The sequence below is a fragment of the Haliotis rufescens genome, unplaced genomic scaffold (assembly GCF_023055435.1).
Source record: "Haliotis rufescens isolate VD_foot unplaced genomic scaffold, xgHalRufe1.0.p SCAF_10, whole genome shotgun sequence".
Lineage (NCBI taxonomy): Eukaryota > Metazoa > Mollusca > Gastropoda > Lepetellida > Haliotidae > Haliotis > Haliotis rufescens.
Window position 1 is genome coordinate 1,473,240 of NW_025963780.1, and position 117,339 is coordinate 1,590,578.

Genomic DNA, 117,339 nt, shown 5'->3' on the forward strand with positions numbered 1-117,339 from the left:
ACTTTTGGCATTTGTCACTCTTGCTGTAATTGCAATTATTCAAGAATATTGTTTTGAGTGAGTGAGTGAGTATGGTTTTACGCCGCTTTCAGCAATATTCCAGCAATATCACGACAGGGGACACCAGAAATGGGCCTCACACATTGTACCCATGTCGGGAATCGAACCCGGGTCTTCGACGTGACGAGCAAACGCTTTAACAACTAACTACCCGACCGTTCCAATATTGTTTTGAACTGTACTATCAGGATTGCTTAGCTTGTAGTGTGCGGGATAGTCAGTGTTATTTATAGTCAGTGTTGTTTTTTGTATGTTTGACACAAATCAATATTCCAGCTATATGACGGCGGTCTGTAAATAAACGAGTCTGGACCAGACACCCAGTGGTTGACATCATGACCATCTATCTACGCCATGGGATCACCAAAGTCAGCGAGCCCGACCATCTAATCCCGTCAGTCGCCTCTTACACCAAGCAAGAGTTGGCGAAGACCAGTTATGACCCGGATGTTTCAGGGACAGTGTGGTTATGTTATAACATAACCCATTTTTTTCTTTGAGGGGCAAAAAAGGGGAAGTCTGCAGAATGGGATACAGTGCCAAGACCCACCTCCCCTCCAACCCTATATAAAATATGATCAATTCCTAAACGAACAATTTTCCTTTTTCCGTAAGACTTGAATGTCAAATGGACGTTGGTTAATGGCACTATTCTTCATAAAGGTTGTCACAGAGAAGAGGCGGGCTGTCAATGTAATTTGAGACATACCAGTTGTTTTAATTTTGATACCTGATTTAATATTTTACAGGAAGGAAGCAATTGAATTTAATGTTTTATTCCGTAAAACAAAAGAATACATTCTGAAAATAGATTTCCTTATGAAAAAGTTGGACAATTCTCCTTTGGTTTGTTTTACTGTTAAAAGGCATTGGTGGGGATTTGAAAGACCGTCAAAGAAATTATAACACTTTATCCGATTCGTGAGTGAGTGAGTGAGTTGGGTTTAACAGTATTCAAGTTATATCACGGCGTGTTAGCTTAATGTGGGAGGAAAGCCCGAAGTGATGCAGGTCTCAGACGTTTACTACTTCGGTGAAACCAACGAGCACGGGTATGGTGCTGACAAACCAAGAAACATAATCGGGGCGAATCGGGATTCGAACACACAATCATAGGTTTCTGACGTTCCTATGGGACGCAACTCTGCACAGCGAATCGCGGCGCCTTAGACGACTGGGCCACCCGTGCCCCCTTATCCGATTACGCCCGGAGTCATGGCTATGACGTTGTCAGTATGCGTTTCTCTCTCAAGGAACTGGATTTATATACTTGTAGGGAAGCAAAATGTTTTATTCAACGCAGCACCATGTTTTTAGACATGTGAAACGTCTGCATATATAGAATCCACGTTTATTTAAATAATTGATATTTAATTTCTTCAAATGTATTTCTGTAATCCTGAGTGTGCCTGTACTTTGGCAGCTGCTGACAGATGCTCAGGAGGAACATACATGATATACAAGGCTAAATTCTCAAATGATGTATCTCAAGTCCAAAAGAGTACGTAAGGTTCAATGCCTTTTTTCAATCAATAAACATGTATAGATCAGTTATATCAAGGTAGTCAGTTTAATATGAGAGGAAATCCAAAATTTACACAGGACGTGGCATTGTGTCGACAAACCGACAAATACAATTATACGACCAACTGATCCTGGTACGCCAAGGGACGCAACTCTACACAGAGGCTTGAGTCGTTTAGGACCACCGTACCTCCAAAAACAGACCGGAAAGACATCGGGGTTCATCACCACGACACCGGGTGCCTTGGTGTTCATGTGCAGCAACAACACCGGGTGTCTTCAATCACATGCACTAACGTGACATCGGATGTTTGTTTTTTGCATCTATTTACTATCAGTTACTTATATGACACCGGGTGGCTTAATGACAATGTACTAACACCGGGTGCCTGGAAGAATTAGTGATTCTGACAACGCCGATGGTGTTTGAATACCGTTATCGTTCGCTGTGCAGGAGAACAGACGTTTACCCCGATGGCGTTGTTACATTTAGACGTCATCGTTCCGTGACACCCGGGAAAGCTGGTGGGTTAAGTGGACGATGCACAACGCCTTAGCACGACCGCGGCTGTGTCCCTACGGCGTTAGGCCCTATTGATGGCATGGAATCGATACGGACAACATTTTTACAAACATGCAAATGGTCGTATTTCCGGCTTTGTGTGGACGCATGATTGTGCTCACAGTGCTAGACCGGTTTATGAACGTGAAGTTTCACTCGGTACTTTTCGTCAGTGATCGTTATTGATTCTCAACACGTGTCCTGGCAGTTCCCATTGTAATATGGGTCACAGATACCTAGAGTGGGGTGTTTTCATCAAGCTCTCGGGTACTCGCTAGGGTGGTTCTCGTGTCTCGTGAGATGATTTGTATTATTATAAGATTGTAAACTGATAATGAGTGTTTCCTGAAACCAGATATTTTATTTGGCAGTACCAAGATTCGTATATTTGAACGTTAATTCAAGGTCGATATTCAAATACGTGCATAATATTGCCGTGATACATTAATCGCTTATCATGGTCACTCTTTTGTTCATACATTCATAGTGAGACCATGATTTATATTTGTTTTATTTTTTGTTGTTGTTTAACGCCGCACTAAGCAATATTCCAGCTATATGACGGCGGTCTGTAAAATAATCGAGTCTGGACCAGACAATCCAGTGATTGAGATCATGAACATCGATCCACGCAATTAGGATACGATGACATGTATCAACCAAGTCAGCGAGCCTGACCTCCCGATCCCGTTTGTCGCCTTCGTCAAGCATGGGTTCCTGAAGACCTATTCATACCCGGTATAGGTTTACATATGGTCAATCCTAATTGGCCATTCTCATCTTTCCATGTGATGATTGAGAACTAATTAAAAAATGTCCAGCAGTCAAATGACATTCTATACATAAATAGTTCCAGGAATAAGTGGATTGTTTTGGATTGGATTGAAATTATTCCATGTTACATGTTTTGTACATGTTCTTACTGAACATCAGGAACTGGGAGGAACGTCCTTTCGGAAATAACGTACCTGGCATGGTTAGCAAGTGTGCTGAAGTATGGTATTAAAGCCTTTTCTCAGTGTTAAATGCACGTGGAATGACGAACAACAAGATTAGGACACTAATCTGAAGAGAAATCAATAGATACTTTATTTATAGTCATAGAAACAACGCATGTATAAAATCGCATTACACGAACTAGGAATGTTGTGGTGGAACGCTTCTGTGGTGAAGTGGATAGAGCATCCGTCCGGAGAGCAAATGGTGGGTTCGATCTCCTGGTCCCGTCATGCCAAAAGATAATTTCCGTCTAATGGTATGAAATGAGATATCCTGTTCTTGAGATATCTGAATTTCTGTTTCTGAGACCAATTTGGTGTGTGCAGCGGACAAAGAGCCGGAGAGGGGACGGTCGGGGGTCCGATCCCCCTGTACGCGTTGTACCAAAATATGGATCTTGTTGTTACCCCGCCTTGCGCTTGTCATTAAGTGGATAAAGACAAGTGCTGGTCAGCTCGGAGTCAGTATACGTGTTAAGTCGATAGCACTATAAGTCCCGACTAAAATAGTCAACAACACACACGTGCTTACACGTTGATATAGAAATAAAATATTCTCGAACGCAACGCTAAACCCAATTTCATCTCACCACAAACACTGCTGGTGTCATCACTGTGGAAGGCACCCGTAAAGATCCGGGGTAGATTAGGTCATCAGCATCCCATGTTTGCCGTAAAAGGCGACTAACGGGATCTGGTGGTCAGGCTCGCTGACTTGGTTGATGCATGTCATCGTATCCCAATTGCGTGGATCGATCATGATGAGAATCACTGGATTTTCGGGTCCAGACTTGATTATTTACAGACCGCCGTCATATGGGTGGAATATTGCTGAGTGCGGCCTTAAACAACAAACAAACCAAACAAACAAACAAACACTGTGGAAGGAATATATCAATCCCAGTAAAAACACTGTGCCTTTTATACTGAAGGATGCTATTGAATTGTCGACACACGCTAACACATGAAACAGAACGAAGAACATAATCTTTGAGTGGTTGGATTCGTCATTATAAACGGAAAGCCTGCTTAACTCTATTCCTGAATATTATTAAACATGAAAACGTTCTTCTGCATGTGTTGACAATCAGAATTCTACAACCACGGCACGGACGATGCTGGTGTAAAGGGGACCTCTGTATGTATTGATTGTCCCGCGGTGATATTTATATAACCTGACATTGTGACAATGACGGCGCGTACATGTAGCGCTTGTTTGCAGGAACATAGTCTAGCGGGACTTTCAGTGGCACGCCGATGGCATATTTTATTCATGGAATCATGAATTCCTCGTTGTGTCAAGAGTGTTGAAGTGATTTAAACAGGGTCATGAGATATAGTCATCTCGTTACAGATAAACCTTTGATTTTCAAGAACATAATTCCTGCGATAACTTGGCTCAAAGTTCAAGGCAAACAGCTGGACAATAAAAAAACACCAAGGAGTGACGCTATAGTTTGCTTAGCAATATTCATTGACATTTTGTGCGCGTACCGACTGTAAGTAGAAACAGCACCTACTGGTTTTGTTTGACATTTCCATGATCAGCTGTGAATAAAATATGAATTATTTATTAATACAAAAATAAGTGTATACATGTAAATTTAATAGGCGCGTAGGAGATATCTATAGGAGAAATGACATTTTACATTGCTGCGAACGATACGAAAGATGTTTTTTAATAAAAAGTTGTGTTTGTTGCTCGCAAGGTTGGGGGCGTTGGGTAGCCACATGGTTAAAGCGTTCACTTGTCACGCGAAGGCGAGGGTTCCATTCCTCACACGGGTACATTGGGTGGAATAGGTCTTCAGCAACCCATGCTTGTCGTAAAAGGCGACTATGCTTGTCGTAAGAGGCGACTAACGGGATCGGGTGGTCAGGTTCGCTGACTTGGTTGATGCATGTCATCAATCCTAATTGCGTGGATCGATGCTCATGATATCAATCACTGGATTGCCTGGTCCAGACTCGAATATATACAGACCGCCGTCATATAGCTGGAATATTGCTGAGCTCGGCGTTAAACAACAAACCAAACCAAACCAAACCAAAACATTGTGTGAAGCCCTGGTGTCCGACATCGTGATATTGCTAGATTATTGCTAAAAACGTCGTAAAACCATACTTACACACTCACTCGTAAGATTGCGTACACAAAGAGTAGAAAGATTTTAAAAATACAGACTAAACTTGTAAAATTGTATCTTCGACGTTTCCCGATTAAAAAGCCGTAACGTCAGTACCCGCAATGGACGGCTTGCATATCTGACTCACCATATATAGTCGGAAGAGAGAGATGTAAATGTCAAAATATTGACTCTTTTATACAGAAATATGTCAGTTTATTTTTGACATTCGCCTTGAGCCAAAACGACTTTTTCATGTAAAGGCAATGAAATAGTGCCTCGTGTGTCGAGAACATTGTTATGGCGTCAAGTTTTGAAAACAATCACTTAACCCCTCAGAAGGATTTGTTAGGGAACAGTCGCAGTGTGTTGGCACCAGGCGGCGCGCCAATAGGGAGACGACAGGGACACTGAGATGATAAGCCGATCCGAATAGATAGAATTTATCGAACGCATAGCGCATCAGCAGTTGCAGCCTTTACCGTTACTATTGTTGTCAATGATAGCCAAGCGTGATTGTTCCCAGAAATGCCGCCACTCATTGTTTACGACTGGCCGAGTTTTGCTCAACGATATTGCTTCAGATGGATTTCATTTTCCATTTGTGACAGCCATCTTTCTACTTGACTTGGTCGTTTGTGTCCAGAAGCACATGGCCCGCTTTTATACCTTGAATCCGAGCAATAAGCCCCGTAGCCATATTGTCACATTAATATCTGTAACAGAATCCGTTACCATATCCCTTACACTAATAACTCTCTCAATGCTTGATGACACTGGCTAATATGACGAGAAGAGACATTTCAATTCGATTCACACATATATACACAGTATCGATGAAACGGCGAACAGAGGCCGGAATGAATGAAGTTAAATATTTAATCAATGTGCTATATTTGCATTCGGCAGTGTTGAGTTCCAAGTGAATCGCTTCAAGAGAAGGATTTCAGTATTATTTACTCTTGCATGCAAAACTGTCCTTGTGTTTTCACAAACCAATCGGGCTCTTCACAAACGTTGGCTAATTACAAGTTAATGATGTGGCGAGTGCACTACCTTCTCGGCGGAAAAACAAGAGAAGGCCTGTAATGATAATGTATCGATCTATTATTTCGCCTACGAAAGACATTAACATTTTAGTGTTCATTTACAGTGTACGTATCCATATTCTCAGCTTGGATGACAGCGAATTATATCTACAGAAGCTACAAAGCTTGAAACCTCTGGACAACCTTTGACCTTTGTGACGTCACTACATCGCGTTCATCAGTTTATACATGCTTTTTCCGCGGAAGGCCCACCGCTTGAGAAGGAAGCTAGCGCGGGAAATATCAGCGAAGGTCTTGGCACAGTCTCCCTTTGGGTCGGCATTCGGTTTCATATTGCTTGGGTTGGCGTATCGCTGCTTCACACGGGGTTTATTCGTCTGCTTGTGTTAGCTGTGTCGTGCACGCGCACATTGTCGTCTGCTTGGAACGTTTGATTTACCAGACGACAGCATGGATTTCCCTGAAGAGACAGCTAAAGTGAACACTCACGTAAGTGTATCGCCCCAACCCGAAGGAACCACTGGACTTTTGGGGAACGTGAAAAGATGCGGCTTGAAATGCTTGAGGGGCTCCAAGGAAAATTTACTTTTAATTTTGCTACTGTGTTCTGTGCTCCTCGGAGTGGGGATCGGGTTTGCAGTTCGAAGTGCAAGACCCGATTTCTCGAAAAGAGAAATTATGTATTTGATGTTCCCTGGTGAAATTTTAATGCGAATGTTACGAATGTTGATTTTGCCGCTAATCATCTCCAGTTTGATTGCCGGAATTGCTGGATTGGACGCCAAAACATGCGGGAAAATGGGTCTTCGTACCATTGCATATTTCGCTACAACTACAGTCATATCCGTTATTATGGGTATCATTATGGCTATTGCTATTAGACCAGGAGGCGGGGCCAACCGGGCCAAACTTAAGAGGTACGGTACTGCGGCCAAGGTCAACTCCGTCGACACTTTTCTGGACCTCGTGAGGTAAGATCTGTTCAACTTTTTCCATCAAGTATATATATATATATATATATATATATATATATATATATATATATATATATATATATATATATTCTTTCACCAATTCAGTTTTCTCTGAATACATCCATACCTTGCTCACGAAGCATCCTTGGTACGTGCATGCTGCAATTACAACGAAGAACACCCAACACGGTGTAATCACAATATTTATTGTGGGGCCGACAAGGAAGTGATACATGTTTTTTTGTGAGACGCTAAACTGTATTGGTTCCTGTTTTCCAAACGCTCCACTCCTACCATCTGACATGAAGTTAAATTAATGTGTTTCTCAATGCGTTTGAATTTTCTAATTCTCACTTATTTTTGGACCTTAATTCTTTATTGTTGATGCACTTACATTTTAATGTCCGACCGACAATTTGTTCAAGTAGTCAAAGTTACTGGTTGTTCAAAGTCTGAATTAAAATTTGTTCAGTCTGTATGTATTTGTCAAATGATATTGTTTCTTAAAACCAGTTTCATTTAACGGTCAAAATGCAACTTTGTTGCATTGTCTGAACGACAATTTGATATTACTGCTTGAATATTTCTGTTAATCAGCCTCAATATCAAATTGCACAAATAGCCTGAATATTACATCGTTCATTCTGCATACAGAGCAAGTCGACCAGCCATGTTGGTTGTCAATTTGGGATACAATCGGATCTTGTATAACCTGGAAGTTTATTTGTTTATAAAGCCTGAATGTCAACATGTTTTTAATATATCTGAAGACAATTTCGTTCAATCAGAGTTTATTGGATAAAACGTAATGGCACTTCGTTCAGTCTGATTATTGGTTAATGCAATCTAAATGACGATTTGTTCAGTTTGAATGAATTATATAATACAACCTGAAAGATATTTTGTAGAGAGTGTATTGGATAATACAATCTAAATGCGAGTTTGCTGAGTCTGACTGTAAAGGTTCGTATAATCTAAATAAAAGTTTTTTTTAGTCTGACGTGGGCGGAAATAGGAGTGACAATTTGTTCAGTCCGATTAAATTAATTCATTTAATCTGAATGACACTTGGTTCAGTCTGGTTTGATTCATACAATCTAATTGACAAAATGTTAAGTCTAACTATTGTTCATACAGTCAAATAGAGAACTGGTTCAATCTGATTGTATTAGTTCATACAATCTGAATGACAGTTGGTTCTGTCTGACTGTACGACATTGTCATTTTCTGTTACCCAATATGCGATCTTTATAAAATGATTTTCTGAAACCTGAAGCTTGTCGGTACCATGTGAGGGTAAGAAAATATGGGGACAGGCCATGACTTTATCGGGCCACCCTGTTTACGTCATTTGGGACCGCATAAAGTCTATTTAAATAGTTTTCCAAATATGGCTCCATTACAATCTCTACGTCATATATTCATCTGTGACGTCAACATTCAAACTATAGGCGAACATCAATATTTTATTCACGGATTGTGTTAAGGGACAAATATCAATTTTGTCCCATGTCTCCCAGCATTAAAACCTATCTTATATTGACTGATTCAAATGACTAAAATGTTAAAATGGATTATATATGAACAGTAAAGATTAATAGTAATTTAATGTATTCCTACGTACACCCGTATATATATATATATATATATATATATATATATATATATATATATATATATATATATCCGTTAATCGTTCAACTTAGTATTTTGTCTATACGATTTAACAAGTACAAAAGGAAATACAGAACATTTTACAATTGTGTTCCGTGGCTGTTTTCATGTAAATAAATCAAATCACAATGATGAGCTATTGTACTACTGTTCTAACCAGGTTCTACGACAGGATCAGGTTGTGGTGACAGTCGTAGATCGCTATCAATGAGGGAAAAGGCGTGTTTTAAAACTCGCTTCACCTTCTCCAATTTCACCAAGCTTTGGAATGAAGCGATAAACTGAGGGGAATCACTTGACTTCAGTTTGGCAACTGCCCCATTTCTATGCAAATATTGGAATACAGCCAAGCCAGTATTGTGTTCCATTGTTGTGTTCCTTGTGGTAACAGTGTCATTGACATTTATGTTACACGTTTGCAACCACTGAGCTGATCATCACCGACAAATACAGGAAGTTAGCATCTGTTGCAGTGAGATGATATGAATGATTGAGCAAATCTCAGTCATTTGAAAGTAATGGCAGTCATATGTCAACCATGTGTCAAATGTTGCAGTCATTTGAAGAATTAAGTAATTGATTGCATTAGAATCATTTGAAGATATTTGCGATGTTTACGAACCCATGGTGTCAGAGCTGATTTTCAGTTATCCTTTCATCAAATTTTCACCGCTATTTTGCCTTTCACGCCCATGGAATGTTTCGGCAGATTATCGAAACTGATTATTTTCTGGCTTTGGAGCTTTATATTTACTCATCATTATCAATCACGTGCCATTATTTGCGGTCATTGGCTGGCATTTGTCATTGCTGGAAATCATAGACAATCCTAACAGTCATGGATCATTGTTTACAAGCAGTCGTTTGCAGTCATGTGTCATTGTTGGCAATCATGTGACAATCCTAACAGTCATGTATCATTGTTTACAAGCAGTCGTTTGCAGTCATGTGTCATTGTTGGCAACCATGTGACAATCCTTACAGTCATGTATCATTGTTGACAAGCAGTCGTTTGCAGTCATGTGTCATTGTTGGCAATCATGTGACAATCATGTGTAATTGTTGACAATCATGTGACAATCTTTACAGTCATGTATCATTGTTTACAAGCAGTCGTTAGCAGTCACGTGTCATTGTTGGCAATCATGTGACAATCATGTGTAATTGTTGGCAATCATATGACAATCCTTACAGTCATGTATCATTGTTTACAAGCAGTCGTTAGCAGTCATGTGTCATTGTTGGCAATCATGTGACAATCATGTGTAATTGTTGACAATCATGTGACAATCCAAACAGTCATTTATCATTGTTTACAAGCAGTCGTTTGCAGTCATGTGTCATTGTTGGCAATCATGTGACAATCATGTGTAATTGTTGGCAATCATATGACAATCCTTACAGTCATGTATCATTGTTTACAAGCAGTCGTTAGCAGTCATGTGTCATTGTTGGCAATCATGTGACAATCATGTGTAATTGTTGACAATCATGTGACAATCCAAACAGTCATTTATCATTGTTTACAAGCAGTCGTTTGCAGTCATGTGTCATTGTTGGCAATCATGTGACAATCATGTGTAATTGTTGACAATCATGTGACAATCCTTGCAGTCATGTATCATTGTTTACAAGCAGTCGTTTGCAGTCATGTGTCATTGTTGGCAATCATGTGACAATCATGTGTAATTGTTGACAATCATGTGACAATCATTACAGTCATGTATCATTGTTTACAAGCAGTCGTTAGGAGTCATGTGTCAGTGCATACAATCATTGCCAATCATGTGTATTTGTCTCACTTCATGGTGTTCAGTTTTCAATGTGTGGTAATATTTGCAGCATCCAGCAATCTTCCTAAACGTGTGCAAACGCTCCAAATTATGTTTGAATACTTGATCATTAGATACGTAGGAATGAAATTCTTATATTACTGAAACAATTGTGCAGTCTAATAAGTGATGTTAATGCGTGAGCATTACGGGTTAGGATTAGTCCTCGACAGCCTCTGCTGATCGTAAGTGGCGACCAAATGGTACGGGTGGTTAGGTAAGGCCAAATGGTTGATCGTGTGTCATCGTACTTCGACAGGGTGGATCGGTGCTCATAATATCAACCACTGGATTGTCTCGATTATTAGTCTGCCGTCATAAAAGCTGGAATATTGTGAGCGGCGTTTTAAAAACAAACACACACTGGAAACGTAATGTTTAATTAATGTTAAATAGTCTGTGTGGTTTGAATATAATTATTGGTAATCTATTCACAAAAAAATGTGAAATTGAATTTATGTGTATCATTTTCACTCTGTATTATCTGAAATGTAAAGTCGTGAATTTACATCGTATTTAGGAAACTAATGAATGACTGGAAATCCTTTGAACATGAGTGATATTGTAGTGAATGGATCAATTATTTGTTGGAATGCGTGGAAACAGCAACAAGTAATTAGGTCACACCTGATGTTTGTTGGCATTGTCATTAGGAGGTTCACTAATCAACACGATCGTTTCAAGCTGTCAACACATCAATCAGAACACACGTGGTGTGCCATATTCCCAGTGCAGATAATACCTCTGTTCGTGCACTGGTGTGGCCATTACCCTACACCAACACAGAATCTGCCTTGTATCACAGGGGCAGTAAATTTAACTAAACAAATCGGTAGATAGGAACCGGATTCATGATTAACGGATCTTGGCATGGCTAAATGACGGGCGGATTCCTTTACTACGTCATGCTTCGACACGTGTCCCATATATATCATGGAAGCATGGTTGGCCCAGTCGTCTAAGCTACCGGAAAAAAATCGCAGTTTAGAGTTACGTCCCTTTGGTGTGTCAGGATCATGTGACCATGGATTCGACCAAGATTCGTTATGATTATAATTCTTGTTCTTCCATACTCTTCCCAGCGGGTTTTACCAGAGTGATAGACGTGTACATGCACCGACTCCATTCAATATAAAGCTGATACCCTTAATTAAATGTTGTCAGACAAACAGAAAAGGACACACAACTGGATAAATTTTCACTTTACCAAATAATTGTGATAACAGACGCACCGAGTCATCATTATTGCGATGTGCATAATGTGTGAGACAGTCTCTGAAATGAACATATCGTACAGAAAAACAGTTGTTCAGTTATCTTAATAAAAATATAATAAAAGGGAGCCCAGTGACTCTCTTCATTTTCAGATACTGCAGTAACCTAGACTTGCCAAATATTATAGACTTGCATGGGCTGTTTTTTATATATATTTGTATCAGGGTCTGTAAGACAGACTAAATATGTGTTTGGGATCTGTTTCCAATACAAATTAAATTTCTTCCAGAACTTGACATTAAGGTGAATGAAAAAAAAAAAATTTCAATATTATCAAATGTATTACCTTGTAGGTAACTACAAAGCTAATGGCGTTGATTCTACTGTGTCCTAATTTGATTAATCACCAGTACCACTTTGAATGTCAAAGCCTACGATAATAACGGTGTAAAATATCCATTGATTTGCACATGACCATGCTTAAAATACAAAACCTAATGGACAGTAATGCATCTGCCAACAGAAAAAAATATTCCCCGCTAAGTGGAATGTCATAAAGGGCATTCGGAGAAGCCGAGTATCTACCGAGTATCTATCTACCGAGTATCTACCGAGTATCAACCGACTAGCTTATACCTGAGGTCTAATACGGATCATACGTATACTTGACAAACATATTACTGTGAAGATGAGGGATCACCTCGCTGCGGAAAACCTCTCTGTTATTGATGCAAGTGAATAATGCCATTCTCCGGGAAAAACGTCCTTTTGATGAGGCACTCAGGAATAGAAATGATATTTATTTCAGGTGTGTCATTGTGTATGTGTGCCATCTGCAATTAAAGTGTTCCAACCCGAATAATTCTTTCGATCCGGCTTCGAATCGGGGAGCTAGATACCATCATTTGTAATTTCGACCTTTCATTTTCAGTGGGTTCGAGATACCTTTTTCATCTTGTGTGGTCCCGAGGTCCAGTGTGTCCGTATTGTTTGTGTTCTTGTGGTAATCATTGACCCGTTCAGCTGATCAAAGGAACAGTCATCATTGGCTGCATAAAATAAACAATGTCACAAGGTATTTTGTGTGCACAGGGAACTTCATAGTCGTGGCATTTCGATGTACACACGCCATTCTTGCTATGATGCACAGACATTTCTACCGTGGCTTCATGGAAAGGCCAAACACAATCACAAAACAACTTATACGTTATAGGTGTGAGTTGATAATTTCAGTATAGCATGATTGTGCTACAGTGATAAACAGGATCGGTACTGGTACTTCAGTCGTGGCATTTCGAGGTACACACGCCATTCTTGCTATGATGCACAAACATTTCTACCGTGGCTTCATGGAAAGGCCAAACACAATCACAAAACAACTTATACGTTATAGCTGTGAGTTGATAATTACCCTAGTTTAGCATGATTGTGCTACAGTGACAAACATGATCGGTACTGGTACTTCAGTGAAGCTTAACTACAATGGATAAAGACCCCTGGTGCTATAAAAATGATAATAATCCACTTTTTATTAATCCTTAAGTATATTACTGCCATGTTGAAGTGTAACCTTCACACAATTTGCTGAAATAGGTTGTGATAAAAGCGTAATGACGAATAATCATAGGATAATCACCTCCTAGGAAATGTGTTTGATTACCCTTTCGTGAAATACTTACTATTACTGATAGTTTAGTGGGGTTTTCACAAGACTTACTCGAACAAGATGCCATTAATGAATTATCACGACCAACCATTATATTGGAAGAAATCCAGTGAAATATGATTGATAAAACCACGTTGGGAGTCTCTCTAAAGACCCTACTTATATATTACAATGAGTGAGTGAGTGAGTTGGGTTTAACGCCGCTTTTAACAGTATTCCAGTTATATCACGGCGTGTCAGCTTAATGTGGGAGGAAAGCCCGAGGTGATGCAGGTCTCAGACGTTTACCACTTCGGTGAAACCCACGAGCACGGGTATGGTTCTGACAAACCTAGAAACATAATCGGGGCGAATCGGGATTCGAACCCACAATCATGGGTTTCTGGCGTGCCCAAGGGACGCAACTCTGCACAGCGAATCGCGGCGCCTTAGACGACTGGGCTACCCGTGCCCCCATATATTACAATGATACCTCCAGCAAGGTAATGGCTTACTTAATACGAAACTATTCCTTCCCTGATTTAGCCTCTTCTCCTCGAAGGCAACAATGGCTTCCAACACGACACCATGTGTGGGTGTGTTTCATCTTAGATTTCCTTACCATCAACATTTGATTTAAGTGTTCTATTCGCAAATCAATGCTCCGTTACGGATTTGTAAAAGGAGTGTTGTTCTCACACAACACGAGCGTGTCAAATATTCATCAAATAATAGCAGATGGGATCTCACATTTTCTATAATTCGGTTACGCAAATAAAATATTTCCTCCAGCTCCTACCAGAAACGAATCATGTTTTACATGCATCGTCATCCTCGGAAAGCATATCAAGTGAGCGGTTGCTTTGCCCCCAGTGGCTCTGGTGTAGATGATTATGAGTGATCTACATTAATTGAGTAAAGGGGCGTATTCTCGCCCATGGGCCAAACCTTTTTCTCGCCCATGGGCGAAATATTTCAATATCGCTATAAAATCGTTGAATTAAGTTAAAATGAGTTAAATTTTGTGTCATGATACTTGAATGAATACATTGATGTATTTGCGAAAGAAAAACATGAGTTTTAAGTAAAGGAACATATTCTCGCCCATGGGCATATGACATAGACATATTGAGTTTTTGAACAATTTTTTTTTTCATTTTTTCTTCCTTGGTACATTGTATGTTCCCATGAAAACAGCATCTTTAATTTTGTAAATACCTTTAACCGAGACTGGGCAAAGACCGTAGAGTTTCTGGACTTTTGGGTTTCCAGAATTAAAATGGGACGTGTTATTATCAAACCGTATTTAGCATTGCCGTGTGGCTAGTTTGCCTTAAATCAATAGACCATCTCGTGCAAGTTCAGGTGTTATTTGGTGAAGATGCGCGTACGTGTTTTCATTATGCAGGAGCCTGCGTGATAGCATACAGTATTACGGGACCACTCGCCTTTGACTTCCAGAACGTAATTACTAGTCATGATTTATGGAACATCCTCATCCTTCAGCCAATGCAGGATGCAGATCAGCAGCTCGTGCAGTATCTCGGACTCAAATGTGCGTTGATGTGCGCTTAGAGAAAACACTGGTTAAGGTCGGTGTTGGTTTTACCGTTGCATGCCGTGTGAGGTAATACACTTAATGCATCATGAAACACGTGTTGATCATAATATTATTATGAATGTGTATGTGAGACAATACAGAGCATGTCGGTGGTATTTATGTAAACAAAGGTAGCTGAAAAGTTGATTTTGATAATACCGGACCCGTGAAGACCCGGGGAAGAATAGGTCTTCAGGAACCCACCCTGAACCAGGAACAAGGCGACTATGCTTGTCGTAAGAGGCGACTAACGGGACAAACAAACAGTTTTATAAAACTGCATAATGTTTGAAATTGTGTTGCATTTGTTGTACTGTAGAACAATGTTACACAACGACAGCGAATGGAATACTATGTGATTCTAAATATGTTGGATTAAAATTTTCCAAAAGGTCACACTAGGCAGTTTGTATATTGTTTAACGCCGCACTCAAAAATATTCCAACTATATGACCGCGGTCTGTAAATAATCGAGTCTGGACCAGACAATCCAGTGATTGACATCATGAGCCTCGATCCACACTATATTAGGGCTTTAAATACAACATAGAGATAAGTATTTTTGGATCATTATGTACAATCCAAATGAAACTTTTGGCGTATTTATTACATATAAACACACAAAGCAGGACATACTATAGAACGAAAGTTGTGCCACCATTAGCCGTAAGGCTAGTGACAAAGATGCTGCGTTATTTCAATGATTTCCTTTTCTGGTTATTCAGTTGATATACCAGTGAGTGTGGTATATAATGGAGTGAGTGAGTGAGTTGGGTTAAACGCTGCTTTTAACAGTATTCCAGTTATATCGCGGCGTGTCAGCTTAATGTGGGAAGAAAGCCCGAAGTGATGATGGTCTCAGACGTTTACCACTTCGGTGAAACCCACGAGCACGGGTATGGTGCTGACAAACCTAGAACATAATCGGGGCGAACCGGGATTCGAACCCACAATCATATGTTTCTGGCGTGCCCAAGGGACGCAACTCTGCACAGCGAATCGCGGCGCCTTAGACGACTGGGCCACCCGTGCCCCCGGTATATAATGGAACGCCGTCCCCGCATAATGTTGAAATATTATGAAATGACGTGCTTGACGTATTACATTGACGAAAATCCGTCATCGTATTAATTTGATCATATAATATTTCCCCGGGAAGATCCGGGTTTGAATAGGTCTTCAGCAACCCCTGCTTGACGTAAAAGGCGAATATGCTTGTCGTAAGAGGCGACTAACGGGACTAACGGGCTCAGAAGGCCTATTCGAACCCGGATCTTCACGGGTTGAAATAGTATCTGTGTAACAGGCACTAATTGCGGCTAAAACAAAATCAACGTGTGCGTAACTTTAACACGTCAACACTTTAGGCCTATATAGAAGTGAATAATCATGGTTTTGGCTGTGCCAATATGATATTAATCTTTGGTACTAAAAGGTGTTGATGTCACTGGGTAGTCTGGTTCAGTGTCGATTGTTTACAGACCGTAGTCATATAGCTGGAATATTGCTAAGTGGGGCGTTAAACAACAAACCAAAGAAAAAGAAGAAAGATCATACAATATACAAATGAAAAGTACAACAACGTGAAACAAGCTTCATAAGAGGTATATGTTGTATACAACACGATAGATTGTATTGCTGACCAGGTATTTACCAACAGAGGGTTGATCACAAGTATATTTACCAGTCGAGAGTTGATCACAAGGATATTTACCAGTCGAGAGCTGATCACAAGTATATTTACCTGTCGAGGGTTGATCACAAGTATATTTACCAGTCGAGAGTTGATCACAAGGATATTTACCTGTCGAGAGCTGATCACAAGTATATTTACCTGTCGAGGGTTGATCAGAAGTATATGTACCTGTCGAGGGTTGATCAGAAGTATATTTACCTGTCGAGGGTTGATCAGAAGTATATTTACCTGTCGAGGGTTGATCACAAGTATATTTACCTGTCGAGGGTTGATCACAAGGATATTTACCAGTCGAAAGTTGATCACAAGGAGATTTACCTGTCGAGGGTTACTCACAAGTATATTTACCGGTTGAGGGTTGTATACAACACGATAGATTGTATTGCTGTTAATATGACTCACTCAATCAGAAATTCAGATCTTAAGGTATATGTCTTTGTTCAGTACCTCTGATACATCTTGACGTTTTTCATGTGTCTCTAGCTAAGTGTTGGGTATTTTCGAGCTTATGAGCTTGTATTCAATGTTACAGAAGGTTGGTAGTTTCATTCCAAGTTCGTTAAGGAAGGTGACCACAAAGGTATATACCAACATAGGGTTGATCACAACTATGTTTACCAGTCGAGGGTTGAACACAAGGATATGTACCTGTCGAGGGTTGATCACAAGTATATTTACCTGTCGAGGGTTGATCACAAGTATATTTACCTGTCGAGGGTTGGTCACAATTATATGTACCTGTCGAGGATTGATCACAAGTATATGCACCTGTCGAGAGTTGATCACAAGTATATTTACCTGTCCAGGGTTGATCATATGTATATGTACCTGTCGAGGGTTGATCACAAGTATGTTTACCAGTCGAGAGTTAATCACATGGATATTTACCAGTCGAGAGTTGATCACGTGGATATTTGTCAGTCGAGGTTGATCAGAAGTATATTTACCTGTCGAGGGTTGATCATATGTATATGTACCTGTCGAGGGTTGATCACAAGTATGTTTACCAGTCGAGAGTTGATCACATGGATATTTACCAGTCGAGAGTTGATCACAAGTATTTTTACCAGTCGAGTTTGATCACAAGTATATTTACCTGTCGAGGTTGATCACAAGTATATTTACCAGTCGAGAATGATCAGAAGTATATTTACCAGTCGAGGGTTGATCACAAAGATATTTACCAGTCGGGGGCAAGTCACAAGTATAGTTAACAGTACACGGTATGTCACAAAGATATGTTCTGGTCAAGGACTGGTCACAAGGGGCTGACGTGTTCCGGGAATATTCTCCCAGGTACTATTATTGCTGAGAACATTGCAGTTGCACTTGTCAGTTGCCTGTCTGAGATCATGAGGTACTTGTACTCAGCTAAGGTTGCCTTGCAAGGACACCACGTCCTCCTACGGTCATGTACTTAAGTTCACGAACGACCCTGTGAGACTTGTATGACAGGATGATTGACGTGTAATCTACTGTAGGTCACGTACTGAAGGACATGCATGTCTTCGCATTTTAATCAATTCGAAGGTCTTTCATTACAACGTTCTAGCTTTGGTTACCGAAACCAAATATTTGCATTAAATGTGTATAATATTGTTAAGTTTAACGTTTTATAAATTATATTATTAACTGCCATTTGTTAAGGATAGAAAACAAACTTAGACATTTTTTTCGCAAAAAGGCACTAGTTAAAACCCTCTGTGGAGTAGCTGAGTTGAACAGAAGTAAATATTTTCAATTTTTCAGTTTCTATTTGTAAACGGATCAAATTTGAATAATAAATTCAAACATCAACTTCTTTCATAATACCATTCAATCACAAGTTTCAGCACCCTGTGTTTTGTGTTCTCGGAACTGCCACACGAAACCAGTAACCAGAATAAAGGTTATTAAGCTCGAACGTCGAGTGTCAGTGCTGATTTAGGGCTTGCAAATTACACTACAGCGTCGCTTGTTCTTGGCATGTTTTGGGTTCGTGTTGCATGTGCAGTGGTCGTTAAAAATATTGCACAAGTGCAGAAAAAATGAAACTGCAATTCTGCCACGCGTGAGGATGACGATTGTGCTTTTGAACATTGATGACAACAGACTGCAATTCTATAAATAGACGGCCGGGGAAAAAGAGTATGCACATGAAAATTTAACACGAACAGAAATTATAATCGTGATCAAAACGTTACTTTAATCGCTTAAACACTTCAAATTTAAGGTTCAAAGACACATCTATGATACCCACAACAAATAAATAATCATCGAATAACCGTTTCCTGTTTGTTTCCATCAACTGATTCTTATTTTCATGGTCACATTACAATTTAGTTCAACAAGTTAGCTTGACAAGAATGACAAGATTATTTTCAATTCAAATAGTGAGAACCTGTCGTTTCGCTAAGTCTTGGCTTACTCCGTACACCTTGAGGGTGACGGATGGACAAGTGGACTGGGGCGCCGTAATTAATATGATGTAGAGTTACGTCCCTTATCTGTACAGGATCCGCGGTCTGGTTCGCATCCTTGATTCTCCCTGAACTTACGTTTGTGTTGGAAAGAGTATAAAAGCTGCGTCACATCAGGTTTTGATCCCACAGGGGGCACAGGTGGCCCAGTCGTCTAAGGCACCGCGATTCGCTGTGCAGAGTTGCGTCCCTTGGGCACGCCAGAAACCTATGATTTTGGGTTCGAGTCCCGGTTCGCCCCGATAATGTTTCTAGGTTTGTCAGCACCATACCCATGCTCATGGGTTTTACCGAAATAGTAAAACGTGACTGCATCACTTTGGGCTTTCCTCCAACATCAAGCTGACACGCCGTGATATAACTGGAATACTGTTAAAAGCGGCGTTAAACCCAACTCACTCACTCACTCACTTTGATCCCACATCCAGCTGACATCAAATGACATAGATTAACTGATTGTGAAACCGACTTTAAACGCAACTCTCTCATTTACTCTTAACTTTCAAATTTTCTAAAAAGAGAAATCTTCCACTCACAGAAAACACTTGATCTGTTGTCAAACCCTTTATGATACTTCAGTTATGTGAATATGGTCTCGATCCAATTGCAGTCATGGCTTCCATATTGAAAATGTCATTACTCGCTCACCCCTGCATGTATAGTTATGACATTCTCGTGTTGTTTTGGTGTATCCAAAGTTCTCTAACTCGTCTTTACACTTTTCTAATTGACTGTTATAATGCACCCTATAATCTAAAATTGCCAATAGTCAGGAATGGGCGGTGAGGGAGCCAAAGAACCGATTACCCACGGTACAATATGTGAAGACGAACATAATATCCAGGAATATTGCCAATAAGAGCGTTAATTTAAACTCACTCAAGCAATGTTAAAAAAAACATAGGTGAGCAACAGTGCCTACTCAGGTCTTAGGCTAGTTTCTGTTTAAATAGTAGCAATGCAACGTGTTTTCATAAACATGTTTAGGATCATATTACTGATGTGAAGTCACTTATCGATGTACGTTTACAATTGAAAGTGGAAATTTATGAACACGTGTCATATAAATAATTAAGTAACCATTGTTTTCTGTTTTAGAAAATAAAATGTACTCTTCTTGTCACAAAAACAAACACGTAAATATTTATATGTCTGGTCCATCAGATACATTTTCAAAATTGATGTTTATTGTGGTTCTGATGTCAGTGTCCTCAAAGATGTCTGATTGTTATTCTTGCACGATACTACAATTAGTCATACACGTTCTTGACCGAACAGATGGCCATCAATACCGTTGACCACGCAGTCAAGTCAAAACAGGCAGTCACTAATTACCGTGAGGCTCTTCTGCCAGTCAAAATGGAAGTATAATAGCAACATAATGATACACTTCCTTGGGATACATTGTTCCCACAATGTAAGTCATGCCCTGGCCACGAATACCACTTTACGTCCGCCATGTTGTAGGGATTTATTCCCAATAGATGGCGCCTTGGTCCTAGTTTGTCCAAATCAATCCACGAAACTATTCGTCATCAATAATTATGGTCGTGAGCAGATATGCCGTCTTTGATGTTTTGACACGTGCTCTCAAGCTCTCTGTCCGGTTTTGCTTTGAAGTGAGGGGATTTTTTGTCCCTGCTAATAATTGCACTACCATCCATGGAACATCCCCAGAGCGACCTAAAAATCGCCACAGTGTTCACCTGATACGGTAGGCGCGTCCATTAAAATGGTACTTATTTGCCTTGGAGATATTACACTTCACCAGTACTCTGAGAGTGTACACTAATTATCACTAATAATGTCATCATTCCTGAGTGGCACGGGTGGCCCAGTCGTCTAAGTCGCCGCGATTCGCTGTGCAGAGTCGCGTCCCTTGGGTACGCCAGAAACCTATGATTGTGGGTTCGAATCCCGGTTCGCCCCGATTATGTTTCTAGGTTTGTCAGCACCATACCCGTGCTCGTGGGTTTAACCGAAGTGGTACACGTCTGAGACCTGCATCACTTCGGGCTTTCCTCCAACATTAAGCTGACACGCCGTGATATAACTGGAATACTGTTAAAAGCGGCGTTAAACCCAACTCACTCACTCACACATCATTCCTGAGCGGTTAACATATTTGTAAGGAGTGTCGACCTGTTTTTGAAAGCATCACATTAGTTCCGATCATATCAGCTAAACATTAATTGATCATGTAACATCAAGCTACACTACCGGACAAAAGAAAATATGCATCCATGTTTGATGGTAGCTAAAAATGAATCAAACAAGAGATGGTTATTCGACGGAGATGTATTTGATACGGGTATCATAGGCGATGTTACATCGCATCAATTAGCATCTCACAACAGATCAGCCTTGTAACGTCTTAACGTTTGTAATATTTGATCAAATCCAATATGCAAGTGTATACATTCTTTTGCCAAGTAGTTTAGTCAGTTCTATAGCCACAGTGCCACATCAGTTTGACCTTTTTGACTGATTCTTCATTGAAGGGTCCGGGAGTTTCCTCTGTTGCGAATCTGTTCTTTGTTTTGTGACAAATATATAATTAAAAACGTTATTGATTTATATAGCGCATTTTATCCATATAGCTCACTGCTCAAGAGAGCTGTTCCCGTTAAGGCCGACCTCTTAGGGATGGATGTTTTGCCCTCAAAAAGCAATCGGTCAGTGGACATGCTGTAGCTTCCGAAAGATAACGTGTTGTGTATCCCACAGAAATGTCTGTCTTGAAGAGCTGCATGCATAATTTGTCTGAAGCACACATCCCAGACGCATCCTTCTTTCCCATAGAATATTAAATTATCCTTCACTCAGGTATGTTTCAAACAAAGTGTAAGTTACTGTCAAGTCTCATGTATATATTCCTAACTAAATTTCAAACATGTTATACAAAATAACCTCTCGGACACAATGCTCTTTGTAAAAGCCTATGTTAATTATTGACTGTTGGCATATATCATTCATAAGGCCTGGATAGCGTTGTATTTTGATAGGCATTTAATAATTGGAAGCCTCAAAGATACAAACATTCCTTTTATTTCCATTGATTAAATTGTTTTTCTGTCTGCGTACTCCTGGGAAATGGCTTCAGAATATCATAGCTATCTTTATCATATTTCCACCATTCCCTGGGCAACAAAACATTATTATATTATGATAGGCGTTGTGCTCATTATGTTTTGATTGCTACTGGGATATCCGTATCGGTTAGGATTTCACAGTAAGACGTTTATAATCAAACTGATATTTCATGTAATCATTCAAGCTTCCGTGAATAAACCGATATTGACTTGAGACCAAGAAATTATTCACACACGAATATAATATGAAAACTTTAAATGCATCATTTCCCCGAAGATAGACAGCGTCTGGGTTAATCTGTTTTCTAAATTGTATTGGTTTCTTGGGCCAGTTGTGTACTGCATGGTCAAATGTGAGTGTCACAACTATCATTTGCGTTTGCATATTCTTCCGAACGCATGAATATTAAATTATTTCAGATTTTCTGCATGTCAAAATAACGATGTTTTAGATATGCAAGAAGAGTGTGGACAGCATTTGGTTGGATTTTCTATCATGGTAAATATATTACCTTTTCAAAAGAATATTATATTTTTGGTCTCTGGGTTCTGTTCCAATGAGAACCCATTTTGTCTGCGATGAACCGGAATCACGTGAGGTTATCACGCGAGCGTAATTTGGAATGTTAATTGGAATTGGTACTGTGTCAAGAATAGGCATTGTATTGAGCTGGACTTGGCGCGTTAAATATATGTCGATTATTCCGAATACAGGATATTCACCTTCCCGAAGTACACAAGCGTGATAACCTATCTATCATATAATGGCACTCGTAAATTCATTTGACCCGTGAAGATTCCGGGGTAGAATAGGTCTTCAGCCACCCATGCGGCGTTACACAACAAACCAACCAACCAACCAACGTAAATTCATCAATCACTTGATTGTCTTTTTCATTAATAGGCCTCCGTCATATAGCCAGATATTGTTTGAATGCGGCGCTCACACTCACACAAACATACAGTAAACTACGTTTATAACGAACACGCTCATAACGAACTGACCGATATAACGAACTTATTTTTTAGTCCCGACCAGTTATTGTATATATGCTGTATGACGAACTACGGTTATTACGAACTAAAATTATTGGTCCCCTCGAGTTCGTTATAATCGTAGGTTAATGTACTCACAAACACTCGCACACAGATACAGGCACTCTCTCGCACGCACACACACGCAAACACACGCACACACGCACACACACACACACCAATCTTTCGTCCAAACAATCCATGCATCTTCAAGATAAAAAACCCAAACCAACAAATATACACATAAAGTAAACCCGGCTTTTCAACTGTGGGTCCTGCTTGCGGTAACCTCTGATTAAAAAGACACTAAGAAGAGGTCAATCGTCATATAGCTCCAGATATAAACATGCCCAGAGAAAGATAAAATATTGAGGGCATAGATCAGGACAGCTAACTCCTGTCATCCTGTAGTTGCTAAGAGGAATTGTTTAAAGAAAACCTCTGTTATTGTTACAGACGAGTGAGTGAGTGAGTGAGTATGGTTTTACGCCGCTTTTAGCAATATTCCAGCAATATCACGGCGGGGGACACCAGAAATGGGCTTCACACATTGTACCCATGTCGGGAATCGAACCCGGGTCTTCGGCGTGACGAGCGAACGCTTTAACCACTAGGCTACCCGACCGCCCCTGTTACAGACGACCGATACCGGTGAAGATCCATGGTAGAATAGGTCTTCCACAACCCGTTCGTGCCGTAAAGGGCGACTATGCTTGTCGAAAGAGGCGACTGCCGGGATCGAGTGGTCAGGCTCGCTGAGTTGGTTGATGCATGTCATCGACCCCAATTGCGTGGATCGATGCTCATGATGTCAATCACTGGATTGTGTTGTCCAGACTCGAATATGTACAGACCTCAGTCATAAAGCTGAAATATTGCCGAGTTCGGCGTTAAACAACAACCAAACCAACAAACAAACAAAACAGACGACCGATTTATGAAGTTGCAATTTAATCGAGATATTTACCTTTCAAATGAACATTTAGGTCAACTGAATAAGACGGCTCACACTGGAGAACGGGGGATCGTTAGTTGGACAGAGTACATTAAATATAGATTTAAATGGTCATGTTGATCTACCTGGAATCTACTCTTACACTGGAATCTGAGCCGAAAGGTCGATGGAAACTCATCTAATTCATCGATTCCTTTAAAATGAGTTGAGCGGATTTTTATTAACTATTCCTCGCGTAGCTCCTGTAATCCTACTTAAGAAATATGTTTGGTTTATCGTGTTAGCGTTGAGACTGTCATACAGGAAGTGAGTGATTCTGTTTGAGGCATTTTCGATTCTCCGCTGTATTCTGTTATTAAGGGTCTTGGACCTCTTCGCTACCATAGCTTAGCAAAACCCGTCGTCCAATCACAGGGCTCCGAGACGTTTTGTGCGAAGCTACTGATAACAAGGATGGTGACGTCACTTTTGAAACGAAGCAATGGCAGCGAATTGACCCGTGGTATTTTTCAATTTATTATTACAAATTCCACCGAGTGAATACTCATGGCGCTACATTATTATTCGATTTTCATTCTCAGCTCCCCGAGAATCATACCCAAGCTGACTATCATAATAGAATAGAGATACTATACACATGATACTCGAGGGTACAAGCTGTACCCTTTTACCGCCATATCATGGCAGAACACACGTATTGTGAGAAACGAGCCTGAGTTTTGGCATAACGTGCGAACACTTAAAACTGCTCAACCGTCCCCCAAATATTTAGAGCGAGTTTGGTATAACGCTGCCCTGAACAGTGTTTCAGTGATATCCCGGCGTGTCAGCTTGGTGTTGGATAGCCCACGTGATGCAGCTTTCGGATTGTTATATGCTTCCGTTTGTTTGTTTATTTGTTTGTTTGGTGTTTCTAGGTGTGTCAGTATCATCCGTGAAGGTCCGGGGTAGAATAGGTCTTCAGCAACCCATGCTTGCCGTAAAAGGCGACTATGCTTGTCGTAAGAGGCGACTAACGGGATCGGGTGGTCAGGCTCGCTGACTTGGTTGAAGAATGTCATCGATCCCAATTGCGTGGATCGATGCTCATGGTGTCAATCACTGGATTGTGTGGTCCAGACTCGATTATTTACAGACCACCGTAATAAATCTGGAATATTACTGAATGCGGCGTAAAACAACAAACCAACCAACCAACTTAGATTCGAACTCTGCATAAACAAACTGACGCTGGAGAAGTCTCATTTTCCTTAGCTTACATCTGCAATGAGAATTTTCATAAATATTTTTACAAAGAAACGCAACAAAACAAATGCCACGCCGCTTCATTGAATTGTCGTTGCATGGACATTTTGTTAAAACCTTTTTCGGTTATCTAAACGACTGTGAATTTTGCATGGAAACGAGGCATCACAATCACTTTGGATTGACAGCTGGAGGGTCGAAAAAAACGAGAATTTCATTTTTCTGGGCTAATGCCGAGGGCTATGCTATCTATTCCGATATTCAATCAACAAGGGAATAGAAGAAGAAACTACATTCATTGTGGTTGGTGGAGGACTGATAGATGTTATTTTCTAACGCCTCTATCGCGACAGGATCGACTGAGAATCATTCCATCACGACACGTCCTCACCTCAACTTCCGGTCTTCCACTTCCGGTAGTTAATCTACAGTGTTTTTCTCCCAGATGGGCCATCACGCAGGCTTGTTATCACCTTGATCATGACAGTTTCATGATTTCGAGGACAAGTCTTTCTCTATCAGACACAAAGAACCCCCGAGAGAAATACTTTGTCATGAACCCGACTCAATGCCTACAATGGCCGCCTGGTCCTTCTTGGGTTGGGATGAGAGTAGAGTAAAACTGTTCTACATTAGCTGGAAACTGTGCTACATTATTCATTAGAATACTGTCTTGGACAGTTTTCCGATTGATTCCCGTGACGAGATGACCAACAAAGTAACATTGAAGTTGCTTGGAGAATGGGAATTTCAATTGAGAAATCAATATCGTGACCTGTCCGCGCGCTCTTCGTTAGCTTGAGACAATAGGGTAGCCCAGTTGTTAATGCGTTCGCTCGCAACGCCGAAGGCCTGAGTTCAAATTCCCGCATGGTAACAATGTCTGAAACCTATTTGTGCCATGATCTTACAGGAATATTGACTTAGCTGATGCATGTCATCGATCCCAATTGCGTTGATCGATGCTCATGATATCAATCACTGGATTGTCTGGTCCAGACTCGATTATTTACAGACCGCCGTCATTTCGCTGGAATATTGCTGAGTGCTGCGTTAAACAACAAACAAACAGGAATATTGCTAAAAATGGCGGAAAATTCCCATTTTCTATTATACACCCTTACCATATCTGCCACAGACAATGAACGTAAGTTCCCACCACAGACAAATGAACTCTATTTGTCCGGACTCCGTTATTCCGGACACTCCGCCTACAGTAAGATTATAATACGGAATTATATATGGTTAGTGTGACGATAAAACGTATATTCACTCACCATTCACTAATGAGCTAATGTTACTCGATTGGGACACCATCGTGAAAGAAGATACGGTAAGATAACACGTTGTTATCCCGAGGGAAATTTGGGTTATATCATCACAAGGTCTCGGCTTATTGATAAACACACATACAAATTAATAAGAACATCACACACGTTAAATGTGTCAGTAACGTGAGTGAGTTGGGTTAAAAACCGCTTTTAACAGTAGTCCAGTTATATCGCGGCGTGTCAGCTTAATATGGGCGGAAAGCCCGAAGTGATGCAGGTCTCAGACGTTTACCACTTCGGTGAAACCCACGAGCACGGGTATGGTGCTGACAAACCTAGAAACGTAATCGGGGCGAACCGGAATTCGAACCCACAATCATAGGTTTCTGGCGTGCCCAAGGGACGCAACTCTACACAGCGAATCGCGGCGCCACCCGTGCCCCCTTGTGTCAGTAACGACTGAAAGCTCAACAGTTATGTCATGAGTATTGCTGTGTGCGGCGTTAAGCAAAGAAGCAAGCCCCTCGTTTTTAAGACAACTGTGTGATAGACGGGTGCTACCAATAGAGCAGGAGATACTTTTCGCGAACACCTGGTGTCATCACTGATTTTCACTTATCCATTCATATAAGGTTTTATATGATTTCAGTTATTTGCTATTGTCTGGATTAACGGGATTTTACTGTACACATATGTGATAGTCACGTGCTGTTGCTGCCTGGGTTCCCGAAGACATCATAACATATGTCTGTCATGCCATTAACCTTGTAGTTATTTATAAGTTATAAGTGCGTCAACCTGGCTAAACATTTGCCTTCAGTTTCGACAATTCTCAACCATCTGTTCGCATTTTATAAATGCGGGACGCGTAAGGCCAAAAATATTCGAATTACCGTACTCTTATCTGTGGCTCTCAATCCTGAACTTGTTTTCTATTTTTCTCGAATTGCACTATTGCTATTCCGTATTGTATGCCACTTACGTACATTTGTTGCGCTTGACTACAAATATACAATATACAACGTCAACACCAGAAAACAAGTTTCATTTAGCTGCCGAAACAGGTTCAGGTGGGCGCAAAAGGCAAAACAGAGTTGAAAACTATTTGAATAGATCTCTGTCCAGTCATTGTCTGCAATATTGCGGCACCTAATTGTCATTTAAACGTAGGTTTTCACTGACATACCGCATATAATTACAGTTAATCAAGGAAGCTTTAAGAACACCAGACCAACCCACCCTATATCCGGCTGGAATAGGGCACACACTCGCGCACGCACACATACACACACGCACACGCACACACACACACACACACACAAAAAAAGAAGAAGAAAAAAGCATCAATAAAAAAACAACATCCAAAAATCAAAGCCTTACCAATCTGAAAGGTACGGAAGCCTTTTAGGGCCATTTGTTTTTTTAATTTTTTCGATACTATCTTGAGATTTCAAGATATTAAGTTGAAATTTCAAGATACTAAGTTGAAATTTCAAGATACTAAGTTGAAATTTCAAGATACTACCTTGAAATTTCAAGATACTAAGTTGAAATTTCAAGATACTACCTTGAAATTTCAAGATACTAAGTTGAAATTTCAAGATACTAAGTTGAAATTTCAAGATACTATCTTGAAATTTCAAGATACTAAGTTGAAATTTCAAGATACTAAGTTGAAATTTCAAGATACTAAGTTGAAATTTCAAGATAGAGAAGTTGAAATTTTAAAATACTATCTTGAAATTTCAAGATACTAAGTTGAAATTTCAAGATACTATCTTGAAATTTCAAGATACTAAGTTGAAATTTCAAGATACTAAGTTGAAATTTCAAGATACTAAGTTGATATTTTTCAAGATTATTCACTTCAAACGTATTTTTACATCTTAGGATGTTAAAAACTTATTATCTTGAAATTTCAACTTAGTATCTTGAAATTTCAAGATAGTATCGAAAAAAATAAAAAAACAAATGGCCCTAAAAGGCTTCCGTAGAAAGGAGGTACATGCACAATTTGAAAACAACCTTTCATGACCCAAACAGTTACCGACATTATCAATCATATTGATGATTGAACACCTCGGATTTGAAATTATGTCGGTCGTGTTAAGCGCTCAAGTTACTCTTTTTTGTGTAATATTCTAACTGCATGAGTACGTGCGAGGACAATGTTCCTCCGCTGGCTTGTTTGCACACTGAATTAAACACCCCTCTATTGTTATGTGAAATACTTCTGTATTACCTTCCCTGCGTACACATACTGTCAAGGACAGTTGAGGCTGACTACCGAAGCATCCCCATTTTCATCCGCATGGTCATGAAACACTTAAATCCGTCCCTTTAGAGATTTTGTTCCTATTTGCTCTCAGCGACCATCTGACCCACTTTAACCAATGGAGGCTTGCGTCGATCACTTAGCTCTATGGCAAGTTCGTATACGGTAAATTGACGATCGAAGCACTCACGAGCAATGACTGGACTTAAATACACATGAAAGCTTTGTTCAGTGATTTGACAATACGCTCTGAGGCCTCCGCTGACTCAAATAACCATTGTAAATCTCTGCTGGGGAAGAGGGTAGAGGGATTATTTTGATGAGAATTTACAACTATTTGAATTTTATTCGATATTTTTTGAAATTAGTATTAAAATGATGCATTTGGAAAATGAGGGATGACAGAGTATTGAATCGATGAATATGTTCTGTGTTAATGATTATATGTTTCACAATTATCAGGTAAATACATGCTATTTTTATATGGTACATATTTACTGGAGCAACATTCACGCCGGAGACCCGGGTTCGATTCCCGACATGGGTACAATGTGTCAAGCCCATTTCTGGTGTCACCCGGGGGCACGGGTGGCCCAGTCGTCCAAGGCGCCGCGATTCGCTGTGCAGAGTTGCGTCCCTTGGGCACGCCAGAAACCTATGATTGTGGGTTCGAATCCCGGTTCGCCCCGATTATGTTTCTAGGTTTGTCAGCACCATACCCGTGCTCGTGGGTTTCACCGAAGTGGTAAATGTCTGAGACCTGCATCACTTCGGGCTTTCCTCCCACAGTAAGCTGACACGCCGTGATATAACTGGAATACTGTTAAAAGCCGCGTTAAACCCAACTCACTCACTCACTCTGGTGTCCCTCGCCGTTATATGCCGACTATGAGTAATATAACCCGTCGTCGATATCCTCCATGTGCTTCCGTGTTCGACAGGACTGAAGCCCTAAAACTCTCAGGGTTCCAGCTGCCGAACCAACCAGTTACTGACTATTTAAGAGGTGCTGAAACAGGTGGAATATCATTGCATCCTGCGTCCTCTTCATCCGAACACCCTCTTCATCCCACACCATCTGCATTCTCCACCTCGACTCTTTTTAACGCTTCATTTAACATTATTTAAATTATTAACAACACGTATGCCAAATGAATTTTATAAGTGAATTAAATATTTATCGTTGAAAAATGTCAAGGATTTTATCTCTGTTTAGGAGTTGCTGAAGATGAATCACTGATGCTGATGCTGTGTGTTTTAGAGTGGTTACTTTGACATTCGCAGTGCATTGATAGTATCCGTGGTTGGCATATATCGATGTGCAGACACTGTTACACTTAATGTGACGCGTTTTGGTGAAATTGTTTGTAAACTGAACTTAATTGAGTGGGATTATGTTGTGACGGGCACAGGTACGTGTGAATTAGCGCCATGGAGTCTTGAACTCAAAAGCGCCACATACCTTTGCAAAACAATCGTTTTCATGTCCACCCACACTAAAGCATGTGATCACCCGTATGTCACCATGTCATGTGATCAACTCTATCATGTGATCAGCAATGTTACGTAACAACAAGACACATGACATGACAAGTTTATTCTCATGACATGACATGTTTATTCTCATGACATGACATTTTTAATCACCAACGGTCGTTCCTGAATATATACTCATACAAAACAAATACGATATGTATATTTAGATGGCAGAAATGCAAAATGTTCTTTTTGATTTTTTTATTATACTTAACATTTTTTTAAGTCTATGACGTTATATAATTTACAAAATGTCAAAATCTTTTAAAATGATTTGGCCAGGTGATACATTTATTGGGAACTGGTTAATTAACCAGTGTCATGTACACCCGGTGTTAACTTGGTAAAGAGTTCACCCGAAACATGATCACCCATGTCATGTGATCACCCGTATCATATGATCATCTGTCATATGATCACCTTTGTCATGAGATCACCCTTACGTTGAAACTGAAAGAAGAATAAGATACAATTGTTGTAATTTGGGAATATCAATAGCAGTGCTTCAATAATTAACCAGGACATTTTCATGTAAACCTAATTTGAAAAATGTAGGTCAGGCTAAATGTACAACGATGACCTTCTCCCAACGAACATTGCTAATTAAACCGAAGGGACATCTATTATTAAAACGCCTGTATTGATCTTGAGGTGTATAAATCACTGCGACAGGAGTCCAAATATTGATGCTTGTACAGCAATGAGAAAGATAAGACACACTGGTAATGCCCGGGAAGTAAGTCATAGTTATCTAGGTAGTCAATTAGAAGCTAATAATGTCAGCAAAAATATATTTTTAATGAAAATGTTTTAATGGTTATACAGTAGAACACGGATATAACGAAACCGGATATTGCGATCAAACGGGTACAACGAACTGTTAAAAAATCCTCGATTTATCTCCTATATAATATCATATAAAATTTACGTATATTTACGTGTATATGGAAATATATGCGAAAAACCCTCTCTATTGTCATAATAAATACGTACTAAACCATAGTCAATTTACGATTTCCATTATCTTTTGAGCATGTGTTAAAAATTCACTATGAAATTGTGATAACTGCTGTTCCCGAAAAGCCGAATACAGACACAAACACATGCAAAGGCTAGTCAAATGTTGACCTGGGAAAAATACACATAGAATACAAGTTAAATAGGACATCATGTGTAGCCATGGTCGGACCGACCATGGCTTTTAAGCCATGAAACCAAACAGTTTGTCTCGCATCTCTTCACAATCTCATGACCATGGTTTAATGAATCCCTTAACCTCGTTTATGATCCTTGGACTGCCAGTATATTACTGATTCTGTTTGTATCAATAACGACTAAAATTTTTGGTTTGCATTCCTTTGGCTTTTCGCCGCGGTGCCTCTGTTTTATCTGACATGTATTCATGAAGACATCTGTTGATTCAGACAGTAGAATCAGTTAGCTCCGGAATCAACAGATTATCCTGTCTCTATCATTTTACATAATGACCAACAGTTGCGTCAGTTTAGCTTGTCTAAAGTACACGTTCAGAATGGCAACTGAATTCTTTTCTCAGAAAAGCAAAAGCAATAGCGTGACGTCATCGTAATGGTTTAAATTTAGAAAAAAATCGAATTTAAAAGGCAATGCATTATATAGGATTTGTTAACTTTATGCGAATATCATATGATTGAAAAGGGCATGTGGATTATATTTTAAAGGGCTTAGTTTTCGACCACGAATTCCGTCAATAAATGGTCGGTTTTGAACACTTTTAGGAGTATTTAATCAAGGTGATAAATATGTGTTTTCGCATTGCGAATGTTCTGGAGTATTCGACAGCCGGATATCATTCGTGACCAACTCGTGTTATTCCGGGACAAGTTACGGAAAGGGGCGAGTGGTGACGAATGAGCCGGATATGTAATGTAGAACCGACATCCGGTCATGTTTCAGTCACATTGTTATGATGATTATTCTGATATTTATACAATTTGACATGTCTCCGAAACACACACCAAATACCTCTTTGTCTTCGTGTCCTTGAAACAAGCACAGATCACTCGTTGGTGACATTTGTCTCACAATATTAATTTTATCGCAATCCGTCAAATTCACAATGACAGTTTTTACCAGTATGATATGAACCTGACAGATCAACTGCTTTGTGCACATCATGAAGGAAGCTGATAAGATTTGAACGGAACCTGGCATCTTAGCATAATGACAGGGTCACTTTGACAAAAAACGATAATGTGTTAACGGAAAATTTCTCGTATCTTCAGTTACCCGTTTCACAAGGCGTCATTTGCTCCCCTGGGACGATATTAATGTAACTAATGAGTGAGTGGGTGATGTTTTACGCCGCGTTTAGCAATATTCCAGCAATATCACGGAGGGGGTCCCCGGAATGGGCTTCATACAATGTACTCATGTCGGGAATCGAACCCGGGTCTTCGGTGTGACAAGCGAACGCTTTAACCACTATGCTACCCAACGCCCCTTAATGTAAATAATGGTGTACCTAGCGGTCATACGGTTTGGGTGCCAATTCTTCACGCCAGGTCAGGGGCAAGTCCGACTGAAGGAACCGAGAGCTAAAACGATCGTAATCGTAAGGTTCGCTTTGAAGAAAAGAACGGGTCCCATGATCACGTTCCACCACAAAGATAAAGGGTGTGTACACCGTGAACAAGGTATGGAAGCGTCAAAACCCTTTCCACATCCAATAGAAACATCTGAAGAAAGCAGAGTCGATTGTACGATTCCGTCAATATCATGATCAAGTGTTTATGAATCACTATCAAACAGTGATGGTACCAGGTGTTCGCGAAAAGATTATCGTATCCTGTCAAACCGGTGGCACCAATCACAAACACATGCAAAGGCAAGACAATTGTTCACCTGAGAGAACAAAGTGGACTGATTATCATCCATTATGTTGTTTTATTTCCAAACCCTACGTTTATCAAATATTCATGCTGAACATCTTCTAATAAGGGATTTCAAACCTATATTTCCAATAGAATTGACATGAATGTAAATTTCCAATTTAAGATCGTGTCTAAATATTCACCGAACAACAGCTACAACGTCCCATTGTTTTGCTGACACTGATATCAAAGAATGTTTGAGTATTCCAGAACTCCGATACGCTGGAATCGATACTTATTAAATAATTACACATTACCTCGAGGTAACTGTGTCAGTGGGTCAGTGTTTAAATGATAGTGCGAGGTTGAATCCTTCATCCTTTATTTGTTGAACAGGACATGACAGATGGGATCGTTTTCACCAAGATCTTCTCTGGGGGAATAATCGTTTCTGATTCTCTCACACACTTTCTCGTTCATCTACAGATTCTAATAATCTAAATTAACGGAGCTTCCATTGTATTTCTGTGTGTGTGTGTGTGTGTGTGTGTGTGGCGCGCGCGCGTGCGTGCGGGCGTGCTTGCGTGCTTGCGTGTGTGTGTGTGTGTGCGTTCGTGTGTGTGCGGAGGTAAGGTGCGTGAACAGTTTGTTCAGAAATATGCCAAACATGAATACATTATTTGCACTGGTGAAACAAAAACAGTTTGTTATGAGGTAAAATACCGAAACATAAAACTGTTGTTTTCGTAGTGAAAATGAAGATTGTTTGAAGGTACTCGGTGAATGAAATGCTTGTTTGACACAGCTTGGAATACAATAGATTATTCTTATCCAACTAGAACAAGAAAAAGGTGTTTTAAAAAGGTAATTTTTAAGTACATTGCCCTGCTTCACGACACAGCAGCATGTGCTTGTGCATACAAAAGTCCATCTTCCCGAGGCAAGAGAGTTAACTGACTTTAAAAGTCCAGTTTCCACCCTTGCCGAACAAGGCTGGAATTCCTGGGCTCTATCGTAGCGCCACCAGTGGCTATTACGAGTTATGTCCCTTCTAAGCCTCTCCTATGGACCAATCAGATTCCACCTCTCGTATCACTTGCATTTACTTCAAACAAAACAGTGGCTCCCAGTCAAGACGATCTGGTCGATAATCAAGATCTATATTGTGATGAAACGGTACTTACATCACGAAATGCATCAAATCGAGTGAGCACCTTGATTAATAACATGAAAAGATTTGGAAAATATCTGTTGACAACGAGTTGGCGCTGCACATGCTTTGCAAATCCTGCAATCGACCGAAATCTGCACTACAGTTTACGAACGGATTTCGATTTCGTTGCGCGATTTTGATTGGATGATGCATAGACTCGTTAGTCCAACCAAAATGTAACAAAATACAAGCCTAGTTCGGCAAGGGTGGAAACTGGAATTTTATAGTCAGTTAACTCTCTAGCCTCGGGAATTTGACATAAGTCCCACAATGAAGAAGTTAGGTTCCAAGTCTGACAGAATGTTATGGAACTGGTGGTAAAACTTGCCAACCCTGACACTAAGTGCGGCCAAACTCACAACAAGAACGGTAGAGTAACATTGATTCATGCATCGGAGATGGCGACGTGTGTCATTATCTAGTATACTGTACAGCAGACTGGCAGTTAGCGGAATGCTGGCCACGAAACTGAAAAGGGCATTGACAACATTCATTGCATGTGGATGAAGTGCATGTCTAAATGTGTCCATAATTGAAGTCCTGTGAACATAGCTGAAGCCTTGGTTAATGTGTTAAAACGTTCAGAAATTGCACTTTTCTTACATGATCGACGAGGAATTGGTCATAATGTCTTGTGCCATTTTGGTTTTTAATATCAGCAATCTCCATACACTTATGGACCGGCTATTGGATATTCTTGTCCCTGGACCCAGAATATTTGTTTGAGACAGAATAGTTATTTGTGAAACTTGAAAACGTATAAAAAAATACATATACGTATATCTTAACCAGCCCCGGACTGACTCAGAAAAAAAGTAATTTGTCCAGAGAACGATAAGATCTGGGTGAGCATTGGTCTTCCGCAACCTATGCTTGTCGTAAGAGGTTTGGGTCGTCACGTTGGCTGACTCGATTGATGCATGTCATCGTGTCCCATTTGCGTAGATCTAGGCTCATGACGTCAATCACTGGATTGTCTGGTCCATGCTCGATTAATTACACATTGCCGTCATATAACTGGAATATTCCTCAGTGCGGCGTTAAAAAAAGCACACAAACAATATATCCAGTGAACGATTCATTTTGTATTTTGTCTTGGGGTGGGGGTTGGAAGAGGTGGTTAGACACTAAGGGCAAGTTATTTTTTCCAGTACTTCGATCAGAGTGAGGGAGTTTAGTGAGTATGGTTTTACGCCGCTTTTAGCAATATTCCAGCAATATCACGGCGGGGGACACCAGAAATGGGCTTCACACATTGTACCCATGTCGGGAATCGAACCCGGGTCTTCGGCGTGACGAGCGAATGCTTTAACCACTGGGCTACCCGACCGCCCCTCCCATCAGAAAGGCATTGTACGATACATGTTAATGTTCTTGTACTATATTTATGTGTGTCCTTTCATTTTGTGTGGGACATGATTGCTTTTCGATGTCTATCCCTAAAGGCATTCCAGTTTACATTTCCGTAGCCATAACCTCACATTGCATCTCTTAAATAGTCTCGGGAGGTTGAACACATTGAGCTCATTGCTTAAGGCTCGTATTTGTTAAACTTTAGCTTACTTTATTGTCCGACAGGGATGTCCTGGTCAATGATGCTGACATAGATTGAAGTACATGATACAACGGGGACTAGGTGATGTCTTCTGTGCCCTTTTAACAACAAATCTCCTGCCTAAAGATTAATTTCAGTTGAAGTCTTCAGTTTGCGCCGTGTACAATGTCCCCCAGGGTGTATGGTCTCGGTGAATGATTACAAGTGGTCCGTAGGTGCCATCTCCCGTACCATTGTTTGTAAGCTGAACAAACGTCGACGATTTCACTCCAGCAACACAGCGTTTTAACAGTGTTTTAAAATTAGTGGATTTTGAATTGCAGCCTTTTAATTTTGTCTTCTGATACATGCTTTCAAACCTTTCGAGAATTATCAGACGCCCCGTCAATCTGTGAGATGAGAGGTTTTCAAAGAGATCATGATATTGCCCTAACAGCGAGACCTACTAGTCGGAGTAAGGAGCTTTAGCAAATAAAATATCGCGAGATTTGAAACCGGAAATTAGAGTCGACTGGGTATTGCCTGCAGGCACAATAAAGCTGATGCACTTAATTCTCTGTGTGATTCTTTACGAGAAACCTTTACATTTTTTGCCAACCTCTCTCTGAAAAATCAATCTGCTCTTTCAAAAAGATATTTTTTTTGTGTTTTTCGATGTAGGTTGTTTCTGCTATGTCACCAATGATTCCGTTATACGTGTGTATATGGCGAAGGTACTGATGCATTTGCTTCACTTAATTTAAACTTTCACTTTATACACATGACAAGAGTTGTGTTTGACACAGCAAGCCAGGCTAAATTCCTAGGGGTATTTTAGCTTAACTCAAGTTTAGAAAGCGAATATATTGAATGGTGCAGCTTGCCGATGTCTCTGAACAGCTCCTTTTACCTGCCATGGAAAAGGAGGATCGGTCTGAATGAATAATTATTGCTTATACTGGGTTGTGATCGAAAACAACCCTATACAATGAATGCTGCTCTGACTTTAAGTTATCTGTCCCGCGGAGACTCCGGATCAAGTTATCAAGTACCTTTTACTTAACAAGTTAAGGAAAGGGTCAGTTGGTCAGGGTCTGTGTCTTGACTCATCGTATCCTGATGGCGTGGAGCGATGCTCATGCTTTCACTCACCGGTTTACCAAATCAAAAGTCAATTTTTTGCAGGTCGTTGTTACGGAATAGTGCTGACTGCAGGATGACAGTATTAACTCACTCACTCATCAACGCACAACAGGGATGCTTCTGGTGCCTTTTTGTCAGTGCAGTTAAAAAATTAAGAAACATGTTTTTTGTGTATTCGTGGTTATAGGTTTATGAAACCATCATTGGCGTTGGAATCAATGTTACTCTTTTGTAGAAAAAAAACTATTTTCTGATGAAATGACAACGTTGTACGACAAAAGGGATAACTTCGATTGTCAGTACAGTTAAAAATTTAAAACACGTGTTTTTTTGTGTATTCGTGGTTATATGTTTGTAACCATCATTGGCGTTAGAATTAATGTTACCCTTTTGTAGAAAAAAACCTATTTACAAATGAAATGACAAGGTTGTACGACAAAAGGGGTGATTTCTATTGTCAGTACAGTTAAAAATTAAAAAAAAACATGTTTTTGTGTATTCGTGGTTATATGTTTGTAACCATCATTGGCGTTAGAATTAATGTTACCCTTTTGTAGAAAAAACCTTATTTACAAATGAAATGACAAGGTTGTACGACAAAAGGGGTGATTTCTATTGTCAGTACAGTTAAAAATTAAAAAAAACCATGTTTTTGTGTATTCGTGGTTATATGTTTGTAACCATCATTGGCGTTAGAATTAATGTTACCCTTTTGTAGAAAAAACCTTATTTACAAATGAAATGACAAGGTTGTACGACAAAAGGGGTGATTTCGATTTTCCAATCCTGACTTTCCCCTTCATGTCGAGCAATATTCATCCGCACCGGCTTCCGACCTCGACAGTTTTCAATTGGTTTGATACACAACCGTATGTCCAATGAATTCAAATTATACGGAAAGACACGGTTTGTTTACAACTAACTTTATTGATAATGATTTCACCAACTTGTCTTGGTATTTTATGACAAACATTTAGTGGAAGTTATTAAATATTATACGTTGCTTTTCGGGAACATTCGGTGCCACGACTTAAGCGACTATGCTTGTCGTAAGACTAGACTATAGGCTCGCTGACTTTGTTGATGTCATCGTATCCCAATTGCGTGCATCGATGTTCATGATGTCAGTCACTGGAATGTCTGGTTCAGACTTGGTTATTACTGACCGCCGTCATATAGCTGGAATATTGCTGAGTGCGGCGTTAGACCAAAACAAAATCTTATTTACAGCGATATGCTTCCGTGTACTTGCCTAATCACATCAATAATTGGCCTTCCCCGCCCTATGGAATCTGTTCATGCATAAATTCCAGGCTTTATATTCTCTGGCGTTGGCGTTTTCAAATGTCATGTTCAACCATTTGGCATAACTTCATGATATTCAGAACTACAGTAAACTACGTTTATAACGAAGACGCTTATAACGAACTGATGGATGTAACGAAATGTGTTTTGATCCCGGCCATTTGCTGTATATATGCTTATATATGCTTATAATGAACTACGGTTATAACGTACTAAAATCAGTGGTCTCTTTGAGTTTGTTTTAACCGTAGTTTACTGTACATACACGTAGATGTCTTCAAACAGTTCAACCATTTGGCATTATATCCTTCATGATATCCATAACTATAGTAAACTACGTTTATAACGAACACGCTTATTACGAACTGATGGATATAACGAAATGTGTTTTGATCCCGGCCATTTGCTGTATATATGCTTATATATGCTTATAATGAACTACGGTTATAACGTACTAAAATCAGTGGTCTCTTTGAGTTTGTTTTAACCGTAGTTTACTGTACATACACGTAGATGTCTTCAAACAGTTCAACCATTTGGCATTATATCCTTCATGATATCCATAACTATAGTAAACTACGTTTATAACGAACACGCTTACAACGAACTGATGGATATAACGAAATGTGTTTTGATCCCGGCCATTTGCTGTATATATGCATAAATATGCTTATAATGAACTACGGTTATAACGTACTAAATTCAGTGGTCCCTTTGAGTTTGTTTTAACAGTAGTTTACTGTAATTACACGTGGATGTCTTCAAAGAGTTCTCACAAATCATGTATTCACACATACTGCAGGCAACGTGTGTTGATGGATGGCACAAGCAGTCAGGGAGCGATGGTGACAGTATCGATCCAATGTCTGGGCAGTGGGCTAGCACTTTAAATCGGTATCAGTCCGAATTAGTATAAGCAGCCACACACACGCGTGCATGCACGTCGCTATATAATAGTGCAATAATCTTGACGCGACGTTAAACCCCATTTTACCCCACCTCACCTTAAATACAATCAGGACGTTCTTTTTAAAAAGATGCGGTCGCTTTCCCTGATCCCCGGGGGCACGGGTGGCCCAGTCGTCTAAGGCGCCGCGATTCGCTGTGCAGGGTTGCGTCCCTTGGGCACACCAGAAACCTATGGTTGTGGGTTCGAATCCCGGTGCGCCCCGATTATGTTTCTAGGTTTGTCAACACCATACCGTGCTCGTGGGTTTCACCGAAGTGGTAAACGTCTGAAACCTGCATCACTTTCCTCCCACATGAAGCTGACACGCCGTGATGTAACTGGAATACTGTTAAAAGCGGCGGTAAACCCAACTCTCAAAGAACCGCCTTTGATTTCCATAGGTTTGTGGATACCTATTCAACCTGGACTCACTAGGGGGTCTGATCACTTCTACATTTCAGATAATGACAACGGGTACTTGTGATCACACACATATATCATGTGCGGGTTATTACTCCCAAGTGAAATCAATACTAAAAGTATCTCTGTAAAATCTTTCCGCGTTCAGCTCTAATGTCACCAGAAACAATTAGGCGTACGTCCATTATCGCTCAGAAGATGGTTTATAAATATCTAATGATATATTGTACTTCTGATAACGTTTTTGTTCAAAAATTATTGATGAGTTCATTTTTATGTACAGAGATTACAGATGGTCAACTATTGAGCAGTAAGTAAGTGAGTATGGTTTTACGCCGCTTTTAGCAATATTCCAGCAATATCACGTCGAGGGCTTCACACATTGTACCCATGTTGGAATCGAACCCGGGTCATCGGCATAACGGGCGAACGCTTTAACCACTAGGCTACCCCATTGTCCTCTATTAGAAAGGTGACTGCGCAAAGTTGCTTCAATGGCTGCTAGAATCTGATGGTCTTAGAATGCTGTGTGACACGTAATTCCTCTCATTATCAATGTAACGACCATCACCCAGTGTTTTAGCGAAACTCAATTACCCATCATTTACTGATATTGGTTTGTACTGACCACAAGTCATGAATATTTTCGGCATTTTCCCTGCAGGTCGACCTGTCTTTGTTTTTAACACGTTTATGACACTTATGAATATTATTGCTATGCAAAAGTATGGATGGCAAATTGCTTTTGAATATAATTGTCATATAAACAAGACGTGCGCTATCGTATGACAGGAGTGTTGCTGGGTGCGGCGTTAGGCAACCAACTAACACCTTCTTCATGAAATTTAGTTTGTTTATTTGTTGTAATATTCCAGCTATATAACGGTCCATAAATAATTGAGTCTGGACCAGACAATCCAGTGATTGACATCACGAGCATCAGTCCACGCAATTGGTACACGATGCCATGCATCAACCAAGTCAGCGAGGCTGACCACCTGATCCCGTTTGTCGCCTCTTGCGAAAGACCATCAATATTTCCAACGTGGCTTCTAATGTGTCATGTTTTCATGTCATTGTTTAGGCGGTTGATCCGTAATCTAAAACTATAGGGGCACGATTGGCCCAGTCGTCTAAGGCGCCGCAATTCAATGTGAAGAGTTGCGTCCCTTGGGCACACCAGAATCCTATGATTATAGGTTCGAATTTTTTTCCGAATAGGTTTTGCCCCGATTATGGTTCTCTGTCCTCTACACCTCACCCGCTTTCATGGCTTTCAGTAAAGTGGTAAAGGTCATATACCTGCATCAATTCGGGCGTCCATTCCACATTTTGCCAACAGGCTATGACATAATTCTGGAATTCTGCACAAGCGACGTTAAACTCAACTCACTCAAAACATAAGCATATAGAAACATGTACCCAAAAATTCATTTTAGTCTGATTAGAATCCGAGAAAAATAACATTTCGTCAGAAGGCGCCATTTGTTACGTTTCACTGTGATGACTTAGACATACAGAACTTAGGCATTTACACCTATGGTGATTGACATATTTGACAGAAATACTTAAAATGGCGATATTCTTCAAAGGACATTTTTTGATATATTTGAATTAACTGCACTTAAAATTCGTTCCATTGTGATTTTAGTACAGCTATTTTCAGAATTAAATAAATTGGCACGGGGACTTAAAACCACATGGTAATCCAAAAGCAAATTCCTGTATAAAATTCTTCCCAATCCCATATTCTTCTGAGTAATGAAATGGTTTAAGCTGTAAGCGAATAAAAATTCATATTTCCTGTGAAAACTATTCAATGATAATCAGAGACGCAAATGCACAATATTTTACCCTAAGTCTCCTTTCCATGGCGTCTCACTGGAGTTTTTTGGCCGAGATCAATACGGTACGAAAGGCCCGCGGTCGAAAGCATTCTTACTTAATAGTATTTCTCTTGTGAAGTAATTTAATTAGATTGAAAGCACACTGCGGTTCCAATGAGAGATTTCTTCAAGACACCATGCTCCATTTGGCCATGTGGAAAATGGGGGATTGCAGACTCCTCTGATTGTATGCGGATGACCTGCTAACCTACTTCCACTTATCCAGCTTTGTGGACAGTGTAGGGTAGCGTAGATTCTCCAGCTCTGTCTCATCATTGGTACTGAACATAATCAATGTATGCATAGATGAGGATGAATTTTAAATATATGTTACAGTAGGATCGTCATCCAATTCAGTGATCACTTTGTAACCAAATACCAATTCCTTCTAACTTAAGAGAAAGAGGGAGAGGTAGGGGGTAAAGTATGGGGAGATAAAGAGGACTAGACAAAGGGAGAAACAGAGAGAGGGGAGAGAGACATGAGGCAAAGAGAGAAAGTGAGAGAAGGGCTCTAAGAAAGAAAGTAGGGGAAACAAAGAGAGAGAGAGGGGGGATGTCGGGGAGAGAGAAGATTAAGAGGGATAGACAGTGAGAAAAACAGAGAGAGGGACATGAGACAATGAGAGAAACAGAGAGAGGGAGACATGAGACAACGTGAGTAAGTGAGAGAAGGGCTCTAAAAGAGAAAGTAGGGGAAACAGATAGAGAGAAAGAGAGATAGAGAGAGGAAGGATGTAGGGGAAAGAGTAGATGAAGAGGGATAGACAATAAGAGAAACAGAGTGAGAGAGAGACATGAGTTAATTAGAGAGAGAGAGACACAGAGAGAGAGAGAGAGAGAGAGAGAGAGAGAGAGAGAGAGATTAATACAATGCATTCTTGTGATTTTCAAAAAAGATTGTTCTGCCTACAAAAGAACGGGTATGGATCACTAATGCTTCCTTAGAGATTTTTTTTTCTACAGAAGAGGAATCACATCTGACAATGGTCAATCCGGCTCTATTGTGTGCGAACAGAACCTATAACAGAAAGTGCAGAGCAGATCTATATATGGAAATGCCGTTAATGAGACAGGATAACACTGCCGCTGCCGATGTGACCATGTTGGTGCCACAGATTCGGTTATCAAGCATGATAGTCTTGCATAGTCACGTCTGAAGAACCCCCGAGATGAACCCGGGATGACAGACTTCCAGACGTGCCACTTTTCAGACTTCTTATTCGATAGAAGCGTGACATCAAGAGGCACGACCAGCCAAGTGAAGGCCAGCGATATTTTTCTTGACTTTTCGTCACCTTCAGCGAGTCCACCTCTTTGAATTCAGAACATTAACGTCGTACTCTCATGAACCTTTGAGCATTTGAATAATGTCTTAGTGGCCGAGCATTGCAGTTATAGTTGTACTCTCGGAGTAATAATATTCACGTTTGAAAATAGCGTCTTGCAACTGAAAAATGAAGCTCATGTAAATTGGCAGTCTTACAAGATTGATTCACCACAAAAGTTTGATTGAAGTCTCAACGTTTGCATACCTGCCCACTCAACTTCAAACAACTGTTACTCTGTCTAGTAAGTAACAGCCCAGGTGCACAGGAGGTACTAATGGCAAGGTCTAGACGTCCATTCGTATTGGACAGAGATGAACACAGGCCTCCAGCTTCTGTTAAATACACTAAGGGCGGGCGTTAGGCGCCTTTGGACGCGTTTGTATAGCAAAATGGTTTTTACAAAGGCTAGTTAGTCCGAAGACACGGGTTCGATTCCCAGCATTGTCAGATTCGGAGAATTTTCATACAGACGCTACTCCTCCCTCTGTGGGAACTCCTGGTCAGAGTTAGTTCCGGACTGGTGCGGTCCAAAGAGCATCTTTGGTGGAGTAGGTTGAATGAGCCATTGTTCCCGACGGCGTGAGATGTTTCTCATGCTTTTAGACCTTGGTACGTCTGGGACGCTTTGGTGATGATCCGGACTACTAGATATACAGTAAACTACGGTTATACCGAACTCAGATTTCAGTTCGTTGTAAACGTATTATAAGCATATATACAGGATATATACAGCAAATGCCAAGAGAAAACTACGTTATATCCGTCAGTTCGTTATAAACGTGTTCGTTATAAACGTAGTTTACTGTAGTTGGAATTTATTAAATGCGGCGTAAAACAACAAACAAATAACAAAATTCCGAGATTTGATACAACCGTTTCCTTTGAAGGTGAAAATAGAACACAAACTAGTGGATTATAGTATGAGTGAGTGAGTGAGTGCGGCTTAACGCCGCTTTTAACAGTATTCCAGTCATATCACGGCGTGTCAGCTTAATGTGGGGGGAAAGCCCGAAGTGATGCAGGTCTCGGACGTTCGGTGAAACCCACGAGCACGGGTATGGTGCTGTCAAACCTAGAAACACAATCGGGGCGAACCGGGATTCGAAATCACAATCATAGGTTTCTGGCGTGCCCAATGGACGCAACTCTGCACACCCGTGCCCCCGATAATAGTATGAACAACGAACCATGGCATTAGAGCATTATGACCCCAAACAAGCCAGGTTATTAATAATCAACACACATCCCAATTGGTGGGATTTAACAAGCATACCGTGTGTACTAGGGAACATGGAGGTCCACACCCCGAGTTGACCTGTTCACAATTAAATGTATAAACATGATGATGATCACACGCAATAGTATTTAGCAATAGTAACACCTGGTGTTGTGATGAAAATTAGTCTTAATTTGCTGTTTGGATTCATAACACCCTGATATTCATAGTCACCTAGTTGAGCACCGTGCGGGTTTACATTCGGCTCCTCACCTTCTTGTTGACACGTCCTATAGCTGTCTGTCGAATTCGTCCTTCGCGACCATGCTTCGCTCGACAGCAAACATGGAGCGACGAGTGAAACAAAACCTTTTAGTTTGCTGTCTATTTGAAATCTTCTCAGAGAGCGAAAATAATTTCATCTCAGTTTAATTCCTGTCTAGTTTGATTGATAGAAATCTTCTCGATAAGAAGTCCAAAGCAAATGAAATTTTCACTCTGAACCTAAGCCAAATCAAATACCTGTAAAAGCGTTACTACAAAAAAAAGGCAAACTTTTTAATAATTTTCTCATTCGTCAAGCCCCATCGGTGAACTGGCTTTGACATTTTGGTAAAAAATGTATTTAAAAATGCTGGTGAATGTTCCCTAGTCTGGCGCTACCCAGAAATGTTATCCACCGATGCGGGCGACGTTGAAATAATAAAGGGGCAGAGAGCCTGGCTGACTACTGGATCACATAATTGGATTGTCATTCTCCGTCAGTTTGCAGCACACGGACTCGGAGAAACGACTGCATGGGAAACAATTGATTGTGCCGCTTCCCTGGACCTTTTGATGGACCTAAGAAATCGCAGCAGGCAGACCAAACCCATGCGAGCTGGCACTTCTTTCGGCTAAGAAGCTTACGGGGGATTTTCTAAGATGCAGAGCTGAAGTCCACGGTGTCTCTGTAGCGTACCACTTAACTGCTTTCAAAGACAGCCTTTACTCTTGTGTTAATCCCAGTAGAAAGGTTGACATTTTTGATTTGTTCTTTCCGTCTGTTGACAGTCTTCGATCACTGTCTCGGAAGAGCTGATCATTTCTACCCGTGACAACGTCGGACCGTTTGCGTGTTAAAATTATTGCTTCTGTAAAATTGATTTTTAATATTCAATTATTAACACGTGGATGCTCTTTTAATTTCCTTTGTTTCCGTATGGCTGGGCTTCGGATGATGAATCTGTAATTGAGAAACAACACACTTTATCAGGTCATCTACACTTACTGAAGTGGTTTATACGAAAAGCTTGCTTGACTCATGGCAGGACAGCCTATATTACAACCTTTATCTTGGGCGGTCGGGTAGCCCAGTGGTTAAAGCGTTCGCTCGTCACGCCGAAGACCCGAGTTCGATTCCCGACATGGGTACAATGTGTGAAGCCCATTTCTGGTGTCCCCCGCCGTGATATTGCTTGAATATTGCTAAAAGCGGCGTAAAACCATACTCACTCACTCTTGTGTCGCTCGTTATTCTAAGTAATGCGAAAGACGAAATATCATTGTAGATTTGAACTTGAGGTACAAACCTAACAATTTAGAAGGATGGCTGCTAGACTCGTGGCCTAGATGGTTGCTTCGACTAAACATACAATCAAACATGGTTTCACAGCTAATGGTCCATTTTAACCTGTAGCTTTGAATATTGCGAACCACCAAACACGTTCTAACTTGATGCTCATATGCGCAAGGAAAGCGTATGTTGAACACAGATAAAGGCGAGAACAATCACTACCTTCCAGATTCATACTTGCAAAACTACTGGACAAAAGAAGTATAAACTTGAAAGTTTGATTTTACAAAAACATTGCAAATGGTATCGAAACGTTACAAGGCTAAATCAGTCGCCGAAACATTGCACACGAAGGTCGAAAACAATTCTGTTACCCGTATGAAACAAACCGCCATCGGATACCTATTTCGTTTCGCGAACACCTGGTGTTATCACTGATTAGCAGTGGTCCATTCATGTATTTTATATAGCTAATCGCCCTTTTCGCCCATTGGAATATGTATCGGCGGATATTCTTTAGCTTTGACAATTAAAGTTTTGTTTGTTTCATTTTCCACTCATTTCGTCCCCAACACGACCTTTCTTTATGAACTACGTTTATAATTCATGAGGAAGTTTAAATACAACATGATGTCATTCAAAGTTAAATGTGAGTGGTTTTACGCCGCTTTTAGCAATATTCCAGCAATACCACGGCGGGGGGCACCAGAAATGGGTTTCACACATTGTACCCCTGTGGGGAATTAAACCATGGCCTCCAGCGTGAAGAGTGAGTAGCATAATAACCCTGACGTCCCTGGGTGATCATTGGACACTGTGACGTATCGAACCCTAGACGTCAGCGTGTTGGGACTTTGCCTTCTTGTTGGAACATTGTCCTTCATAAACAGAGTGAGTGAGTGAGTGAGTTAACGCCGCTTTTAACAGTATTCCAGTTATAACGCGGTGTGTCAGCTTAATGTGGGAGGGAAGCCCCAAGTGATGCAGGTCTCAGACGTTTACCACTTCGGTGAAACCCACGAGTATGGTGCTGACTAACCTAGGAACATAATCGGGGCAAACTGGGATTCGAACCCACAATCATAGGTTTCTGGAGGGAGGCAACTCTGCACAGCGAATCGCGGCGCCTTAGACGACTGGGCCACCCGTGCCCCCTTCATCAGCAGTAGGAACCATATTACTTTACCTTTGACTCACATTGGTGCAGTCTAAGGACCGCAAATCAGACGAAATTAGGCACTGCTGGTTGCGGAGTGTAGATTGATGGGTGACCGTTATTTGCCAGCTTGACAACTGAGAGTTTCTAGGGTATCGTTCCTGGCCCACACTGAAACACATGTTACATGTGGGGTGTCCTTAGGCATGGGGCAGTGTTCAAAATATGCCTCTGGTCAACCAGCAGTGCATGGGTACCCGGTAGATTGAGATGGTAATTATGGTAACTTAAACTAGCGCCTCATAAGACAGCAAGGGCTGTATACTCTCCAGGGAGCTGAGAATGAAAATCCATTGTGCACTGATGCATTGACCGTTTCGAGCATGCATTTTTGGCAATGTTTTATAACGGCATGTTAACTTAAATGTGTCTGGAATAACGGGACTAACGTTATAGTGGAGTGTGTCCGTATAGGTTGTTCGCTCGGCATACCACGTGGCGATTCCTTGTTAGAATAGACACTCCATCATCCTGTGGTTGAACGGGGGGCACGGGTGGCCCAGTCGTCTAAGGCACCGCGATTCGCTGTGCAGAGTTGCGTCCCTTGGGCACGCCAGAAACCTATGATTGTGGGTTCGAATCCCGGTTCTCCCCGATTATGTTTCTAGGTTGGTCAGCACCATGCCCGTGCTCGTGGGTTTCACCGAAGTGGTAAACGTCTGGGGCTTGCATCACTTCGGGCTTTCCTCCCACATTAAGCTGACACGCCGCGATATAACTGGAATACTGTTAAAAGCGGCGTTAAACCCAACTCACTCACTGTGGTTGTACGAGTCGACTTTGTGGAAAGGGTGGTCAGGCTCGGTGACTTGGTGCATTACATGTCTTCGAACCTCGTGCTTTAATCACCAGAATGTCTGGTTATTTACAGGCTGTAGTCATATAGCAGGAATATTGGTGAGTGTGACAATCGAAGGAATTGCACTGATACGAACTTTGTGATGTCACAAGTGTGCCTAGTTCACGGGACTAAACTGTGCTTATTAGAACTTTCGAACACTCGGTTATTGTTAATGTTCACAAGAAGACCTTTACTTACACCTAGAAATATAAGAGTGATAATACGTGATTACTGTGTCTGTTTGTTTGTTTATTTGTTGTTTAACCCCGCACTTAGCAATATGACAGCGTTCTGTAAATAATCGAGTCTGGACCAGACAATCTAGTGATTGTTATCATGAGCATCGATCCACGCAATTGGGATACGATGACATGCATCAACCAAGCCAGCGGGCCTGACCACCCGATCCCGTTAGTCGCCTCTTACCACAAGCATAGTCGCCTTTTACGACAAGCATGGGTTGCTGAAGACCTATTCTACCCCGGATCTTCACGGGTTGAAACAGTATTTGTGTAATAGGCACTAATTACGGCTAAAACAAAGTCAACGTGTGCATAACTTTAACACGTCAACACTTAAAGCCTACATAGAAGTGAATAATCTGCCAATGATACTATTCTTTGGTACTAAAAGATGTTGATGTTACTGGGTTGTCTGGTTCATAATCCATCATTTGCAGACCGCCGTCATTCAGCTGGAATATTACTGAGTTCGGCGTTGAACCACAAACAAACTAACAAACTAAAAGATTTCGCAATACATTTCTTCCTTGAAGAAGTTTTGGACTCGGCAATAATTTCTACTTGAGATTTATTTGGAGATCTCGACCTTTCTGAATGTTGTAAGTCTTTTAGTTCAAAGGACAGACCTCTAAATTTGGGTATTTGGACATTAAGTAGTCCTTAAGACCAAGTAAAGGTTTAAAATGCCACTGGGGAACAGCAGTCATTCCCAGAAGATGATCACCCGGATGATCACCGCAAATGCCCGGATTAGATGGCCACTCCACAAGCTCATCAAATAGACGAGATTTTAGTGGCAAAGTTTTCTTGTTAAAATCGGCTGGCATATTTCGCAACGACAGGACATTGTGATCATTGTCCACAGGTATTTGACATTTAGGCTAAGTCGTAGAAAGACTTTTTATTGCCAACGGCGTCTCCCGTGTAATACCACTTACCATTTGGTTTCAGTATGGATCTAGTTGAATAATGTCAAAGTCGTCTTCTGTCGCTCCAGCATTGATGCTATTTGGTCCTAGTTTGAGCCTAACTGCACACTGCTAAATTCGTCTTCTAATTGTCCCAAGTTAGGTTGTTTGTTTTTCCATCCGCAATCAGCAATATTCCAGTTATATGACGGCGGTCTGTAGATAATTAAATCATGACCAGACAATCCAGTGATTGACATCATAAACATCTACCTTCGCATTTGGGATCAACCAAGACAAGCCTGACAACCCGATGTCTTTAGTCGCGTCTTACGAGAAATATTGGTTGCTGAAAACCAATTCTAACTGAGATGTTCACAAGCCACTAGCCAATTGGTCTTAGATTTGGCCTAATTGCATATGCCTAGTCCAATTGACCCCTGAAGATCCGGGGTAGAATAGGTCTTCCGCAACCCATGCTTGCCGTAAAAGGCGACTATGCTTGTCGTAAAAGGCGACTAGCGGGTTCGGGTGGTCAGGCCCTGTTACTTGGTTGATGCATGTCATCAATCCAATTGCGTGGATCGATGCCCATGTTATCAATCACTGGAATGTTTGGTCCCGACTCGATTATTTACAAACCGGCGTCATATAGCTGGAATATTGCTGAGTGCGGCGTTACACAACAAACAAACAAAACCAAACAAGTCCAATTAGCAAAGGTTACGCCTTCCTTCATAGCTACCAATTTTTTTTGAAAGTTGGTCCCAGTTCGGATCAGCAGCTGAGATCCGATGCTATTGGCCATTTACTGCGGTTGTCCATTGTGGTTGGACTTCCAAATACCCATGCATGTTGATCCCAATTGCATGGGTCGATGCTCATGATATCAACCACTGGTTTGTCTGGTCCACACTCGATTATTTACAGACCGCCGTCATACTCGCTGGAATGAGTGCGGTGACCCAGTCGTCTAAGGCGCCGCGATTCGCTGTGCAGAGTTGCGTCCCTTGGGCACGCCAGAAACCTATGATTGTGGGTTCGAATCCCAGTTCGCCCCAATTATGTTTCTAGGTTTGTCAGCACCATACCCGTGCTTGTGGGTTTCACCGAAGTGGTAAACGTCTGAGACCTGCATCACTTCGGGCTTTCCTCCCACGCCGTGATATAACTGGAATACTGTTAAAAGCGGCATTAAACCCAACTCACTCACAAACCAACCAACAACCAACCAATGCATGTTGCCATTTAGTTATAATCTTTGCCTTGCCGCATAATGTTTTTGCGAACAGTCATTGTGGTGTGCTTCTTCAGCATCAAAGTTACTGATACAAATCGACAGCTGAAAAAGGCTGACTAGAAACACCATTAAGTCAAGTGACTTTAGCCTGAATCATTTCACCTACCCCTAAGAGCACATTTACCAGTGCCTTTTAAGGAGCGCTTTTAAAAAATGGCGTTCACACAATAGACCTGCCGTACAAGGAGGACAACGGCAACATGTTTGGCAGTAATCGCACAACAACACTTCCATCACCGCATCTACTCTGACTTAAATCAGGAGCAAAATGTAATTTCCCGATCAACCCAATTATGATTGCCTCAGCAGACTTAACGAGGGGTTTATGGCCTCTCTACAACAACCTTGCTGTGGAATTCCGACAAAGGAAATGATAGTCTTTGGTTTAAGAGAGCGGGCAAGTTTTGACACCTGAGCGATCAAGAATTGAAGTGTAAAGAATTCCCAGATGGGCAGATGGCATTGTTTTATTGGTAAGCAGTTGCCAGAGACATCCGCTCGCAGGCTTGGAAAACTTTGATGAGAGCTTTTGAATTAGATGCCGATCCCGATTTGGTTCGACCAGGGAGGGAGACGTCGTGTCACGAAAGTCGGGGATTTACCTCATCTCATTTGGATATTACTGTCAAACGTCTGCATCTGAAAAAGGATTTAAGGACCATTTCTTTTCAAAGTGATGGGTTTGCCAATATCATCACTCTCATCGGGAGGGTATGCATTCATGTTGAGAAATATAACAAGATGCGACGGAGAGATGAACATTTCATATCAAGGGGATTTTCTTCGGTAGTTTTTGGCTATGGGAATAAATTGACAGATTCTATAACTATTAGGGGAAGTGATTATATGTCAGTCAAGATGATTTTAAGCTCCATATTTCAACCAGTTGTACCCGCGTCACTACGCCTAGGCAAGTATGGTTAGCCTTACCATTGTCAGTATTTGGTCAGATTGGTACCTAGTACCTCGTACATGTTGGGTATATCAGACATGGATCAGGTGGTCAGATTGGTACCTAGTACCACGTACATGTTGGGTACATCAGACATGGATCAGGTGGTCAGATTGGTACATAGTACCTCGTACATGTTGGGTGCATCAGACATGGATCAGGTGGTCAGATTGGTACCTAGTACCTCGTACATGTTGGGAACATCAGACATGGATCGAATGGTCAGATTGGTACCTAGTACCTCGTACATGTTGGGTACATCAGACATGGATCAGGTAGTCAGATTGGTACCTAGGACCTCGTACATGTTGGGTACATCAGACTGGGATCGGGTGGTCAGATTGGTACCTAGTACCTCGTACATGTTGGGTACATCAGACTGGGATCGAGTACCTCGTACATGTTGGGTATATCATACTTGGATCAGGTGGTCAGATTGGTACCTAGTACCTCGTACATGATGGGTACATCAGACTGGGATCAGGTGGTCAGATTCACTCACCTAGTACCCCATTGCTATTCCGCAAACCTGACCAAAGCATCCATCCATCCATCCATCCATCCATCCAAAACTACAACTAGTTCATTGTTATTGGGGGGCACGGGTGGCCCAGTCGTCTAAGGCGCCGCGATTCGCTGTTCAGAGTTGCGTCCCTTTGGCACGCCAGAAACCTATGATTGTGGGTTCGAATCCCGGTTCGCCCCAATTATGTTTCTAGGTTTGTCAGCACCATACCCGTCCTCATGGGTTTCACCGAAGTGGTATACGTCTGAGATTGGCATCACTTCTGGCTTTCCTCCCTCATTAAGCTGACACGACGTGATATAACTGGAATACTGTTAAAAGCGGCGTTAAACCCAACTCACTCACTCGCTCACCATTATAGAGATGAAACTAACCATCTGGGTTTGGGCTGGCGCGTCTGTCCGCCTCGACAACATGTATTATTTTAAAGTTTTTTATTATGGTGATTCACCAGCTAAACCTTATAAAGCAATAGACAGTGCGCACCTAAATACAGTTAGAATTTGTCGTTGCAATGTTTCAAACGGTTTATCTAGAATATATTCATAAAAATACACGCCGCTCAATACACATCGACTTCACGGTTCTTAAGACAATGGAAACAAGCCAAGTCGCTGAAAATAATTATGGCACGTTTTATTTCACTCAAATTTCAACCCGCATGGCAGTCATTTCCTTTTTAAGAGACATTTCCCGAAAAAACGCATTACTCAAAATTCCCACTGTAACAGTCTAGGCTCCAGAGAGTTTTTTTCGGGGCGGTCACGTAAACTTGATCAATTCTTGTCATTTTGTGTCACGCAATAAGCAAGAAATGCTCAGTGCCTAATCAATAGAAATTTGACATTGAGAAAAAACCCATTACTAATGACTTCCAGATGCGTCTGCAGCAGTTAAAACGTAATTTTCTCGTCATTGCCTTGACGCTTTTGTGTCAACCGGTTCCAATCGAAACCTAATTATAAAACAATGGTGAGGAAATAATGACGCATTATCTAATTTCTTCTTCGATATCATAGAAATGTAGGCTTTCTTCATTTGCTTGATTAGATTTACACATTGTGCTGCGTCTTTTTAAACAGATGAAATTACAGCGTGACATGAGAAGGTGATTTGTCATACATCAAACAGAAAACGATTAGTTGTGTATCGGATTATGCTGATGGCAATGAAGTTATCTTCTTACAGGCTGACCTGGTTACACGTGGTGACTGTTCGCTTATGACCTGACCGATATTGAAAATGGTTAATTTAGTATTCGGTCGATGATGTTTACGAATCTGGACAGCAACACTGGTAACTGTGGTAGTATCTTGAGGGTAACAGTATGTGCATCCCGAATGGTTGACTTAGTGCTGGATGTGAGAGTGCCTGATGCCAGAGTGCTGGATGTCAGTATGCTAGATGTCAGGGTGCCGGATGCCAGAATGCCTGATTGTCAGCGTGCCCGGGTGCAGCATGCCCGGATGCAGAGGGTAGGATGCCAGAGAGCCGAATGCCAGTGTGCCGGATGCCAGAGTGCCGGATGCCAGAGTGCCCGGATGCCAGAGTGCCAGGATGAAGAGCGTCGGGTGTCAGAGTGCCGGGTGCCGGATGCCAGAGTGCCCGGATGCCAGAGTGCCAGGACGAACAGTGCCGGATGCCAGAGTGCCGGATGCCAGAGTGCCCGGATGCCAGAGTGCCAGGACGAACAGTGCCGGATGCCAGAGTGCCGGATGCCAGAGTGCCAGGATGAAGAGCGTCGGGTGTCAGAGTGCCAGGATGAAGAGCGTCGGGTGTCAGAGTGCCTGATGCCAGAATGTCAGATGCCAGAGTGCCGGATGCCAGAATGTCAGATGCCAGAGTGCCGGATTCCAGAGTGCCCGGATGAAGAGCGTCGGATGTCAGAGTGCCTGATGCCAGAATGCCGGATGCCAGAATGTCAGATGCCAGAGTGCCTGATGCCAGAGTGCCCGGATGAAGAGCGTCGGATGTCAGAGTGCCTGATGCCAGAATGCCGGATCCCAGAGTCCCCGGATGAAGAGCATCGGATGTCAGAGTGCCTGATGCCAGAATGTCAGATGCCAGAGTGCCTGATGCCAGAGTGCCGGATCCCAGAATGTCAGATGCCAGAGTGCCTGATGCCAGAGTGCCGGATCCCAGAATGTCAGACGCCAGAGTGCCTGATGCCAGAATGTCAGATGCCAGAGTGCCTGATCCCAGAGTGCCCGGATGAAGAGCATCGGATGTCAGAGTGCCTGATGCCAGAGTGCCTGATGCCAGAATGTCAGATGCCAGAGTGCCGGATCCCAGAATGTCAGATGTCAGAGTGCCTGATGCCAGAGTGCCGGATCCCAGAATGTCAGATGCCAGAGTGCCTGATGCCAGAATGTCAGATGCCAGAGTGCCGGATCCCAGAGTGCCCGGATGAAGAGCATCGGATGTCAGAGTGCCTGATGCCAGAATGCCGGATGCCAGAATGTCAGATGCCAGAGTGCCGGATCCCAGAGTGCCCGGATGAAGAGCATCGGATGTCAGAGTGCCTGATGCCAGAGTGCCGGATCCCAGAATGTCAGATGCCAGAGTGCCTGATGCCAGAGTGCCGGATCCCAGAATGTCAGATGCCAGAGTGCCTGATGCCAGAATGCCGGATCCCAGAATGTCAGATGCCAGAGTGCCGGATCCCAGAATGTCAGATGCCAGAGTGCCCGGATGAAGAGCGTCGGATGTCAGAGTGCCTGATGCCAGAGTGCCTGATGCCAGAATGTCAGATGCCAGAGTGCCGGATCCCAGAATGTCAGATGTCAGAGTGCCTGATGCCAGAGTGCCGGATCCCAGAATGTCAGATGCCAGAGTGCCTGATGCCAGAATGTCAGATGCCAGAGTGCCGGATCCCAGAGTGCCCGGATGAAGAGCATCGGATGTCAGAGTGCCTGATGCCAGAATGCCGGATGCCAGAATGTCAGATGCCAGAGTGCCTGATGCCAGAATGTCAGATGCCAGAGTGCCGGATTCCAGAGTGCCCGGATGAAGAGCGTCGGATGTCAGAGTGCCTGATGCCAGAATGCCGGATGCCAGAATGTCAGATGCCAGAGTGCCTGATGCCAGAGTGCCCGGATGAAGAGCGTCGGATGTCAGAGTGCCTGATGCCAGAGTGCCGGATCCCAGAGTCCCCGGATGAAGAGCATCGGATGTCAGAGTGCCTGATGCCAGAATGCCGGATGCCATAGTGCCGGATGCAATAGTGTTTGATGGCAGAATGCCCATTTTGACGCTTGTGTTGTGGTGTCCCGAAATGATATTGCTGGAATATTGCTAAAAGTGGCGTAAAACTATACTCATTCCCTCCACACAGCTCCAACTCCTACAAGCCGGTCAAAGAACATGGCACACAAGCACATACTATGTGAAGCATTAGAGTTGGTAGTTATAGTATATATTTACACGTATGGGGCTCAGAGTTATGAAATTTGAATAAATGGATTACACATATTTTATATCAAATAAACTTTCGTTATCGTCCCTCTACAAACGTCGATTTCGAATTAAATATTCATTGTTTCGCTCATCAGATTACCAGAAATAGTCAGTTTGACGATTTACTTGAAATACATACACTTGATGTGTGACAGCTAAATAGTGAAAAGTTTTTCCAATGCGCACAAGCGCCTAACGTTATATCATATTCATATTTATAATCATTCAAAATATTACCATCCATATTTATCAAGGAAGCGAAAAGTCATAATCGTATTGCCTAACATCGATTTCCTAGCATCTTCGATTTAGTCTTCCGTCTACAGTGCGGGGGAAGAAAGCAAATCATATCGCCCAGACAATCAGTGCTCATCCCCCTTTCAGAAACAATAACAGCAATTCTGTTTTGATAGACATCAGAAGCTGTTTTCAAAGAAAGCTCGTAGGCCTGTCTATGATGTCATAACATTTAGCTTGCATGAATTGTTTTCCTTCCCCTCGTGTGTTCCGATGTGGCCAATTACAGAAGTGTAGTGATCATTGACCATTGGTATTCCGAACGCGAGCTCACATCCTCGGAAGGGGAGGCCAAATTGCTTGTAATTAAATTTGTACTATGGTAATCATGGCGAGTTCTTGGTCCAGGGTGGCAATTAATGGACTCCGTCAGTGTCTCATTACCTGCAGCCTTGCATCGATTTAGTAAGCAGATAGCTCCGGCCATTGTTCACAGTCGAAAGACTGCGGAAAAGGCTTCTCCACGAGAGGGCCGCGCTCTTTGCACGTGCCCCCAGTGCTAATGAAGTGTCGAAGGATGCGACAGACTGTTACTAGGACTACAGATTGGGGACATGCTTTAATCTCCTTCCTGAGGGGCAGATGGAAGGGTAATAAAAAGTCCCGTTCCCTATGAACAGCCTTGTCGATGTAAATCTGCCTTGAGCCATTTTTGTGGAAGGCAGGGAGACGGGAACTCTCCGCCCATGGGTTGAAGAGAGCTGCCTGATTTAATGATTAACCGTTATTCGTGACCAGTCGGCGTCTTCCGTTACTTACGTAATTCCTTAGCAGCTGGGTTTTGATGCTGCATTTTTAACTGTAAACTGTATCCCGAACGATACCTGTTTGTCTATTCATTTGTTGTTTAACGCCACGCTCAGCAGTATTCGAGCTATATGCCGGCTGTTTGGACATAATCGAACCAGGCTATCCAGTGATTAACATCATGAGCACCGATCGATGCAATTGAGATACGATGACAACGAAGTTATCGATAAGCTGTGCAAAATGACGGCATGTTCATTGGACAACCTTTTCCTGATGAACAGAAATAAGGTATTCAATATGATATAGAACAATATCTACAGCCGGGACTGCCTTCAGGGTGTGTAGCTTATAGCTATAGTCACGTGAACAAGTGAAACTAGTGACCCTGGTTCCAGTATGTCTTCCCAATGTTAGCCGATGTGTAATAAAACGTCAACACCAGAGGATAACCAGTCTGGATTATCCACCGAAACGGATTCCATTGGGCGTAAAGTGAGTGAGTTGGGTTTAACGCCGCTTTTAAAAGTATTCCAGTTATATCACGGCGTGTCAGCTTCATTACCACTTCGGTGAAACCAACGAGCACGGATATGGTGCTGACAAACCTAGAAACGTAATCGGGGCGAACCGGGATTCGAACCCACAATCGTAGGTTTCTGGCGTGTCAAAGGAACGCAACTCTGCACAGCGAATTGCGCCGCCTTAGACGACTGGGCCACCCGTGCCCCTGCATTGGGCGTAAAAGTCAAAAGGGCGGTGCAACTTATATGAATTGATCGCTAAAAATCAGTGTTGACACCAGTCGCTCGGAAAATATTAGCGATTCAAATTAGCATGATATTATGTTTATTACATGCATGTAAGATGTATACCGATGCTAGATGTACTCTACTATAGTTTCGTATGCCACAGGTATTTATTAATTATTAATAGGCCTTCGCCAAAAATACATGTCATAAGTGTGTGTGTGTGTGTGTGTGTGTGTGTTTGTGTGTGTGTAACAATGAATAGAAAAGGCGGTCAAGTCGTAGTTGGTTAACCAGAAAACCTATGAAGTAGAAATTTCTTCCAGGTCCCTTCCTGGGTTTGTCAGCACCATACCCGTGCTCGTGGGTCACCGAAGTGGTAAACGTCTGAGACCTGCATCACTTCGGGCTTTCCACCCACATTAAGCTGACACGCCGTGATATAGCTGGAATACTGTTAAAGGCGGCGTTAAACCCAACTCACTCACTCACTTACTTTGATCCTCACTCCAGGCACTTCATTGTCTACTAATCAGGTTTCAATGTATATTATTTGAATCTTGGTGGCCTCTGTTCAAGACCCGCATACGTTATGTTAACACCACTGCCTAAGCTTCCAGAAACTGTTACCATTTCCAATTGCCCCAGAGAACCTTTCAATAGCGAGTGTGGGATTTGATAGTTAAGATTGATGTCGTGTCAGAGACATCTGTGTAACCGATGGCGCCCAGTCCTCTGTACCTTGTCAAATGTAGGCCCACATTGCCAGGGCTTTGCAGTCTCGACTGGAATACCATTATCGATATACACAAGGGATCTAGAGAAATTTATCATGTACACCAGACTGTGGCGCTGGATGAACACGCAAGGTATGACTGTAATGGGGTTATTATAGCCAGTAAGAACGGCCCCTCAAGATGTTACGACCGCAGTGGTCTAGTGGTAGAGCGTCCGTCTGGAGAGCGGAAGGTCCGGGGTTCGATTCCCGGCCGCGTCATACCAAAATACGTTAAAAGATGGTATTTGTTGTTACCCTGTCTGGCGATCGGCATTAAGGGGCTAAAACAAGGAGTGGTCGACTCAGAGTCAGTATACTGTGTTTATTTATTTATGTGAAACTGCGGCATGATATCTCAGAGGGCTAGCACTATAAATAGGCATCAGTCCGGAGAAGAACCAGCAGCCTCACACACACACACACACACACACACCCACGTGCATGCACGTCGCTATATCAGTGCAATAATCTTTGACGAGACGTTAAACCCCATTTCACCTCATCTCAAGATGTTAAAAGGGGTCTTTGAACCGCTTTGAAAATGCCGAAACTACTCATTTTGTCTGTCGATACGAGCTTGTTTGAAACTTATCGATTTGCACGTCATCGTTCAGGTAGCAATCAAGTATGTACAACGTATGTAACGAATATTCAGTTATGCTAAACTTACCGACATTTACCGTACCCCCCAAAAAAGTTTGAATACTTTTGCTTCACACCCAAGAGACCGAAGTCACTTTGATAACGTCATTAAACTTTCTCATCCAATATCAGCTATTCCCATATTAGTAAGAAATCGCTTCTGAAAGCAGATTCGATTGTACGATTCCGACTATATCATGAGCATGTGTTTATGAATCACTATGAAACAGTGATGATACCAGGTGTTCGCGAAAAGGTGGTCGTATCTTGCCCCATCGGTGGCACCCGTCACAAACACATGCAAAGGCATGTCAATTGTTCACCTAAAAAACACGGAAACATATGGTACATGTCAAAATATGGAATTTCATCAGACATCATTTTTATCACGGTCAAATTTGGAAATGTCCTCCACGTGTGTACAAATTATAGAAATTTTGAAATTATTGAAAGCTTTAGTGAGGCTTTGAATGCTGCTGATCAAACAACTGACGCTCTTTGAAATCGTCGTAGAAAGATCATGCTCGATTGTATCTCAAAAGTTATTAAGTGTTCACACCAATGACAGGAGATGCAGGGATAATACTCGACATAAAGTTAATAGTTGAATATTGGAAAGTTAAAGTCATCCCTCTTGCCATGCGGCCGGGTAGCCAAGTGGTTAAAGCGTTCGCTCGTCACGCCGAAGACCCGGGTTCGATTCCCGACATGGGTACAATGTGTGAAGCCGATTTCTGGTGTCCCCCGCCGTGATATTGCTGGAATATTGCTAAAAGCGGCGTAAAACCACAGTCACTAATGCAGGCCTGTGGATAGTGTTTTTATGCATAGATCTAAATATGAAACAGATAAGGTCTCCTTTCTTTCTAGTTCAGGTGAGTAAATCAGTGGAAGGGAATTAGCTGTTTGATGGTTATTGAACGTTATCAGATCATCGATAGACCTACAGCTAAAGTTAAATTTCTTGGCCAAAATGCATTGTTTTAACTTTGCCAATCCGACAAGAAATTCCGATTCATATGCATAAGGAACAGATCCGCAAAGATGGGAGCACATTTGGTGCCCATGGGGATGTCGGCGTCTTGCCTAAATGTCTTACCCCACATTTTACATATGTCATCCATTAGGAGTCCAGCATTTCACATATTGTTTTCTCAGTAAACTTCAGATGGCATTTGATTTCATTTTTTAAGAAGGTTACTGTTGCATAATAGTAAATGGTCATACTCTTTGTTATGACCACCTTGTCCCGTGAAGATCCGGGGTAGAATAGGTCTTCAGCAACCCATGCTTGCCATAACAGGCGACTATGCTTGACGTAAGAGGCGACTACCAGGATCGGGTGGTCAGGCTCGCTGACTTGGTTGATGCATGTCATCATATTCCAATTGCGTGGATCGATGCTCATGATGTCAATCACTGGATTGTCTGGTCAAGACTCGATTATTTACAGAGAGTGAGAGAGAGAGAGAAAATATTTTATTAAAATGTCACGTGCAAATAACATATACAATATAAACAATTATCATCGGTATTGCACCCAGCCTTTACGGGCTTATGAGACATCGTATGTACAATAAAACAGTATAAAAGTATCCACGTAAAACATTGTAAGCTTTTTTCTTACATCGTACCATCATATTTTCTTATTCCAGCAGCCAAGGAACTGCCAATTATGTCGGACACCATATTTTAACGTTATATGTGCATATTGAGATCGCAAGTTACCAAATGGCTGATTTTTAGTACAAAATAATAAGAAAAATAACCATCAAAACAGCTATTTATGTGTATGTTAACAACAGTATGATTAAACCACTTGATTAGTACATACGTGCAAGTTTTAAATGTTAGGGAATATCTTCTAGTAAGAATACCAAATGATAGTTTCAAAAGACATAGTTTTAGACCGCCGTCGTATAGCTGGAATATTGCTCACTGCGTCGTTAAACAGCAAACAATCAATCAATATGACCACCTAACTGAATGCATGTTCTGCTACTACTGTTGTTATTAACAGTGCTTACTACGCGATTACCATTTCAATAACTATTGCATCTGCTACCAATCTTATCCTTCCGTGACCACACAATGCCCATATCCCTGCAACCACAACTATGACAAATGGGGATGGTAGGGCACGGGTGGCCGAGTCGTCAAAGGCGCCGCGATTCGCTGTGCGTCCCTTGGGCACGCCAGAAACCTATGATTGTGGGTTCGAATCCCGGTTCGCCCCAATTATGTTTCTAGGTTTGTCAGCACAATACCCGTGCTCGTGGATTTCACCGAAGTGGTAAACGTCTGAGACCTGCATAACGTCATATAACTGGAATACTGTTAAAAGCGGCGTTAAACCCAACTCACTCACTCACACACTGAAACGGATGACTAAGCATTACCAAAAACACACCTGCATCTCTACATTGACGTAAATGTGTAACGTTCTTCGTTAGTTAGGTTAGTATTGATCACTATATGTCTTAACTGTATTTAATCAGTGGTTCCCCTTGAGGAAAATATACGCTGATCTTCCTGATGCTTTGGTTTTTCAAAGCCAAAGGAATGACGTAATTGAAGAGCTTAGTCAACAAATAATTCCTGTTTTTGGTTAACTAATAGTCCAAGTATAAGACACGAAATAGGGGATCTAAATTTAAGGCTTCGTGACATTTATGCATTTCATAATCCATTATATCATTTTGCAGCATCGATCATATTTAAATATTCTACGCTTACAATAATTTAACCTCTGAGATCTCTGAGTTGTACACTAGTTGTATTGAGTGAATTGTACTGACGGACGTGCATTAAAGTACTTGTATTAAGTGATTAAGCATTTAGGCTTATCATTGTCCATCGAAATTCGACCTTTCTTTGATGAAAACATTTCAGGAGATCTTGCTTAAGGCATGACTGTAACCCGATTCACCTACTAATGACATCCTCCTCGAGACAATGATATCAATTGCTATCTAGTTGTCCGAAAACAGGCGGCCTTACAATGGTATACGAAAACTCGATCTTTGTGAATAAAAAAGAATCTAGGTTAATGGCCAAGTCTCCTGAGCGGACACTGACATCTTGAATTCAAAACATCAAAGCCCGAGAAGAACCAGCCTCCGTTATACCGACGCTGATTCTGTAGTGCGCAAAGGGAACAATAGTGATGGAAATTATATGAATGGATCACTGATGATCAGAGATGACATGAGGTGTCGCAAAGCGTCTGTAGCATCCTCATCCCACACAATTTGTACAAAGAAAGTAAGTGCCATTGAGCAAGCATGGCATGGTATGGCATCACGACTGTTCATATTTAGTAACTTCTTCGAATATCTTGCTCGTGAAGCCTTGATTGAAGGCTTATTTGTAAGCAAAATGTTTCCCGTGGCATTTAAATATCATGGACATGCTCTAAAGTACAATGACAATAGGGAAAAACGGCGCAATATTTTGAAGCTGATTGTGTGCCGTGAAGGGGACATTCACGATTGGAAAATCGAAATCATCCCTCTTGTAGTACAACTTGGTTCAGAAATAAGCCAATGTGATTTGTGAATTTTAATGAAAACATTCTTGCATGAATTGACAAGGATGGTGATAGTGATTATCATGGTCATGGTACTTGCGACCACAGTGTGTGACCGTGACTTCGAGAGCCACTACACACATAATATCGTCCGTGGATACCGAAAGGCCGGTTGGTGACAATACTCTCTCAGCATCGGTTGATAGCCTAACTTGCATTTTTTACTGTGGCATAAGTATCAATGTTGAAATGGCTTCCTTGTGCATTTGTAACAACCCATTGAAGAACGTTATTAATGCGTTTATTGGAATAACCAATAAGTGCAAAGAGTGAGTGAGTGAGTTTGGTTTAACGCCGCTTTTTAAACAGTATTCCAGTTATATCACGGCGTGTCAGCTTAATGTGGGAGGAAAGACCGAAGTGATGCAGGTCTCAGACGTTTACCACTTCGGTGAAACCCACGAGCACGGGTATGGTGCTGACAAACCTAGAAACATAATCAGGGCGAACCGGGAATCGAACCCACAATCATAGGTTTCTGGCATGCCCAAGGGACGCAACTCAGCACAGCGAATCACGGCGACTGGGCCACCCGTGTCCCCAATATGTGCAAAGATGAAAACAGATATCCGTTTACACGCTTTCAGTAAGCATGAACCATCTGGTAATGAATAACTAGAAGAATCTAACTCGTATAACTATTTGTTTACATAGGGATACTCTGCAAACAAATTGAGACAAATAATAACTCCACATGAAAGAAGTAACGAACAAATTAATTTATATTAATATATAACATATATTCTTAATAAAGACTCGGGAACAGTAACCTGAATTGATTAATCAATATGCTTTGTAGTTAAATGGCAATACATGGGACAAGTAACAATTTACCCAGAAATATCCGATAATTACATACTGAACGTACAACAATTCATATAGAGAACCAGAAAGTCATGCTGAAGCGTTCAACAGTACAGGGGTGAAAATGACACATTTGTATTTCGTTGACACAGTTTTAAAACCTTGCACTCCCGTTCAATACTCCCGTTTACACAGCTCTAGCTTTGATTCAAGGGTCAACCTCTCCCAACATGATTCCACTGTTTGCCTCTCTACTCAAGACTCGTATCTGCCTGTTCCTAGACGTCGGCTTTCTGGTTAAAAAGACGATATAGCCACCGGAAATTGAACGCCGGAAATGACGCAATAGACAAGCAAATCTGCCGATCGCTGCGTTGTGCAAACATGATATCGTGCATTGGATTCCGTTCGTCTTTGACGTCCGTGGAAGGAGAGCTTTGCTTTTTGAATGACTGTCTTTATCAATGATGGTTTAAGAGCACCGAAAATAGATGGCCGTTGACAAGAGCTTAAGAGGGGTTTCATGACCATTCTCTGAAGGTATTTGCATTTGTTGAGATTCTGTGTTATGTATAGGATTGATCACTGCCTGTAACCGCTTTGAGTGTGAAGCGCTGTTTGTTTACTGAAGGTTTTATATTTATAGAGCAGCATGTAGCGGTTTGCAATCATATAGACTCTGTGTTCAGGTATTGTTTAACAAATGTTGTTTTCTTGTTAGACATGAAGAGTCACACCTTTGCTGAATTGTTTACAGAATCGCTTTTCCGTTCGTATGACATCCATCCTTTCAGCTTCTTCCTTTGCGAGATGCGTTTGCCGATTGTTCTTATACGATCCTTGAATGGTTTGTTTTATACAAAAAGATACTGCAAGTTTGGCTTTATTGATAGAGGCATGTAATTGTGATTGTTCTGTTTGGTTTGACAACTGGTGGCAGCTATTTATGATGATGAACTGACGTATATTGTATATTAAAACAATAACTATTTACAAAGGGTAAATACATCAAGGGTTAATGTAGTACGAAATAACAGTTTTCATGACAACGTTAACTGTCAATACAAGCGAAGAAATAGTGTTCGACACATGAACAAAAAGCACACGCTTACCGTTGGGGCAGAGGAACAGGTTTTTTTTAGAGTATTTCTATTCTTCAAATCATCGATATTTACAGGATTATTACTAAGTTTTACAACTAGTTATAGTTTAAAATATGATATACTATCCAATATTAATCAGTCTGGCCAGCACAGGTCCCTAGTATCCCATCCATGACAACAATCGGGTCGAGTGGTCATGCGACTTGCTGATGGCGTGGCAACCCCGAAGGCGTGGTTCTCATGCTTTCTGTCACTGGTCTGATCAGGGCCCACTTGCACAAAGCGATCTTAGCGCTAGGATGATCTTAACTCCAATACTTTAACATAGGCTTACAATAGTCTTAGTGCTAAGATCGTTTTGTGCAAGTGGGCCCTGGACCATCTACAGCCCACCATGAAATAATCCCTATCATCGCTAACTAACTGTTGGCTTCCCTTGTTAAGTTTCCACTTTTGTTATCTTAATAAATTACGTTTGTGGTTCTCACATGTACATATATATGTTCTCTGCTTCATAGCATTTACTTACCTGATGAAGGAGTAAGTACATACTCCGAAACGTTGTGTTCTCATCATAAAGCAGATTGGGTCGGCAACCTTCACCATTGTAACCACAGATGCTACCATACGAGCCGTTTCCTTCTTAAGGTGAATATACTCCAGAAGTATACAGAGCGTAAGGCGCTACTCTACGTATGTACAAAACGCATAGCATTTGAACTCGGACAGTGTGTATTCCAATGTCGTTCTCAGCTCCCTGAGAAGTACAAAAAAGTATCGATTACCGGCCGCAACATATTCTACTAGGCGCAAAAGCAAAATAGTGGTAAAAATGTTAAGAACGGGTTACTGAAACTCAGCGATGACACCAGGTGTTCGCGAAAAGAGTAAGCGTGTCCTGCCCTATCGATAGGACCGCCTCCGTGGTCTAGTGGTAGAGCGTCCGCCCGGAGAGCGGAAGGTCCGGAGATCGATCCCCGGCTGCGTCATACCAAAAGACGTTAAAAGTTGGTACTTGTTGTTACCCTGTCTGGCGCTCGGCATTAAGGGGCTTAAACAAGGACTGGTCGGCTCGGAGTCAGTATACTGTGTCTGAGTGGGGTATTCATGTTAAACTGCGGCATGGTATCTCAGTGAGCTAGCACTATAAATCGGCATCAGTTCGGTCTAGTACAAGCAGCCACACACACACACACACACACGTGCTTGCACGTCGCTATATAAGTGCAATAAACTTGGATGCGACGTTAAACCCCATTTCACCTCACCTCACCCTATCGATAGCACCCTTCATTCACATATTTTTTACAAAAGTAAGTGTTTATGTTCACCTGCAAGTGTTTGACTCTCCAAGCTACCTTTTAGGAGCAAGAAGGTTTGACATTGCAGTTCATCCTCACCTACCGGGTACCCATTCACTGCAAGGTGATAAAAACCAAATTCACTTGTCTAAGGCGATACCACGCCACGAGTGCGTTCATCCACTCAAACGCTATACACTTGACTGTTATGTTATGTTGATAGATATGCATCAGCATGGGAATAATACATCTTAAATAGAAACATAATATCTGATATCGGGATACACAATGGGGAATTACTTCATATTCCTCATATTTCTCATTGTAATATATATATATATATATATATATATATATATATATATATATATATATATATATATATATATATATATATAATTATATAATTCTTAGGATGTGTTTCTACATTCATAAAATGTTCATGGGCGAAGGACGCATTTCATCCCATCATTTATAAATGTATCTATGGAGAAAGACTTCTTATAAAGTTAAAGAAAATCCAATAAGACAGATCAAATCATCCTGAATATAAATCAAGACTATCCTATCACATTCATGTAATTATTCTCAGTCCTAGCAGACACTAGATAGGGATACAATTCCACCATTGCCAAAGGCGCCGCAGTTCACTGTGCAGAGTTACCTCCCTTAGCCATGACAGGATCCTTGGTCCGAATTCCAGATTCTCCTCAACCCGTGGGGAGTCGTGGAGAAAGGGTCCCCAGTAGCTTCACTGGTTGTCTGCGTTAACATTCAAACACTCACTCACTCACACCTGATTAGGATCCTTGGTTTGTGAGCGTATGCTCGTGATCGATGGTGCCACTAAAGTAATAACGGTCTTCGCGTGAGTCAACTGTAAATGAAATAGTGATCAAAGCGGTGTTAATCCAAACTCACTCTCTCCCTGACAGGAGATAGGCGATCGTATGTTAACGGTGCTCCTCAAAATGCAAGAGTCGGCCATTGCGAAACCTCGACCTCTTAAATATATCGACAGGCAGACTGAATCGGACCTTGGCAGACCCACACTTCATTTTGTTACCATTATCGCTTTCACTTGTTTAATTCACTAAAACCCCCCTTTCCGCTCGGCGACTAAATTACCCAGTCGATCGCTCTGACGATCTGGTCTCGTTGGTAGAGCTCGATAGTTCGGGGCCTGACAGACAGGGGGCGCTGTAGCTTTGGCTCACGGGATCTCATGAGTTCTCATCGATTCTCGCGAAGTGTCGTATCGTGAGAAAGGGTCGCCACCGCGCAATCTCTGATCTATGGGCGAATGCGTCATTACACAAGCGGTTCTACGACTGCCCTTAGGATATTGATGGTCGGTATTTTGATGGTTCGTTTTGATAGTGCCGATGAAAAAGTGTCGCTTTTTTTTATCCAAGCTAAACATAACGCAGTCTTATTTTAACTGATGGTGATAGTACATATTTACGATAAGTACATTAGGTATTGTAATTTTCATATTTTCATATTCAGCATTTCTGCTTCCTCGGTTACTGCAGGCAATAAATGGATTCAGCGTCTGATGTCGGTGTTACTGAAACCTCGCCCTGAAACGATGACTTTCTTATTGTGTTTATTTCTCACATATATTGTTGATTTATTGGAATCCTCCTTGTGATATGACAGTGCATCAAGACGTTGTTCCATCGCACGTATAGCGTCGCGAACCGAAGAGATATATTTGCATTTCTTTGTACGAAAGAATTGAGTCTGAAGCCAGCAGGGTCATACCACACAATATGGAAATATAGCATTATCAAAGTGATTCATCGGCGTTGATTTAAACTCTTATAAAACCGTTAATCCCATATTAGAATCTCTTGAATATTTATTGAGATTCCTTACTCGTTTGTAATATATCTAAAAGTGAATTCTTTATAAAAAATGAATACAAATTTGATAAAATCGAACTATTGGGACCTGCACAAAGGATTTTGTGATATTTTGCAATCCAATTGAATTATTTCCTATTATTGTAAGTGTAGAATTGATAAAAAACAAGAATATTTACTGATATATATTTATTATTCACAAATACTTACAAGTAGCAAACTTGGGAGAGCATCGTCAGTGAGTGAGTGACTGAGCATGGTTTTACGCGGCATTTAACAGGAATATCACGGAGAGAGAGAGAGAGAGAGAGAGAGAGAGAGAGATACTGACAGAGGGAGGAAGAGAGTGACAGAGAGAGAACGAGAGAAACGGAGGGGACGGGAGAGTGAGAACGAGAGGGGGGGGGGGGGGGGGGGGGATAACCACTCGGCTACACGACAGCCCTAGTCAGTGAATCATACAATGTATACTACAAGAAACTAAACTGTAACTCAGGTTATTGACAAAATACAACTGACGGGTCGGTGCAGGTCTTTGTAATACAAACACAGCTATGCTGTTCCGATGATTTCATAGCCATCAATAGTAGATAATGGCCGACAGGGCGGAATAAGGAGAACGGTTCTATTGACTAAACAATTACCACAAGAACAGTTGACTTTCCCGTGTTAATGTAACCAAATATTTGAACAGTGTTTGGGATATTTGTTCTCTGAATCAGCAAACCATCACGACAACATGATCAATACGACATACTCTTAAATAAATACACCCAAGTCCGTATGTTCCATGGCAGTGCCAGCAAGTGTTTTGATCCCAAATCAAGAGAAGCAATGAGGTCGCTTTTCTTAGCTTAGTTCACTTTGGTTCATCCCCAGAAAGACTCCAATAGGTGGCACAAGCACCCTACAAGAAACACATGCGTTTAACACGTTTTTCATCCTCTGGTCAAATTTGGCATGAAGTGTCGTGCGTAGGGCAGAGTGGTTGGACTGTAAAAGACGTAAAGACTCCCAGAGACCAACTCAGAATTGCAAACATGTCCATACTTAGCATTGGTGCCAGTTTTTACTTTATTACTGAATCTGCTTCATTTGTGCATTGTTTTTCTTGTTTTAATCCCAGTTCCGTCTGGTAATACTAAAAAATATATATATTTGATCTAATCTTGAAATAAGGAGTGTCAATCTCACTGATTACGTAACTTAACTCCAGTTTTCAAAAAGAACAATAAAAAGAGCTTAGAGCCATAAGGGCCAATTTCATGTAGAGTCTGTTTTGAGAAAAGTGATGAAAACGCATAATATTATGGATGTTAATGAACTTTTTTCTACCGATAAATTCCTCGACATTAAGGCATTGTGACAGCAGAGATATAAATGTTGTTATAAAAAAACATTCAAAAAAGGAAATAAACCTACGTTTTAAATTTTTGTAAGGGTGGAAAGGGCCAATATCTGTATTTTGGCCCTTCTTACCCTCGGGCATTTGCATGTGATTTAACATGTGAGATTGATAAACCACTACTGAAAGTACAAACACATACTATTGAAGTACTTTTAATTATTTAAAATGATTTAAACTACTGTTGCCAACTTTGTTGTAATAGTTGAAATATGATTATAAGGTGTCCAAACTTTCAAAATCTCTCTCAGACAACCATTCTCAACTACACGCGGAAATGAGAGCTAAAAGGGCCAAAATCTAGCAAATGACTTTGGCCCTTTTGGAACTTGACTTTGGCCCTGTTATAGAATTTTAAGTAGCTATATTTCAAAAACGCATCAATGAAAACATACAATATGTTTTCTACAGGTAGACAATAACTTATCAATGTTATTTATGCAATAATAAGCAAAAAGGGCCAAAGTGCATTTAAGCTCTAAGCTCTTCATTATGTTATATAATGAGCACGTTGTACAAGTTTATGATTTATTAACAGAGGATTGGATTTTCGGTGTGCATTTGTTTCATCGTGGACGTTACACTCTCATAGTTAGTGAATTGGGTTGTACGCCGCTGTGATCGGTGTTTAAAGGCATGACTGTTTGAAGAAAGAGAAAAGAGACGCAGCTTTTAGACGTTGCCCTTTGTTGAAACCCACTCAGATAACAATCACAACCACAGTAATTTGAGATTCGAAGCCGTGATCATCGAATCCTACCTCGACGAAGGGAGTAAACTCTGCACAGCGAATCGCTCAGACGATTCAGAAACCCTTGCTCTTTGGATGAGATGGTATAGAGTTCAGTCTGTGGCAAACATTTATTGGAACCTCATCAACTAAAATTTATAGCGATCAAATGCTGTGGAACATATAACGATTTGTTTGCACTTCGTGCACTGGCAGTACACACTGTCCTCTGTAGGGAAAGGTCCACACATGATGTCTCTTTTGGTGGATTGCAAGGTTGATTGTGTTTACCAAGTGGCACTGGTTATCAGAGATGGATTCGTGAAGATCCGGGGTAGATCCGGGGTAGAATAGGCCTTCAGCAACTCATGCTGGCCGTAACAAGTGACTGTGCTTGTCGTAAGAGGCGACTAACTGGATCGGGTGGTCAGGCTCGCTGTCTTGGTTGATACATGTCATCGTATCGTCACTCGACTGTCTGGTCCAGACTCGATTATTTACCGACCGCCTTCATAAAGCTAGGACATTGATGAGTGCGGCGTTAAACACACAAAAAATATAAAAAAATAAAAATCCTTAGAGACGACTAAAATTATTATTGGCACAATGTGTGATGGTGTTTTTTATGTCACCACGCTTCGATGACGTTGATCAACGTTCTTGTTATCAACCTCTGGTTTACCTGCCCAGAATCTCTCTTTTACTGTTCGGCATGATGTGGCTTGTAGGATATGCATTTTATATAATAGATATTGACACTTGCTCGAATGTAAAAAAAAAATCCGATCAACAAACAGAAAACGTCAACGCCAGAGAATAACCAGTCTCGATTATCCGCCGAAACATATTCCACTGGGCGTGAGTACAAAATAGCAGTGTGCAATATTATCTGAATGAATCACTGAATATATCAGGCCTTCTACACAAGAGGTTTATTTTGATAGTAGACATACTCAAATAATATTACTTTTAATGATATATGGACACATTCGGTCTCGAGTTAAGAAGGCCAAATAATTCATAAGAATATTCTGATAATGCCGAAAACATAAAATGCAACGTCAGTTGTGTGGCAATACGCCGAGACATCCAGTTTGTGTTTCTGGAGGACAAACGAAAAGCGATTTTACAAATATACGCCGGAACCACTTCTCGATTTCTTAAGATGACATCGACACATACGGACATACAATGCGTGTGGTAACAGAGCGTTCAGCCAGATGCTGGGTTAATTCAATAACTTCGCCTGAAGTTGCTAAATTGAGTAGCATCGTGTTATGACTTGTATTAGGTTAACCCAAAATCATAGCATAAGTAACATCGGTTACTTTAGTTACACCTTATTAAGCCATGTACAGAGAGTTACTCTCGTTGCCTCCTTTAAAGCAACATGTCGATATACCCCATTATTATATCTTCTTATTGCGCCACATATCACGGTACTCTAGTAACATCGCCATATATCGAGTTACTTAAGAGACATTTTCTTGAGGAATATTTACCTATAGAAGTAACATCGCCAGAGTAACTACAGTGCCATTGCTTGATTTATCGAGTTGTTTTAAGTACCATCGCCTGATGCATCTCGACTTACTCCCAGTATTTTAGAGTTATTGTAGTTACATCTTCTCATGATATGTCGAGTTATTGAAGTATCATCTTCTGAATATGTCGAGTTATTGAAGTACAATCTTCTCAATATGTCCTGTTATTGAAGTGACATCTCAATATATTGAGTAATTCAAGTAACAACTTCTGAGGCTGTATTTTCGAGTAAGTGAAGTAACATCTTCTGAATATGTCGAGTTATTGAAGTACAATCTTCTCAATATGTCAAGATATTGAAGTAATATCTTCTCAATATGTCCTGTTATTGAAGTGACATCTCAATATATTGAGTAATTCAAGTACCAACTTCTGAGGCTGTATTTTCGAGTTAGTGAAGTAACATCTTCTGAATATGTCGAGTTATTGAAGAACACTCTTCTCAAGTAACATCTCAATATGTCAAGTTATTGAAGTAGCATATTTTGAATATGTCGCGTTATTGAAGTGCCGTCTTTTCTTAATGTCTCGCGTCAATGAAGTACCATCTTCTCAATATGTCGAGGTATTGAAGTTACATCTTCTGAATCGGTATGTCGATTCACTGTAGTTCGAGATAACGAGAATCTTCTGCGTACAGTTTGCGAGTTATTGAAGTAACATCTCAATATGTCGAGTTATTGAAGTAACATCTTCTCAATATGTCGAGTTATTGAAGTAACATCTTCTCAATATGTCGAGGTATTGAAGTACCATATTCTGAATCATTATGTCGATTTACTGTAGTTCGAGATAACGAGAATCTCCTGCGTTCGGTTTGCGAAGCTGTATGTCCCACTTTGCTGTGGGTAGCGAGGCAGAAGAAATAAACCAGACACTCTTCATACTAAGGCAACCGCTTACCAACTTATCACTGTCCTTCAAGAACGGTGCACCGTCGGCGAAGGATCAATCCGGGCAAGTTTGGACAACGGGTCTGCAAAAGACGTCAGCTACGTGCATGTCCCGCAATGATTACAGGGGATAGAGACAAAAGCCCCATCGTTCACGCTATACAGCAATAAGAGGATTATACACTGTGGTTCTGAGCACGCCAGCAATCCCCTAGTCCTACTTATACACAACGTGTAATTGATTTTGAATTAGATCGGGTTTATGTCCACTCTTTGCAATTATGTATTCTGTTCGGAGTTTGCCAGAAATGGCATGTGAAGGGTGTTATCACAACTTTCTCGTTGTCATTTATTGTCCATGGAAACAAACTTTAGTCGTCGACTTTGAAACTTACAGTGCAACATTCTGGTTTGGTCATGCGGACTTAAAGCCCTGGGTTGACCACGTGTGGCAGCTGATTGACCTTGTGTGTCTCCTCAATCGCCTTAAGTGTCTCTAAATTGAATTAAGTCCTATGTATCATTATGTAAGCTGCTATGAAAGAAGGGATTAATTGAACGTGCCCTATATGACTGAACCCTTTTGAAACGGCAAAGCAAATGTAAATTGCTGTCTTATTTGATGGTATATTTAGGCACAGCAGTACTCACACAAAACTGGGATATTTGGCGCATTCTGCCTTATTCTGTGCTAGATATAGTGTGCTTAGACTCTTATTGTCCGTATCGATATTTTAGTTTTTTGGTTTGTTTTATACATCCATGTATATTTATACGGATTCTAAGGCAGGGATTCATTTCAGATACCAGTGCGTCTTTTGTCATACGAAGTAACGTGTCAGCTATTTGTCTACATTTATAATTAAATATATTTCTGATGATGACGAGAATGATGATGATGGCGGTGGTGTTTAGGAAATGTGTGGATTTTTAGATGATGGTGATGATGATGGTGATGATGATGAAGATCAATAATAATAATAGCAATGTTACAACAACTACTACTACCACTACTACTACTACTGAAAATAATAATAATATATGTGCGGGAATAGTCGTATGTATGATGTGGCATTATTGTATATAATTTAGAGATGTGATATCAGTAGCACGTAAGACATATTTTTCCATTTCTTATTCGTTCCTCGTGACATCATAATCACAATATTCTTTTCCTTTCAGGAATCTTTTCCCGGATAACCTGATCACTGCCTGCTATAATGCGGTATGTATTCTGTTTCATTTACTCTACGGGGCGGTGGAGTAGCCAAGTGGTTAAAGCGATCGCTCGAAGGCCGGGTTCGAACCCCACATCGGTACCATGTGTGAAGCTCATTTGTTGTATCTCCTGCCGGGATACTGCCGGACTATTGCCAACTGCGGCGTAAAACATGATTCACTCACACATTAATTTACAATACGGACATATCAGTTCCAGATATATATGGGTGTGAGTGAGTGAGTTGGGTTTAACGCAGCTTTTAACAGTATTCCTGTTACATCGCGGCGTGTCAGCTTAATGTGGGAGGAAAGCCCGAAGTGGTGCAGGTCTCAGACGTTTACCACTTCGGTGAAACCCACGAGCACGAGTATGGTGCTGACAAACCTAGAAACATAATCGGGGCGATCCGGGATTCGAACCCACAATCATAGGTTTCTGGCGTACCCAAGGGACGCAACTCTTAACCAAACTAACTCACATGTCGAGATAAGATAAAAAAGTGTGCACCCATGTTTGATGGTGGCCAAAATGAAACAAAGAGGAACAGGTTACTCGATGGGGATGTATTTGATACGGGTATCATAGGCGATGTTACATGCATCACATCAATGAGTATTTAACAACAGGTGACGTGCACATGACGTCACAGCCCACAGTGATGAGTAGAGTGAATTTGAATTATCAAATGTATATTTTTTGTAATGAGTTTCTGTACCTCTCATGCTGAGTGAGATTCTAATAAGTGAATATATTGTGCAACAAACATTTCAGACGGAGCTGTATCAAGTGAAGATGCAGGCATAAGATGCGTGAAAGATGCTTGCTCTTCTCATTGAAACCGTATACATGTACATGCGTTTTCAAGTGACCTTTCCAGCGCTGATAAGCATGTTATAATATAGTAATGTGATACGTTCACTGATTGTTGACATGTGCACAACTTGTGTTTTGTTTGCCCAAGCTAAACAATATAAAGACTATCTTTGTCGTTTTTACTTGATATTAATGAGTTTCGCTCGTACCCGAGAATGTCCGGGTTATAATTGGCCTTCTTCCCATGGTTGTCGGACGCAACTAACGGGATCGGGTGGTCAGGCCCGCTGACTTGGTTGATGCATGTTATATCCAAATTGCGCAGATCCATGTTCATGGTGTCAATGACTGGATTGCCTGCTCCGGATTCGATTATTTACAGACGGCCAAATGAATACAGTCTGTCCCTCTCTCTCTCTCTCTCTCTCTCTCTCTCTCTCTCTCTCTCTCTCTCTCTCTCTCTCTCTCGCCTTTTCTCTCTCTTTCCCTTCCTCTATCTCTCTGTCTGTGTCAATCTGTCTCTTTCTCTTTCTCTCTCTCTCTCTCTCTCTCTCTCTCGCCCTTCCTCTCTCTTTCCCTTCCCCCTCTCTCTCTGTGTCAATATGTCTCTCTATCTCTCTCTTTCTCTCTCTCTCGCCCTTTCTCTCTCCCTCCCTCCCCTCTCTCTCTGTGTCAATCTGTCTCTATCTTTCAGTCTCTCTCTTTCTCTCTGTCTCTCGCCCTTTCTCTCCCCCCCCCCCCCCCCCCTTCTCTCTCTCTCGCTGTGGTTAGTCTGACAGTATCGTTAGAACCTTATTAACCTTTAGGGTCTAGACTCTTTGCATGCATTGATGCCAGAGACATAATCCTTGACTCCCGGTCAAGTGTTGCCCTAAGGTTGGGGATCAGAGGCTCATCACAGATGCGATCTGTCGCTTATGGCGCACGAGATGCGAAACGTCATGCTATCCCGCAGCAGTATTCCGTCAGTCTTCTTGAACAAGTACCGATTTCATCGTGACGTAACCACCGATGGGGCAGGATACGTGCATCATTTCGCCGAAACCTGGTATCATCACTATTTGATAATAATTCACAAACACATTCTTATGATATAGTCAGAATCGTACAGTGGACTCATATTAAAAAATTCTGTCAGGTTTGGAAATAATTGATTTTTTATATGATCAGTCAAAGTCTCAAGTATTTCGTGTCAAACGCAGTGTGTTAACGAAACTAAACATATTTCGTTTGACAAATAAAAAACAAATTTCGTCTGTGTAAATACACAAAAGCGCAATGACGCAATCTAGAAGGAGAAAATCAGCTCTACCTGAATATATAGCAATGATTCGGGGTTTTATAATCTTGATAACTGATTATTAATTTATAAGTAAACAAAAATAACATGACGATACTAAACGTGTCATAGATATAATCAAACTCTTATTTCACATTTTTTTGTAGTGAGCTCCTTTTTTCAAATGTTTCATCCAGAAAGTCTGAGAGAAGTAACCACAGAATATTTATTTTCAAAATTCGTGTACACATACTCTCATATCCCACACTCGGATTTTAAGAAAAGAAAGACCAATTTTTCTAACCGCAATAACATGTCATAACTAACCGCATTGGGGACAGGGTGGGGCAGTCATCTGAGGCGCCGCGATTCGCTGTGCAGAGTTGCGTCCCTTGGGCACGCCAGAAACCTATGATTGTGGGTTCGAATCCCGGTTCGCCCCGATTATATTTCTAGGTTTGTCAGCACCATGCCATGCTCGAGACCTGCATCACTTCGGGCTTTCCTCCCACATTAAGCTGACACGACGCGATATAAATGGAATTCTGTTAAAAGCGGCGTTGAACCCAACTCACTCACTCACTCTTACTGCATTGAAGACATGTGCCCCTTTGTAGCTATACTCTCTCTCTCTCGTCCAACCAATCCTCATTTTGTCGTCTATTACAGGTGAGGTGAAATGGGGTTTAACGTCGCGTCCAAGATTATTGCACTTACATAGCGACGTGCATGTACGTGTGTTTGTTTGGCTGCTTGTACTAGTCCGGACTGATGCCGATATAATGCCAGCCCACTGAGATACCATGCCGCAGTTTAACATGAATACCCCACTCAGACACAGTATACTGACTCCGAGCCGACCAGTCCTTGTTTTATCCCCTTAATGCCGAGCGCCAGACCGTACCATCTTTTAACGTCTTTTGGTATGACGCGGCCGGGGATCGAACCCCGGACCTTCCGCTCTCCAGGCGGACGCTCTACCACTAGACCACGGAGGCCGTCCGTCTATTACAACAATCACACACACACACACACACACACACACACACACACACACCAAGACCCGATCATCTGACTTCTGTTCCTTCTGCTCCATCAACCTACATGCTCCAGTACTACAAATGTCTCCCAACACCTAATGTCGTCATAAACAGGAACTCAACACTCATAAAACGGCCATGATAGCCAGGACAATGTGCGGCGTGCTGCAATGGATAATTAGTTCTGGAAATAGGATCGTGGAATCACAGAGCCCAGTGAGATGCTAGCTCTACTCCCACGTTCTGAAGGTGTATGATTCCCCGGCCCTTGTCTTGTACGAGAGTAAACCGCCTCCGTGATCTAGTGGTAGAGCGTCCGCCTGGAGAGCGGAAGGTCCGGGGTTCGATCCCCGGCCGCGACATACCAAAAGACGTTAAAAGATTGTACTTGTTGTTATCTTGTCTGGCGCTCGGCATTAAGGGCCTAAAACAAGGACTGGTCGGCTCGGAGTCAGTATGCTGTGTCTGAGTGGGGTATTTATGTTAAACTGCGGCATGGTATCTGAGTGAGCTAGCACTATAAATCGGCATCAGTCCGGACCAGTACAAGCAGCCACACAAACAAGTGGATGCACGTCGCTATATACAAGTAAGTGCAATAATCTTGGACGCGACGTTAAACCCAATTTCACCTCACCTGTAGGAGGGTAAAACGTGCATCCTACACTTTGGACATTGGCAATACTTCCAGGAATGGGTGACTCTTAGAGAATGAGGACTTCCTGATATGAGTGAGTGAGTTGGGTTTAACGCCGCTTTTAACAGTATTCCAGTTATATCACGGCGTGTCAGCTTAATGTGGGTGGAAAGCCCGAAGTGATGCAGGTCTCAGACGTTTACCACTTCGGTGAAACCCACGATCACGGGTACGGTGCTGACAGACCTAGAAAAATAACTGGGGCGAACCGGGATTCGAACCCACAAAGATGGGTTTCTTGCGTGCCCAAGGGACGCACAGCGAATCGCGGCGCCTTAAACGACTAGGCCACCTGGCCCACTCCTGGTATGAACAGGCATGAGATGTGGTCTGCATCAGGTGGTCAGCGCGACCTGTCTAACCACACAACTATCCGGTGCCCAGCTCCCCAACTTACGCTGTGTGTCATACAATCACCGGCAATCAAACCTATACCAAACGCATATATGCTAATGCACATTGTCTCTATTGCTGGTTGTAGTATGGTATTAAGGCTTGTCACATACAAGTTTATTTGTTTGTTTGTTGTTTCACACAACACTCAGCAATATTCCAGCTATATGACGTCGGTCTGTAAATAATAATAACCAGACGATCAAGTGATTTGCATCATGAGCATCGATCCACGCAATTGGGGTCGATGACATGCATCAACCAAGTCAGCGATCCTGAGCACCCGATCCCGTTAGTCAGACTCGATTATTTACAGACCGCCGTCATATAGCTGGAATATTGCTGCGTGGGTGTTAAACAACAAACAAACAAACAAACATTAAACTTGAAAGTTTTACTGAGGCCTTGTTTCTTTTAAAACTGATGAAGCAGCTTTTTATCAAGAGAAAATCTTCGCTGAAAGAGAATGCTCGATTGTACCTCACAAGTTGTGAAATGTAGACGCCATTGGCTGGTGCTGCTAGAATATTTCTCGACATGTAGGGAAACATAGTCACCAATCTTGTCATACAAACAACACTGCTTACACTATCTAAACCGAGTCAATCGTGATCCCAAGCACGTCATGCCTGTCCCCAGAGTCAACACCACGTGACTTCGTACCCCGGCATGGACCGGTGTTGATGCTATCGTCCATTGGTTTTCCGGGTTCAATCCTGATGTTTTGCTAACCGCAGTGATAGAGCTGGAATATTGGAGTTGTAAGCGTTAAACAACATCCACCACCGAAAATCATGGACAACAGGAAATATATTAATGAAAAAATTGTTAAATGTAATGTAAAATTTTGTTCTTCAAGACGTTGGTTGTGGATTCACAGCCGTTTGAAAGAAAGATATGTTAACATTTCTAACACCACGTCTTACATCGACATTCTTCCCAATAAGCTGCGAGCGGTAGGCAAGATATCAAAGCCATGATAGGGTATTGCACTATTTTTGCAAGCAGGAAGTATGTTAAAGACATTCCCCTCCACAGAGTACAACACTCCCAGATGCGGGGCCGACTGATCTTAGGTCTGTCTGCTACTATAATGTCAACACATGGTACAGGGTTTAACGCAAGTCGTAGACGTGTACCGCTTGAAGTGAGTGAGTGAGTTGGATTTTACACCGCTTTGAACAGTATTTCAGTTATATTACGGTGTATCAGCTTAATGTGGAAGGCGGGTAGCCCAGTGGTTAAAGCGTTCGCTCGTCACGCTGAATCACCGGGTTCGATTCCCGATATGGGTACAATGTGTGAAGCCCATTTCTGATGTCCCCCGCCGTGATATTGCTGGAATAATGCTAAAAACGGCGTAAAACCATACTCACTCACTCACTCACTCACTAATGTGGAAGGAATGCCTGAAGTGATGAAAACCACGCGGACTGATGACGTTACCCAGACTCGCCCAGATTGTGTTTCTGGGTTTATCAGTGATGGGTTTTACCAAAGTGGTAAGCCTCTAAGACCCGAACCATTTCGAACCTACCTGTCACACCAACCTGCCACCCCGTGGAATAATTGAAATACTGTTCAATAAAATCGTTTATCATTTAACTGAGGCATTTGTCCATGACATAAGCTTTACACATAGAAACATGTATGTCATACCCCAATGACATAAGTATGGGCTTCACACATTGTACCCGTGTGGGGAATCGAACCCGGGTCTTCGGCGTGACCAGCGAACGCTTTAACCACTAGGCTACCCCGCCGCCCTGCAATGTTCAATAGAAATCTAACATGCTTAGTTAATTCAATACACTTCTGTGACCTCTGTTATGTGTTGAAAGATATAATTATGTGTGGATTGCGGACTGGAATGCTAGTCATACGAGGTGATTAAATTGGTCGCTTCTGGAACACGATTGATTGCTCATAATATCAATCACTGGTCCGACTGGTCCAAGATCGAATATTACAAGCTGGTGTCATATTGCTGAGTGCGGCGTTTTACAAAAAAATAATGATATATGTCTGACGTTTGCCCTGTTTAGTAAGATTTCTGTCTCTTTACAGTACCGGACAAAAGAGGTTGAGGTTCCCATCGAGAAGAAGGTCCTCAGCATTAACATCACCAACATCACGGGGACGACGGAGGCGTCGACGGCTTACAATGTAGTAACGGAGATCTCTGCTGCTTTGAACGGTACAAATGAAACTGGTAATGTCTCAATTTAATATAATTACAGTAGGAACCCTTAGCAAGGTAGGACTTAGATTTAGTTGGCGCCAGAATGTGCCCATAGTTTTCCCAGAGCTTCTAGACTAGAATATATTTATATATATATATCACAGCTCCCCAGCTCACAATTTATATCACATGTAGACTTTTGCACGTACTAACATATCTACATCAGAGGAATTATATACTAATAATAAACAATGTGCAGAAGGTGCTGAAACGATATCAGTGTCAAACTGGGTTCAGAAGCTTTCTGTTTAAGTATTTACGACTAATAGCAAGTAATTAGTTGAGTGAACTGTCATGTATTCACTTGCTAGTATAAAGGCGGACCTGTGAAGATCCGGGTAGAATAGGTCTTCAGCAAACCATGCTTGCCGTAAAATGCGACTATGCTTGTCGTTAGAGGCGACTAACGGGATCAGGTGGTCAGGCTTGCTGACTAGGTTGATGCTGTCCACGTATTCCAATTGCGTGGATCGATGCTCATGATGTCAATCACATGATTGTCTGGTCCAGATTATTTACAGACCGCCGTCATAGAGCTGGAATATTGCTGGTGCGGCGTTAAACAACAAACAAACGAACGAACAGGCACATACTAACGGGTTGGGCTTTATCAGCAGTTGCTGAAGCATTCGCTCGTCACTCCGAAGCACCGGGGTTTAATCCAACATCGATATGATGTGTGATATCCTTTTTCAGGTGTTGCCCGTTGTGTTGTTGGAATGTTGCTAAAAGCGGCGTATGGCCATATTAACTCACTACTACCTGTTTAGGGATGGAGTTTGTTACCCACTATACATATGTTCTACATTCGCCCTGTGTGGCGGGATTTTTTGGTGCGAACCTCAATATCACTTGTACGATATAGTACAAGCATATAAAGTCAATCATAAGTAAACGTGCGGTTATATTGTGTTTGTTGTTTAATACAACCTTCAACAATTTTCAAGCTATATGACGGTTGCCTGGAGTAAGTGAGTGAGTAAACTTTTACACCGCTTTCAGCAATATTCCAGCAATATCACCGCTGGGGACACCAGAAATGGGCTTCACACATTGTACCCATGTCGGGAATCGAACCCGAGTCTTCGGCGTGACGAGCGAACGCTGTAACCACTAGGCTACCCCACCGTCCCCGGTTGCTTGGAAATACTTGAGTTTATCCAACGAGCAGTGTTACACGTCGTCGGGGTACAAATGGCTTGCAATCCGGTTACCGATCTTGACCTCCGGCCCGATTAGTCGGCAACCAAACCACCGGATCGGATTAGTCGGTCACCTGACCACCCGACACGATTAGTCGGTCAGCTGACCACCCGACCATCCGACCCGATTAGTCGACCAACTTACCACCCGATCAGATTACTTAACCACCCGATTATGCGTCCCGATTAGTCGGCCAACAGACCACCCAACCCGATAAGTCGGCCACCTTAACACCCGACCATCCGACCCGATCAGTCGACCATCTGACCACCCGACATGATTAGTCGGCCAACAGACAATACGACCCGATTAGTCGACCATTTTACCAACCGACACGATTAGTCGGCCGATGGACCACCCGAACCGATTAGTCGGCCCCCTTAACACCCGAACCCATTAGTCGGCCACCCGATTCATCAGATAAGTATCGGTTGCCTGACGCCCTTTCTAATCCGGAATTTCAACGGGTTATCGAAAAAATAAAAGACACAAAGTGCATTATTGTTGTTTGGCTATGTTACAAAACACACATCATTTAGGAGTATACAAACACTTCAGGGACAGATATTTGTATAGTCCTCAGGGTGCTGAGATTGCAATTATTGTGCACATTTATCCGAAGACCGAGATAATGATAATGTTATCATGATCTTTCACTTTGTTTGTTCGTTTGTTGTTTAAAGCCGCACCCAGCAATATTCCAGCTATATGACGGCGGTCTGTAAATAATCGAGTCTGGACCTGACAATCCTGTGATTGACGTCATGGACATCGATCCACGCAATTGGGATCGATTACATGCATCAAACAAGGTCAGCCAGCCTGACCACCCGATCCCGTTAATCGCCTCTTAATCCTGCGCATTATAAATGATTATTATACTGTGAATATTAGAGTCCGGCATTTTAATACACAACGCACATATATTGTGTATTAACGTTGTATATGCTGAAAAAAAGATGCATTACTGAGGTTCATCGCAATTATTTTCCATTAACTGTCTGCTTTGGGCCTTCGGGGATGGTGTTGATTAATTTGTATTAGGATGCGTGGTATATCTGTGTCCGACAAACTGATAAAATAAAATAATGATTATATTTCGACCCACTACAGCCTCTATTAATATGTAATCACAAGAACTAAATGTGCATATATTTAGCTACAAAACTCAACGATTTATTGGACCCGTGAAGATCCGCGGTAGAACAGGTCTTCAGCAACCCATGCTTGCCGTAAAAGGCGACTATGCTTGTCGTAAGAGGCGACTTACGGGATCGGGTGGTCAGGCTCGCTGTCTTGGTTTAATGCATGTCATCGTATCCCAACTGTGTGGATCGATTCTCGTGATATCAATCACTGGATTGTCTGGTCCAGACTCGATTATTTACAGACCGCCGTCATATAGTTTGAATATTGCTGAGTGCGGCGTTAAACAACAAAAAACAAACAAATAAACAAACAACGGTTTATTGATGGTTATTTTAGGACCACAGCGTTTCATAGACATGGAAACACATGTCTTATGATTATGACTTTACCGTTTTTGCACCCATCAACTGATCATGAATAAAGGGTGTTATTTCGTCAACATCAGATTCTATGTTATATTATTTAGACACGAGCAGTATTTGGATTCGCTACGAAAACTATTTATAGAAAATTACCTGGTACAATACTCATACTGTCGCTGATTATAGTGATGTCCACAGCAAGAGCCAATTAGTAAGTAGAACTATATACCCAATGGCTATTGTTTCAGGATAAAATTGTGATCGCGATGGGAAACGTGAGTTTTGTATACCTCCGAGGTCGCTGGTGGTTCAAGATGAGATCGCGATTGGTTGATGAGATAACGATTGGTTCAAGATAAAATCGTGAGTGGTTCAAGATGAGATCGCGATTGGTTCAAGATGAGATCGCGATTGGTTGATGAGATAACGATTGGTTCAAGATAAAATCGTGAGTGGTTCAAGATGAGATCGCGATTGGTTCAAGATGAGATCGTGATTGGTTGATGAGATAACGATTGGTTCAAGATGAGATCGTGAATGGTTCAACATGAGATAGCGATTGGTTGATGAGATAACGATTGGTTCAAGATGAGATCGTGATTGGTTGATGAGATAACGATTGGTTCAAGATAAGATCGTGATTGGTTGATGAGATAACGATTGGTTCAAGATGAGATAGCGAATGGTTGATGAGATAACGATTGGTTCAAGATGAGATAGCGATTGGTTCAGGATGAGATAGCGATTGGTTCAGGATGAGATCGCGATTGGTTCAGGATGACATAGCGATTGGTTCAGGATGAGATGGCGATTGGTTCAAGATGAGATCGCGATTGGTTCAGGATGAGATAACGATTGGTGCAAGATGAGATAGCGATTGGTTCAAGATGAGATAGCGATTGGTTCAGGATGAGATCGCGATTGGTTCAGGATGAGATAGCGATTGGTTCAGGATGAGATCGCGATTGGTTCAGGATGAGATCGCGATTGGTTCAAGATGAGATCGCGATTGGTTCAAGATGAGATCGTGAATGGTTCAAAATGAGATAGCGATTGGTTGATGGGATAACGATTGGTGCAAGATGAGATAGCGATTGGTTCAGGATGAGATCGCGATTGGTTCAAGATGAGATCGCGATTGGTTCAAGATGAGATCTAGATCGCGATTGGTTCAAGATGAGATCATCATTTGGTCAGGATGTTGTCGTAATCTGGGGCGATAGTTTCAATGCTTTACTCCTAAGCTATACTGGACATTAGTCTGTAACATACAAGCATTATCCAGGTTAGGTTAGGAAACAAAGTACACCGTTCATCATTTGTAGAGATCCACTATGTATTGTGTTGGTGTATATGGTTATAATGAATTCGTATATTGGAGCGTGTGTGTGTGTGTATGCGTGCGTGTGTATGTGTGTGTCTGTGTGCGTGTGTATGTGTGTGTGCGTGTGTGTGTGTATGTGCGTGTATATGTGCGTGTGTGTACGTGTATATGTGTGTGTCTGTGTGCGTGTGTATATGTGTGTGTGTACGTGTGTGTCTGTGTGTGCGTGTGTGTATGTGTGTGTGTCTCTGTGTGTGTATGTGTGTGTGCGTGTATGCGTGTGTCTTTGTGCGTGTGTATGTATGTGTGCATGTGTGTGTATGTGTATGTGTGTATGTGTGTGTGTGTGTGTTAGTGTGTGTGTGTGTGTGTGTACATGTATCATGGGTTCGGTTCCATCATAATCCTTAATCTGTCATTTCCGTCGCATTCTTGTTGATTTCCCCTGGTAAACATGTTCAACCAGCTTTTATTTGCACTTTTCTCTCAAACAATACTCACATGACACATCACATGAAAAGCGGCGTTAAAACCAACTCACTTACACACTCACATCCTATGAATGTGATGCAATATCGTGACCTTGACCTTCCCTGACGGTCTGCCTGTTGCCAGTTTATGGCACCATTAGTCCAAGATCCTCTGGGAATGCTATGATACTCTTTTACAATATCAATTTCCAGAAAATACCAAATTTGAATTTAATCAGTTTGGATCAAAATGAATGCCACCATGCAGTAATTCAAAGAACTGATAATTCAAGATTTCTACAGAATTAATGATCCAGAGGACAGTTATGTGTATTGTAAAGGACTAAAACAATGCTGGTGTTTTCTGGTACCATTCAAAAATATAATCCAGATCCTTTCTCACCATAAAATCTAATGCTTGGTCCTTCGTCAAATAGCAACATCTGCTAAAGCGTTGGGTTTCAGTAATTCAACATTGTTTTAATCCTGTACAAAAACAGAATGCCATCTGGATGATCAATTCTATATAATCTTGAATAAATGTTGAAAGGCATTGATGAAAGGCACCCTCTTTTGTATTACTCAACTTGATCAAACTGATTAGGAATGGGTCGCAGTGTTGAAGGCATTGCCAATCCAGAGAGAGCATTGCACATGACTCGAGCCGTTCACGTGTACAGATTTAATATATATGCATGAGTTGTGTATAGTTAGTAATGTATCTGTCTGCAGAACAAGTTGTTCAAAGGCGGACATATAGCCATGAAATGGTCTCCAACAGTACATATTTACGGCATAACGTACGCATTTATTTAGAAATATTCTGTCCACTAGTATTAACTGTTTAGTACCGTCATTAGTTCAATAGGGAATAGGGAGATATCAGTAATTTGTACATTAATGGGTCACCTTGTGTATTTCTCGACTATACGCTGATACAATGCCACGTCAGGAAGAGAATTTATGGATGTCAACTTCTTTATCATGAGAAACACAACGTTTCGGAGTGTATGCTTACTCCATCATCACAACGTTTCGGAGTCTATGCTTACTCCTTCATCAGGTGAAGGAGTAAGCACATTTATACTCCGAAACAATGTGTTCCTCATAATAAAGAAGTTGACATCCATGATTTATCTTTCTTATGTGTATCACTTCTAAATGCCTTTCAAAGACTTGATGCCACGTTGCCAAGGGATATAAAATGTCTAACAATGTAAAATTAGTCGTACATTAGTAACAAATATTAGATTTTGTTGGAGGAGCTTAAGCATAAAAAGAAATTCGTCGATATGTAGACCTATCTGCAGTGTCAAATATTCATTTGACGCAAGACTGTAAAAAGTAGGTAAACATCTGGTAGACGTAGATGTGACTTTAAGTGGTTGTGCTGACACTGATTAACAATCACACAGTTGGGACGATCTGTTTATTCCGACCATAATGGCATTATTTCTGCTCCCAGAACCAGAAACAGAATGGGTCCCGGCGCCAGGGAGTACAGGCCAGACGAACGTGTTGGGGATTGTCATGTTCTCCATCCTGTTCGGAGTGATGCTGGGACGGATGGAGGGTCGGGGGAAGCCCATCCTGGACTTCTGCAACACGCTCGTAGAGGTCACGATGAAGCTGTTTGTCATCTTTATATGGTATGCAATATTGTCAGTATTGTGTGTGCAAAGTATGGATGTATTTTTGTAAAAAATTGTATTCCAATATATCACACATGAAAGATTCTGTCGCTGGAATGTTAACCCATGCCCGGGCAGTGTCATATTTTGGGGGTAGGGGAAGAATGGTCTTTTTGTTTGAGACAGAATAATATTTGTCACCACTAAAAAACAAACATGCTGTTTTTGTAGTGTTTTTTGTACATTTAAAAGAAAATACACCACTGAAAAACAAAAATGCTGTTTTTGTAGTTTTTTTTGTACATTTAAAAGACAATTCACCACTGAAAAACAAAAATACTGTTTTTGTAGTGTTTCTTGTACATTTAAAAAACAATTCATCACTGAAAAACAAAAATTCTGGATCAGGAACAATTAGTACATCATTGACAGTCTGCAAAAACAGGTGCTCGTGGTAAACTGACCCGTCTGCATCCGTTTCGTGAATATCTGGTGACAACATGATAATTTAGGCTGGTGCATTATTGCAAGAAGACTAAATAAGGCATTTACTGTTCAATCATGCTATGATATCATAACAAATAATTGCCAGTTTTAAAACTTAAACCAAAAGGTACAAAAAGTGAAAAATCAATTATGATGTTTACTTGTTTGCTTCAAAATTCCAAATCTGCCGAGGTACAACAGCAAAATGTTGTTAAAGTCTATAGCTATTATTTTCGCTGCGTCACACGGCATCCTCAAATTTTCATGTCATTTCTCAAGAAAACCAACTATAATGTCAGTCAGTCGAACACTACAAACGATGCTTCGCATTTTCTTAATGACGTCAATATTATGCCATGGACAATACACACTCCGTGGTAACATCTTCAAACCATCGGATTTTGTTTCTGAAACGTATGTGGCCATATTTGGTCCCGATTTGGAGGAAATAATATACTAAGCACTAAAGTTTCTTTGGGTACCTTGTATGCATTATCTATTTCCTACTAAGGAAGGTAAAGTAAAGCGATTTTATGGCTTTTTATATAACTGTACTTCATGACTAGAATTTATGGAAGCCTTAAAGGGTCATTTGTTTTTTTGTTTTGTTTTTAAAAATTTGCGATACTATCTTGAAATTTCAAGATACTGAGTTAAAATTTTAAGTTATGATCTTGAAATTTCAAGACGATTATCTTGAAATTTTAACATAGTATCTTGAATTTTAAACTTAGTATCTTGAAATTTCAAGAAACACATTAAAAAAAACAAATGGCCCTAAAAGGCTTCCGTAAGAATTCTCCTTTATCCAAATATTAAAACCAGGATGAAATATATATATTTAAATGTTTGGACAGGTATTCTCCCGTGGGTATCGCCTTCCTCATCGCAGCTAAGATCGTTGAGATGGAAGATTTCGGGGTTCTGCTTGGAAAGGTCGGGCTGTACTTTATCACAGTGCTGTGTGGTCTGGCCGTGCATGGCGTCGTGGTGCTGCCAGGGCTCTACGTCCTCTGTACGCGGCAAAACCCATACAGGTTCATTTACGGCATATCTCAAGCTATGGCCACTGCATTCGGGACATCATCGAGGTGCGTGGTGATAGAGGCACTTTGTAATACTCTTTTAGGGCCAGACTTCGGCCCTGTTGTAATACATGTATGACATGCCTTCTTGTTCACCGTTAGATTACCGTTAGTGTACATCCATACCATATCTTCTTGTCATGGCCCACGCGCCATACTAAGCGTAAATGTTTAAAGCTGTTTTTACCCTTTCTACAGTAGTCCATAGTTTATTTGGTATACAGGGGACACGGGTGGCCCGGTCGACTAAGGCGCCGTGATTCGCTGTGAAGAGTTGCGTCCCTTGGGCATGCCAGAAACCTTTGATTGTGGGTTCGAATCCCGGTTCGCCCCGATTATGTTTCCATGTTTGTCAGCACCATATACCCTTGCTCGTGGGTTTCACCGAAGTGGTAAACGTCTGATACCTGCATCACTTCGGGCTTTTCCTCCCACATTAAGCTGACACGCCGTGTTATAACTGGAATACTGTTAAAAGCGGCGTTAAACCCAACTCACTCACTCACTATTTGTGAAACAAAGCTGGGAAAATTAAAAATTCATATCACCATATAACACTTGTACTGATTTGAGAACAATAATGTTTATTTATTGTATATTATGTCTGTGAGAGCTTGAACTATATAGGCTTAAAGTTTTATTGGCAATTATGTTTACTTGTACCGTTGAGAAACTGCACAGCTGATACCTGAACACAAAATGTAAACATGATAGTTGGACAAACACCAAACAACACACAATAACTCTATTATTGTACTTATGTCACGAATTCGAGTTATATGTTCCTGCAATTTATGCGTTAGTTTTTGTCGAATTACTGAGATAGATTCAAGGCTTAATACCTTGATATACCAGACCGTAATTAATTTTCATTATGTTTGTCTTTTGTTGTATTTTATCCAAGGTTTAATATCCCATGTTCGCTCCGTTTCATAACCATAAACATTCACTCTCAATACAACTTCGAGGTAAAGATTGGTCGAAATGATTCTTTGAAATTAAGTTTCTTTAAAACACAGATGCTCCTGGAATCTTTTGCATAATCCGTTTACCAGGTTTGCTATTGTATACGGGACGAGGGAGTAGCCTTGTGGTTAAAGCGTTCGCTCGTCACGCCGAAGACCCGGGTTCGATTCCCGACATGGGTACCATATATGAAGCTCATTTCTGGTGTCACCCGCCATGACATAATTGGAATATTGCTAAAAGCGGCGTAAAAGTATACTCACTCACTGCTGTTGTATACACAATGGACTGAGTATCTTGGAATTTTACCAAGTGAGTGAGTATGGTTTTACGCCACTTTTAGCAATATTCCAGCAATATCAGGGCCGGGGACACCAGAAATGGGCTTCACACATTGTACCCATGTCAGAATTCGAACCCAAGTCTTCGGCATGATGAGCGAACGCTTTAACCGCTAGGCTACCCGACCCCCCCCCCCCCCCCTCACATGTAAAGTACTGGAACATAATTCAGGAATATCTTTTTTAAAAACTAACACTAACATGTTGAAGTTGATATATTTATATAGCATATTCACATATATCACATCTCTCTAAGATGAGTACGTTCTTGTACACAGTTACAACCAGAAAGTAAAAATGTCAATTTTTTTTTACAAATAAATCATTTAACAAACGCAAAGCCCCAACCCTCAGGTATGTTTTCCAGTAAGTAGTCTATCACAGGGTGTTCTCTGTGGAGTGTTTTCTCATTCTGATGGGAAGGACTGAGTATAATGGTTATGTCCGATCCGACATTGCAAGGGAACAACTCCCTCACGACGGGCTAATGCAAAATACTTGTAGCTGTGACATCCGATGATTGTTTGGATGGCATGGAGTTTATTTCTATTTAGTTCAGAGCTGGTACTGGGGACAAGGGCTTCCTATTTGTTCGTTACCCATTCTGGTAAGCTTTGTAACTATTTCTGTTATTACACTGTGCAATGAAGGGGCGGTCGGGTAGCCTAGTAGTTAAAGCGTTCGCTCGTCACGCCGAAGACCGGGTTCAAATTGCCGACAAGGGTACAATTTGGAAGCCCATTTCTGGTGTCCCCCGCCGTGATATTGCTGGAATATTGCTAAAAGCGGCGTAAAATCAAATTCACATGGACAATACCATGAGCCGCTAACATCAGTTTGATATAAGGTTATTTTTACCTCGTGCTTTTAATGGGCCTGCCAGTCGGTATGTGATACCTGTAGGTGTTTGATTACATCGGGGTTCAGTGACGTGTTCCTACGCCACCGAAAACTATTTGGTACCTTAGTTTGCTCCGCGAAAAATATCTGATGCCTTTTCCTATGTAACGTTTGCAATATGGGAACACCAATTTCAAAATTGAAAGTGTTCATCTTATCAAATTAGTACCAATGCATTTGACCGTTCACGGTGACGGAAAAGCATTCAGATCACGCGAATAAATAAAACAATAAGACCACGTGAATTAATATCAGCGACTAATACTATAGGCAAATAAGTCAAGGGTTACACCAGAGGGGCAGACCTAGTCCTGTACCTATATGTTTTTAGGTATTTTATTTTACTAAAAGCCTCTGCAAGTCTACATCAAACTAAACCAAATGTAGTTTGCTTAACACAGCAGAAGAGGAAAGGTTCTTTCGAAGAAATATTTTAACGACATGGTTTCATTGACTTAGTAATAGTCTAGGGCATACCATGTGATCATGTAAGTCAGTAGATCAACAGCTTGACACCCGGTCCCGTCAAACCAAAAGACGTTAAAAGATGGTACTTAATGTTACCCTGTCTGGCGCTCGGCATTAAGTGGCTAAAACGAGGACTGGTCGCGTGGCAGTCACTACACTGTGTCTGAGTGGGGTATTCATGTTAAACTGCGGCATGGTATCTCAGTGGGCTAGCACTATAAATCGGCATCAGTCCGGCAGTACAAGCAGCCACACACACACACACACACACACACACACACACACACACACACACACACGCGCGCGCGCGTGTATGCACGTCGCTATATAAATGCAATATTGTAACGCAACGTAAACCCCATTTCACCTCACCTCGAAAGAAGGTGCCAGACATTACACTAGTTAGAGTGAGTGAGTATGGTTTTACGCCGCTTTAAGCAATATTCCAGCAATATCACGGCGGGGGACACCAGAAATGGGCTTCACACATTGTACCCATGTCGGGATTCGAACCCGGGTCTTCGATGTGACGAGCGAACGCTTTAACCACTTGGCTACCCGACCGCCCTACACTGGTTAGATAACCGCTTGAATACCCACGTTATAACTGCCTCAATGACTCAGAACTAGCTTATAACTCATCACCCATAGCTTAACACTGTTCTTATGTTTCAGCTCGGCAACTATGCCCGTGACATTACACTGTTTAGAGCACAATAACCACGTGGACCCTCGAGTCAGCAGTTTCGTCATCCCAGTCGGTGCCACGATAAACATGGATGGTACCGCGCTCTACGAGGCTGTAGCTGCACTCTTCATTGCCCAAGTCAACCACATGTCTATGGACTTTGGAAAGGTTGTCACTATCAGGTAATGGACATGGGATTATTATTATTTCAGCTGCCCTTCCAATTTTTTAATATGAACGATTGAATTGATCCCTTTCTATATTTATGAGAAATCTTTGCCAAAAGCAGAGTCGATTTACGATTCCAACTGTATCCTAAACATGCGTTCATGAATCACAATCACACAGTTATGATACCAGGTGTTCGCCAAATGGTGAATGTATCCTGCCTCGCCGGCGGCACCCGTCACAAACACACGCAAAGGCACGTCAACTGTCATAGACAGAAATGTCAACTGTCAAAGACAGAAATGTCAACTGTCATAGACAGGAATGTCAACTTTCAAAGCTAGAAATGTCAACTGTCATAGACAGAAAAATCAACTGTCAAAGATAGAAATATCAACTGTCATAGAAAGAAATGTGAACTGTCAAAGATAGAAATGTCAAATGTATTAGACAGAAATGTCAACTGTCAAAGATAGAAATATCAACTGTCAAAGATAGAAATGTCAACTGTCAAAGATAGAAATGTCAACTGACAAAGATAGAAATATCAACTGTCATAGACAGAAATGTCAACTGTCAAAGATAGAAATATCAACTGTCATAGACAGAAATGTCAACTGTCAAAGACAGAAATGTCAACTGTCAAAGACAGAAATATCAACTGTCATAGACAGAAATGTCAACTGTCAAAGATAGAAATGTCAACTGTCAAAGATAGAAATGTCAACTGTCAAAGACAGAAATGTCAACTGAAATGTCAAAGCCTAGGCCAACCAACCTACGTCACCAAGGGGATGGGTGTTAGGGATGGGGGGGGTCACCGCATACATGTATTTGGCCGCACGTCCATGTTATACAATAACAACCGTGTTACATCCGCGCATTGCGTGGAGGATATGCTTACCCTTTTCGTGAACACCTGGTGTCATCGTTGATTTGCGGTTGTCCAGTCATATAATTGTCACTGATATCTGCCCTTTTACACCAACGCAATCTGCATCGGCAGCAGATCGAGAGTGGTTATTATTCTCTGGCGTTGATGTTTTATATTTATCAGAAATCGGTCCATTCTGGACCAAGTCTCCATCCTCCCGTCTTAATAGATAATAATTCATTCACACTCTCATCCAGGACGTCTTTCACAGCATGATAAACACGGGAATAAGAAGTGTTGTTACTGACATAACACCGATCTGGAGAACGTTATTCCATTCTTATGAATATTCCACTAGTCCACAGACACTAAAATATTAATCATATTTGCCCATCATTTCTGCCTGCGGGTCGGGGGCTAAATACAAATCGGGCAGGAAATTTCCTCTCTGAGCTGGCAATTGTCAGCGGGTACTGTGGCTTTTGAACCAGTTCCATATAATAAACAGGTGCGTGGAACAAGCCTTGGCAGTGATCTGATATCAATGGAAACAAACAAGTTTAGTTACATCCATCATTATCAACGTAAGCCCCTCAGACTAATTTCCTCACAGTGCGAGACAAGTGATACTACCAGATACAACTAGTTGTATTAAGAGGGATTGAAACACGCATCAGCATCACTCTTCCACTTTGAAAACATGTCATGTTCTGCATTTTTCTATTGGGATGGTTTACGGATTTTATTTCGAATAGATTAGTTTGGATTGATTGAAAAGAAGCGGTTTAGTTTCTACCTTTGAAGTCGGGATACTATGGAAAACGTAACAAGTATTCTCTTCTAGATCTGGCAGTGAAGAGCTTATTCTTTATGGACGATGTTAAGTGTGGACCCAACCGACATGACGTCGGGAACACATGGTGTTAGCACTGTTTTCTGTGATTCATGCATACATATCATTACAGTGTTCCCTGTTCTGTTTCGGCAGATACTCGAGACTGGTTGTCCTCTGTCATTGACGTTTTGTATCTACAGACGTCTCCCATTTTGAGTGTTTTTGTTTCATTATGTTTTGTACTCCATCCAAAATGGAAAGGGATGCGACCCGTGAAGATTGCTTTGTTGCTTTGTCGTTTAACGCCGCACTCAGCAATATTCCAGCTATATGACGGCGATCTGTAAATAATCGAGTCTGGACCAGACAATCCAGTGATTGACATCATGAGCATCAATCCACGCAATTGGGATTGATGACGTGCATCAACCAGGTCAGCGAGCCTGACCACCCGATCCCGTTAGTCGCCTTTAACGACAAGCATAGTCACCTTTTACGGCAAGCATGGGTTGCTGAAGACCTATTCTACCCCGGAATCTTCACGGGTCCGTGAAGATCCGGGGTAGAATAGGTCTAGATCCGGGGTAGAATAGGTCTTCAGCAACCCATGCTTGCCGTGAAAGGCGACTAACGGGATCGGGTGGTCAGGCTCGCTGACTTGTTTAATGCATATCATAGATCTCAATTGCGTGGATCGATGCTCATGATGTCAATCACTGGATTGTCTGGTATAGACTCGATTATTTTACAGTCAGCCGTCATATGGCTGAAATATTGCGAAATAGTGCGGCGTTAAACAACAAACAAACAAATACGATGGAACGGGGTGCAGATTTGGGATCGAACCCCGTACCTTCCGCTCTCCGGGCGAACGCTCTGCCTCTAGACCACTGAGGCGGTTAAGGAGGTTCAGCATGAAAGACAATCACATTAAATGCAATCCCCTAGATACACGACGGGATGGTGTGCTTGTATTTTATTGCCATTCCTCAGCAGAGCGGTGGCACGGAGACTGACGTCCTTGTCAAGGATATTGGAGACACATAAATAATTTGTGCCAGGACAATGACCTAGAGACAGATTAACGGTCGCAGGTGGTGAGATCCCAGCTGGACACTCCGACATAGATGCTATTTAATTAAAAATTGCTCACTAACGGTACTGGAATGGTCCATGATTAGCCAACTTTGAACATTATTAATCTGCAGGGGGTCGGTAAAGAGATCACGTGACAACAATGTGACAAACTGTCGTTGGAGTCCCATCGAAGCTGCCAACTATGGCATCGCGTGTATACCAATTCTTTATCATAAGGTAGTCACGAGCCGTGATCACATGGACAACATAACGACACCCCAAGGTAATAATGATCGGATTAATGCCTCGGTTGGCCTTAGAAGTCTAACTCTCCAGGTACTTATCAAAGCGGTGTTAAAATGGCGAAGCGCGGACGTTCATTATGCCTGGACGAGTCTTGGGACGCTTATGGTTTCTCCGTGATAGTGAAAACCATTCGGGTTTCCAACGCGCCGTAGGGAATCCCCCGAGGGTTTAATAAGGCGCAGTAACTTTATTCACGAACAACATTCTACATCTTATATTAATCGGGTCTTACAATGACGCATCTACCTTTTGTGCCAGGTGTCCCTTAAGACGTCTTTTTGTTTCTTAAAGGCGTTGTTTGCTCCACGGTGTGAGGGTCATATCCTACCTCGCGCTGGACATTGAACTCAATGCGATACTGAGACAGTGTCTGTTAATTTTCTACTGTTAATTTGATGTGTATCCTCATGTTTGAACTAGTAGGCAAACAATGTTTTTCTTGGGGGATTTGAAACACTTTTGCTTTGGCAATATTTTCGAGCCGTGTCCTTTTAAAGGAACCAGTTCAAGGTTGCGTTTTATCATCTGGCGTGATCTTGTTGAGTTGAATGACTGCATTTTCACATGTTGTAAAGAATATTGAAATTATTAAATTAAAATACACAGTTCATGCAAATGTTTGTGTTGAATTAAAGTACTTTAGAACTTTGGTTCTTGTGATAGATTCCATTGCAAGTGTTGGAGTTGGCTGTTTTTAAAAAATCTAAATATCGCAATAGTTTCTGTGATCAGTTAGACATTCAGATAATTCAAAGTGTATATTTTAGCATGGAGAATTGGAGAAAATAGTCCGCAAAAAATATTTGACGTCGGCGGTGTTGATAGTATGTTTGTTGCCTTGTGATGAACATGCATCGATATATGTACAAGGACCATACTCATCTTTCATAAAAAAGGAACATTTAAATATCGTAAGAGGCGACCAAGTGAATCAGGTGGTCAGGCTTGGTGTCTTGGTTGATAGCGTGGTATCGAACCCCGACGACGTGGATCGCTCACAATATCAACTGAGGATTTTCAGGTCCAGACTCGATTATTTTCAGACTACCTTTATACACCTGAAATAATGCTGCGTGCAGCGTTAAACAATAAAACAACACGAATAACATTATCATATATGAAAACAAGATGAAGTTGGTTCATCTACAAAAGTTTGCGGTGGGGAGGTGGATGGGTGTAACGCCGGGTTCAATATTATTGCACCCCAGGAGCAACGTGCATGCATGTGTCTCTGTGTGTGGCTGCTTGTACCATCCCAAACTTTTTCAATAGCACTAGCGGATATTCCACTCAAATACTGACACAGCACACTAACTCCGAGCCGACCAGTTCTTATTTTATCCCTTTAATGCGGAGCGCCAGGCAGGGTAACAACAAGTACCATACGTCTTTTAGTATGACCGAACCACCAACCTTCCGCTCTCCGGGCAGACACTCAATCCACTCTTCCATGGAGGCAGTCGATCTCTAAAAAGAAGTAATCTATTCTATGCTTAAGTGACAAGAACAACCAAATATGACGGGTTATTGTGTGTAAGGAACACTCGTCATTGAAATGAACAAAAACAATCATTTTGAGTGTTGGTTTACATACTCATAGCATTCTCATTATCAAGCGATTCTCTGGTGGCGAACAGTTTTAGAAGGTGCTGACGTTAAGGATAATTTATTCATGAAAGTTGATTTGTTATAGAAGGTACGTTGTATTTTTGTACGAAAATCAATATTACCAGAACTGCTACACATATTAGAGCCATCCTACCACTGTTAGCATCGATTGGTGTTTCTTAAAGGTGACTGATTTCTAAGTTGCAAAAATAAGTGAGGATTGTTGAGATTGTGCGTTTAGATTATAAACGTAGCTATGTAATATTTATACCCTTTCTCTGTCTATTCAAGTTTCTGGAAAAAGAAAATCAATACTATCACACGTGCACATTCGTCTGGTCTTGTATTGTACGAATCACCAAAATGCATGTTTTTTTCTTCACGAACTGCATGCCTATTAAGAAAGATATCTCCTAAAATCGATAAAAGCAAATCATGAAAATTCAATTATCTCCCTTTGCAGAGTAGGGCTTGCTTGGCTAATAGGGTAAACTGTCAACTAGTTTTACTTCATTTATCATCAAGCTTTCCTTGTCTTGGGGAAAAAGTCGAGTTTTACTCATGCCAAAGACAATCAATTATTTCAGCACTGTCACATGCATTCTGGGTCTCTTACACAGAAAATCCCATTATCTGCAGGGATAGGAACAGACCCAAAGAACCTTGGGCTATCACTGAAACCTCCCGCCCCGATACGATCAATCTGGACGCTATGATAGTTCGTTGGGCAAACAGTATTTGCAGATCCGAGTTTGAAGAATAATGGTGATTGGTCTAAAATCAATCCAATAAGGGATAGTGTCTGCGAAATTTTACGAGAGAAGCGCCGTGTTTACCGTTCCGTCGTTCATCTACAGCGAGGTGGAGTTAAGTCCCTTGGAGTACAAGAGCCATGTGGAACTAGGAGTATTGATTCGTGTTGGAGGTAGCTCTCAATGCATTCGTATATAATTCACACATTTTCTCGCAGTTACACGTGCATTTTCGTGAACACCTGCTATCAATGCCAATATATTTGATAATGATTCTTAAACACATGCTCATTGGGAAGTCGGAATCGTACAATCGTCTGTTTTAGCATATATCACTTCTGACCGTGATGGTTTTGTCGCTTGTATTATCATTGTTGTTTTAACCTCAAATATTGATTTACAAAAATAAATGTTTTACACACGAATGCTGTGCAGACTTTGTATTAACATATATTTGCAGGAATTGAAACTTTTGAACTGCATGTCTTGTGTATTGATAAATAAACTTCAAATAAACCATTCTTGTTAAGTAGTCACTACATTACATGAATATTTCAAATAGATACATCGCTGGAAAAATTTACGATAAGGAATAAGGCTTGCGTTAAAAAGAAAACATATAAACTGTTCAATAGAATGCCTTTGTTCCACGTAGTTAGACCAACATATAGTCTCTGAAATGAACATATCGTACAGAAAAAACAGTTGCTCAGTTATCTTAATAAAAATATAATAAAAAGGGAGCCCAGTGATTCTCTTCATTTTCAGATACTGCAGTAATCTAGACTTGCCAAACATTATAGACTTGCATGGGCTGTAGTTGATATATTTGTATCAGGGTCTGTAAGACAGACTACCACGTAGTCATCGGGTCATCGATGCTTGGAACCTAGGTAGTGATCGTTATGTTTAATGATTTGCATTTTACTGGCACCACTCATCATGGTGGTTCCAGTGCTGTCGTTAACACAAAGAACAAAGAAACCATTATCTCTTCCCCGGATGTTCGCTTGTGTAGGATACTCAGGATTGCCTTTTAGAGGAGATTTCTATTACTGGTCTCTTGTTCCTTAAAGGTCACATTTATCAGTGTTTGTTGGTCGTCTTCCTGCTGAGGGGTGCTATTTGTGGTTGTAAATGGCTATAGTTACTTCTGTTGTTTCGACTACATCTAATCACTGTTGCGAGGTACGGTAAAGGTGGATAATGGTTTTTATACAAACCTCATGCTGAGTTAATAACCAATTATGCTGCTGTGGTCCCATGAAGGAATCATCATAAACGTATAAATATATATTCACACGGAGAAGGCGGCCTGTGATTATAACGGTACCGAAGGATGGTTTTTCTTTGTAAGAGGCATCATTATGTTTGAATGAGATAACTTTGTCGGGAGAATTTTATGACAAAACATTTATTATGGCCTGCGATGTAATGTCGTATAGGCCAACAAAGAAATGTCTTCACTTCAAAAGATATAGAAAAAGAATAATTTAAAATTTAGATTAACAAGGAAATGACGGGATAACCACATAAAGATGTCGTTAGTATTTTATTGAGGTCAATGTACTCCTTTCTAACATATGTCCTTATGCCAACTCATGAGCATGCCGTGTGCAGATATGATGACCTCTAAACTTCGAAATCTTTCAACTCTCTCTTTGGTAGGAGTGGGTACAATCAATATAATCAGCCCATCAACTCATCGTATAACCTTCCCATGCAGAGAAGTACCGACGTGACTGAAAACCCTCCTCATATGTATCCTATTACAATGATATATTACACTAAACTACGGTTATAACGAACTCAAAGGGACCACTAATTTTAGTTCGTAATTACCGTACTTCGTTATAAGCATATATACCTGTCAGCATTTATACAACAACTGGTCGGGACTAAAAATAAGTTCGTTATATCCGTCAGTTCGTTATAAGCGTGTTCGTTATAAACGTAGTTTACTGTACCAAGATGACGACGTTCATAGGTTTGCGGAACTGTTTGAAGTGGATGTTAACAGTGCTCTTGTAAGATGCCTTCACCAATAAATGACGTTTTATATTGTTAGAGTAAATTATATGTCTCTGTGTGTAGGTTGGGGGTGATGGGGGGGGGGGGGCGTATCCCAATTATCCAAGATGCTAACTTTTGTTTCAAATTCCTTTTTTTATTTTATTGTTTTTGAAAAGAAGTATCTGTTACATAAAATGTGCCTCCGCCCTGGGCAGCCGAAAACCCATGACACACAGCACAACTTATCAGTACATCTTACTTTTTTACAGACTTCTCACTCACACATTCACTCTAGTAATACAAACATACTGCATATATCAAGTAAGCATAAACTTTTAAAGTTCATATATCATATTGCAGTGTAGGAGAGTACATGGTCTAAAACATTAAAGTCTTAAGTATAAAACTAACATTAAGGGGGGCGTATCCCAATTATCCAAGATGCTAACTTTTGTTTCAAATTCCTTTTTTTATTTTATTGTTTTTGAAAAGAAGTATCTGTTACATAAAATGTGCCTCCGCCCTGGGCAGCAGAAAACCCATGACACACAGCACAACTTATCAGTACATCTTACTTTTTTACAGACTTCTCACTCACACATTCACTCTAGTAATACAAACATACTGCATATATCAAGTAAGCATAAACTTTTAAAGTTCATATATCATATTGCAGTGTAGGAGAGTACATGGTCTAAAACATTAAAGTCTTAAGTATAAAACTAACATTAAGATGAAAGCTGCTCTTCATTTTCGAAAAGTTGATGATACAGCGTACAAGCACCATAGAATTTCTGTTGATTACCCGTCTTGAAAGCAATATCTTTTTCAATGTTGTATCGTGAAAAAGCTTCGGAATCCTTTTTATATACATGAAAATAAGGTTTTGTATTTTGGAATTTGCATCTATGAATAGAACTTTGCAATACGTACAGTACATTAAAGACTTTATCTGTTTTTATGTTCTCTTTAACTCCAAAAAGTATCAATTCTGCACAAAATGTCATATTATTAACATGAAAAGACTAAATTGTCATTTGTTGCTATGTATTTGAGATGATGCGTTGGGGTACATGTATACCTGAGCATCTATCTGCAATAGCTCCTCCGATCTAATAACGTCATTTGCAGTTCACGAAGACATAGGACCACTGAGGTTCAGAACAAGGTCCATGATAGAATTTGTAAATAAATTGCAAGCTTGCCATTGTATTCCAAAGCCTGGTTCTTGAAATGAGCATTCAGTAACAGATATTGTATCAGCCTAGTTTTGGTTTTGAGTAATTGTTTGTTTGTTTGTTTATTTGTTGTTTAACGCCGCACTCAGCAATATTCCAGCTATATGACGGCGGTCTGTACATAATCTAGTCCGGACCAGACAATCAAGTGATTGACATCATGCACATGCATCTACGCAATTGGGATACGATGACATGCATTACCCAAGTCAGCGAGCCTTACCACCCGATCCTGTTAGTCGCCATTTACAGCAAGTATGGGCTGCTGAAGACCTATTCTACCCCTGACCTTCACGGGTCTTGAATAACTGAGTCATTGGGGAGGTGTAAGCAGCCTGTCATGATGATAATCATAATCAGTAAAATGTACACACGTAACGGGTGTCGATTCCCGACATGGGTACAATGTGTGAAGCCCATTTCTGGTGTCCCCCGCCGTGATATTGCTGGAATATTGCTAAAATCGGCGTAAAACCATACTCACTCACTCACTCACTCACGTAACGAGTGAATATTGAGCCTTACCCAACCTCACATTATCGTTATTCCGTTTATTAAATCTGTTCACCATTTGCTACTTCTAATATGAAAGCCATAAAGTTTATTCATTAAAAATCGATTTTTGACTTTGAATAAAAACAATTTAAAGACAGAGAAACGGGTGAACGTACTGAAAAATGTTTTTAGAATAAAGGTTTATCTAAATACATGAAACATAGCAGCTGCATATCACACGAAGATCCAGTCAGTTCTGGGTGTAATCCGTCATATGTATCTTGTTTGTTTCCAAAATTGTTAATTAATTAAAATTATTTTTCATGAAAGTCTCCAAGAACACGGCTATTTACCCACGAATATACAGGAATTAACGTTAACGTTTTGTTCGGAGTATTAATCATACTATGATGATGAAAACAATATGATAGTAATAACATGATGATGGTTGCAGCGGCTAATTTCCTACGCTCTAGCTTTAACGGTCTGTACACATTATACAATTAACAGTTTATACTCCTCAGAGACAGAGGTTGCTTTTGTGTTGAAGAAGATAAATTAGATTTATCTCATTGGAATTCAGAGCTTATGCTGGTTACTCCTTCCTGGGTTTTTTGTCCACCTCATGTGAGAAATCAATATCAATATTCCGTTCTTCTTGTCAAGATGTAATAGATGAATTGAGCATACAGTAACGTGATAAGAATAAATGCCATTTAAAATGTGAATTTCAAAACCTACCTTCCAATACGGCATTAGATTTTGTTCATCGGTGAGTTTAAGCATGTGTTACAATGCATCTGCGTCAGGTATCAGCTCTGAAAAGAAAGGGTATGGTTCAGGATGAAAAGAAACAAAAACTCTCAAATCTTTCATTGCCAAATTTTAACATTTGTATTTGATAGTTTCAATTTTCACGAATCCCTGAAGGAATATATGCCAGAGAAAACATGAATATCCATGTGAGGTTTATGAAATAGTCATAAGATTCAATCAGAATATTTAGTATAAGAAATTATTTCAGTGACACTTTAGACCTTTTGATGAAAACGTTTATCTTGTAAAATTAAATGTTTGATGGGTGAATATAACTGAAAATCGACCGCCTCCGTGGTCTTGTGGTAGAGCGTCCGCCCGGAGAGCGGAAGGTCCGGGGTTCGATCCCCAGCCGCCTCATACCAAAAGACGTTAAAAGATGGTACTTGTTGTTACCCTGTCTAGCGCTCGGCATTAAGGGGCTAAAACAAGGACTGGTCGGCTCGGAGTCAGTATACTTTGTCTGAGTGGGGTATTCATGTTAAACTGCGGCATGGTATCTCAGTGAGCTAGCACTATAAATCGGCATCAGTCCGGACTAGTACAAGCTGCCACACAAACACACACACGTACATGCACGTCGCTATATAAGCGCAATAATCTTGGACGCGACGTTAAACCCCATATCACCTCACCTCACTTCAAGATAGATCACGCAGATTTCTCAGAACATTGTCTTTGTCTTGTCAAATAGCATGTTATCCTCAATTCAGGACAGGAAAAAGTTGATATTTTCATGAATGCCACATTGCTTGGTTAAACATGGCACTTGACAAGCATCAGCCTATTGGTATGCGTTACTGGGGTTTTGAGCTAATTCGAATAGCACGACATTGAAAATAACCGTCTTATCAAATTACTCTCACAAACGAGTGTAATTCGGGTCTTTGTTAAGGGTGCTGTAGAGGTGGTGATGTCACTTCCGCAATGAAGAGAGTGTGGTCCAGGATCTGTATCAGAATGGATAATCATTGTAAATGTAATACTCTGGATGTTCGAGGATTAAAGTTGCATCCGGTTTCACATAACAATGATCGTATTTTGGACGTGCGAGATGGTATCAAACTCGACATGTTTTCAAATTCATAGTTTGAAACACGTTGATATGCGTTCATAGATTCATAGTGTGAAACACGTTGATATGCATTCAAATTCATAGTTTAAAACACGTTGATATGCGTTCACAAATTAATAGTTTGAAACACGTTGATATGCGTTCATAAATTCATAGTGTGAAACACGTTGATATGCATTCAAATTCATAGTTTGAAACACGTTGATATGCGTTCACAAATTCATAGTTTGAATCATGTTGATATGCGTTCACAAATTCATAGTTTGAATCATGTTGATATGCGTTTACAAATTCATAGTGTGAAACACGTTGATATGCGTTCATAGATTCATAGTGTGAAACACGTTGATATGCATTCAAATTCATAGTTTGAAACACGTTGATATGCGTTCACAAATTTATAGTTTGAAACACGTTGATATGCGTTCATAAATTCATAGTGTGAAACACGTTGATATGCATTCAAATTCATAGTTTGAAACACGTTGATATGCGTTCACAAATTCATAGTTTGAATCATGTTGATATGCGTTTACAAATTCATAGTTTGAAACACGTTGATATGCGTTCACAAATTTATAGTGTGAAACACGTTGATATGCGTTCACAAATTCATAGTTTGAATCATGTTGATATGCGTTCACAAATTCATAGTTTGAATCATGTTGATATGCGTTTACAAATTCATAGTGTGAAACACGTTGATATGCGTTCATAGATTCATAGTGTGAAACACGTTTTTTTCTCTGAGTCTCTTTTTTTAACATGTTGGTATGCATTTAAATTCATAGTTTGAAACACGTTGATATGCATTCACATGTGTAGTTTGAAACGCTTTGATTAGCATTCAAATTCATAGTTTAAAACACGTTGATAATTATGCATTCGGATTCATAGTTGAAAACACGTTGATATGCATTTAAATTCATAGTTTGAAACACGTTGATATGCATTCAAATGCATAGTTTGAAACACGTTGTAATATCAGTCATTTTCTTTTTTAGTATCACAGCCACGGCAGCATCCATTGGAGCCGCGGGGGTCCCTCAGGCTGGCTTGGTTACCATGGTGATTGTGTTATCAGCAGTGGGACTCCCTGTCGACGACATCACTCTTATTCTTGTCGTTGATTGGTTCTTGTGAGTAACTATAATTCCGACTGGACGTATTTAGATTTTCAAGTCAAATGCTGATGTCAATTTAGAACAATGCAAATTCCTCACTTAAGAGATAAACATACTTGAAGAGCTTAGAGCTAAAAGGGGCCAAATTCACTTTGGCCCTTTTTGCAAATTATTGCATAAATAACGTCTATGAGTTCTTGTCTACCTGTAGAAAAAAATATTGTATGTTGTCATTGATGCGTTTTTAAAATATAGCTACTTAAAATTCTACAAAAGGTCGAAAGTCAAGTTCCAAAAGGGCCAAAGTCACTTTGCTAGATTTTGGCCGTTAGAGATCTCATTTCCGTGTGGTTGAGACTGGTTGTCTGAGAGAGATTTTGAAAGTTTGGACACCTTATTATTATGTTTCAACTATTTCAACATAGTTAGCATTAGTTTAAATCATTTAAAAGCACTTCAATAGCATGTGTTTGTACATTTAGTAGTACTTTATCAATCTCACATGTTAAATCCCATGCAAATGCCTGAGGGTAAGAAGGGCCAAAATACAGATATTGGCCCTTTCCACCCTTACACATATTAAAAACGTAGGTTTATTTCCTTTTTTGAATGTTTTTTATAACAACATATATATCTCTGCTGTCAGAATGCGTTAATGTCTAAGACTTTATTGGTAAAAAAATGTTCATTAACATACATAATATTATGTGTTTTCATCACTTTTCTCAAAACAGACTCAACATGACATTGGGCCTTATGGCTCTAAGCTCTTCATATGTGTTCAGATTTACGGGTGCTATTGAGTATTGGAAAGTTTATTCGGAATGCCGGTGTCACCCGAAGGTTTCAAGGTTGACTCTGGAATGCCATGGTGTCACTCTGGAATACGATGACAACATGATAAAGTGGATGACATCACGGGATTCCGTGTTACCTTATTTGTATTTTGGATTTGGGGGATGCCTAGTATTGATTCGTAGTGAAAGGGGATCCCATGAAGCAATTTCAACCAATAAGTTTAAGCACATATTTTCATTAAATATACATTGTCCCGCACACCTTGAAGAACCGGGGTACAATAGATCTTCAGCAACCCATGCTTGCCGTAAAAGGCGACTATGCTTGTCTTAAAATGCGACTAACGGGGTCGATGGTAAAGCTCCCTGACTTAGTTGAAGAATGTCATCGTATCACAATTGCGTAGAGCGATGCCCATTGTTTTAATGCCTGAAGAAAACGACCTAATACAGGGATCGGATTGATTGTTGTGTCTTGGCTGGTGATGCTGTCAGTCACATATTCGCCTGGTCCCGGGACTGTCTGTAAGTCTATGATAATGACTAGCTGAAATAATGCTGAATGAATAAACTTTTCAACTTCGTGTTCAGTGACAACATGCTTGTAATACCTACCTATAGAAGTAAGGTTTTTGTTGTAGAAGGTCTGGTCTGGAATCAAATTACCAACTGGATTTTTATTATGTTTTTTAAATTATTTATTCTTTTACCAACGGGAATATTAATCGATTAATGAAAACAGTCTACCTCGTCGCGTCTGCATCCTTAGACAGTGTCCTTTCAAAAGACGAACAAGCATTTTGATAATTGTCTGTGTTAATCTTACAGGGACCGGTTTAGGACAATGATCAACGTAATGGGAGACAGTCTTGGTGCGGGCCTGGTCTACCATCTATCCAAAGACGAGTTACCTCCCTTAGAGCACGAGATGTTCGACACCAACCCCGAGAAGGTTCCCAACGGCCACGAGGGCAACGCCATGACTGCTGTGTAAAGGAAGTGACGTCACGCACCGCATGCGTATAAACAATATGCAATGTCTCCAACTGCCATGTTGACCTTCTGTCAAAACGAAAGCAGCGAAAAACGAAAGATGATTGCTGTGCGCATGTGCGTACACATATTGCTTATTCGCGGTGCCGAAAGTCAGAAAGAAGTGCCCCTCGAAGGATATCGATGTTAAATGATAGGTAAACGGAATGATTTGTTGCCAGATCCCCTCAATCATGCAGGGAGGTAGAAGAGAAAGCCAACTAGTTTTCTATGCATCTAGGCAAGGCTAGTCTAGGTTCAGTCCAGGTTTTGATAACAGTCTGTCATTTCCCGCAAAGGCTAAACACAGTGAACTCTCGTTTTCTCGAAATCGGGAAAATAAATACACCGAGGCATGGACATGCAGTAAAAGCCGCGAGGTCATTTCGAGATGAGAATTAATTTGAAATGTGTAAGTTCGAGATAGCGAGAGTCGACTGTTGCACGCAAAGAGGGTCTTAACAAGAAACTTCCCAGGGCACCTCAGGGAATTTACACTGTAATATCAAAGCTGCATTTTGCAATTATATTGATAACCATTTGTATAAACCGCCAAGGGCATCAGGTAATGACTTCTGGAGGTATTGCTTTTTTTGTGTTTTATTGATTTTTCGTAATATCGTTTACTAATTTCAACTTTCTTATTCTAGCTGCAAAACTAAATTCAAACATGTATCATAATGTCTAGGACACACGGCCTAGGACGCCTGTGTAAAGTTTTAAAGATTTAGTCTGGCAGTGATATGGAGACTGCATCTGCATTTAAAACCTGTCTTTTCATTTACCGCTCAGTTCTTGTTACCATATCTACATATGCTAGGCTCCGTTTGTTTCAATTTAAAGAAAGTTGGATAAGCATGCTTTTAGATGCAGACGCGTTCATTTTCACTGCATTTGTCAAAGTAAAAGGGGCTATGAAAACCTTCTAAAGAATATATTGTTTTTCGAGGCGAACTGAATGCACATTTTGAAATACGGCAAACTTTGTATGCCAAATGGTCATGGATTGGGAGAAATGTCAAATACGGTTGTACTGAACACGTTCAATACGGTTGTACTCAATACGGTTGTACTCAATACGGTTGTACTCAATAATAGATATGGTTGTGACGTCATACACAACGACGTAGATGCCACGGAACATATGAATATTATTTCTATGATATTTTTATCTGCTTTCAATGGAAGTTTTCATTGTTGATATTTTAGATATATGAATTTTACTATCATTTCTTCAATATTTATATGCGTCTATGTAGTTGTAATATCATACTTGCAAAAGTAAACCAATTATATTTTCCCCTGATATTTTTCGAAGATTGAAACTCTTCCATTGGCAAAAAGGTTGTGAAAATATTATTGGAAGTAGCTATATACTCATCAAAGACCATTAAATCACCCCATAGCTTTGTTTTCTGGAACATCCTCCTTGGCTTTGTTAACGTCGAGTTTAGATGAATCATACATATTTAGAATGTCTTTAGGCCAGAATACTGTCTCCATCAGATTCCATATGTCATATTGCTGTCATTAGAACACTTGTTACATGAAGATAATGTAGACAGATAAAGGTCCTTCCGATTGATAGTTTAAAAAATAAAAAAAATAAACAATAAACAAAAGTCCATTTCCAAAGGTTCTTCTTTATGAAAAGTCACCAAATGTTAATATTTCGGAATATATGTCGCTCCAGAGCACGTCACCATCTATTCTATTGTCATAATATCGTTATACATGATCTCTTCTTGAGGGTTTCATGACGGAAACAGTTTGCAATGTGTTTGTTATGGTCATTCATTTGATTAAAGTTAATTAATGATTACATGTATGTAATGAAGCGATGCCTTCTTATGTTTAGACAATCAAACCTTAACTCAAAGAAATTTCAAATTTTCCAAACTCAAAATTGAAGTTTACTTCGGCAGTTTGTAAAAAATGTTTCATTGGAAAACACATTGAATCATGTTCCAATAGGTCATGTGTTGTTTCTATTTTTTCTTGTTGTGTGTGTTATTACAGAAATCCGTTATTAATAATTATTAATAATTGTACATATATTTGTACTCGGAATATTCAGTGGAATTACCAGCATTCTCTCAAACATTAGAATTTATACGTTTATATGGTGTTTACCGTTACATTTGCACTATTGATATTAAACCTTGTTATTTAGAGTTTTTAAGATACGTTATTGAGTTATCACCCATGTTATATTTTGATATGTTGACGCAATTCAGGATCACCACCCTCATTGTCGGGGGTGTATTTACTGTATATAAGCATTGTTTGTCATTTTTTGTTATGTCATACACTATGTTTGTTGTATGAGTAAACATATACCCTTTTATCTTGTTATGATTTGAAGTAGCACAAAACAAACAAACAACATTTAATACAAATTACATACATCGTATGCATTGTGTGGTACATTTCCTCAAATTACTTAAAAGGACGTTGTCAGGGTGCTGTTCTAAGACCACCCTTGTTTCACGCAAACTTCTCCTGATAGTATTACTTCAGATGTTTCATAATATTGTGTTTGCCTTTATGTCGTAAGGAATTAATTTGGGACTTTGTGCTTGATTAACACAAATACAAAGGACCCATATACTGATATCCTGTATTGTTGCAAACAACATGAAACCCTGCACTTTTTTGTGACAAGAGCGTTGCTTATACATACATGTGATCACGTGATGGCAAGTTCGATAGGCCGTCTAGTTTGTGTCAATCATCAAAATGTCAATAGCTTCGCAATTTGTCATTTGTTCTTGTTAGATTCATCACTGAAATACGTCGAATACCAAGCCGGATTGTTTGTGTCTTCTCTGCATTCAAGAATGTCCTTGATGTGTAATGAAACAGCAATTCACAAATCTTATGCTTAGAGTAATTATTATCTACAGAACTAACGGCACATGTTGCATGTTTATTTCTCTTTTAGATTATTAGATTGGTGCTACTTAGAATTGTTGTTTATTTTTAGATCACTCTCTTCATTCCATTTAATGAGCAACAATTAGTTTACATTTGTATATATATTTTCATATGAATGTTACGTTTACTGCACATTATATTTGTAAGTGTTATTTCAAATCAATTTTGTAATCATAATTTGACCAAACCGATACCAATAATATCCAGACACTTGAATGACATTGCAGATCATATGACATCGCTAACCATCATAAAATTATGAAATTAAAAACTGAAATTAATATAAGTCTCTTAAATGAGACAGTGATACAAAGCGTACATTGTCCTTCTATAATATGCCCGATTTATCAGCAGAACTTAAAATATAAAGTGTTCAGCTTGCGATGAAAGGAACTGTCAGGAAATATATAATGTGAATGGAGCTTGTCATTGCAGTGAATAGATATGATAGTATCAATGGTTTAGTATGCGCATTTCCCATGGTGTTGTGTCTCCTTCATCCTGTTCTAGATTATGTAGGACTCTGTAGAGTGCATTAAAGTATTAAAACGTACCTTGATTTCTTTAGTTATTATTTATTAACTGTCGTCACATTTGATGCATCAGTGAGGTGAGGTGAAATGGGGCTTAACGTCGCGTCAAAGATTATTGCACTTATATAGCGACGTGGATGCACGTGTCTGTGTGTGTGTGCTTGTACTAGTCCGGACTGATGCCGATTTATAGTGCTAGCTGACTGAGATACCATGCCGCAGTTTAACATGAATACCCCACTCAGACACAGTATACTGACTCCGAGCCGACCAGTTCTTGATTTAGCTCCTTAATGCCGTGCGACAGACAGGGTAACTCTAAGTACCATCTTTTAACGTCTTTTGGTATGACGAGGCCGGGGATCGAACCCCGGACCTTCCGCTCTCCGGGTGGACGCTCTACCATTAGACCACGGAGGCGGTCTATTGCACAAACGCAAACTACAAAATTCAGTTTTGTATGACTCTGTTTTTCAATATTGCTCCTAAATGAAACATAACATGGTCCCAGATGGTGGAGAAGGATCCATTCACATTTTGGCGAACATCCAGATGAACAATTGATTTGCCTTTGCAAGTGTTTGTGACAGGTACCACCAGTGAGACAGGATACGCTCACCTAAAGTTTCGCGAACACCTGGTGTCATCACTATTTGAAAGTGACTATTAATCACATGCTCATGATATAGTCGGAATCTTTCAGCAAGATATAACTTTGATTATGGTTATGGTTTTTTTTCGCTTTTCATATATATTCAACAAAAGGTTATCACCGCTTTGTGGTCTCATTATTGTATTTTTAACAAAACACGAGATCCGATCCCTATAAGTGTTCTTAGATGAGTGCATTGCATTATGATCGGGGTTAACGTGTTCCTGCGTACCAGGGGAGACAACTCTTATGTATTCGATGAAGCTCTTGCATGAGGTTCGCGAGATATCGTCAGATGAACCAGCCCATATGCATTTTCATATATTTCGACGATATGTTTGAAATAATGTGACGAAACTGAACGCACACACTTCAAATACCTTGAATTAGGTGTCTACTGCTGTGAGTGAGAACATTTAGCTAGACTGTACAAAAACAAGTCCTTTCAAACATCTTTCAACCTATTTTTACACCACATGTAATAGTGCTAACGATCTCCAGATGTTTGCTTGTTGTAATGATCCTCAGAGATAACGCATAACAATTGTTTAGCGACATGTGTGTGTTGACGTATATGTGTGTAAATTATATATGTATGTGTCTATGCGTGTGCGCGCGTGTGTGTGCTTGTGTGTGGGTGCTTGTACCAGTCCCAACTAATTCCCGTTATATATTGCTTGCCCACTGCATCCTCCCGAGGCAAGGGAGTTAACTAACTGTAATAGTCCAGTTTCCACCCTTGCCGAACTTGGCTGGAATTTCTGGGCTCGATCGTAGCACCACCAGTGGCTATTATCACTATGTATCTCACTCCTATTGACCAATCAGATTCCACCTCTGATATCACTTACATTTGCTTCAAACAAAATGGCGGCGCCCAGTGAAGATGACTCTGTTCGATGTAGATCTGATATATTTGAATACAAATGGGTCTTACAACGGGTGCATCAAATCACGTGAGCACCTTAAATTAAAAAAACATGAAAAGATTTGGACAGTAAGTTGACGGTACACATGCATTGCAAAGCCTGCAATCGACGAAATCAGATGGCAGTTTACGAACCGGATGTTCATTTTGTGACTGGACTTTTATAGTCAGTTACCTCCCTTGCCTCGAGAAGATGGCCCACTGAGGCATGATGCGGTCCTGTCCTTAATGCCGAGCGCCTATTACCTTCTATCAAAATTGTCAAAATTACGGCACTTTGTGTATTTTGTTGTATCACATATGTAAATTTGTGCTGGGGGCACTGTTCCCACAGTATACATATATCGTGGTTTATCATATAATGGGTAGGTTTCTCGGCAGGATAAAGCCAACGGATAAAAACGATATCGGTTGGGGTCATATGCGGATAGAGATGCAAATATCAAAGGTCAAGTAGGGACTACTTTCACCGTTTATAAACAAACATGGAGTCGCCCTCGTCATTCGGCGATTGAGTCAGAATTAACCATCGGGAATCTGGATAAACTACAGAGATATTTGCTTTCATTAAAAAAAGAGCAGTCTAATAGCTAAGCGGGATCAGTAGTAGACCTCGGCGGCTTGAACCTTTCTCCACAAATTAAAAGAGTTGGATTTGGACGAAATATGTTTAGAATTGTTACCTTGTTTCGTTTCGTCGCTGTGTGTACATCTGACCGCACTTCTTAACGTTATGACAGGGCAGACCGACTGTCAACACCGTCTGACCGTGGCCGTGACGTCTCATAGACTAGGATTAGAGTAGCTTCCCTTTGACAAAGGACAGTTACTCTAGCAGACAGACCGATGGATTGCCGCGCAAGGCAATTAAAAACAATTGTTGTTTTGCGTATATGTTTCTTCGCCACTGTATAAGAAAGAGATTTCAGTTGGAACTATATTGGCTACTTCACTGTCCGACTGACACATCACTTACCCTGTGACGTAATACATATTAATGCGCGCATTCAAGGAAAACTCGCAGTGTTTCGGTAATGTTTGTGAGAGAGGGAAAGCGATTTTGAAGCACAGAGTTAAAGAATGACATTATATGATAGAGGCCAAGGCTCGCTAAATACAATGTTTATTCCTAATGCAGGATATTTACCAACCCCAAACACACTCGCGTGATAACCTCTATTTATCATCCAAAATTGGCTCCTACAGGTGTTATCGCTTGGGTGAGATCAAGCGATATCTACATTGTAGATATCGCTGCACTGAAGTTGCATCACAATGCTTTGCAGACCACTGTGACGTCATTGTTACCATGACGTCACAATCAAATGACATCATTCATGGCTCTGCTGCTGAAGCTGTTAGCAGTACTTTTTACACTTTTTACGCTTTTATTACTGTCTACAAACTGAAAAAGTTGGAAGAATGATGTTGGATGATAAATATAATCTCACACTCGTCCTCGTGTCTTTTGATATCAAATATATCAACTCTCGTTGATAAAAGTGGGGACATCCTCGGCAAGCCTCGGAGTTTTTCCACTTTTATCAACTCATGTTGATATATTTGATATCAAAAGACACGAGGGTGATGTATGTATTCATGCGTGGCATACCTTAAGGATAATTCTACTACTACTGCTAAGTGTATACTTATTACACAAAGGCAGTTTCTTGGGAACATGGGCAACAATGGCAATGACAATAGCAAATGACATCTGAACTGTACTGTTAAATATTGCACTTCCTCCTAGTTAACATATATTATGTGACGTTTGTGGATAGAGCATGTAGGCAAGGAGTAGGCATCCCGTTTGACACCATTTCGTGTCTCCTCCCTGGAGATCTGAATCTGCGAGTCCGAATTTCTGCTCGGATTGTTGTTTGTTTGTTGTTAGGGCCGCACTCAGCAATAGTCCAGCTATATGACGGCGGTCTATAAATAATCGAGTCTGGATTTACGCAACTGGGATACGATCACATGCATCAACCAAGTTAGCGAGCCTGACCACCCTATCCCGTTAGTCAACTCTTACGACAAGCATAGGCGCCTTTTACGGCAAGCATGGGTTGCTAAAGACCTAATCTACCCCGGATCTTCACGGGTCCTGCTCGGATTAGCAGGTATAAGCTTCAGGTATATTGATGATCTGATATGGTTCAATATAAGTCAAATAGGCACTGATTTACCAAGAAATGTAAAAACGACCAGTACAAATAAATTCCCCCCCCCCCCACACACACACACTTTGAATTGGCTAGTTTTTAGTTCAACGGAGATATCAGGGAGGATATTGAAAGAAGCGTGTGTAAAATGTGTAAATAAATCCCATTCACTGCCTGTACATCTACGGAGGTTTCCTGTCGGAATCGGAGTAAGCCTGTGTCTTTCACAGTCATTGGTAAGTGAAGAAGTCATCACCAGAACATCTTCCTGTAGCAAGGGTATTAACTGAATCCAGAAGTCGGGTTTCCATCCTTGCCGAACTTTGCTGGAATTTCGTGGCTGGATCGTAGCGCCACCAGAGTTACGTCCCTTCAATGTCCCTCCTATTGACCATGATAGTGTCTGATTCGATCCAGCAGGGCAATAATCGTATGTATTTTCTGAAACCGGAAGTGGATAAATCCGACCGGAAGTACTATGTTAAGTAAGTGTTAATGCATCAGTTGGTACCTGAACTTCTTCTGCAGCAGGCACACCCGTGAAGATCCGGGGTAAAAGAGGTCTTCAGCAACCCATGCTTGCTGTAAGAGGCGACTAACGGAATCGGGTGGTCAGGCTCGCTGACTTGGTTGATGCATCTCAATTTCGTGGATCGATGCTCATAATGTCAATCACTGGATTGTCTGGCCCAGACTTGACGTCCGCCATCATATAGCTGGAATATTGTTGAGTGCGGTGTTAGTACATGTAGTAGTAGGCAGTAGGCATGTTTTTTTTTCCGAAACCGGTATGAGGTTATCAAAAATTCAAAACCGGGTTGCTGCCAAATATATATGAATCTATACGACGTTTTGCGCTGTAGAAAATACCAATTATTAATATGACATGATAGATCTGCGATAGATTTAAGTAAACGCCAATATCTGCTCCAGATGTGGATTCCGCAAAAGATCTGAGAATCCGTCACGGATCAGACTCGTACCACACACACACACACACACACACACACACACACACACACACACACAGATTATATAAAATATATAAATAAAGATTTGTGACATCGCCTAACAATAAACCTACGCTCTGACATAACTCACTCACAAAAGTAAAGAAGAATAACAGAATATTAAGAGAATAAATTTATTCATTTCATACATTGAATTGACAAAAGACAGCACAAAATACCACAAGGCCCTTGTAAAATATCATTGATATTGTCGTTCTTCTAGACTTCGCTTAGCATAAAACATTGATGAAACACTGTGGGTGTGAGAGTTAACCTTGAGTCATGTATAGTGTCAGCTGTGACGTTGTCAGCTTTCGGTTACACACAATGAGCTAGACCTCCATTCCGGAGACCCCAAGTACACAGCAATCACTTGTTACACGCCCATCACACATCTAGTCTGTTTTACGACAACCGTGAGACCGATTTCGAGCATCCCCACATGCGTTCGCATCCTTAACAAGCATGACCGTTGAAGCCTCATCATTCTTGTTAAGGTTGGCCTTCACCACAGGTGGGGTCACGTGAAATGGGGTTTAACGTCGCGTCCAAGATTATTGCACTTATATAGCGACGTGTATGCACGTGTGTGTGTGTGGCTGCTTGTACTAGTCCGGACTGATGCCGATTTATAGTGCTAGCGCAGTTTAACATGAATACCCCACTCAGACACGGTATACTGACTCCGAGCCGACCAGTCCTTGTTTTAGCCCCTTAATGCCGAGTGCCAGACAGGGTAACAACAAGTACCATCTTTTAACGTCTTTTGGTATGACGCGGCCGGGGATCGAACCCCGGACCTTCCGATCTCCGGGCGGACGCTCTACCACTAGACCACGGAGGCCTTCACCACAGAGAGATATTGGAATAAGCATGAGTGAGTTTCGTTTTACTCCGCTTTGAACACTCCAGTTATATCAGGGCGTGTCAGCTTAATATGGGTGGGAAGCCCTATGTGAAACCCACGAGCCTATGGTGCTGACATACCTAGAAACATAATCGGGGCTCAGCTGGATACGAACCCCGATCATAGGTTCCTGGTGTGCCCAAGGGACACAACTCTGCACAGGAAATTGCGACGCCCTAGACGACTAGGCCACCCGTGCCCTACATGGGAATGTGTGATTGAGTGAGTGAGTGAGTTTGGTTTAACGCCGCTTTGAACAATTTTCCAGTTACATCAAGGTATGTTGGAGGAAAGCCCGAAGTGATGCAGGTATCAGACGTTTACCATTTCGGTGAAACCCACGAGCACGGGTATGGTGCTGACAAACCTAGAAACATAATCGGGGTGAACCGGGATTCGAACCAACAATCATAGGTTTCTGGCATGCCCAAGGGAAGCAATTCTGCAGAGCGAATTGCGGCGCCTTAGACGACTAGGCCACATGGGAATGAAGCGAGAATGATTCTCATTCGTTCCTTGGAATAGAGGTTCGGTTATCTTACAACGTGTTTGTCTTGAGGAAACCCGCAAGTGGCACAGGTCGGAGACGTTTACCTCTTTGGTGAAACCACGAGTACTTACATTGTGCTGATGGACTAAGGATCATATAAAGGACAAATCCAGGATTCGAACCCTTGATCAGCGGATCTTGGTACGGCTAAGGGAGAGAACTCTGTACAGAGAATTGCGCTGCCTCAGATCACATTGTATGATATGATTATATTTTCGTTATATAGAATACCTTCAATATATGCATTATTTAATGATCTACATGTAGGTATCAAAATGTTTTCTTCTTGAAGCATCATGACTCACTTATTCAAAACAGATCGATCATCGATACACTCATCCATTATTGAACGATCCTTTGTTAGGATTCATTTGCACAAAAAAACATCCATCTAGTGCTCAGTCATCTTGTTGTAGGAGCCAAGAACCTGACTCCTTAAAACTGACGAACACACTTTACCTTATATTAATGGACTAAAGTAATTTACCGTGCCTGTCTGGTACGTTGTAGACAGGTTATGCCAAGGAATTATAATAAGGCCACATGAAATGTTTTTGTATGTTTCAATCTACATAACCTTTTCTACATACAAAAGGTTATTTTGGTAAGATATTCGACCTTATGACTAAAACATCCAACGAACACAGCTTGGTGTACTACAACTATCACTCAACTGACTATTCAAGACGTATGCACATGCAGAATGTATAACACTCCAATTACGATATGGATGTTACCGGTGCCAGGTAAATTGACTAATTGATTGGTGTAGCTGACCTAAAGAGGTTCATCAGAATCACACCCATATTTCACGGTCTTGTATACACTACGTTCCTCCATACATACGGGCGATCTGCGGTGCAGCCGCTATTTGTAACCAACGAACCACGGCCTGGTTCCAGCAATGTTCCTTGACTCCCGTGAATATATACGGCAGATTTGCGGTGCAGCCGCTATTTGTAACCAACGAACCACGTCCTGGTTCCAGCAATGTTCCTCTACACCCGTGAATACACACGGCCGATTTGCGGTGCAGCCGCTATTTGTAACCAACGAACAACGTCCTGGTTCCAGCAATGTTCCTCTACACCCGTGAATACACACGGCCGATTTGCGGTGCAGCCGCTATTTGTAACCAACGAACCACGGCCTGGTTCCAGCAATGTTCCTCTACACCCGTGAATACATACGACCGATCTGCGGTGCAGCCGCTATTTGTAACCAACGAACAACGGCCTGGTTCCAGCAATGTTCCTCGACACCCGTGAATACATACGACCGATCTGCGGTGCAGCCGCTATTTGTAACCAACGAACCACGTCCTGGTTCCAGCAATGTTCTTCCACACCCGTGAATACATACGACCGATCTGCGGTGCAGCCGCTATTTGTAACCAACGAACCATGTCCTGGTTTCAGCAATGTTCCTCGACACCCGTGAATTCATACGACCGATCTGCGGTGCAGCCGCTATTTGTAACCAACGAACCACGTCCTGGTTCCAGCAAGAGGGAGTCTAAATGATCAGTCCAATCTACGCGAAGCGGTGCCAGGATCGAAACACCAAAAGTGGCCTTGATGTGGCAAGGATAGAAACTAGACTTTGATATAGGCTAGTGGACACGCTTGACTTGGGAAGATGGTCCAGCAATATCCAAACAGCTCCAGCCTTTGGGGTCTCCACTTTTCAGGTACAATCGAGCATGCTTTTTCTACGTGAGTCACACGTCGTTTATTCCAAAGTTGTTTGATCAAGGTTACAACAGTCATGGCCTCTGTAAGCCTTTTGAAAAGTTTCGGGTTAGACATGGTGAAGATATTTCAGAATTTGACGCATCAGTGACAAAAATGCTGTCCGATGCAATTCCCCATTTTGACTTGTTCCATGTGTTCCTTTGTTTTTCAGGGGAATAAATGACTTTGATTGCATGTGTTTGTGGCGGATGCCACCTTTTCTGGAACACCTGGTATCATCACTATTTGATAGTGATTCATAAATACCTGCTCATGATAGGGTCGGTTGGTTGGTTGGTTGGTTGGTTTGTTTTTTAACGCCGCTCTCAGCAATTCCAGCTATATGACAGCGGTCTGTAAATAATCGAGTCTGGACCAGACAATCCAGTGATTAATATCATGAGCATCGATCCACGCATTTGGGATCGATGACATGCATTAACCAAGTCAGCGAGCCTGACCACCCGATCCCGTTAGTTGCCTTTTACGACAAGCATAGTGACCTTTTATGGCAAGCGTGGGTTGCTGAAGACCTATTCTACCCCGGAATCTTCACGGGTCTGATAGGGTCGGAATCGTACAACCGATTCAGCTTTCAGTAGTTATTTCTGATGAATATGGAAAGGGTTTGGGTGATTCTATTATAAACAGCATCATTCACAACACACATCACAAATACAATGTACATCTCTTATCGGTCAAATAGATTCACGGGTAGGGGCGGCACGTACTCGATGTTATGTATACAAGACCGTGAAGTATTGAGGATCAACTATAAGAAAACAAATCCACATATCCATATTTTAGTCCTATGTTATTCATACAACGTGCAGTATCAGT

At 41.0% G+C, this 117,339-nt stretch overlaps 1 protein-coding gene across 2 annotated transcripts; it reads left to right on the forward strand.

The window, feature by feature from the left end:
* The first annotated feature begins 6,243 nt into the window (after positions 1-6,243).
* On the forward strand, positions 6,244-108,577 carry LOC124145473 (excitatory amino acid transporter 1-like). Of its 2 annotated transcripts, none has more exons than XM_046515248.2 (8): positions 6,244-7,290; positions 73,301-73,343; positions 79,630-79,774; positions 85,778-85,961; positions 87,287-87,520; positions 90,865-91,059; positions 103,139-103,273; positions 104,884-108,577. In XM_046515248.2, the coding sequence occupies exons 1-8, from the start codon at positions 6,770-6,772 to the stop codon at positions 105,047-105,049; spliced, it is 1,623 nt and encodes a 540-aa protein (XP_046371204.1). In that variant the 5' UTR covers positions 6,244-6,769; the 3' UTR covers positions 105,050-108,577. The 2 variants fall into 2 exon arrangements, with proteins under 2 accessions (XP_046371204.1, XP_046371205.1); XM_046515249.2 differs by having other exon boundaries at positions 6,248-7,290; positions 79,630-79,759.
* Positions 108,578-117,339: the final 8,762 nt, after the last annotated feature.

Excerpts from the sequence above, each read along its gene's own strand:
- LOC124145473 (XM_046515248.2), top strand. The coding sequence starts at position 6,770 with ATGGATTTCCCTGAAGAGACAGCTAAAGTGAACACTCACGTAAGTGTA. Across the intron at positions 79,775-85,777 it reads GAACGGTACAAATGAAACTG|AACCAGAAACAGAATGGGTC; the intron begins GTAATGTCTCAA and ends TTCTGCTCCCAG. Across the intron at positions 87,521-90,864 it reads GCATTCGGGACATCATCGAG|CTCGGCAACTATGCCCGTGA; the intron begins GTGCGTGGTGAT and ends CTTATGTTTCAG.